Source organism: Haliotis cracherodii, unplaced genomic scaffold (assembly GCF_022045235.1).
Source record: "Haliotis cracherodii isolate W230 unplaced genomic scaffold, xgHalCrac1.p SCAF_6, whole genome shotgun sequence".
NCBI lineage: Eukaryota > Metazoa > Mollusca > Gastropoda > Lepetellida > Haliotidae > Haliotis > Haliotis cracherodii.
This window is the reverse complement of record NW_027266319.1, coordinates 579,476-723,654: the sequence shown is the minus strand read 5'-3', so window position 1 is coordinate 723,654 and position 144,179 is coordinate 579,476. Positions and strand designations below refer to the sequence as shown.

General features: G+C 43.9%; 1 protein-coding gene and 1 pseudogene across 10 annotated transcripts; one reads left to right on the top strand and one right to left on the bottom strand.

Annotated features, from left to right (window-relative positions):
• Positions 1 to 1,713: 1,713 nt before the first annotated feature.
• Positions 1,714 to 3,822, top strand: LOC139445833 (uncharacterized; annotated as a pseudogene).
• A 77,391-nt stretch (positions 3,823 to 81,213) lies between these two features.
• On the bottom strand, positions 81,214 to 140,570 carry LOC139446228 (dystroglycan 1-like). Of its 10 annotated transcripts, XM_071227568.1 has the most exons (4): positions 132,049 to 132,213; positions 117,430 to 117,661; positions 101,826 to 102,233; positions 81,214 to 86,860 (listed from the first exon to the last, which is right to left on the bottom strand). In XM_071227568.1, the coding sequence occupies exons 3-4, from the start codon at positions 102,126 to 102,128 to the stop codon at positions 84,533 to 84,535; spliced, it is 2,631 nt and encodes an 876-aa protein (XP_071083669.1). In that variant the 5' UTR covers positions 102,129 to 102,233; positions 117,430 to 117,661; positions 132,049 to 132,213; the 3' UTR covers positions 81,214 to 84,532. The 10 variants fall into 10 exon arrangements, with proteins under 10 accessions (XP_071083669.1, XP_071083673.1, XP_071083666.1 ...); XM_071227572.1 differs by lacking the exons at positions 117,430 to 117,661; positions 132,049 to 132,213 and adding an exon at positions 140,387 to 140,570; XM_071227565.1 differs by lacking the exon at positions 117,430 to 117,661.
• Between the last annotated feature and the right edge of the window lie 3,609 nt (positions 140,571 to 144,179).

Genomic DNA, 144,179 nt, shown 5'->3' with positions numbered 1-144,179 from the left:
AGTGATAGGCTAGGCTTAAAGTCCCTTGACGAGACACACTGACGACAGTGAGAGGCGAGACGCACAGTACCTTGACGAGACCCACTGACGGCAGTGAGAGGCTAGGCTTAAAGCACCTTGACGAGACACACTGACGGCATTGAGAGGCTAGGCTTAAAGCACCTTGACGAGACACACTGACGGCATTGAGAGGCTACGCTTAAAGCACCTTGACCAGAGACACTGACGGCATTGAGAGGCGAGTCGTACAGTACCTTGACGAGACACACTGACGCAGTGAGAGGCTAGGCTTAAAGAACCTTAACGAGACACACTGGCGGCATTGAGAGGCGAGTCGTACAGTACCTTGACGAGACACACTGACGGCAGTGAGAGGCTAGGCTTAAAGCACCTTGACGAGGCACATTGACAGCAGTGAGAGGCTTGGCTTAAAGCACCTTGACGAGACACACCGACAGCACAGGTGAGAGGCGAGCCGTACAGTACCTTGACGAGACACACTGACGGCAGTGAGAGGCGAGTCGTACAATACCATGACGAGACACACTGACTACAGTGATAGGCTAGGCTTAAAGTCCCTTGACGAGACACACTGACGACAGTCAGAGGCTAGGCTTAAAGTACCTTGACTAGACACACTGGCGGCAGTCAGAGGCTAGGCATAAAGCACCTTGACGAGAGACACTGACAGCATTGAGAGGCTAGGCTTAAAGCACCTTGACGAGACACACTGACGGCATTGAGAGGCTAGGCTTAAAGCACCTTGACGAGACACACTGACGGCAGTGAGAGGCGAGCCGTACAGTCTCTTGACGAAACACTCTGACGGCAGTGAGAGGCTAGGCTTAAAGCACCTTGACGAGACACATTGGCAGCAGTGAGAGGATAGACTTAAAGCACCTTGACGAGACACCCTGAAGGCAGTGAGAGGCGAGGCGTATAATAACTTGACGGGACACACTCATGTCAGTGAGAGGCTGGGCTTAAGGCACCTTGACGGGACACTCTGACGTCAGTGAGAGGCCAGGTGTATACATAGTACCTTGACGAGACACAATGACGACAGTGAGAGGCGAGTCGTATAGTACCTTGGCGAGATATATATTGATCGTTTCTTCAGACGATCATTTTCACCTGTAGCTTTGCATAAATTGACAGCTCGATTCTACAATGGATCGGTTTTTTCATGACTGCCTGGATAATATATTCAACGGCGAACGTGACGGCAATGATCCCGCAGTTGATGATAATTGGGTTTACAATTTTTTCTCGTTTTCTTGAAGTCTTATGTGCAATGGTGCCAATTGGAATGCCGACGAATATACATTCACCTTTCTCCAAATAGAGGTTCCAAATATGAAAATAAATAGCTTTAAAAATCTTCAAAAAACTTTACCTATCACTTCGTCATCCACTTAGATATTGGGAGATGTAGAAGTGCTCTAAAGCCTACGAACGACTGGAGGAAACCAGACGCTATGAGTAGCTTGGTCTGTCTTGGTTAGTTGTGTACACTGTTAAATATCGTCAATATCATCATAATTATCATCATTTACCAGACGTAAGTTTTGAATTGAGGACAGTTCCTTCCGCCCTTGAGTCGCGACGCTTGTTTCCGTTGTTATTGAAAGTTCGAAATAGAAGTTCCCATATAGCAGTGTTCCTTGGTGTTTTGTCCAAGATATAACTCCGTATTCTTTGTGTTCCAGATATAGACAGTACATATATTACGTCGGTAACGTCAACGCCATCTGCAACAACGTCATCATGCGGCTACTGTTGGTGTTCCTGCTCCTCGCGCTGGTGATTCTGCCTGCTGCCGAGGGATGGAGACGGCGGAGATGGCGACGCGTTATAAGGAGAGTGCAAAGATACTACTGACTGTACAAGGACATACGAAGAGGTAGATATATAATATTATGTACATGATGTACAAGGATAGATGACATTCTTTTAACCCACAGAATCTGCATTACTCCGAGGGGTTGGCGTTATGCATCACGGTCTAGTAAAGCCCCAGGCATAGTAAGTAGTAAGTGCAGTATGTGAGACACTACTGTATCTGTGGAGTCATCGCCATCTTCAGCAGCCGGAATGGTCTTCACTAGTTAGTAGAAATTATTTCCTCTGCCAACTGGTATTATCTCTCTCTCTCTCTCTCTCTCTCTCTCTCTCTCTCTCTCTCTCTCTCTCTCTCTCTCTCTCTCTCTCTCTCTCTCTCTCTCTCTCTCTCTCTCTCTCTCTCTCTCTTATGCAATCAAGGGTAACTAGACTTCTGTACGTTGCAGGTTACCACTTTTACGGACGTGACGTGGACAACGTCGACGTTGACCTGAATAAGGATGGCGTAATTGACCAATCAGAAGCCGAAAAGGTTATTGATGCGCGTGCAGCAAAGGAACTCCTTCCTCTGGCGGATGAAGACGGTAAGTGGGCGTAAGATTATATTTAAAAAGTTATCTATTAAAGTATATACGAATGGCATGTGTAGTATTGTCTGATGCGAAGAACAAACTTTCAAATTACATTTAGTGATAAACTGTATATTATTTACAGGCAATTCTCAAGTCAGCGTTGATGAATTCACCAGGAGCATGCGTGAGCTGATGACCTTTGGTTCAGGTAGTCCAGCTTATATCAGACTTGATAATTGAGTGAATGAATGTCGTTAAAACAGTCAACTATATTCCAACAATATCACAGCAACCTGTAAATAACCACTTCTGGACCTGCCAAACCAGTGATGGAAAGAATGAGCAACAACTTTCTACACAATGAAAGTTGACACACAATCAGCCATCCACCCACCCACCCACCCATCCACTCACTCACTCACTCACTCACTCACTCACTCACTCACTCACCCACTCACTTCCCCATCCACCCACCCACCCACTCACGCACTCACTCACTCACCCGCCCACTCACGCACTCACTTACTCACTCACTCACTCACTTCCCCATCCACCCACCCATCCACTCACGCACTCACTCTTTCACTGTCCCATACACCCACCCACCCACCCACCCACTCACTCACTCACTCTTCCACCCGCCCTATCACTTACTCACATACTCACTCTCTCACTCACTTATTCACTCACTCAACCCACCCACCCAACCAACCACCCACTCACTCACTCACTCACTCACTCACTCATTCACCCACTCACCCACTCACTCATTCACTCACCCACCCACCCACTCACTCACTCACAATCGTTTGGAATAAGCATGATTGTCGTGTAGTTACCAGCGGATCTTTGCTCCATGACAAGTATTGTCAGCTCGCTATTTTGCCCAGAATGTTCATAGTGAGTGAGGCAGTGCTATGTCCTCCTACAGGAGCAGATTTAACAACACATCTATATGTAGCCAGCAGGGCTTGTTCCTTTTGAAGATACTGGGCCTTCTCCAGACTAACAGGCCTACAACTAAGTGACTGAAAAACTCCTCACCCCTATACGTTGTTTCCTGCACTCTGAGATTAAATCTTGGCCACCATTTGCCTCATTTCATGGCGATTTATGAGCAAACAAAGAATACACAATATTACAAAGTGGCTGACGGTTGTCATTCTACCGAGATGATCCAATATAAAAAACATGAAACAGTGACGGGTGAAATTTTGACTAGCAACACGGGCCATTTACATTTCAGCAAGCCCTTTGTCATATTAAATGAGTTAAGTCGACCCTGTCCTATATTCCCCTGTCTGTTGTCAGACGCTGCTGAGGAGGAGGAGGACGATGCCGACCTCAACTCCAGCGAGTAGTGACGTCACTTCACAGCATCCTGAGCAAATAAAATGCAATGACTGCACGCGGTGTTGTGTGATTACTGAAAATCGGATGTTGGTTGGTTGGTTGGTTTATTGTTTAACGCCGCACTCAGCAATATTTGAGCTACCTGACGGCGGTCTGTAAATAATCGAGTCTGGACCAGACAATCCAGTGATTAATATCATGAGCATCGACCCATGCAATTGGGATCGATGACATGCATCAACCATGCACCACCCGATCCCGTCAGTCGCCTTTAAAGACAAGCATAGTCGCCTTTTACGGCAAGCATGGGTTGCTAAAGACCTATTCTACCACGAAATCTTCACGGATCGAAAATCGGATGTAGTGAAAGCGCAAGTGGACATCAACATAGCGAAGATGGTCGAGCCTTGACGGGAATTGTCGACTTCACAATAACACATAATGCTTATTCTATTTTCAAGTATTATATTGATTGTCTCATATGTCTTACAGTCCTGTCTCAAAACCTGTCACCCAGGGACGGGTAAACTGGTAAAGGGGACATAACTCTTCCCAAACTAAAGTTCGATAAGTCCGCGCGAGTCCGTGCTTTGACTGGAATATTACATGCGCTTCATCGCATAGATGACCTGCGTCGAACAAGGTAAACTTTGAGCAATCAGACGTCCCTGTTGTATCAAGGGAATACAGGCGAATCCTGTACACTGGCTGGGTTAACTGTACCGAGTGGTATTCACTGTAAGAATGGTGGAATCTCTGAATGATTCACAGACAACCAAATGCCAATTCTTGGTCCATACGACCAATGCAGTATTGCCGGCACTCTCACTCACTCACTCACTCACTCACTCACTCACTCACCCAGGTATATATATATATATATATATATATATATATATATATATATATATATAAATAATCAAGGTTATAGACATCTAATTCTGTTTTCCTCAAAATATGATAATGATAGGTCATTTTTAACTCTGTGTCTGAGTGGGGTATTCATGTTAAACTGCGGCATGGTATCTCAGTGAGCTATCACTATAAATCGGCATCAGTCCGGACTAGTACAAGCAGCCACACAAACAAACACACGTACATGCACGTCGCTATATAAGTGCAATACTCTTGGATGCGACGTTAAACCCCATTTCACCTCACCTCACCTAGTCCGGACTAATGCCGAATCTACTAGCGCACTTAGATACAATGCCACAGTTTAATATAAATACACCACGCAGACACAGTATACTGAGTCCGAGCCGACCAGTCCTTGTTTTAGCCCCTTGGTGCCAAGCGCCAGGCAGGGTAACAGCAAGTACCATCTTTCAACGTCTGTAGGTATGACGCGGTCGAGGATCGAACCCTGGACCTTCCGCTCTCCGGGCGGACGCTCTACCACTAGACCACGGAGGCGTGTGTTTTCACACCGGAAGTTACATGTTTAAATCCAGTGTCTCATGAGTTCTCGCGGCGTAACGGTTAGTCCCGAGATGTAACGAGATCGGACTGTCCTTGTGTTTTGCCTGCCATCAGCGAGGTTGATAGATGAGCGGGTCTGGTGCCGGGAGTCTATGCGGGCCCCTGTTTTTGTCAATGAGGAGGTACATGAATCACATTCCTTGGAAGGAGCACAAAACAAGCCCATTCCATCTCATGCAATCTCTTTGATATCTGCTGAAGCTCGCCCAACTGCTGGTTCGTGTTACAAACATGCATTTATGGGTCCTGTAGGCTGAGTAGTAAGCAAGTCTTCAGCACCATGGGATGTTTAGATTCACACCTTAGTTTGCTATCCTGTTCATTTCGCAAGAAAATATTGGGTTCTTTTTAATATTCTTCAAGTGGATGCCTATAAGGGGAGGGCTATTCGTGGGGGTGGAGGGTTGGGGCTTGGGGGTGAGGTGTGGGGTTGGAGGGTTGGGGGTAAATGGTAAAGTGGTTAATCTGAACTTGACGTCGGTCCAGTATTGTAAGTGTTTACACTAAACTTCGGTGATATCGAACTCAAAGGACCCCAAATTTTAGTTCGGTATAACCATCGATCGTTATAAGCAGATATATAGCAAATGGATGAGTGAAAAAAAACAGTTCATTTTATCTGTTTGTTCGATATAAGTGTGTTCGTTATAAACGTAGTTTATTGAGGGCTCGAGCTGTCTGCATGAAGTGCTGGCTCAGCCGGTCTGTTGTGCCTGACTGACCTTCGCAATCCTGCTATATCGTCTTGCATCCCGATCTGCCGATCTCTCACCTCCCCACACCCAAACATTCTACCCTCCATCCAAGCCAATCTCTTCAAACCCGACCCCGACCCCGACCCCGACCCCGACCCCGACCCCACCCTCAGAGACAAGTGCGGGTAACTTTCACCATTCTTCCGTGGGCTGGCTTGATTAAAGAAGAGAGACATGTATTATGAAATAAAACATGTGCTCGTCTACGTTTACACGTGTTTAAGAACTAGAAAGCTCAGATTGTAGCTCGCTCCATGTGCTCGATAAGTGATGTTAACATAAACAGCCCTTGAGTGTCAAACCGAAATCCGGGTTTGGATCTGCGTTTGTTTGTTTGTTGTTTTACGCCGCATTCACCAATATTCAAGATATATGACGACGGTCTGTAAATAATCGACATCATGAACATCGATCCACGCAGTGCGGATTGATGACAGGCATCAACCAAATCAGCCTGACCACCCGATCCTGGTCGCCTTTTACTACAAGCATTGGTTGCTGAAGGCCTATTATACCCCGAATCTTCACGGGGACAAGCATGGGTTGCTGAAGACCTATTATACCCCGAATCTTCACTGGGACAAGCATGAGTTGCTGAAGACCTATTCTATCCCGAATCTTCACGGGGACAAGCATGGGTTGCTGAAGACCTATTGTACCCCGAATCTTCACGGGGACAAGCATGGGTTGCTGAAGACCTATTCTATCCCGAATCTTCACGGGGACAAGCATGGGTTGCTGAAGACCTATTGTACCCCGAATCTTCACGGGGACAAGCATGGGTTGCTGAAGACCTATTCTATCCCGGATCTTCACGGGGACAAGCATGGGTTGCTGAAGACCTATTCCACCCCGAATCTTCACGGGGACAAGCATGGGTTGCTGAAGACCTATTCTACCCCGGATCTTCACGGGTCCTTATTTGAATCTGCAGGTTGTACCAGCCCTGATGTGCACTGTTGCTAAGTACGACATACAGCTATATGAATTCATAAATCTGAACTTTGTTCGTACATTGATAAATAGCTGTAAGTAGCTGTAGTCAGTGTGACGTTTTGACATCATACACAACGATTGTCATATATCTTCCTCCAACGGTATGTCGTCAGCGGTGTCCGGAGCGAGGTGTGTGATGTCAGAAGGCGGTCATTTCTTTATTAATGTCCATTAATCCGGCCAAGTGGTTGTAGGAATCTTTGCCCCAGGCAAGGCGTGTCACAATCCATCATTGACTGACCACCTCGTAGTGTCCAGGGCGCTGACCAAGGGCTGACCGTTGTTGTCAGTAGGTGGCCTACCCCAGACACAATTGAACACGCCTCTTTAGTCGTTACTGCAGCAATATGACGACACAGTGTTTAGTGTTTAGTAGGGCTGGGACTAGTCCAAATTTACTACCCGGGTACCCATCATCCTATTACCCGACCCTACCCGGATACCCGCTGTAGATATCTAGAGATAAGTACAAACTGTCCGATTTGGAAAAGTTTGACCGTAGCCCTTGCAAAATGTATTTAGATACACGTGTAAAGCGATCTGGGCATGCATACACTGAAGTTTGCTTAATGAAGTTTTATCTTAAATCAAATATATAAAAGTCAGAAGGAATGACTGCACAGTCAGAACGAAATGGGAACATAAGTTACTTGTAGTGTAACCATAGAGGTTTTAGATAATTTTTGTCATTAAACAATATCCTACTGTGTCCTACTCAGGACCTACTCGACCCGAGTACCCGAGTTACCCGTCCCAGGGATAGTGTTTAGTGGGTGGAAGGGCGTGGCTGTATACGCCTCTTTAGTCGTTATTGCAGAAATATGACGACACAGTGTTTAGTGTTTAGTGGGTGGAAGGGCGTGGCTGTATACGCCTCTTTAGTGGTTATTACAGCAATATGACGACACAGTGTTTAGTGTTTAGTGGGTGGAAGGGCGTGGCTGTGTACGCCTCTTTAGTCGTTATTGCAACAATATGACGACACAGTGTTTAGTGTTTAGTGGGTGGAAGGGCGTGGCTGTGTACGCCTCTTTAGTGGCTATTACAGCAATATGACGACACAGTGGTTAGTGGGTGGAAGGGCTCGGCTGTATACGCCTCGTTAGTCGTTTTGCAGCAATATGACGACAAAGTGTTTAGTGTTTAGTGGGTGGAAGGGCGTGGCTGTATACGCCTCTTTAGCCGTTATTGCAGCAATATGACGACACAGTGTTTAGTGTTTAGTGGGTGGAAGTGGCGTGGCAGTATACGCCTCTTTAGTCGTTCTTGCAACAATATGACGACACAGTGTTTAGTGTTTAGTGGGTGGAAGGGCGTGGCTGTATACGCCTCTTTAGTCGTTATTGCAGCAATATGACGACACAGTGTTTAGTGTTTAGTGTGTGGAAGGGCGTGGCTGTGTACGCCTCTTTAGTCGTTATTGCAGCAATATGACGACACAGTGTTTAGTGGGTGGAAGTGGCGCGGCTGTGTACGCCTCTTTAGTGGCTATTACAGCAATATGACGACACAGTGTTTAGTGTGTGGAAGGGCACGGCTGTATATGCCTCGTTAGTCGTTTTGCAGCATTATGACGACACAGTGTTTAGTGTTTAGTGGGTGGAAGTGGCGTGGCTGTATATGCCTTGTTAGTCGTTATTGCAGCAATATGACGACACAGTGTTTAGTTGGTGGAAGGGCTCGGCTGTATACGCCTCTTTAGTGGTTATTACAGCAATATGACGACACAGTGTTTAGTGTTTAGTGTGTGGAAGTGGCGTGGCTGTATATGCCTTGTTAGTCGTTATTGCAGCAATATGACGACACAGTGTTTAGTGGGTGGAAGGGCGTGGCTGTATACGCCTCTTTAGTCGTTTTGCAGCAATATGACGACACAGTGTTTAGTGTTTAGTGTGTGGAAATGCGTGGCTGTATACGCCTCTTTAGTCGTTATTGCAGCAATATGACGACACAGTGTTTAGTGGGTTGAAGGGCGTGGCTGTGTACGCCTCTTTAGTCGTTATTTGCAGCAATATGACGACACAGTGTTTAGTGGGTGGAAGGGCGTGGCTGTATACGCCTCTTTAGTCGTTATTGCAGCAATATGACGACAGGGGACGCAGGGATGGGCTTCACACATTGTACCAATGTTTGGAATCGAAATCGGATCTTGTAGTGGTAAGCGAACGACTAAACCATTGTGCTACCCGATCTTTAATCAAAGGGATTAAAATCAGGGGAGAGCGTGCTATTCACACCACATGAACCAGTCTGTAAATACATCACATGTAAATACGACATCTGTTATAACGTCACCAGGTAAAAACGACATGTGTAAATACGTCACCTGTAAATATTCTGCCTGCAACTACGACACCTGTAAAAAGGTCATCTGGAAATACGTCAACTGGAAATACGCTACATGGAATGCGCCACATGTAAATATACTCCCTGTAAAACGTCATTTGTAAATATGTAACCTGTAAATATGTTACCTGTAAAGACGCCATCTGTAAATATGTTACCTGTGAAGACGTCATCTGTAAATATGTAATCTGAAAATACGCCATCTGTAAATATGTAACCTGTAAATACGCCATCTGTAAATATGTTACCTGTAAAGACGTCATTTGTAAATATGTTACTTGTGAAGACGTCATCTGTAAATATGTTACCTGTAAAGACACCATCTGTAAATATGTAACCTGTAAATACGCCATCTGTAAATATGTAACCTGTAAATAGGTCATCTATAAGTATGTAAGCTGTAAATATGTAACCTTTACATACGTCATCTGTAATTATGTACCCTGTAAATATGTAACCTGTAAGTACGCTACCTGTAAATATGTAACTTGTAAATACGCTTCATGTAAATACGTCATCTGTAAATACACTACTTGTAAATACTTCATCTGTAAATTCGTAACCTGAACATACGTCATCTGTAAATATGTAACCATTATTTACGCTACCTGTAAATATGTAAACTGTAAATATGCTATCTGTTAATATGTTACCTGTAAATACGCTACCTGTAAATATATAACCTGTAAATACGCTATCGATTAATATGTAGCCTGTAAATACGCTACCTATAAATATGTTACCTGTAAATACGCCATCTGTAAATATGTAACCTGTGAATACGCTACCTGTAAATATGTAAACTGTAAATACGTTACCTCTTAATATGTAACCAGTAAATATGTCAACTGTAAATACGCCATCTGTAAATATGTAACCTGTTAATACGTTTTGTGTACATATATAATCTGTAAATACGCCATCTGTTAATATGTAAGCTTTAAATACGCTACATTGAAATATACACAATCTGTATTGTGCCACCATTAAACATTCCGCTTTCAAATTATTCAATGGTTAATCGTATCTCAGTCACACATGTCCAGTTTTAAGCTCATATAGTATAGATACCGGCTGAAAGCGTTACCAATCGGCTGAACGTGTGTGCCAAGCTAGAAACCAGGATCTACCTGCTGACACGTGTGAGATACTTATGGATAGGCACATTTCTTGTATTGGGTCTAGAAGCATTCTCTCTTTGAGCGTCCAGGCATGTAATGTGTTGAGTTTATGTGTCTATTTCAGATTTATGACTTCCACATGGCGCATGCCTGTTTGTGAGTTCAACTGGTTCTACTATTGATAGGCGCAGCTAGCGATGCGCTTTTATACATCCCACAGACAGGAACTCAGTCAAATAGGGATTTTACAACTTTCCAACAAGACACATGGCCAAGAAAACAACATGACGGACCACAAAGCATTCCCTGCCTAGTGTCCGGGGGGTAACAGTTTGAGGAGAGTGGTGGATAAAGAATGACGTCTCCGCCGGCAACCTAAAATATTGGTCTGTATGTCCTGGAACAACAAACACTAGACCTCAGGTGCGCGGCGAGGGTACCGGCCTGCAGGTGCCATAACCCTATGTAATGGCCACTCCTGCTGGCTGCTGACGCACTTCCACCAACACTTGGCACATTTCGAGACGTCCACAAATGTATATACGGGTAAAATAGATGTTTATTCCCGAGTCTGAAGATACTTGTTGTTGACCCGATAGAAGGTTACTGGGGGATGGTGTAGTGTTATATACAGGTTCTGGATTGCACAAGGACACAGTGACGCCCATGACGCACATGTATTCTGTAGCAGTGTTTGTAGTGAGTCAGGTTGGTCTTACCGTTGTTTGGGAGAATATATTAGTTATATAACGATGTGGAAGTTTTAATGGGGATGAAGAGCCAGAAATGCTACAGGTGTTAAACGGTGACAAGTTTGTTTGTTTGTTTGTTTGTTGTTTAACGCTGCACTCAGCAATATTCCATCTGTATGACGGCGGCCGACTTTGGTGAAACCCATGATGTTAGACAACAACTGTGGTCCTGATAAACCAAGAATAATGAGGAGGATGAATCTTGGATTCTACCAAAGGTTCCTTATACAAACGTTATTTAAACAGCTGACTGGAAATAAATCTCCAAGTGGGAGGTATCAGGTTGAGGATATAAAATTGAACCACGGACCTATATAACAAGTGCGTGATTGAACACAAAGAGCTTGATAAATTCTTGTGAAAATTTGTTCAATGGTCAGCAAATTAAATTTCATATAGATTTTAGGAAGATATAATGTCTGGATAAATATTTGAAGCTCGGTGACTGGTAAAGCCACGGACAAAATAGTGATAGCGCTACGAGTCCCTTTTTCTTTGGAAAGAAGAGCGTGCCTAACATAGGCCAAGAACTGGTCTGCTGAATTGAGCACACCACCGCTATACCCACTCTGGTATCAATAAAGGATATGTTTTGATAAGTTCATCATCAACTTTAAATGAGGTGATTCAAGTTGTATTTGTTCTTTAGAATCTATGCCACCAAATGTCGCCATATAGGTGTATATGTGGTTACAGAAGTACGCCGGGCGCATCTCTGACATTTCGACCGACTTCCGCAACCTCGAAATGCCTCTTCATTACCATGACTGTGAGCTTTCAATAACAGTGATGATTCTCTCCAAAAAAAGGTTCCCTGTACATTCGGTCCCCCACCCCCCACCCCACCCCACCCCACCCCACCCCACCCCACCCCGCCTTCCCAAACAGAAAACCCCGAGATGACATTATGGATACACGTGTGTGGAGTAGACAATGTGGGGGCAGCAGGTACACGTGTGTGGAGTAGACACCGTGAGGCTACACGTGCACGTGGAGGCACCAAGGGAGTTCAGCTGAGACTCCGGGCAGCAGGTACACGTGTTCAGTGCAGTACCCTGAGCTTGGATCGGGAAATATGCACACAACGCTAAACATGTGTAATTTCCGATATTGTACCGACTGCCACTGACATTAACGCCGCCAGACATTGACACATCCTACATGGTGAAAATGAAAAACTATACCTGATAAAAACAAAACTATTAGGACGGCCCTCGTACTTAGCCGTTTATATATGTACCTACTTACTTAGCGTTAGCCGCATTCAGCGTTTACATATCTACCTTGCCGTTTATATATATACTACTATCTACCAAAAAAGAACTCAAATCGTAAATACGTACTCAGATGAGCGTTCAATCTTATAAGCATTATGACGTCATATAGCAACGTTTACATCAGCGTTTATATATCGCAGTTAGATCAGCCTGTGCAGCTTTGATTACAAGGAAAGAGTTCAGTGAGTACTTAAACGTCAGGTAGACTTGTATCTTTAGTGTGATCACGAGGCATCGCGACCAGCATCCTCCCGAAGCAAGGGAGTTAACTTACTATAACAGTCCACTTTCCACGCTTGCCGAACTAGGCTGGAATTTCATGGCTCGATAGTGGCGCCACCGGTGGCTATTACGAGTTATGTCAATTTGTATGTTCCTCCTATTGACCAATCAGATTCCACCTCTCATATCACTAGCATTTGCATCGAATAAAATGGCGGCACCCACTAAATATCAATGATCGATAATCAAGAATTTATATTGTTACAAAACGGGTCTTACCTCGCAAAGTGCATCAAATCACTTGAGCACCTCGATTAAAAACAAAATCGGCAAAATATATGTCGACGCCCAATTGATAATACACATGCTTTGCAAATCCTGCAGTCGACTGAAATCTGCACGTTGAAATCCATGTCGTTTACAAACCGTATATCTAGCCCGTTACGCGATTTCGATTGGACTATGCATAGACTCGTTGGTCCAGCCAAAATGTAACTCCGGAATTCCAGCTAAGTTTTTATCAAGGGTGGAAACTGACTTTAACAGTCAGTTAACTCCCTTGCCTCGGGGAGATGACCGACCAATGTCAAATGAAGACTGAAACCGACACACGGACACTCGCGACTGCAGATATGGAACCGAACATTTCACATACTCAGGCTGAACCTGTGGCGTGAGTTTCCTGGTAGCTGCATCACGCAAAAACACTTCCAGTGATGCATACATTGGCAGCGGCAGAGTGACACGTCATCGGTGTAGTGGCGGAAGGCGGTGCGGTGAATGAGGAGGGTAGTTTTTAGCAACCTACGCAACTGGCATGTTCTAGTTTTTGTATGGTCCCCAAACGACTCACACTTTCTTTAACTGTTATACGCAATAGTTTTTCCTATTGCAATTAAGCGCAAGTTGGAGAAAGCAATGCGTCAGCTTAACATAATTTTACACGTAGTTCTCTTCACTTTGGAAGCCAGTAAGCCTTAAGGTTGTATGTGGATGAGCCTCGTCATGAAAGGGTTTTCTGATACCACCAGCGGGCAAACACCGGTTACCGAATGGTAGAGACACCTTCACACACCCCTGTCGGAATGGTAGAGACACCTTCAGACACACCAGGCGGGATAGTGGAGACACCTTCAGCCATCTTCAGACGCTCCTAGCGGAGTGGTAGAGACACCTTCACATACCAGGCGGGATAATAGAGACATCTTCAGACACTCCTTGTCGGATGGTCGAGACACCTTCAGACACACCAGGCGGGGTAATAGAGACATCTTCAGACGCTCCTTGTGGGATGGTAGAGACACCTTCAGACACTCCTGGCGGGGTGGTGGAGACGCTTTCAGACACTCCTTGGAAGGATGGTAGAGACACCTTCAGACACTCCTGGCGTTGTGGTAGAGACACCTTCACACACACCAGGCGGGGTAATAGAGACATCTTCAGACACTCCTTGTGGGATGGTAGAGACACCTTCAGACACATCAGGCGGGGTAATAGAGACATCTTCAGACACTCCTTGTGGGATGGTAGAGACACCTTCAGACACTCCTGGCGGGGTGGTAGAGATACCTTCAGACACACCAGGCGGGATGGTGGAGACACCTTCAGCCATCTTCAGACGCTCCTAGCGGGGTGATAGAGACACAACTGGCGGAGTGGTAGAGACACCTTCACATACCAGGCGGGGTAATAGAGACATCTTCAGACACTCCTTGTCGGATGGTAGAGACACCTTCAGACACACCAGGCGGGGTAATAGAGACATCTTCAGACACTCCTTGTGGGATGGTAGAGACACCTTCAGACGCTCCTGGCGGGGTGGTGGAGACACTTTCAGACACTCCTGGCGTTGTGGTAGAGACACCTTCAGACACTCCTGGCGAGATGATATAGATACATCTTCAGACGCTCCTGGCGGGGTGGTGGAGACACCTTCAGACACTCCCGGCGGGGTTGTAGAGACACCTTTAGACACTCCTGGCGAGATGGTAGATACATCTTCAGACGCTCCTGGCGAGATGGTAGAGGCACCTTCAGACACACCAGGCGATGTTGTGGAGACACCTTCAGACGCTCCAGGCGGGATGGTAGAGACATCTTCAGACGCTCCTGGCGGGGTGGTGGATACACCTTCAGACACTCCTGGCGGGGTGGTGGATACATCTTCAGACGCTCCTGGCGAGATGGTGGAGACACCTTCAGACACTCCTTGCGAGATGGTAGATACATCTTCAGACGCTCCTGGAGGTGTGGGAGAGACACCTTCAGACACTCCTGGTGGGACGGTGGAGACACCTTCAGACACACCTGGCGATGTAGTGGAGACACCTTCAGACATTCCTGGCGGGGTGGTAGAGACACCTTCACACACACCAGGAGATCTTGTGGAGACACCTTCAGACACTCCTGGCGTTGTGTAGAGACACCTTCAGACGCTCCTGGCGAGATGGTAGAGGCACCTTCAGACACACCAGGCGATGTTGTGGAAACACCTTCAGAAGCTCCTGGCGAGATGGTAGAGACACCTTCAGACACTCCTGGCGAGATGGTAGATACATCTTCAGACGCTCCTGGCGGGATGGTAGAGACATCTTCAGACGCTCCTGGCGAGATGGTAGAGGCACCTTCAGACACACCAGGCGATGATGTGGAGACACCTTCAGACACTCCTGGCGGTGTGGTAGAGACATCTTCAGACGCTCCTGGCGGGGTGGTGGATACACCTTCAGACGCTCCTGGCGGTGTGGTAGAGACACCTTCAGACACACCTGGCGAGAGGGTAGATACATCTTCAGACGCTCTTGGCGGGGTGGTGGATACACCTTCAGACGCTCCTGGCGAGATGGTAGAGGCACCTTCAGACACACCGGGCGATGATGTGGAGACACCTTCAGACACTCCTGGCGAGATGGTAGAGACACCTTCAGACACTCCTGGCGAGATGGTAGATACATCTTCAGACGCTCCTGGCGGGATGGTAGAGACATCTTCAGACGCTCCTGGCGAGATGGTAGAGGCACCTTCAGACACACCAGGCGATGATGTGGAGACACCTTCAGACACTCCTGGCGGTGTGGTAGAGACATCTTCAGACGCTCCTGGCGGGGTGGTGGATACACCTTCAGACGCTCCTGGCGGTGTGGTAGAGACACCTTCAGACACTCCTGGCGAGATGGTAGATACATCTTCAGACGCTCCTGGCGGGGTGGTGGATACACCTTCAGACGCTCCTGGCGAGATGGTAGAGGCACCTTCAGACACACCGGGCGATGATGTGGAGACACCTTCAGACACTCCTGGCGAGATGGTAGAGACATCTTCAGACACTCTTGGCAGTGTGGTGGATACACCTTCACACACCAGGCGGGGTAATAGAGACACCTTCAGACACTCCTGGCGAGATGGTAGATACACCTTCAGACGCTCCTGGCGAGATGGTAGAGGCACCTTCAGACACACCGGGCGATGATGTGGAGACACCTTCAGACACTCCTGGCGAGATGGTAGAGACATCTTCAGACACTCCTGGCAGTGTGGTAGAGACACCTTCACACACCAGGCGGGGTAATAGAGACACCTTCAGACACTCCTGGCGGGGTGGTGGAGACACTTTCAGACACTCCTTGTGGGATGGTAGAGACACCTTCAGACACACCAGGTGATGATGTGGAGACACCTTCAGACACTCCTGGTGTTGTGGTAGAGACACCTTCACACACACCAGGCTGGGAAATAGAGACATCTTCAGACATTCCTGCCGAGATGGTAGAGACACCTTCAGACACACCAGGAGATGTTGTGGAGACACCTTCAGACGCTCCAGGCGGGGTGGTGGAGTCACATTCAGACACTCCTGGCGAGATGGTAGAGGCACCTTCAGACACACCAGGCGAATTTGGGAAGAGACACCATCAGACGCTCCTTGGAGGGGTAGGGGGGAGTGGGTGTGTGTGTATGTGTGGGTACCGACGCTATCGGACACTACTGAACGTGACTCAAGACTTCCACCCTTTGGATACTACTCGCAAGGTTTCCTGACACAGATGTAGATATGGTCCAACAACTGCCATGCTACAATATCGGTCTGCTCCATAAGAATTGAGTACCCTAAACGCTGGGATTGCGTACACTCTAAATCACGTCTCAGAGTTAAAATACAGCTATGATAAAAACGTTTTTAGTTAAGGTCCATTAAAACTTTTTGGAATTCAAGCTAAAGAATGTTCTCTCGCTTCTGTCGTCCAAACACGCTTTCTGTTTTTACAGCACTTTGACACGACAGAACACTTCCGTTCGTTCCGGAACAGTTTTATTTTACCTGACAATTCTATATAGGAGACAACGAGATGCGTCCCTCCGCTGCCTGGGGGTGTTTGCCGACAGCGAGCAGTATCGATTCTTATCCAAACAAAACAAATTGACAGTAAGTTTTTGTGGAGTCGCCATTGCCTGGGTGTTACAAGTGCCACGTGTATCGTTGATGAAGAGCTTATTTCTTGTCATCCGGTCCAAAAAGAGGATTCTCCACACTGATGGATGGGGGATGTAGTTTGTAACGCACACGATCGCGCTGAATATTGTCAATCATTTATATTAATAACTGGAAAGAGGTGGCTTCAATCATGTCTTGGTTCTTTGTGGATCACAGAACAGCCTTGAAACAGGCATAATTAATTAGTGACATTGGTCCTTGGAAGACGATTGGCTGGATTGACCTCGGGGGTGATGGGTCGGTGGCGTAGACGGGTGGTTGTTGGGTTGGAGGTGGAGATCGGGTGGTTGTTGGGTTGGAAGTGGAGATCGGGTGGTTGTTGGGTTGGTGGCGTAGATCGGGTGGTTGGTGGCGCAGATCGGGTGGTTGGTGGCGTAGATCGGGTGGTTGGGTGGTTGGTGGCGTAGATCGGGTGGTTGTTGGGTTGGTGGCGTAGATCGGGTGGTTGGTGGGTTGGTGGCGTAGATCGGATGGCTGGTGGGTTGGTGGCGTAGATCGGGTGGTTGGGGGGTTGGTGGCGTAGATCAGGTGGTTGGTGGCGTAGATCGGGTGGTTGGTGGCGCAGATCGGGTGGTTGGTGGCGTAGATCGGGTGGTGGTTGGGTTGGTGGCGTAGATCGGGTGGTTTGGGGGTTGGTGGCGTAGATCGGGTGGTTGGTGGGTTGGAAGCGTAGATCGGGTGGTTGGTGGGTTGGTAGCGTAGATCGGATGGTTGGTGGGTTTGTGCACAAATTAGTTGATATATTCTGCCATTTTTATACTAAAACAATGAAATTTTCTCTGAAGTCGCACACATATTTGCTTCCTATCTGGTGCAATCCGGCCAAAATGGACGGTGTAATTCTGATCTGCAGAGACACACCAGGCGATGTTGTGGAGACACCTTCAGACGCTCCAGGCGGGATGGTAGAGACATCTTCAGACGCTCCTGGCGGGGTGGTGGATACACCTTCAGACACTCCTGGCGGGGTGGTGGATACATCTTCAGACGCTCCTGGCGAGATGGTGGAGACACCTTCAGACACTCCTGGCGAGATGGTAGATACATCTTCAGACGCTCCTGGAGGTGTGGGAGAGACACCTTCAGACACTCCTGGTGGGACGGTGGAGACACCTTCAGACACACCTGGCGATGTAGTGGAGACACCTTCAGACATTCCTGGCGGGGTGGTAGAGACACCTTCACACACACCAGGAGATCTTGTGGAGACACCTTCAGACACTCCTGGCGTTGTGTAGAGACACCTTCAGACGCTCCTGGCGAGATGGTAGAGGCACCTTCAGACACACCAGGCGATGATGTGGAGACACCTTCAGACACTCCTGGCGGTGTGGTAGAGACACCTTCAGACACTCCTGGCGAGATGGTAGATACATCTTCAGACGCTCTTGGCGGGGTGGTGGATACACCTTCAGACGCTCCTGGCGAGATGGTAGAGGCACCTTCAGACACACCGGGCGATGATGTGGAGACACCTTCAGACACTCCTGGCGAGATGGTAGAGACACCTTCAGACACTCCTGGCGAGATGGTAGATACAACTTCAGACGCTCCTGGCGGGATGGTAGAGACATCTTCAGACGCTCCTGGCGAGATGGTAGAGGCACCTTCAGACACACCAGGCGATGATGTGGAGACACCTTCAGACACTCCTGGCGGTGTGGTAGAGACATCTTCAGACACTCCTGGCGGGGTGGTGGATACACCTTCAGACGCTCCTGGCGGTGTGGTAGAGACACCTTCAGACACTCCTGGCGAGATGGTAGATACATCTTCAGACGCTCCTGGCGGGGTGGTGGATACACCTTCAGACGCTCCTGGCGAGATGGTAGAGGCACCTTCAGACACACCGGGCGATGATGTGGAGACACCTTCAGACACTCCTGGCGAGATGGTAGAGACATCTTCAGACACTCTTGGCAGTGTGGTGGATACACCTTCACACACCAGGCGGGGTAATAGAGACACCTTCAGACACTCCTGGCGAGATGGTAGATACACCTTCAGACGCTCCTGGCGAGATGGTAGAGGCACCTTCAGACACACCGGGCGATGATGTGGAGACACCTTCAGACACTCCTGGCGAGATGGTAGAGACATCTTCAGACACTCCTGGCAGTGTGGTAGAGACACCTTCACACACCAGGCGGGGTAATAGAGACACCTTCAGACACTCCTGGCGAGGTGGTGGAGACACTTTCAGACACTCCTTGTGGGATGGTAGAGACACCTTCAGACACACCAGGTGATGATGTGGAGACACCTTCAGACACTCCTGGTGTTGTGGTAGAGACACCTTCACACACACCAGGCTGGGAAATAGAGACATCTTCAGACATTCCTGCCGAGATGGTAGAGACACCTTCAGACACACCAGGAGATGTTGTGGAGACACCTTCAGACGCTCCAGGCGGGGTGGTGGAGTCACATTCAGACACTCCTGGCGAGATGGTAGAGGCACCTTCAGACACACCAGGCGAATTTGGGAAGAGACACCATCAGACGCTCCTTGGAGGGGTAGGGGGGAGTGGGTGTGTGTGTATGTGTGGGTACCGACGCTATCGGACACTACTGAACGTGACTCAAGACTTCCACCCTTTGGATACTACTCGCAAGGTTTCCTGACACAGATGTAGATATGGTCCAACAACTGCCATGCTACAATATCGGTCTGCTCCATAAGAATTGAGTACCCTAAACGCTGGGATTGCGTACACTCTAAATCACGTCTCAGAGTTAAAATACAGCTATGATAAAAACGTTTTTAGTTAAGGTCCATTAAAACTTTTTGGAATTCAAGCTAAAGAATGTTCTCTCGCTTCTGTCGTCCAAACACGCTTTCTGTTTTTACAGCACTTTGACACGACAGAACACTTCCGTTCGTTCCGGAACAGTTTTATTTTACCTGACAATTCTATATAGGAGACAACGAGATGCGTCCCTCCGCTGCCTGGGGGTGTTTGCCGACAGCGAGCAGTATCGATTCTTATCCAAACAAAACAAATTGACAGTAAGTTTTTGTGGAGTCGCCATTGCCTGGGTGTTACAAGTGCCACGTGTATCGTTGATGAAGAGCTTATTTCTTGTCATCCGGTCCAAAAAGAGGATTCTCCACACTGATGGATGGGGGATGTAGTTTGTAACGCACACGATCGCGCTGAATATTGTCAATCATTTATATTAATAACTGGAAAGAGGTGGCTTCAATCATGTCTTGGTTCTTTGTGGATCACAGAACAGCCTTGAAACAGGCATAATTAATTAGTGACATTGGTCCTTGGAAGACGATTGGCTGGATTGACCTCGGGGGTGATGGGTCGGTGGCGTAGACGGGTGGTTGTTGGGTTGGAGGTGGAGATCGGGTGGTTGTTGGGTTGGAAGTGGAGATCGGGTGGTTGTTGGGTTGGTGGCGTAGATCGGGTGGTTGGTGGCGCAGATCGGGTGGTTGGTGGCGTAGATCGGGTGGTTGGGTGGTTGGTGGCGTAGATCGGGTGGTTGTTGGGTTGGTGGCGTAGATCGGGTGGTTGGTGGGTTGGTGGCGTAGATCGGATGGCTGGTGGGTTGGTGGCGTAGATCAGGTGGTTGGGGGGTTGGTGGCGTAGATCAGGTGGTTGGTGGCGTAGATCGGGTGGTTGGTGGCGCAGATCGGGTGGTTGGTGGCGTAGATCGGGTGGTTGGGTGGTTGGTGGCGTAGATCGGGTGGTGGTTGGGTTGGTGGCGTAGATCGGGTGGTTTGGGGGTTGGTGGCGTAGATCGGGTGGTTGGTGGGTTGGAAGCGTAGATCGGGTGGTTGGTGGGTTGGTAGCGTAGATCGGATGGTTGGTGGGTTTGTGCACAAATTAGTTGATATATTCTGCCATTTTTATACTAAAACAATGAAATTTTCTCTGAACTCGCACACATATTTGCTTCCTATCTGGTGCAATCCGGCCAAAATGGACGGTGTAATTCTGATCTGCAGAGATTCCATACCGTGCAGATCAGTGTATGCATTGCCATATCGCCATACAACAACAGTACTTAGAGAAACACAACCTAGAAAGACCCCGACCACCGCCAGGTGGCGCCCATCACCCGGAGAGTGCCTCGGAGCCAAGGTGCGACACCCGGCGCCCTTTTCACCTCGCCCTGCCCTGCCTCACGTCCTGGCGCCCTACCCCCGGGACCTCTAGCAAAGGTGTGTGCCCTACCCCGGGGCCTCCCCGCCCACCTTCCTTCCTCCGCCGAGCTTTTCCACGTGTGTCTGCCATCAATACCAGGGAGATTGGGTTTCTAAACACAATTACCTTGCCAGCATCTGACTGTTGCTTGTTTATTTGTCTTCTATTGAATTAAATTGATATTTCATAATTACACTCAACCCTCAGCGCGCTTTCACTGACACGTCCCTGGAACATGTTTACAAGAATGACGTGCGAGTGCTCGGCCCTGATAGGGGGTGCTGTGTGTTTGTTATCGTTCTGGTTCAGTCGCCTGCCCCGAGGACCTTGGGTTTAAATGCAGATAATTAGAATAACCCGGAAAAGTAATCTAAGATTGCCATTTAAAAATAAAGACATTAACACTGTTGTTTTATCTCCACTGTTTAAACACGTCGGACATGAATATAGACGTCAAATAGAAGTGGATTCCACATGCAGTTGAATGTAAAACCTTGGTTAGCAATCATGATAAAATCCGGACAACCTTGTACATGGTGCCATAACTACTGATGTATCCGGGCCGTACCAAATATATACGCCCTCGTCGGATCATAACCCTGAGCTGAGTGCCATGCGCGGAATATTCTCGATACAAACCGACAGCATAGTTTAACATTTTATTTCATTGTTATTGCACAAGAAGCCACTTGGAGATATTGCCGAACTTGGAGCATGGTATTGCGTCCATGCGTAGTCTATCAGGAAGAAGCTCGCGGAGGGCTTTTATTTAACCTAACGTCCCATTGGACGGATTAGAAAAACAGGAGGTTATTTGTTGGCTCTCAGAGGAAGGTAGTTGTAAGTACACACACGCTGGTCGATAAAAGTAATCTTTTCGCTCATTTTCAGGCGCAGCGTGAGTGATCCAGTAAGATCTTCTATATTCTAAATCAGACAATTTTCCAACTGTATTTTTCTAAATCTCGTCTCACCAACGTGACCTACCGAGAGTGCAATAATTGAATACCATAAAAACATTTCCCATTTGTGGTATGGTGTTATTCATCAAACTGCGATTTCATCAAGATAATTGAAAATAGTTGAAGATGCGAATAATCGTTATTGAATCCTTGTGTCTCGTAAAGCCACGCGAAACTCCGACCACGTCTCGCGTTGTGTACAGTGAATGAGGCTAAATACCCAGCTGATTACAATTTGAATTCATTGGGGAGGCTGTGTGACGCTACACAATTTGCGATTGGGTTCATAAGTATTGTTTAGTTCAATATTCCGGCAGTGGTGACTACGTGATGTGTTTATTGCTGGGGTCGGGGATGACATGGTAGCCTGTCGTAATTTGAAACACTAATCAGCAAGTGCAATATCAGTGGGTTTTTTAAGATTATAAAAAAGAATAGATGAAGGGAAAATAATAGTGACAACACTCGGCGGAGCTTGGGGAGTACTTAAAGGCGCAGTTCGACCCGTGAAGATCTGGGTGGGATTAGGTCTTCAGCAACCCATGCTTGTCGTAAGAAGCGACTAACGGGATCGGGAGGACAGGCTTGCTGAGTAGATCGATGCTCATGATGTCAATCACTGAAATGTGTCTGGTCCAGACTCGATTATTTACAGATCGCCGCCATATAGCTGTATTATTGCTGAGTGCGGCGTTAAACAACAACCAATCAACTAAAGGCGCAGTTCGACATGGTACAGGCACATGGAGAGTGGGGCCAGTTAAGTCAACTCCGTCCGTCGTCCCCATCTCTGTGTAGTGAGAGCCAAGTTCTGTGTTTCAACTGAGAGAATGAGCAAGAGCGCGCGTAAGTGAAGGAGTCTGAGAAGAAGTAGATTAGTGAGCGAGGGAAGGAGTAAATGAGTGAGTGAGGAAAGGAGTAAATGAGTGAGTGGGGGAAGGAGTATATGAATGAGTAAAGGAAGGAGGAAATGAGTGAATGAGGGGAGGAGTAAATGAGTGAGTGAGGGAAGGAGTAAATGAGTGAGTGAAGGGAGGAGTAAATGAGTGAGTGAAGGGAGGAGTAAATGAGTGAGTGAAGGGAGGAGTAAATGAGTGAGTGAAAGGAGGAGTAAATAATTGAGTGAGGGAAGGAGTAAATGAGTGAGTGAAGGGAGGAGTAAATGAGTGAGTGAGGGAAGGAGTAAATGAGTGAGTGAAGGGAGGAGTAAATGAGTGAGTGAGGGAAGGAGTAAATGAGTGAGTGAAGGGAGGAGTAAATGAGTGAGTGAAGGGAGGAGTAAATGAGTGAGTGAGGGAAGGAGTAAATGAGTGAGTGAGGGAAGGAGTAAATGAGTGAGTGAAGGGAGGAGTAAATGAGTGAGTGGGGGAAGGAGGAAATGAGTGAGTGAGGGAAGGAGTAAATGAATGAGTAAGGGAAGGAGTAAATGATTGAGTGAGGAAAGGAGGAAATGAGTGAATGAGGGTAGGAGTAAATGAGTGAGTGAGGGAAGGAGTAAATGAGTGAGTGAGGGACGGAGTAAATGAGTGAGTGGGAGAAGGAGGAAATGAGTGAGTAAGGGAAGGAGTAAATGAGTGAGTGAGGGAAGGAGTAAATGAGTGAGTGAGGGAAGGAGTAAATGAGTGAGTGAAGGGAGGAGTAAATGAGTGAGTGAGGGAAGGAGTAAATGAGTGAGTGAGGGACGGAGTAAATGAGTGAGTGGGAGAAGGAGGAAATGAGTGAGTAAGGGAAGGAGTAAATGAGTGAGTGAGGGAAGGAGTAAATGAGTGAGTGAGGGACGGAGTAAATGAGTGAGTGGGAGAAGGAGGAAATGAGTGAGTAAGGGAAGGAGTAAATGAGTGAGTGGGAGAAGGAGTAAATGAGTGAGTGAGGGAAGGAGTAAATGAGTGAGTGAGGGAAGGAGTAAATGAGTGAGTGAGGGAAGGAGGAAATGAGTGAGTGAGGGAAGGAGTAAATGAGTGAGTGAGGGAAGGAGTAAATGAGTGAGTGAGGGAAGGAGTAAATGAGTGAGTGAGGGAAGAAGTAAATGAGTGAGTGAGGGAAGGAGTAAATGAGTGAGTGAGGGGAGGAGTAAATAAGTGTGTGAGGGGAGGAGTAAATGAGTGAGTGAGGGAAGAAGTAAATGAGTGAGTGGGGGAAGTAGTAATTGAGTGAGTGAGGGGAGGAGTAAATGAGTGAGTAAGGGAAGGAGTGAATGAGTGAGTGAGGGAAGAAGTAAATGAGTGAGTGAGGGGAGGAGTAAATGAGTGAGTAAGGGAAGGAGGAAATGAGTGAGCGAGGGGAGGGGTAAATGAGTGAGTAAGGGAAGGAGGAAATGAGTGAGTGAGGGACGGAGTAAATGAATGAGTAAGGGAAGGAGGAAATGAGTGAGTGAGGGAAGAAGTAAATGAGTGAGTGAGGGGAGGAGTAAATGAGTAAGGGAAGGAGTAAATGGGTGAGTGAGGGAAGGAGTAAATGAATTAGTGAGGGAAGGAGTAAATGAATGAGTAAAGGAAGGAGTAAAGGAAGGGTAAGGGAAACAGTACTGGCAGGGAGAAAGTGTTCTGTGACTTGGGGAGAGTGAGCGAGTTTGGGAGACTCGAATACCTAAATGAGGATTTGCGTCAGTGGGGTAAGTAGGGAGGTGGTGAGCATGTGACTGAAGGTTGTGGTTGAGTGAGCGAGCGAAAGGAGAAGAGAATGAGGAGATATATAGGTGGAAAGGAGTGAAAGAAAAGCGGAAAGTGCGTGATGGAAGTGGTGAATGAGGGGAAGAGTAAATGAGTCCCAGTTTAAATGCTCAAGTGTTTCCCCTTCTAGGCTCCACACTTCAAAGCCCTTCCTTTCCCTGCTTAACGCATGGACTACTTTGTCTGTCACTTCGTTTAATCTATGAAACAAGCCAGTCAACAGATTTCACTCGTTGTGTTGTTTCGTTGTGTTGTATCCGTTGTGTTGCTGTGCATTTTGTTGTTTCGTTGTTTCGTCGTTCCGTTGTTGTGCCGTTGTGTTGTTTTGTCGTTATGACGCTGTAAAATCTATGCCGTTTTGTAGTTCTGTCGTTGTGACGTTGTGTTCTTTCGTCATTGTGCCGTTGTGTTATTTCGTTGTTTCGTTGTCGTTGTGTTGTTGTACCATTGTGTTGTTTCGCCGTGCCGTTGTTGTGCCGTTGTATTGTTTTGTCGTTATGACGCTGTATTTCTATGCCGTTGTATAGTTCTGTCGTTGTTCCGCCATGCCGTTGTATCGTTTCGTCGTGGTGCCGTTGTGTTATTTTGTTGTTGTGCCGTTGTGTTATTTCGTCGTTGTGCCGTTGTGTTATTCTGTCGTTGTGCCGTTGTGTTATTTCGTCGTTGTGCCGTTGTGTTATTCCGTCGTTGTGCCGTTGTGTTATTTCGTCGTTGTGCCGTTGTATTGTTCCGTCGTTGGGCCGTTGTGTTCTTTCGTCGTTGTGCCGTTGTTATCTTTCGTCGTTGTGCCGTTGTGTTGTTCCGTCGTTGTGCCCTTGTGTATTTTCGTCGTTGTGCTGTTGTGTTATTTCGTCGTTGTGCCGTTGTGTTGTTCCGTCGTTGTGCCCTTGTGTATTTTCGTCGTTGTCCTGTTGTGTTATTCGTCGTTGTGCCGTTGTGTTGTTTCGCCGTTGTGCCGTAGTGTTGTTTCGTCGTGCCGTTGTTGGCCGTCGTGTTGTTTTGTCGTTATGACGCTGTATTTTTATGCCGTTGTATTGTTTTGTCGTTGTGTCGCCGTGCCGTTGTGCCGTTGGGCCGTGGTGTTGTTTCGTAGTTCACCTTGCTGTACATGGGTTCCACACGGTGTCTCTCTGACTCCCTGGCTACACACAGGCCGACAACTCGGGTACTCTGTTGCCAGGTACGTTGATGGAGATACCGTAGGTATTCAATACCTCCTGATATGCATGGCGTCCATGTGGTTCCGTGATGAAGATACCTGTATACAAAGTTTGTCAAAAATCGTTCCTAAAACCACAATCGTTCAAGTTGTTTATACACGAACCGACCATTATCCGAGTCAATCTGTTTTCTTCTGAAATATGATTCTGAGGGGAAACAACTCGTCCTATAAATCTGAGAGCTCGTGATGTTGGTTTACAACCATCATCGAGACGTTTATCGAGGGAAGGAAGTGACCTCTCGCCTGACCTTTGTCACCGGATACTGTCATCCCACGTGATGTATAGTGTCACCTGGATGTGTTGTGCACGTGTCAGGTATGTCCTCGGATGATTAACGCTCACGGTAGTCGTGTAGTGTGGATTGCAGCGCGGGACAGAGGTGAGGAACATTAACTGCCTTGACAGGCGGAACAAGTCCCCGTGTGCCCCCTCTCGCCCAGGTGATAGAAGAAACCCAAGGAAGTTAATTACAGTCGACAGATGACATAATTCCCTGCGACTCTTTGTCTGAATATATATTTAGTAGCAAGGATTTAAATGACACAAAATATTGCTTGCTTTAGGTATAATATTAAGAAAAGACGGAAATGTAATGCGCTGCCAATCCTATTGGACTGGAAACACATTACTATTTGAATCTAAAACATGCACGAGTGGTAGCACGCTAAAGGTAGTTGAGTGAAGAATCTCACCCAAGTTTGGATGATAAACGGTCTTAGTTAATAGTGTCAGGAAAACATTGGAAGTTTGAAAGGTCATGACAAGGGTCAAGGATCAAGGTCATCAGGCAGTTGTTAACCGCTAAGCTGCTAGAGTTGAAATTCACTATCCAATGAAACTTGGAAAATGTCTTCCTCAGAACGGGGTCGAGATAAAAGTCATGAGTTATGAGGTCAGTGAGGTTGTGTTTAAATCTGACAATCGAACGGATTTCTAAGAGCGTCATATGACTCTCGCTGAAGTGTTATATGATCAGTGTTACGTCATTCAAAGCTGCAGTAAAAGAGCATATCACACACATCAGTGACAAAACATTTGTTCGATGCAATTCCGTTTTGACTCATGTTCCCGTAATTCTTTTCAGGTGAACAATTGACTTGTCTTTGAATACTTTTGTAACGGGTACCACCAGCGGAGATAACTTTTTGCGAACACCTGGTATCGTCACTAATTGATAGTAACACGAGCTTATGACATAGTCGGAATGGTACAATACACTCTGCATGCACTTGTAGTGGTCACATGTGCCACGTGTCGCCAGCTGTGGACGCCAAGTAAGTCACAGTCCTATACCAGTCACAACAGGCACCCTGGGACACCCAGAGCTGACACACGGATAGTCCAGGTACATCCATCCTGTGGTGGCATCATGGAAGCTGCCCTGCACTGTAGGCCGACGGGAAGCTGTTGGTACGTAATAACACTACAGGCCTGCATTTATATAGAGTGAGAAGTATAATGTTGATCGGCCCTGTATTGTCAACACTTAATTAATCTGCCACAAACGATCATGTGTACGGCGTGTCAGCCCGAAGGGATGCAGGTCTTAGACGTTAACCACGTTAACCAAGGAAGGCAACTCTGCACAGCGAATCGCGGCGCCTTAGGCGACTGGGCCAACCGTGCTTCCCCAGACGGAAGAGAAGAGTATGTATAATATTAGTTTTGGGCTATCTATTGATAAATAGTCTATTTAATTTTTCGATGAAACTGAAATATTCGTAAGCATGGGAAGGATTTAACCAAAAACTGTTGTTGTTTTCTATTTTTTATCGTTTCCTCCATTGGATTATCAAGCCCATTCCTTCCACTCATCATCGTCGCCTCTTTCCGTCACTTCCCGTAACAACACGAGTGGTAATGAATGCGCCTTTCCGACCTCCCGTGACAAGGGCGGATAACTCCTGAGAGGTATCACCGGTGCCGCTGTTCTGTGACATTCGCACTGTACCTGCCTTAATGGCAGCGTCTGAAACTCAGCAGAGTAAACCTAGAGCCTTAAGGGCCCCGCAGAAAAAATGTAGGCCCAAACATTTTTGCTGAAGCAGTGTGACATACTCTTGCAATATAAATAATTATAACAAAACACAACCAGTCAAACAAAAGTTTTTACTCCTATCACGCCGAGTTCCCAGAGACTCTGTAGTGATAGATGAAGCCAACATTTATCAAGGTTATTATCAGCTTGTGAAACTTCTCTGCTACTATATGTCATACACTTTTTGAAAAGTCTAATCCTACTATTTGTAGATACGCAAGTTATGTTTATCACATTATTTAAATACTACGTTTATTCTTACTTAAGTTCGTCTTTAAATAAAAACGATTGTGTTAACACATTCGTAGCATCCATATTTAGCCCAAAGGAAGCGAAAATTATGGCGATTTTCGGCAATTTTAAGATTTACTTATCTTACGTGCCGACGTCTAGTTCGAACACAGCACAATGGGCATTCTCTTTAAAAGGGAAAACATCGCGCATTCGCAATCGCGTCTTCTTTGAGTAGGTAAAAAAAGACAAATTTGATACCTGTGTGGGGCCATAAACGAGGTATCACTTTACTGCCTTTTGGCTCTTCGTATGCGAACAGAATATGATTCTTAAGGGTTAGCCTTAGCTTCTGTCATGTGCATGCATGTATGGAGAGAATGCGGAGCATGGTTTAATGGGGTGTACATGCAGACACATGTATCTGACGGAGCGAGTTCTCTTCTGTTTTTTGGTCTGCTGGTGCATCAGTCCGGTTTTGCAGAGACCATAAAAGGCCTCTGGGTTGAGAGTCGGTCAGGGACGTGTGTAATGGCAAGGAATGCCACGGGACATGATTGCTTTGAAATTAATCAAGCCATAAACGCAAAGAAAAATATGATCCTATAAATGACACTGCAGCACGAAAAGAAACTGTGTGAGGTCACATCCGTGAAGATCCGGGGTACAATAGGTCTTCAGCAACCCATGTTTGTCCCCCGTGAAGATCCGGGGTACAATTGGTCTTCAGCAACCCATGTTTGTCCCCCGTGAAGATCCGGGGTAGAATGGGTCTTCAGCAACCCATGCTTGCCGTAACAGGTGACTATGTTGGTCGCAAGAGGCTTGCTGACTTGATTGATGCATGTCATCGTATCCTAATTCCGTAGGTCGATGCTCATGATGTCAATTACTGGATTGTCTCGTTCAGACTCGATTATTTACAGACCGCCTTCACAAAACTGGAATATTGCTGAGTGCGGCGTTAAAAAACAAACAAACAAACAAAACTTGCGGGTCGGTATGGCCATCTGGATATTGGTGTTAAAACATGGGCAAACCGGTCAACCTATATCCTCCGAATATCCCCCGGAGTATTAACCGGACGCTGCTCGGACCAGATCAGGGCTATCGTGGCGCTAAGGTGATCGTGATTCCCTTACCTTAACATGGACTTACGACAGTCGTAGCTCTGAGGTGATTGTAACTCCCATACTTTAACATAGACTTACGACTGGCGTAGCGCTAAGGTGATTGTAACTCCCATACTTTAACATAGGCTTACGACTGGCGTAGCGCTAAGGTGATCGTAACTCCCATACCTTAACATAGACTTACGACTGGCGTAGCGCTACAATCGCTTTGTGGAACGGAACCCAGAACAGACAATCTCTTCCATTTTAGTCTGAAACTGAAGAAATGTAAACTTTTGTTTCAGGGTATGTGTGAGAGATTCTGTCCAAGTCTGTACGCAGCACTGTTGCACTGGTTTGGTCGAGGACATGAAGCGGTACCTTGCCTCTGCTCTACCCTGTACCCACAATGCACTACCCACAAGCATCTCGGGTGGCGGGTCTGGAATGTGCCTAAACTATCCAGTTTCTGTTGGATCCCGTGACAAAGAAGCATGACGGTAAACGGAGAAGACGTTTAATAAATCTTTAACACTGTTTTACGATAAAAAGAACCTATCAACGTGGCTCAGTGTAGGCCAGAGGGAGTTCAATAAGCTTTCTCGTTAACTAAAGACAACCAAAGGATGCTCGCTCAAACGGCCATCAATAAGTTGTGTCAACTGGGAGGTTTGTGGAGTTCTTCAGTATTCAATCAGCCTGCCACACACTGTTAAGTGCCGCGTTGCGAAGAACATTAGTGTTACATTAAATGAGGGTACGTTTAGAAACTTGATCTCCCCCGGGGGTATGCGTTTCCGTGCATCAACATGATTTTATATTCCTTATTTGTAGGCCGGAGACTTTTCCAACTCGTTTTGCGTAAGTGTCATGTGCTACATAGACATATATCTTCCAAGGATTCTCCAGGGCGGATATGTTCCAGTAGAATTTCAAGTGGCAAACATACTCTAGCCACGAGGGGCGTATAATATCAGCTACGTTGTAACAAGCTTCCAGAAGTACTGGTGGCTGTGACAGGATTCAGACCACATACAGTTCATAGAAAGAATGTATACTGAACCACAAAACAAACGTCACCCCAAGTAACATTGCATGAAAAAAATTCATATATATATCCGGGTAAGTTTTGTCAAAGCTTCGAAAATTTAACATAACCTTGTCTGAAAAAATGAAATTTGATGATAAAAAAACAAAGCAGATGACAATAAAACCGATCGCCCAAACGCATCACGGCAACAGCCATGGTAACCCGATGCACATGAGTTCCGTGCAAATTGAAATACACATGCCAAGATTGACAAGAAATCAACGATACAAAGCCCATTGACGATTGCAAGCCGGACAAACCGCCCGGCAAGTAGCCAATGCATTTCAGGCCATATACCGACTCCAGCAACGGTACCAGATCACCAACATTACAGATGACCGACCACGTAGTGGAAGACCAAGGGTCACCACCCGACGTCAGGATGGTCAGATTGTGCGACAAAGTCTTCAAGATCGCTTTGTAACTGCTGCGGAAACTGCTCGACAGACCATGGAGACACATCAGCGACACATTAGTGCGGACACCGTGCGTCGACGATTGACGAACAGACACCTCCAGTGTCACAGGCCACAACGAGGACCTATTCTGACACCTCGTCATCGCCGGGACCATCTTCAATGGGCAACACAGCAACAGCATTGGCGCCACCAGCAGAGGAGAAGAGTCCTCTTCTCAGACGAGAGCCGTTACGCTATCGCAACAGCAGATGGCAGAGAGAGTCTGGCGACGCCGTGGGAAACGTTATTCGGATGCTTGTGTTGTTGAAAGAGACTCGTGGGGTGGTCCGAGCATCATGGTGTGGGGTGGAATTATTCTTGCACAGAGGGTCGGTCCTGTGGTCTTCAAGAACATCGGTTCAGGGAGAGGCAATGGTGTCACATCAGCTCTGTACATTGATCAAGTCTTGAGACCACACGCCATACTTCATTTGGCACTTCGCCGCAACCACGAGTTTCTGCATGATAACGCCCGTGCCCACACTGCGAGAGCAACAAGAGGCTTCCTCCAGCAGGATGGCATCAGAACCATGCAGCGGTGATTTAAATCCCATTAAGCACCTGTGGGACGAGATTCAAAGACGGCTGAATGACGTCCGACCAAGGCCGACAACTGCAGCTGAACTACGTCAGGCGTTCCTCAGAGAGTGGGCAGTGATTGTCAGTGGCAGAACATGATTGAAGCGCTGGTATGGTTAAAGTCGAGTGCCGTTGTGGCCGGACTTTAGCGGCAGACATCGGCAGCGAGTACATTAAAGTTATCTCCCCTTGTTGTTGACAAAACGTGGCAGGCTTGGTCGTTCGAGAAGTTTCGGGATGGAGCAGTTTCTAGAACAGTTTCTGCCTATAGGAGAGCGACACGAGGGCGACTCGCGGCTGTTCACGACCTGACTTGCGCCTTATCTGTTCCCCTATACGACTGAGATGCCTATCTGAAAACATCGAATTCCTGTCAGCTTCCAAATCTATTCAGGATTCAAGAACGGAGCGCAGGCCTCTCAAGACATTTGGCAGTGACAAACTGTGAACCTTCATCAGTGCACAACTCTGGAGCCTGTTAATTACTGCCGCTGCCGCTTCACTGGCATATTGTATTCCTGTTTTATTGAAAACATCTCTTTAAAAAAATATTTTTACTTCGAAAGAACCTTTTCTCTTCTGTTGAATCAAGCAAACTAGACTTGGTTAGTTTGATCTAGACTTGTCTAGGCTTTTAGTAAAACAAAATGCCTGAAATATATAAATTCCACAGTCATGGTGCAGGACTAGGTGAACATTTGCGTTTCAATTTGGAAATCACATGGTAACACTGGTCAATAGATACGTCAAGTCAACGTTTTCTATTTGTAGGGACCCGGGGTCACTTTGAGAATGTGCGTATGTGTTTGGATGTTATAGATGAAAGGCGTTTCCCTTATATTAACGAGAGAGTACATAGAGGGGGTAACGGCGGGGGGTCCAAACAAAAATGTTTGCACGCAGATACTAATCATTTGAAGGTAAGCGGAGGTATACAGGTGTTTCGCGTGGTATAACGTCCCTGCCTCATCACTTCCAGATGGAATATATCCCTACACGCTATGAGATATACATCTCCCATCACCCATTCTCAGCAGGGATGCTGGGGCGCGTGGCTGCATCTCCCCTCCATCCCTCCCCTCGTGTGTATGCGTGTCTAGTCTTGCTCCAAGGCTGTACTGAAAGACAAGTCCATGGATGTGTAGTAATTATATCCCCCTAATAGGCAAGGCTAGATATTTGGACACTCCAGTCTCTTATAGGGACGACTTGTACGTATTATTTACATAATGAAGAAATTATGATTTAGACTCACAATTATTGCCTTAGAGACTTGTGCAAGCCTAGTGCGTGTCCTGAGATCAGGCCACTGACACGGACTGCTGAGTATGGACACGATCACATCGCCATGATTCAGCAGCTGGTTAGAAATGATAAAATATACACCACCATATGGTATCTTGAGTCTATAAACAGTGTTACCTCCAATGTCCTCCTATCTGCTACACTATCAGTAATTCCCTGTATCCTGCGGTGTAATCGCTGGCCCAACACATTCAGGACATATATAGACGCTAACTTCTTTTATCTTGGGCGTTCTGTTTTAATTACTTGGCGTTTCAAAATTACAGTTACGAGAATAGCTTTTTCTCTCTTCCACGAGTCTTAACATTAATGGAAAATATAAGGTCTCTACAGGAAGCGAGGTGATCCTTCGACATCTCTCTCTCTCTCTCTCTCTCTCTCTCTCTCTCTCTCTCTCTCTCTCTCTCTCTCTCTCTCTCTCTCTCTCTCTCTCTCTCTCTCTCTCTCTCTCTCTCTCTCTCTTTTCTTAATTTCACCATACTGCACTAGGGCAAGCTCATGATACTGCCACGGCTGCTGATGATATTCACTATCAGTTACTCAAATATTTACCTGAGTCATGCTTAGAAACATTATTAAATATTTTCGACCATATCTGGACAACGGGGAATTTCCCTTCATCATGGCGAAATGCTGTTGTAATACCAATACCAAAACCTGGCCGTGATCATACTGATCCTTCTAATTATAGGCCCATATCGCTTACTAGCTGTGTATGCAAGACCATGGAAAGAATTGCACATAACCGACTTATGTGGTATTGAGAAACAAATAATCTTTTAACAAATATTCAATATGGTTTTAGAAAAAATAGAAGTACCACTTGGTTAGACTGGAAACATTTGTGAAAAATGCATTCATTAATAAACAACATGCGGTAACAACTTTTTTCGATTTAGAAAAAGCGTATGATACCACCTGGAAACATGGAATTTTAAAAGATCTTTATGGGATTGAGAGGGCATTTGCCTAATTTTGTATCTCAGTTTTTAACAATTTTTTAGAATTCTCCAAGTACGTGTAGGATCCACCGTGTCTGATTTTTACGATCAAGATCAAGGTGTCCCACAGGGTAGCATATTATCGGTAACATTGTTTAGCATAAACATTTAAAGTTTATCTAAGGTTTGAAATGACTCTGTTGACGGATCTTTGTTTGTTGACGATTTGAATGTATCATGTCGAGGTAAAAATGTGCACACGTTTGAGAGACAGTTACAACTTTGAATAAAATCAATGTTTGGGCAGAGCAGAACGGATTTAAGTTTTCAAAGTCTAAAACAAATTGCATTCATTTGTTGAAAATATAGACCACAAAGGGATCCAGATTTACATCTGGCTGGAACTCCAATTAAGGCTAAATGTTTATGAATAGGTTTTGATCATCACCTTACTTTCTCAACACATATTAAATATTTGAAAGCTAAATGTCTGAAGGCACTAAATTCATTAAAGGTTGTTTCTAATTCCAAGTGGGGAGGAGATCAGACCACCCTCCTTCACTTATATAGATCACTTGTCCGTTCTAAATTCGATTATGGCTCCATCAGCTATGGCGGAGCTTGTAAAAGTAACCTTAAAGCACTCTATCCTATACATCACCAGGGCCTAAGACTCTTGGATCTTTCAGAACTTCTCCTATTGACAGTTTGTACATTGAGGCTGGTGAACCTTTTCTTAAACAGCGACGCATAAAACTCTCTTTACAATACAGAGAATCCTCTTTATGAGGATCTTTTCAATAAAAACGTCACCCCTTATTCCACCACTTGGAATCAGAATTAAACCTTTCATTTCTGCTGTAAATATTGAACTCGAAAACATATCTCCTTTTCGCCTGATTTCTTCTCCTCCTTGGCAATTGGTAAAGCCACAGGTGGATCTTACCTTATCCAAACTAAAGAAATCTCACACTTATCAACTACAATATCAACAAGATTATATTCAGTTAAGAAACAAATATAATATATACTTACAAATCAATATTTACAGATGGATCCAAGGATGGAGGTGCTGTTGCCAGCGCCACCATCATTGGATCCAGAACTATATAAACTAGATTACCAGATGACTCTTCAACTTTTACAGCTGAATTAAAGGCCATATCAACTGCTTTAGAATATATAAATAAACACTCTAAACATAAAGAATTCATTATATTTTCAGACTCCTTATCCTGTCTTCAGGCAATAAAAAATACTTCGTGTCAACATCCAATTTTACTTAATATCATTGAATTACACAATAATCTTGCTACTGGCCAATACGGCATCGTCATTTTGTTGGTTTCCCAGCCATGGTGGGATCGTTGGTAACACAATGGCTGATGATGCTGCTAAGGCAGCACTCAACAAATCTGTGACACCACTTCTCTTACCTTATAGTGATTATAAACCTGTAATAAGTTGTTTCATCAGATATCTTGTGCAGAAGTGGGACACCCAAGTGGGTATAAATAAATTACATACAATAAAACTAAAATATGGGTTATACCTACTTGGTTTGTCAGTCCAGATTTGAATAGGTCGTTTTAAGACGATGTCGTATTGGCCATTCTCGTATATATTTTAAGTTGAGGGCTCCTCCATTCTGCATCCCTTGTGTTGAAAGAATCACTGTCAAGCAGTGACTATTGATTTTGCCATCACAAGGGATAGATATTTCAAAGTTTCAGTTATGAAGGATCTTTTTACTCAGGTAAGTACTAATTTAATTCTTGTTTTTTTTAAAAGGAAATTGAATAAATTCATAAATTTTGATTGCTATATTTTGTAAATATCTAAATAACTTTTATAACTGGTAGTATGAATCAGTAACTGAGATTGTTAGTGGCTATATCCTCGAAGGGGGTTAAAGTAGTGTAAAATTATTGTCCTCCTGAGAGGGTACATAAGACCACGTCTTTCAAAGTATATTTATTTCTGCCACGTTTTAAATCGTAGCATATGTGTTATTTTAATGTTTGGCTACAATTGTCAGCCATCGCCAACAACTGAAGGGATGATGTAAATCCGACTGGGGTCCATGCAGGTAGCAAAAGTCCCCATGGTCCCCAGCGCGGCGATCTACCTTCAGCTGGTGGCGATCTATAGCCCATTTTATGATGTGTTGTTGAATGATTAGGAAGTTATCTATTTTTACGTGTTCTCAAAGTAGTTTTACAAAAATCTGTGATATTCTAGTTATTATACTGTCCTTTGGCGACATAATTAATATCAATGTCAAATTTTGTCTCGTCACGATATGGCTGAAATATTGCCGATGTGACGTCAAATATTTACTCATTTACTCTTAATTTCACCGCACCAATATTCATTTCAAGAAAGAATTTTTGTTTCTTTGTTTTAATTTTAAAATGTTATTATTATCCTATTTCGGGAACAAAGTCCTCATAAAAGGTCTTGAGGGGTTATAGTTTTTCATTGTTTGTGTGTTTGTTTGTTGTTTAACGCCACACTCAGCAATATTACAGCTATATGACGGCGGTCTGTAAATAATCGAGTGTGGACCAGACAATCCTGTGATTGACATCATGAGCATCGATCCACGCAATTGGGATCGATTTCATGCACCAACCAAGTCAGCGCGCCTGACCAGCCTTTAACGGCAAGCATGGGTTGCTGAAGACCTATTCTACCCCGGATCTTCACGGGTCAGCTTTTCATTCAAGACAAATTGTTTCGTATTCTTTACCCTGCCAAGAGAGTGTTATGGCATTCTGTTCCCCCTTCACTTAGAAATAAATATCTTTGTCATAAATGGGGCAAACGTATCTATCCCAGTATTACGCAGCAATAACACGATCGACCGCTCATAATTAGTTCCATTTATTCAAAACTGTGTAGCGCTTTTTTCGGATATTAATGATTACCTCAGTAATGAAAGAGATATTTCCACACTCAAGTTTGCAATCGTCCGTGACTCACACAGATTCAGAAGCTGATGACGTTTGTCATTAAATCCTTTACTCTTCAAATAGGAATCCTTTTAAATCGCTAAAGCTCAAATCAAAGTCTAGCCAGCTTGACTGACCTTTGAGCTCGGACTTAAGAGAATCTTGATTGGTGCGATGACTGGATTTTGTTTCGTTGATGTCATTCCAGGAAATGATTCTGAGTCAATCCGCAAACTTTATAAAAGCAAGTTGACCCCTCCTATCTCAAGTTACCCCTCCCCGCCCTGATAATCACGAAGTTGACCTCTGCTATCCCCAATCACGCAGAGTACTCCCAACTGACCAGCACAGGCGGAGCAACCTTCGTAAGACGTGACCGTTCAATGGCTACAATGTTATCTCGCCCATGACGTCATCGCTGTTTCTCTGATTGTGGTGTTATCTTTCGATTATTCCCGTCAGATGGGATGTGTATCTGTGCTATGTCGGCATGTAGAAGGCGCTGTACAAACACCAGGCGGGAGGTGGGTGTTGTTTGCGTACAGAGCGCACGATCTGCAGGGCCAGGCAGAATCACATTCGTCTTGGTGCTAAATAAACTTCGTAAAAACGCTACCTCGTTATAATTGAATATTTCTTTATGTCATGTTACTTCATGTCGTTATTTGGATGGCATAAACCCTTCGTGACTGCCAGCTGGGAGTTACTTAAATATTTTAATGGTATTGGTGGATAGAAAAAGACACAAGGTTTGATAAAAAGGTCAAGTAGGTTTATTTCGTAAGTGTAGGCCACCGGCCCATAATTACATTTGTATTTCAAGGTGTGATTATGGATGCAACCCTTGCAATGCAGAAAAGTGACGTCATGTTGTGATGACAAAGGTTTGGGAATCAGTACAACGTGGTCGTTAAAGTTTTGTTTGTTTGTTTGTTGTTTAACGCCGCACTCAGCATTATTCCAGCTATTTGATGGCAGTCTGTAAATAATCGCGTTTTGTACCAGACAATCCAGTTATTGATATCGTGAGCATCGATCCTCGCAATTGGGATACGATGACATGCATCCACCAAGCCAGCGAGACTGGCCACCCGATCCCGTTAGTCGACTCTTACGACAAGCATTGGTTGGATCGTTAAAGAAGAATCAGGCTTTTCCGTAATTACACAATGTGGGGTTTTCCTTACTTCGTGGCCGCGTAACTACGAGGTCAGTTGTCTAAAGAACAAAACATTTCTCCAGAAATGGGATTCGAACCTTGGCCTTCAGAACGATGAGGTTTTAGAGTGTGAGGTAAGTAGACACGGAGGTATAAATACCCAAATGACAGAATAAAAATAATAATTTATATAAAAATTATGCATTCTTCCTGACGGGATGTTTCCAGTTTCCAATTCGCCTTGAAGTTCCCGTATACCAAGTACATTCCTATAGCGCACGTATACTAAGTAGGTTCCTTGTGCGTGTATACCAAGTAGGTTCCTATAGTGCGCGTGTACCAAGTAGGTTCCCAGTGCGCGTGTACCAAGTACGTTCCTATAGCGCACGTATACCAAGTAGGTTGCCAGTGCGCGTATACCAAGTACGTTCCTATAGCGCACGTATACCATGTAGGTTCCCAGTGCGCGTGTACCATGTAGGTTCCCAATGCGCGTGTACCAAGTAGGTTCCCAGTGCGCGTTTACCAAGTAGGTTCCCAGTGCGCGTTTACCAAGTAAGTTCCCAGTGCGCGTATACCAAGTAGGTTCCCAGTGCGCGTATACCAAGTAGGTTCCCAGTGCGCGTGTACCAAGTAGGTTCCCAGTGCGCGTGTACCAAGTAGGTTCCCAGTGCGCGTGTACCAAGTAAGTTCCCAGTGCGCGTGTACCAAGTAGGTTCCCAGTGCGCGTGTACCAAGTAGGTTCCCAGTGCGCGTGTACCAAGTAGGTTCCCAGTGCGCGTGTACCAAGTAAGTTCCCAGTGCGCGTGTACCAAGTAAGTTCCCAGTGCGCGTGTACCAAGTAGGTTCCCAGTGCGAGTATACCAAGAAGGTTCCTATAGTGCGCGTGTACCAAGTAGGTTCCCAGTGCGCGTATACCAAGTAGGTTCCCAGTGCGCGTGTACCAAGTAGGTTCCCAGTGCGCGTGTACCAAGTAGGTTCCCAGTGCGCGTGTACCAAGTAAGTTCCCAGTGCGCGTGTACCAAGTAGGTTCCCAGTGCGCGTGTACCAAGTAGGTTCCCAGTGCGCGTGTACCAAGTAGGTTCCCAGTGCGCGTGTACCAAGATGCAAATTTAGATGCGAGGTAGCCCCATTAAAGTATGAACTGGCCGCTATTCTAATATTCCAGCAGAAGAGCGATTTTGTTTTAACTGTAGAGACTGTGTGGAGGACGAGATACACGTCTTACTTTTATGCCCACTATATAATGATGTGAGAACAGATCTTCTTAAACGATGTACTTTTACCGATCCGTATTTCAAAGGCTAATCCTACTGTGAGCAATTTACACTACTTCTATCCAGCTCCGATCTCACCTTTTACGTGGCCAAAACCTGCTATGATATTTTATTGAAGCGCCGATCTATTTTATATTCATGATGTATATATTGTATGTATATTCATTTTAGTATATAAGTTGGTTTTATGATCATATCGTCTCTAAGTCGTTTTACGACTGGCCGTAAGTTTTAAGCATGTTTTGATTTATATGTGTACTGTACAATGTACCTTATGGGTGAGACGCAAATAAATTATTGTCTGTTTGTCTGTCTGTCTGCGCGTGTACCAAGTAGGTTCCCAGTGCGCGTGTACCAAGTAGGTTCCCAGTGCGCGTGTACCAAGTAGGTAGTAATGGGCCGTAATGGGATGTCCCCAGATCTTTGTTCGGCGGTAGCGAGAACTAAGATCTGATTTTAATGAGAGTGGACCTGACTCAACTGGGGATCGGGTGGTGATGGCATTTCTAATTGTGTGTCATTGTAAATTCATGTTGACTGTAGTATGGCTTGTCTGTGATAAAGAACTGAAACAAATATATCTGATACAGCCCATGCAAGTGGGCAAGTCTAGATTACTGCAGTATCTGAAAATCAAAAGAGTCTCAGGGCTCCTTTTTATCATACATTTTTAAGATAATTTAACAAATTAAAGCAAATTCTGTAAAATATGTCTATTTCGGAGATTAAATGCAAGTCTATAATATGGCGCGAGACCGAACCTATTCCGGCAGATCGTCAAGCATCAGAATGGCTTCGTTTGAATACTCAACTCACGAAACCAGGATCCATAGCGTAGAATAAATATCATATTTTCTCTCTGAAGATACCCATTGTTCAACCATTCAAATCGCTTCCGAGTGTTACAGTCGAAGCAGGAGTGAAATAAATACAATTGCGAACGGCAACATTATTTATAACCGACGTCGTGTGTCGATGTGCATGAGACCTGGTATTGGATTCTGACTTCCGCCATATTTCACCCCCGGCAGCTGAGTTGGCCCAGGAAGGGGAGGTCACTCTGCACACAGTACAACGGCATCAATCCATGTATTTATTTATTACTTTTCTGAGCCTGACTAACGACAACATGAGAAGGATGATCATACAATCACATCCATTGACGGTAGCCTACATCAACAAACAAGAAATGGTTATACGATGCACTAGAGACGGGTATCACAGGCGATATTGCATGCATCATACAACAGGTGAGGTGTACATGACGTCACAATGAACAGGGTTCGCAACGGCAAATCAAATTGTCAACTTTCATGGATTATTTTTTTACCTGCAGTTTATTTTGAGGCAACAAGAATCATCGTCATTTTTTTGTCATGTTGCTGTTGTCGTGTTGCTGTTGTCGTGTTGCTGTTGTCGTGTTGCTGTCGTCATGTTGCTGTTGTCGTGTTGCTGTTGTCGTGTTGCTGTTGTCGTGTTGCTGTTGTCATGTTGCTGTTGTCGTGTTGCTGTTGTCGTGTTGCTGTCGTCATGTTGCTGTCGTCATGTTGCTGTTGTCATGTTGCTGTCGTCGTGTTGCTGTTGTCGTGTTGCTGTTGTCATGTTGCTGTTGTCGTGTTGCTGTTGTCATGTTGCTGTTGTCGTGTTGCTGTTGTCATGTTGCTGTTGTCGTGTTGCTGTTGTCATGTTGCTGTTGTCGTGTTGCTGTTGTCGTGTTGCTGTTGTCATGTTGCTGTTGTCGTGTTGCTGTTGTCATGTTGCTGTTGTCGTGTTGCTGTTGTCATGTTGCTGTTGTCGTGTTGCTGTTGTCTTGTTGCTGTCGTCATGTTGCTGTTGTCGTGTTGCTGTTGTCGTGTTGCTGTTGTCATGTTGCTGTTGTCGTGTTGCTGTTGTCATGTTGCTGTTGCTGGATACCTGTGGTCTCAGACGTGTTGTCATGTCAGTGGTAGTACTCCCGGACTGCCATCATGTGTCAAGCACCGACCGTCTTCCACGTGAATCACCAGCCCTTGACTTGCACAAGTCTCTCAGGCAATACTGAATTTATAAGTTTAAATAATAATTTCAAGATTATGTAAAAAAAAAAGAACCAGCTGTCCTATAAGAGAGTCCTTTAAGTCCTTAGATCTACTGTCCACATATCTAGACTTGCGTATTAGGAGGATAGAACAACTACACATCCATGGACTTTTCTTTCAGTAGAGCCTTGGAGAAAGGCTACACCAGCCCGGGCGGGTATGTTGGGGGCACCTGCACAGACCAGCGCGAACACGAGCAAAGACGTACACATTTCATTTGTGAAAGTGCACAGCTCTGTGAACGACTATTCTACAGGATCCCTGGACGTGATGAACAAAGACGTACATATAGCCGACTCTACGATCATAGCGCCGAGATTTAATCCCGGCGCCATGACGTCAAATAATGCAACTTCCTCACTTCAAAACGACGCCGTCTTTGATACGCCTGGCCTATGTGATTATATTTGCGTTTACGGACCTAAAACCAGGTGAACGAGGCGGCCGAATATTCCACCGACGTAATCTAGTTGTCTGCTTACACACGGGCCCATTCCCGCGTTAACGCTGTGTCTATATTTGGACGTCAAAACTCAACTTGGGGACATTTTTCATGGCGCATAGAGAGCGCGGTAAAAGGTAAACGGCTTCCATCAAGCTGATGTGACGAGATAAAGCAATTACCCGTTGTTCTGCATTACCGCTAGGGGGCGCTGTCTTGCAACAATTACTGTGTAATTTTGGGGGGAAGGAAATGACAATCTGACGCATGTACGGGTAATTACCCTTTACGCCATTTTAATCCACCTCAGCGAGCATCTAATAGCTTAACATTCCTTGTCGGGCTATTGGGACAAGGGTGGAAGAATGGTGGCTGTTACATCGAATATACGTTGCTCCTGTGCTGTTGGCGGATATTATTGCCGTCAGTTTGTGGATCATAGGCTCAAAACGACTTGATGTTCTTTAATGCAAAAACATTGAGAGAAGAAAGTTGGAGATCTTCAGTTAATTTTGAAATTTTAATCAAGCGCAAATTTAGCATGGACGTTTCAATTACACCCTGTCACACGCGCGTCTGCGCTAAACACTACCGACATGCACCGCGGCATTGGTCCGCTGTTCGGTCACGTGACAGCGTTTTCCGAGAGCCTTACTTTCTTGATTTGTAATTTGTAACAAGCGAAGTGGAATGTGACTTAATCAACTGTGTTGATGGAACACTACAGATATAAACTTTTACCTTTCACTAAACAAAGTTTACATGAATGTTGAAAGCAAATATTGCCATGGCAACACGGGACCATTACGCAAGTCAAAGAGTACTGCTCTTTTGTATTCATGCGCTTTTAATAATCCATATATGTGAACGCAAGTGCTAGAGTGATAAACATTTCGTTGTTTACATTGGAGACGCAAATAATTGCTGATGTGGCATGAAGCCAGTTTCATCAATCATCAAAGTAGAGTTTCACATTTTGTCTCTCTTACAAGTGTTGTTCAGTCTGTTCCTGTGAGGTGGGGATTCGCGAGAGGGAAAGATGGCAGAGGCCATAAGGGTCCCTGATGGTCGTAAAGTAGACTTGCACAAGTCTCCATCAAGCTATAATTATCAGGTTAAATCATAATTACATAAGACCACGTTGTCCCAATAAGAAACTGGAGTCCTTAGATAAGATAGAATAACTACACATCCATGGACTTTTCTTTCAGTACAGCCTTGGAGCAAGGCTAGTGGTTAAAGGGGTAAAGGTTTTGAGGCGGGTGGGTTGCCTTTGTTTATTGATTTATTTCCCGTTATTTCTTCACGCTGCACAGTAAACAGCCGGTGATAGGGACTGTCATTTGCCCCTCCCACCCTGCGATGGTGGTGAACTGGGGAGGGGGCACCCTAGGCGTCTCTATCCAGTTGATGGTCTACACACGGCATGTGGTTAAATATATATCTCATCTCGTAGCTACGAATGGCGGAAGTGAATATGACTTCACCCTAACCCTACGACGACCGGAAGTGTATATAACCCCACCACAGAGTTATGACTGTCGTAAGTGACAATAACTTCATCGTAGCGCTTCGACTGTGTATACAAATAACCCAATCCATCATAAGATAAGCTGTAGCATGTGAACATAACCTCATCCATCATAAGATAGGGACTGTAGCATGTGAACATAACCTCATCCATCATAAGATAGGGACTGTAGTATGTGAACATAACCTCATCACTCATAAGATAGGGAGTGTAGTATGTGAACATAACTCCATCGTAGCTTGTATCACTCTGGAGAGTGTCTATAACATATGGTGGTGTTAATGTTGTCGTAAGTGAATACCAGACCCAAGAGAATAAATTGAAAAGGGAGTTCAACTCAAGTCTAGAATGATTTGGCAAGTCTATATTGCCTCAGCACTAGAAACGAGGATTGTTCTGAGCTCAATTTGGATTATATTTTGTTTATTTTGTAGATATATATTTTTAGATAAGATAACTTTTTGGGGGGGGGGGGGGGGGGGGGACTAAATGTCAGTCCAGCTGAAAGCGTGAGGCCTGGGTGGAGGCCTTCTGTCGCTTCCCACCCCCACCCCCACCCCCACCCACATTCACGGGTTACGGGGGTCACTGAAGGGGGTATACAAGTGCACACGTTGATCAATGACCTCACACCAGGCATCAGAATATCAATAATTCAGCGACTGGCAGTTTGTTCAAATATTTTTGCAATTCCCTGCAGGTTGATGATAAGGAACGACCTGAGTCAATACCAACGCTAACTTGGCGTGATAATCTTTCAAAAAAGATCGAACTTTTCTGATAATCATTGATTTCTATGTTGTTCGCGTATCATGCCAAGATTAGGTACTGACACCTTATCGATCTGATTACCTGTATGGTGAGGCATCATTTTCATCATCATCATCATCATCATCATCATCATCATCATCATCAGGGAGGGGGATGACTCCCACAACACCACGCTGTGTATGGGGGTGATGGTGGGGGAGGGTGGGGGAGAGTTGGGGGTGACGAGTAGCCAGGGCGTGACATCCCGACATCAGGATCCTCCTCCCCATCTATATCATCTGGTCCCCTATATATTTGTCTGGCTGTTATTGCCTCTGCTTCCCGTGAATATACGCGGTGTCCCGGGTAATGAAGACTGATTATTCGCGGCACGTTCTGCGCCTCCTTCGGCGACTCTTGACTCTTGACCTTCTCCAGATAGCCTATTGTTTCAGGAGGCCAGGTCTGTGTGTGCTGACCTGTTGAGGTATATGTTAACAATGCTATAACAACAACAATGCTATACTACCAACAATGCTATGCTAAAAACAATGATATACCATCAACAATGATATGCCAACAACAATGTTATACCAACAACAATGCTACACCAACAACAATAATATACCAACAACAATGTTATACCAACAACAATGATATACCAACAACAATGCTATACCAACAACAATCATATACCAACAACAATGCTATGCCAACAACAATCATATACCAACAACAATAATATACCAACAACAATGCTATACCAACAACAATGCTATGCCAACAACAATGATATTCCAACAACAACCATATACCAACAACAATGATATGCCAACAACAATCATATACCAACAACAATAATATACCAACAACAATGCTATACCAACAACAATGCTATGCCAACAACAATGATATTCCAACAACAACCATATACCAACAGCAATGATATACCAACAACGATCATATACCAACAACAATCATATACCAACAACAATAATTTTCTAACAACGATCATATACAAACAACAATGTTATACCAACAACAATGATATGCCAACAACAATGATATACCAACAACAATCATATACCAACAACAATCATATACCAACAACAATGTTATACCAACAACAATGATGTACCAACAACAACCATATACCAACAACAATGCTATACCAACAACAATCATATACCAACAACAATAATTTTCTAACAACGATCATATACCAACAACAATCATATACCATCAACAACCATATACCAACAGCAATGATATACCAACAACAATCATATACCAACAACGATGATATACCAACAACAATGATATACCAACAACAATCACATACCAACAACGATCATATACCAACAACAACCATATACCAACAACAATGATATACCAACAACAATCATATACCAACAACAATGTTATACCAACAACAATGATATACCAACAACGATCATATACCAACAACAATCATATACCAACAACAATAATTTTCTAACAACGATCATATACAAACAACAATGCTATACCAACAACAATGATATGCCAACAACAATGATATACCAACAACAATCATATACCAACAACAATCATATACCAACAACAACCATATACCAACAGCAATAATTTTCTAACAACGATCATATACCAACAACAATGATATGCCAACAACAATGATATGCCAACAACAATGCTATACCAACAACAATGATGTACCAACATCAATCATATGCCAACAACAATAATATACCAACAACAATCATTTTCCAACAACAACAGTATACCAGCAGCAATGACATAACAACAACAATCATATACCAACAACAATCATTTTCCAACAACGATCATATACCAGTGAGTGAGTGAGTTGGGTTTAACGCCGCTTTTAACAGTATTCCAGTCATATCACGGCGTGTCAGCTTAATGTGGGAGGAAAGCCCGAAGTGATGCAGGTCTCAGACGTTTACCACTTCGGTGAAACCCACGAGCACGGGTATGGTGCTGACAAACCTAGAAACATAATCGGGGCGAACCGGGATTCGAACCCACAATCATAGGTTTCTGGCGTGCCCAAGGGACGCAACTCTATACAGCAAATCGCGGCGCCTTAGACGACTGGGCCACCTGTGCCCCCTCATATACCAACAATGCTATACCAACAACAAGCATGTGCCATCAACAATCATGTACCAACAACAATGAAAACACTTTGGAAATGGAACCTAAAACGCGATACCACCGCTACCATTATCACTACTACTACTACTACTACTACTACTACTACTGCTACTACTACTACTACTACTACTACTACCACAACAGCCACTACTACTACTATTACTAATACAGCTTCTACCACTGCTATCATTACTATTGCTGCTACTACTACCACTACCCACTTCTCACAAACCGCAAAGATCCGAGTTACACTTAGAGGCGACTAACGGGATCGGATGCTACTACTACTACTACTACTACTACTACTACTACTACTACTACTACTACCACTACAACTACTACTACTACAATTGATCATCGACAACGCATGCTTGTCGTCAGATGTGACTAACGGGATCGGGTGCTACTACTACTACTACTACTACTACTACTACCAGCGTGACGTGCCATATAACTCTCTTGTTAATGCCGGCTACGGATGAAATCTTCCCGAGGTAAGAGAGCTATAAAAGTCCAGTTTTCACCCTTGCCGAACTAGGTTTGTATTATGAAGGTATACTCAACAACAAAAGTTCCTGTGACACCACTATTTTTGTGTATTTTTGAAACCAGTAAACTTTGGTTTTCAATTCTTTAGTACATGTGTGGAATCAAGTCACAAAAACGCAACTGCTACAGAAAAGCACGTATTCCATGCAAAAGTTGACTTAACGGGATTCTATATGCATTGTTTACCATCGTGCTGACAACAACCACTCAGAAAAACAACAAAATTACGCAATTATTCATTATTACGAAATGCCACGCCTGTCCGAAAATGAGCGTCTGCGAGCCATTGGTATGCTTGAAGCAGGATCGATCAAGACGATTTGACGTCCACAGAAACACCTTTTGGTGTTTCTGGCAACGTTGGCAACAGACGAATGCAGTCAGAGACCATTCTCGGAGTGGCAGGCCACTCGTAACCAATAATCGACAAGACAACTGGATTCGAACAACACGCCTGCGAAATCGATTCCACCCAGCAACAGTGACTGCAAGAAGCATCCCTGGCCTTCGACGAATATCTTCACAAACCGTACGTCGTCGCCTCAGATGTGCAGGGATTGTCGCCAGAAGACCCGCCAGACGTCCCATTTTGACAGGAAACCACCGTCAAGCACGTCTACAGTGGTGCAGACAACGTCTACGCTGGACGACCATGCAGTGGGGACAAGTTCTATTCAATGACGAGTCTCGTTTTCACCTCAGCCACAGCGATGGACAGATTCGAGTGTACCGACGTCGAGGTGAATGTTACGTCAATCATTGTGTCATGGGAGAAGATCGGTTCGGGGGCGGCAGCGTTATGGTATGGGGTGGAATTACAGCAAGACCCGTTTGATAGTGGCAGAGGGAAATCTCAATGAACAGCGCTACCGCGACGAGATCATCGGCCCTGTTGTTCTACCGTTTTTGCGTCCTCATGGCCCAGGCATTACCTTTCAATTTCACAACGCCCGGCCCCATATTGCTCGACTTGTTCAGGATTCTCTTAAAAAACAACAACGTGAATCTCATCCCCTGGCCGGCTCTCTCTCCTGATCTCTCAGAAATCGAGCACATGTGGGTTGAGATGGATCGGCGCCTTCTACGTCAACCACGTTATCCACAGACACTCCAGGAACTTCGAAACATGCTCCAGCAGATATGGACTTTGTGCGACGCCTGGTCCATTCCATGAGACGAAGATGTGTTGCTTGCATCGCAACCAGAGGTGGACACACACGCTATTGATTTGTAAATTGACATTTTGGCATGTTCATGTTTTTTTATGAAATCACGCATTTCCTGAAGTCAGTATGGCAAATTAAACCATTTGAACACTTACAGGATTCTTTTATCTGTTGCAAACCGAAATTGTTTCAGATTTGTTAAAAAACATAACTTTGCATTAAATCTTATTCAATGTTACAGGAACTTTTGTTGTTCAGTATATATTTTGGTTGGACTAACGAGTGTATGTATAGCCCAATCAAAGTCGCCTAACGTCATCGACATCCGGTTCGAAAACTGCCGGACAGATTTCGGTCGATTGCAGAATTTGCAACATATGTATCACAAACTCGGCGTCAACAGACATTTTCCAAATCTTTTCATGTTTTTTAATCAAGGTACTCACAAGAATTAAAACACTTCGCGAAGTAAGACGCGTTTTATGACAATGTAGATTTCGATTATCGATCAGATCTTCTTGACTGGGCGTCGCCATTTTGGTTGAAGCAAATGCAAGTGATATGAGAGGTGGAATCTGACTGGTCAATATGAGGGCCATAGAAGGGGCATAACTCGTGATAGCCACTGGTGGCGCTACGACTGAGCCCAGAAATTCTAGCCTAATTCGGCGAGGGTTGAAACTGGACTTTTACTGAAGAAATAAACAACGATTGGGAGCTGTTTATCGCACAAAAAGGCACTGCAGGGAGAGTGGCGCAGAAATAATTATATTATGTACAGCCTCTTTAAGGATGTTGCTAAACTATACAAGCTTTAAAATATTAACCCCCATTTAAATAATGATGACTCCCCGAATAGAATCCGACCTCGGCAACGTCGAACAAGTCTATTTTATGCACAGGTTGTATTTCCCGCTTTTTCTCACAATCCTCACGTCGATTACATTACCTTTTCTCCCAATTCCGATTGTCATATCTCTCCCACTTTTGGATGCGATCGTTCCGCCATCGCGTTTATGTGCATTGCCCTGCTACATCTAGGAGATGACTCACTGGGCCTCCCCTTCTCAAAACTAACGTCGTTAAACATACGTCATCAAGCTGCGAGCGCATATTCGTATCTCGAGAAATGTCGTCATGATAGAACAACGTTTTATCGTGAAATAAACCACGCTTCGTTCTTCATTGTTCTTTGTGATTTATCGCAGAGCTATCTTATATAGTCAGTTAACTCCCTTGCCTCGCGAAGATGAGGGATGAAGACGACAAGGAGTACAGTCAGATAGCACGTTCACGCACCTGCACACAGGTATTCCCGCATGTGTGAGTAGATAGCCTTGTGAGTGCGACCCGCGATTAGAGTGACAGCATATCAATCAAACAAGACACTGGTAATGAATACCATGCCACATTATCTGGCCACGCAGGTTTAACGTGCAGGAGACAAATATATGCAAAACAGCCCATGCAAGACTATAATAGTGGGCCAATCAAGATAACTGCAGTATCTATGTGAACTTCGAAGCAATTACTGGTATCGCTCTACAGACTTGTTTATTCTCTGAAAACGAAGAGTCTCTGGGCTCCTTCTTATCATATATCATTTAGATAACTTAACAACTGTATATTTCTGTAAGATATGTTCATTTCAGAGACGAGATGACAGTCTACGTGCAGGACTCTGACACTTCTAATGGACGAGGTGAACCTGCGTAGCTCAGTCAGCGCTGCGATGTCCCCGCACCAGTCCCACTGATTGGAGGACTAGCCGTGGCGCATGAGACTCTATTTGGGTAAATAGACAGAACCAGTCTTGGACAGCAGCACCGCCGACCTCAACACCCCTCTCAGTAGACTTTCACAAGTCTCTAAAGCAATAATTATTTCTTAAATCATTATTTCTAGATTTTGTAAATAATAAAAACAAGATGTCCCTTTAAGAGACTGGAGTCCTTGTACCGCCACACTTGCCTTTTAGGAGAATAGAATTACTGCACATCCATGGACTGATCTTTCAGTACAGACTTGGAGCAAAACTACCTTCTCAGGCACGACTGGTTACATCGACTGTTGGCGCAAACATGGAAGGCGATGATTGTTGACTTTCAGTCGGCGACAGGAATCTTGTGACCGTTTCATAATGCGCGCTCAACAATATTTGTACCGAAACAACGTCAGCATCATCACCATCACTGCCACAACCACCACCACCACCACCATCACCACCACCACCATCACCATCACCACCATCACCATCACCATCACCACCATCACCACCAACACCATCACCACCATCACCACCACCACCATCACCACCATCACCATAACCACCATCACCACCACCACCACCATCACCACCATCACCACCATCACAACCATAACCATCACCACCACCACCACCACAACCACCACCATCACCACCATCACCACCATCACCACCACCACCAGCATCACCACCATCACCATCACCACCATCACCACCATCACAACCATAACCATCACCACCACCACCACCACAACCACCACCATCACCACCATCACCACCATCACCACCATCACCACCATCACCATCATCACCACCATCACCACCACCATCATCACCACCACCATCACCACCACCATCATCACCACCACCATCACCACCACCACCGCCACCACCATCACCATCATCACCACCATCACCACCACCACCATCACCACCACCATCACCACCACCACCGCCACCATCATCACCACCACCACCACCATCACCACCATCACCATCATCACCACCATCACCACCACCACCACCACCATCACCACCACCATCACCATCATCACCACCATCACCACCACCACCACCACCATCACCACCACCACCACCACCATCACCATCACCGTCACACTACTACCACCATCACCACCATCACCATCACCATCACCATCATCACCACCATCACCACCACCATCACCACCATCACCACCACCATCACCATCACCGTCACACTACTACCACCATCACCACCATCACCATCACCATCACCGCCACCACCGTCACACTACTACCACCATCACCACCATCACCATCACCGTAATCACCAACACCACCACCATCACCGTCACCATCATCACCACCATCACCACCCCCACCATCACCACCACCATCACCATCACCACCATCACAATCATCACCCTAGGCTAACCTCCTACAAACTATCCCCACGTAAGACACTAATACCCCCTCCCCTGCCGTGCTGCCAGGGATTAGCCCCGCTGATTGCCGGGATGAACATCAGACTAATTGGTTTAGGTAACAAAGCTCGACGTACTTATCAAATATACATCGATTGCCCTGTCAAAACTGAACACGATCCCCGCGAGACGAGCAGCCAGGCACACGCAACGAACGACATGCACCGTCCAGACTGGGTGGGGTGGGGTGTTACGTCCTCTCACTGCTGTGAAAGGCGACTATGTTTGCCGCAAGAGACGACTATGCTTGTTGTCAGAGGTATAACAGGTGACGTCGACGCCACATCTAGCGTGTAATGAAACATTGAAAATGCGTAAATTGAAGATGAAATCATGAATATTTGTATTAAGTGATATGAAGTTTGTATTTCACCGTGTCCTGGGAAGATCCGGGTTAGAACAGGTCTTCAGCGACCCATGTCGTATGAGGCGACTAAGGGAATCGGGTGGTCAGGCTCGCTGACTTGGTTGATGCAAGTCACCGCATCCCAGTTGCGTGGATCGATGCTCGTGATGTCAGTCACTGGATTGTCTGGTCCAGACTCGATTTTTTACAGACAGATATAGCTGGAATATTGCTGAGTGCGGCGTTAAACAACAAACAAACGAAACAAACATCCTCTTACTGCACGTGCGGTGGTTACACTTGACTGACAACCTCAATGTTGTTCCCTAGTTGGAAACACTCGATATGTTGTTTGTTTATACGTATTTTAACAACGTAGAGGAATGAGAATTCCATGCTGAGGTACTGATGCGCATCTCGTGCAGGTCGGCATCTGTCCACACCACTGCACTTCCATCATACGTCTACGGGCCAGTCGTGTCAGTGTATCGTGAAGATAAAAGTCATTTGTGAGTTTCATCAAACATTCTCCCTGGCGAAATGACTTTTTTTAAAAAGCCGTAAATATCAAACGGCGTTGGCGTGTAAGTACAATATGAGAGAAGCAGCTTCAGCAGCTCGTGGGTCACTCTGACCTAGCGGTGACATTTCCACACAGTGCCGGGATTGCAGGTGTCTGCGTGGAGTTTGGAGCAGTGAAGGTCAGTACGAATCACAACGACCTGCCTGAACATCAATCAACGGCCCCCCTGCCGCCTTGGAAATACCACTGCTGCAGATTTGATCAAGTGCTCAATCCATCAGTACAGGTCGTATGTAGAACACGGCAGGGGTCGGATGAAGTTGGCAGAATGTACACTTAGTTCCTCCTACCCCCGAGACGTCAGGTAGACAGATTGTGGGGGACAGACTCACTCGGTCTACCAAATCAAGTACACAATACACATCACTCTTCCAATGTATTTTCTGACGCTGAGTTGATAAGAACCATAACTAGACTTGCCCTTTTTATTAAATCAAATACAGACACTCTGCGGTCGTGATGTAGGACTGTGTCAGTGCCTGACAAGAGTGGTGGGGTGGGGTGTGGGATAGGGGTGTTGGGAGGGTTAGGAATGTTGGGAGGTCGGGGTGGGGTGTTGGGAGGGGTTGTATTGGGATGTTGGGTGTGGTGCGATGTTGGGATTGGTGGGATGTTGGATGGGGTAGGGTATTGGGCGGGGTGGGATGTTGGGAGGGGTGGGGTGATGGGTTGTTGGTTTTGAGGCCTTATTTAGTGTATTAAATCATTTTAACTAACTACGATAACCAGAACTTGAGAAAACATACGACTTTTGTCCATCCTCAACCTACACCCCTACAGTTAGAACTTGATCCATGAAATACATTAATTATTACACAACCACAGTATTCCTCTGCTCCAAGTGTAAACACCGCTCACCATAGACTACACTGCCAGGCGAAAGAAAGTATACATCTATGTTTGATGGTGGCTGAATATTAAACAAACAAAAAGTTGTTATTCGATGGTGATGTATTTGATGTTTTGGACCTTAAGTTTGCAGTGTTTCGGCGACTGTTTCCACGCCAGTAACGCTTTGATAACGTTTGTAATTTTGGGGTCCAATCGTGTATTCTTTCTTTGCCACCGAATCCTGTTCCACAACAACCCCTGCGCTAATAGGACCTTTAATAACCTATAATTCAGGCTCATAGGTCTAAATATAAAATGTCTGTATTTGAAGCTGTAGCTGAAGAATATCTCGTCTCCATACAAACTCCTGTCCACACCCCTCCCCCGACGCCCCCACCCACCTATTCCTCACCGAGGTGATGTTGTTTCCAACCAAGACGGCGACTGCAGTAATTCATTATGCATGGCATTGAGTTTCAGGGACCTGTGTTTGTCGAGGTAGGACAATGCACATGGACACATCTGTTCATGGGCAGTAGAAATCTATCACCGTATCACCCTACATTGCATTAGGTTCCTTACAACCTCGGGTAAACCTGGTAACCACCTCATCTTCCAAACCTTGTGTTCTGAAACAATCATGAGATATATATACATGTACATATATACTGACCGCAAAAGAAACGTCACCGTGGATAGATATGAGAAACATTATTTGTCCAAACACTGTAAACATACTTTGAGACATATAAAAAAGATGAAACTTGGCAAAACTGATAATCACGGTTGAAATTAAAGTGTCAAATGTTCTTAAATTGAAACACAACACTAGTCTCTGAGAAAATGGCATCACAAGTCAGTATCTCGTGTGTCCGCCATGTGCATTTGTGACTGCCGTACAACGTCGATACATGGAATGAATGAGGCGGTTGATGAAAGCCAGAGGCACTTGAGCACACACTCTGAGGGACGCCTGACACAGTTCAGCTGCAGTTGTCGGCCTTGGTCGGACGTCTGGTTCTGATGCCACAAGTCTCTTGTTGCTCTCGCAGTGTGGGCACGGGCGTTATCATGCTGAAAGTGATTGCGTTGCGGCGACGTGCCAAATGAGGTATGGCATGTGGTCTCAAGACTTGATCAATGTACAGAGCTGCTGTGACACCATTGCCTCTCCCTTGACCGATGTTTTGGAAGACCACAGGGCCGACCCTCTGTGCAGGACCAATTCCACCCCACACCATGATGCTCGGACCACCCCACGAGTTTCTCTCAACAACACAATCATCCGAATAACGTTCCCCACGGCGTCGCCAGACTCTCTCTGCCATCTGCTGCGACACACTGTATTGTTTCACTACCTGGTATGTCGATGTTTTCTTATTTCTTCTGGTATTTCTTGCATTTCGACGGTTCATGAGATGGATAAAACACACCGCCGAGGTTTTGATTGAAGTGTAAAACCTTGAACTCAGGAAAAGCCCGAGGACCTTTTATCATATAAACTAAGCGGCAAAAGAATGTATAGGTTGGCAATTTGTAATTCTCCTAAAAACAGCGATAACTAGTGGAAAGTGGGTATTGGAAATATGACTGCCCAGGAACAGGTACCAAAAAACACCTCACCCGAACGCGCCACCTTTGACGGCGCTTGTGCGGTGACAAAAAATTGGTGAAACAGGTTTCCCGCCTATGGCATAAACTGCACGTGCATGTTAGCTGTAAAAATGTGTTCGTCTGCAGGGTAAAACCCAACGTGATGAAAGCACAGAAAAGAATGCTACGACTGACACAGGAGCAGAGAGAGAGAGCCATCGGTATGGCCGAAATGGGATCAACACAGGTCCAAATTGCCAGAAGGTTTGGCTGCACACCATTGACAGTAGCTAGGCTGATTCAACGGTACTGGCAGACAGGGAGGACACAGGACAGGCCTAGAACCGGACGACCCCGAGTGACAACACCACTGGAAGACGGTCAGATACGGCTCATTCACCTGCGAAACAGATTCGTAACGTCGAAGGCGACGGCGACGGCGATAGCGTTGGAATATCCCATTAGCCAACGTACAATACTACGACGACTTCGTGCTGCTGGAATCCAAGCGTATCATCCTTTCAGAAGAATGGTACTGACTGCTCAACATCGACGCCTGAGACTGTGATGGGCGAGGCAGGTTCGACGCTGGCAAGTGAGAAACTGGCGTCGAGTGCTGAAGTCGGTTTAACTTGTTTTGAAATGACGGCAGAGAACGAGTTTATCGACGCAGAGGGGGGCACTTGGCCCCGAGATGTATTCGAGAGGTCCATCCATTCGGCGGGGGAGGTGTCATGGTGTGGGGCGGTATTTGTGGAGATCAGAAGACTGATTTGGTGATTATACAGGGAAAGCTGAACGCTGTGCAGTACAGAAACCAAGTGTTGCAGCCAGTTCTGCTCCCGTTCTTACAAAACAAACAGCAGGGGATATTGTTTCAACACGACAATGCCAGGCCCCATACTGCAAGACTTACTCGGAACTTTCTAAACCAACAGAACGTTGACGTTTTGCCCTGGCCTGCCCACTCACCCGATATGAACATATCTGTGAACATCTTTGGGACCATCTTGACAGACAGATTAGAGCACGCCATCAGCCTCCCGTTAACAGACAAGAATTGCAGCAGGCCCTGAGAGACGAGCGGCAACGGATTCCAGTCCATGTTTTTAGAAGACTGACGTCATCGATGAGGCGGCGTATCACGGCATGCATTGAGGCAGCTGGAGGTAATACACGCTATTGAAGGCAACTGTGTCGACAATAAACTTGTAGTGTGTCTGACAATTTTTAGGTGACATTTCAGACAACTTTTGAAAATGAAATGTCTTACCCCACCATTGTTTACCTTGAGCTTACATTACCTCTGATTGCACAATTCCATTCAAACTGTGGTTGATCAATCATATGTTATCCCTTCCTAGATTATATCATAATTCACAACAAAACCCCTTCTTGTTATTTTTTATCGATCAAGGAACTCGACCTATACTTTCTTTTGCCGCCCAGTTTACATCACATAGACGAGCTACCCACACGCTAATTGAGATTCTGAAACCTGGGTTTGAGACTTCAGCGTGCCAGGTAGTCAGACTCAGTGACTTGGTTGACTAAGTATCAACGTGCCCCTGTGACTTGTGATGCTTATAATATTAACCACTGGTTTGTGTGGCCCAGACTCGACCATCTACAGGCCATCGTAATATATCTGGAATATTCTGCCTGCAATGTTAAACAATTATGTTTGCATTTGACATGTTGGCTTCCGCACAAACGCATTTCTTTCTCTGGTTTAACAATTTACTGATTGCACAGAGGCCGGTCCAGCAGCTTCACGACCGAGCTTACTGCGGTAACGACATCAACACCACCACGTTGTCCGGATAACGCAGCTTACGACTACGCGCTCTGATATGATGGCAATTTGTTACATGGTTCCTCTCAAAGTCACAGACATCAATAACCCATTGCCTCATCGCGAAGCACTGTTGATGTTTCCGTAACCTTGGAGATGAAACATGGGCGCTTAATAAAACTTTTACAATATTTATAGCTTAAGTGAAGCCGTGAACTCTGTCTCCTAAGCTTCAAGGTCGTTTTCAATGTCAAACCAACATTGGAGCCACTAATTAGAGCTCTGGATCAGTAAACAAGTAAACACTAAAAACAAAGACGTACGTCCACACAGCGAATAGCGAGCCCGGTAGACATACTGACACGGGAAAGCATGCAGTGTGCCGGAGCTTATTGGCCAATACTTTGTTATTGCAATAGTCCCAGGGAAATTGAATTCCGACTTTTGATGTATTACGTGAGTTAAAGACGGTTGCTAGGAGACAAGACATCATCATGCAATTTCTAAAATTCCTTTATTTTCGTAGTGTACGCTTTTATCCCTCGTCGACGTCACTGCTCCAAGCAGTCGGTGACGTTGAGGCTGATTCAGGTTTCAAGAAAGTTTTATCGAGATTTTTGCAATGACAACAAAAACTTTCACGAACGGCCTCCAAATATAACTGCAGTACATTAAACCGAAAAAACCCATCCGGGTTCAGTGACAAAAATGACGTCCGATGCAATTCCCTATTTTGACTTTTACCATATGTTCCCGTGTTTTTTCAGCTGAATAATTTACTTGCCTTTGCATGTGTTTGTGCCAGGGGACGGGTGCCACCGGTGGGACAGGATACGCTGACCTTTTCGTGAACACGGGTATCATCACTATTGAATAGTGATACCTAAACACATGATCATGATATAGTCGGAATTTTACAATCGACCCTGCTTTAAACAGAGATTTCTGTTGAATATGGGCTTGTCGCTTTTATTTGTATTGCTCAACAACATTCACATCGGCAGAGATTCAAGTATTACATTTTTTCTCCGAAATACAGATTTATCTCTGCATCTGTGCTGATGTACGCGGCATGAGCCGTTTATTATGAGACAGGGGTTAAGGTGACCCGCCTCTTCGCGAGTGCAGGTTCTATTTGGAGCCGAATGTAACCAACCGGCGGACTAACCTGCAATCTCGGCAACGTTGGGCGTTTTCAGCTGGAACTGGAGTAAAGGAAGAGATACTTCGGCGTGTGTAGATTTTTGTCCCCGTAATTGGGATCAAACTCAAAACATTGTGCGACGATCACATACAGTGACAACAGGGCCACCAGCTGTTCACATGGATGGTTGTGTTTTTGTGTTAGGTGATGGAGGGGAAACGGGCTTCACACATTTCGGAGTGCCCAGCGAACGCATTTACCACTAGGCCACCCCTCTGGGATTCATCATAGGATACTGCTTGTCTAGGGGAAGTAACTCCGCTCAACAATATGCGGCCTGCTAAATAACTTGGCCAATGTTTAAAACATTACAAAGTAGGTAAATCTATATAGACGAATGGGCCCTGGGGTGATTGGTCAGACCGGAAGCCACTGGGACCCAGATGGATTGTGACACCGCTCAACTTTAGCTCCAGTTATGAATATTCGAGTAATGGAGAAATTAGAAGCAGCTAACATGGCTTTAGTTGGGATCAAAACAGAGAAGGAAAGTAATTTGGAGTCCAGCGTTTATTGCAGGGAACTATGATGACGTCTTCGCCTGTCTCCTGTCAGAACGCCGGACCTTCCCCCCAGGCTCACTACACATAATATCGCCTCCTCGTCAGATTGAATTATAAACCTTAAATGTTATTTCGTTGTCCCGTGTCAGTGGCTAGATGACCTTGGTTGGAGTCAGGCTGTCGATAACTGTCTTTGATAATACTAATTGTCTGTAGCGTTAATTCGCGATTAGCCAGCCACATGAGTATGCTCTATCAGGTGCATTTGTTGACAAGGAAGATGAACGTATGATGCATCGGTCGCGCAGATACATACACTAACTGTCCAGATAATGTTTATATTAATGTACATGAATGAATAATAAGGAAAATCCTACCACCCTTGTCAAAGTTCGATCAAACCATGAACTGTGTATGGTTGTTGGTCTGAGTGGGTGTAGGAGTGGTCTGAGTGGGCCTGGGAGTCGAACATTAATCAGCGGATCCTGTAATGAATAGACATTTTGTTTTGTCTGATATTCAACGCCGAAATCAGATATATTCCAGCTTTATGATGACGGCCTGTTAATAATCGAGTCTGGACCAGACAAACCAGTGATTGATATTGCCGAGCCTGTCTACCCGATCTATCAAGTCTCTCGTTACCCCGGGGGACCAAGTCTACCCCGGATCCCCACGGGAGTGAAGACGTATTGATTTCACTCAGCGTGTAACATTCCATGGTTGAGTTATATGTTGATCAGTCTGGTGACACAGAGAGACAGACATTAGCCTTGGGACGATGTGGCAGCGATATCAGACCCACATGCCGACATAGTATTCGCCACCCTTTATGCATTTCACCCGGAACTGAAGCAATAGCAGATAACCCGGAAGTGAAACACGAAGCAATAGCAGATAACCCAAAAGCATTGTCTCCATGTTTTAAACTCTATTCGACGTTGCTTTTTATTTGTGTTGCTCTGGCTTCGATGCTGTTTCTACGCTAGTGTGGGTTACGATATACGCCATCCCCACACCCGACACACACGCACACACCCGACACACCCGACACACACCCGACACACCCGACACACCCGACACACACGCACACACCCGACACACCCGACACACACGCACACACATCCCATCCTCCCTGTACGATGTATTGTAGGTGACGCCAGTTGAGCCCCGAGACGAGAAATCCACAGGAAGCATGTAGGCCAGGTCCTCCACACAGTGATGTATGGCGGTGTGCGATGTTTGTGCCTCTTACCTAACACGTGGCCCCCAGACAGCCAACCCCACCCTACCTTCCTTTCATGTGGAGCCACGCCCTTCACCACTGGTTTATTCTCAGCATGCAGTGTTTCCGGAGAGTCATCCCAGCAATCTCGGCGAACATTCCCCCATCGCGCATGTCTCAACAACCGGCGTGAGTGTCGACATGTGCTTCGTGGGCTGGGAGAACGTCATGTCGGCGGTCAACATCTGCCAGGAGCCGTGAGTGGAGAATTAGATGTTCGTTTTACAATATGAAATCTCCTGAGCTAAATACTGGACTGACGAGCAAGACTATTGATGTAATACCAGGGTACCTCAGTTCGGACAATGCTTAAACAAACAAACAAATACTAGATTTGAAGAACTTGGATCTAAGGGAGATGAAGGTATATATATATACACGCACACATGTCCACCACCCTACCTACCTACACGCACACACACACACAAACGCGCAAGCACGCACACACACACACACGCGTGAGCGCAAGCATGCACACGCACACACATACACGCACACACACACACATACACGCGCACACACACACACACACACACAGAGACTAGCTGCCGCGTTACAATGAACAATAACTGAAGGTCAGTCGCAACGTCTCACGGTAGTTAAGGTCAAGGTCACAGCTTGAACTTTCCATTTTAACTATTCCGGTACAGATAAGTTACTATTAAGATATAAACCCACGAGGAGCTAACGTCTTCACACTTTTTTTGTCATAACAGTTGTGTTAACTTATAATCAACGACTGTTTCTTACACGAGGAAACCTTACACAGCGAAATACCGATGGTACAGAAACCGTTAGTACGGAAACCGTTAGTCTGGAAATTCCACTTTTTGACTTCTGTGAATCTGTTATACAGAAATGTGTTATCCAATTTCAACAGAAACAGTACGTTCCGGAGTGAAACTCGCCTTGTGGCGTTGTTCCCCGTCAGCTGCCTGGATCCGCTGTTTAAGGTCGAATCCCAGTTGTATATTTATCCCGATTGGTCTTCCTTCAGTATGTCTGTTCTCGTAGCTGACCCTGAGGTAAACACGTGTGTCACAGGGGGCTGTCCACGGTAATCTGATACTCATAGAAGCTGCAATAAAATCAGCTTCTCACTCCTACACGGACAGTGAGTGGGTGAGTGAGTGAGTGAGTGTGGTTTTACACATTGGCATTATGTCAGCAATACCACGTGGGGAATCGAACCCGGGTCTTCGGGGTGACGAGCGAACGCCATGACCACTAGGCTACCCCACCGCCCCCATGGGCAGATGAGATGAAGACGACGACGGTGACGACGACAACGACGACGATGATGATTAAATATACTGTGTGTTTAGGAGTACTCGGGAACGGAAATATGTACCTTCCCATCCTTCTTTTGTGGTGTTGTCAACGCGCATGTTGACAGGGAATTAGCTCTTGGGGGAATAAAGGACAAAATCGACATCACTGTCCCGGAACGCTGTATGCACAACATGTAAACAATAAACAACAATTGCACAATGAGCGGAATACCTGCTCTGACAACACAAACACAGCAATGAGCAGACTTTCCAGCTCAGGCGTACAAGAGGTGAGCGGATCTCCAGCTCACCTCAGGGCGTTTCCCACGAGCAGCATATCCTGCTCAAGGTCGTCCCTATGCCAGCACTCGGAATACCAAGCCTGACTAACACCCTAGTAACTGTGTAATGGTAGCACATATATAGTAATGAACAACAATGGACAGACAAAGAGACAACGACGTTGCTTTGGACATATGGGCGTGATTAACAAACACAGTTCATGGGATGATCAATTAGGGCAATAAATGCCATACTATAAAAAAGCAGTAGTTAAAGGGAAGTGATATGGTAGTCCAGGCTGACTGACAGTCAAAATACAATGAAATGTTGGTGAGGATTAACAACGGGGATTAGCGCCTAAAACGTAATGACAATTAAGTTATGGAGACATGGCTACAGGGTAAATTGCCCTTGAAGTCAAATGTACTGCAGACAATGGTAGTCATAAATCAGTCGCTATGACAACTTCCCTCCGTTCCGTGAAGCTTGGACCCCAAGCTTTGACAAGTCCAAATTGATATGTGTGAACTTTTTCACCGAGGAAAACAACCATGCAATTGTGATTAAAATCAGTTATATGAAATCCTTATGCAACAAATATATCTATGCAATGACGGTATGAAAGTGATCATCTAGCCAATTTGAATTAGTGCCAGTTTGAAAACTAACCAAGTGATCTTTATAATGTGCAATTTCACTACAAGGTAATTACTGCTTTTCACAGATTCAATAAATATACCACTGAAGGTTCTTTGAATTCAGGAGTCTGGCTTGGCGGTGCGACTCAGTACCGAATAATGATAATGAGTAATGTCATAAAAAGCACAAATTAAACATCTCAGCAAATATTTTGCATAAAGAAATTTGAAACCAGGAGTCTAGCTTTACCGCGTGACTCAAACGGTACTTGTGGGTACTATTGCCCTTTTAAGTACAATGGGTGCTCTTCCCGTGTCTTTGACGGAGCTTGCCCAGATATTGTGGGTGCGATGCCCAAGAAATAAAATCCTTAATTCCGACATCAAAATTCTGAAATGCTGAATACTGCTGTGCTGTTAATTACTTAATACTGACATACAATAAACATATGTGTAGGGGTGGCTCACACAAGAATATCCCTAATCTGAATTCAAAGTCCTAGACAATACATTCAATTTTGTACCAAACTGTGCACATTAATTACTTGTAACAAGTGACAAATTTTGTCGTTTAGATCTTTGAAATTACGAGTCGAGCTTAGAGGTGTGACTCGATAACCCTACAGCTTAGGTTTGTCTGGGCCCTAGCTGCAACTATATGTCTGGCGTGGCCTGGAGACATTTCAAAGATTCCCTACACAATAACTTCAAAGATCTAGCTGACTAAAGATGTAATTTGGAGTATATTGCACACATACAAAACTGAATTTTGGAAAGACACATTTTGGCATTAATATACTGGCTTTGATTAAACATACCTGGTTGCACTATTCAACAGTCACACAATATATATCCTTGATTGAGTCCATGTAAGTAAACACAAATTAGTAAGTCCTAATGAGACATCTTGTACACAGTGTCCATCTTGTAGGTGCCCGTGAGGCGGTTTCTGTATGATCTGCATCATGATGGCTGTGGTCAGGATCACTGCAGGATAGGCGTTTATACTTCCTTGGTCCTGTGTATGAACGAAATCTTGAGAGATTCGGAGAGATTCCTGTTGTTTTCTTCAATCTTGTTTCTTCATGGCTCGAGTTGATGATTGTTCTTCAGGGTGGTAGGCATACAGAGAGGTTACGGGATCGGGAGTAAGCTCAAAAGTTACTCCAGCCGGATTCTAACACCAGTTGTCAACGCGCATGTTGACAGGGAATTAGCTCTTGGGGGAATAAAGGACAAAATCGACATCACTGTCCCGGAACGCTTTATGCACAACATGTAAACAATAAACAACAATTGCACAATGAGCGGAATACCTGCTCTGACAACACAAACACAGCAATGAGCAGACTTTCCAGCTCAGGCGTACAAGAGGTGAGCGGATCTCCAGCTCACCTCAGGGCGTTTCCCACGAGCAGCATATCCTGCTCAAGGTCGTCCCTATGCCAGCACTCGGAATACCAAGCCTGACTAACACCCTAGTAACTGTGTAATGGTAGCACATATATAGTAATGAACAACAATGGACAGACAAAGAGACAACGACGTTGCTTTGGACATATGGGCGTGATTAACAAACACAGTTCATGGGATGATCAATTAGGGCAATAAATGCCATACTATAAAAAAGCAGTAGTTAAAGGGAAGTGATATGGTAGTCCAGGCTGACTGACAGTCAAAATACAATGAAATGTTGGTGAGGATTAACAACGGGGATTAGCGCCTAAAACGTAATGACAATTAAGTTATGGAGACATGGCTACAGGGTAAATTGCCCTTGAAGTCAAATGTACTGCAGACAATGGTAGTCATAAATCAGTCGCTATGACAGTGTTATAGCCCATTACGCACTTAGGACGTGTTTGTCCGGTGCCCCCTGGCCTCCACCCTCGGAGTACATATGTCGCCTCGCCGTGGTTTGATTCACAGAAAAGTTGGTGATTATCATGACGGCATCAGTGACCGGAAATCGTTTCCGCCATGCCCACTGTCATTGTAGATGTACCCACACCAAGCCCGAGGGATCTCAGCCGCGGGGTGGTTAGAGTCATTTCCGGGTCGGGGAGGGAGTCACTTCCGGGTCAGGTATGGTTTAATGAGAATAATCCTCCAAAGGAGTCCTCGAGTATTAGGGAGCAAGAGCTGAGAAAAGTGGTGGAATGGTTGTTTGGTTGTATCATATATACACTGCATGGCCTTTAGGAGGGACAAGTATGTATGTGAGCACCTTCTACACGTGTGCTATACTTTACTTACATGGTTTAATATGACATGTCTCCTTACCCCGGGAGTAGTAGAGGGCTAGAGCTGGGAAATGTGGTGGGGTGGTTATATTGCCTTAAGAGTGACTAGAATATATGTTACAGGCTTGTTGTCAGATAATCTACTGGTGATGGGTAGGCCGTCGGCTAGCCTTGCTTCAAGGCTGTACTGAAAGAAAGGTCCATGCATGTGTAGTAAGTCTATCCTTCCAGTAGGCAAGTCTAGATATGTGGATAGGAATCCAGTCTCTTATAGGGACAACTAGTTCTTACTTACATGATCAACACAGTCATAATGATATGAACTAATAATTATTGCCTAAGACACATGGGCAAGTCTACCCTGTGGCCTGCGCGTTGGAACAGCCATCTACTTGGGAGTAATAGGAGATAGTTGGGTTCCATAAATCAGATTGAACCCATGGTGTTGACGACGTCGCTCGGATGGTGATGAACCAATAGAGGGAGGTATTCGCCCACCAAATATGTCCATCGTGATGGTGTGGAGAGTTGAGGGAACACTTCGCCCCCTGTGTAGCGCGTTACAAACCCCGAGCTTCTCCCCACACATCTGAGACGAGTCCCCCGGGACGCCCTCCTCACATTATCAGGATCATTACGGTGCCACACGGCACCAATGTCCTGACCAATAATTGGTAATCCATGCCACCGTGTAGATAAGGCTTGTCAATCAACGTAATTAAATATTTCAAATTGTAATTGAATTATGTTGACAAGCTCTGAGGGAGCTCTCCGCGTAACATTTCATCAGGTAATACAGTGGGACCTCTTTAATCCGGACGGTATCTTTCCAAGTGGATTTGACAGTATTATCACGTTTCCTGGATTTCGAACGGAGTACGGAGTAATGTCCCTGTGAGTACATGTGTTGACGTTTCGGGACAGCACCTGGATTGTCGAGGTCCGTGGTGTGAGGTGCCCGGAGTGTGGGGTGTGCGGATTTATCGAGGTCCGGAGTGAGGGGTGTCCGAGTTATTGAGGTTTCACTGAATCACAGACTTGAGATAGATGCGAACTACTCAGGTCGGGAGTAGTGATAGTGCATGGCATATTCAATGTTTTAATGTGAAGTTTACTCGACATACGGCCATTTGTCGAGGGACCAGTGTAGCGACCTGACCTGGGATACAACCAGAACTGGGATAAACCGTCCACAATTTCGTAAAACCCCATTTACTGCGGTAATGCTTTCGGTTGACTCTAAAACGTGTGGCGACATATATGCGGAATGTAATTCAGTTTATAATATTGTGAAAAACCATACAGAATATGATCCTTTATTCATTTCCATGTCCTATTCCATATAAATAACGCAAGTCTCTGAATCACACATTCTAACGTTCATAAGTTTTCCCCGAGACTGCTATCTATCAATGACGAAAGCACTGTAGGACTATTTCAACATTCCTAGGAACACCTGTGCATCTCCTAGAACGAAGTAAAAAAAACTGTGTTTACGATTACTTTGACACATTAGTATTGAATTAATCAGGGTTGTGTAAAACCTTGAAGAGTTTCTTTGACTGCATGTCCGGAAGAGAATATCTTCACTCCGGCCCATCCCCGAGATCTGCAGGAATGAGTGAGTTGGGTTTAAAGCCGCTCTTAACAGTATTCCAGTCATATCACGGCGTGTCAGCTTAATGTGGGATGAAAACCCGAAGTGATGCAGGTCTCAGACGTTTACCACTTCGGTGAAACCCACGGCACGGGTATGGTGCTGGCAAACCCAGTAACTGAATCGAGGCGAACCGGGATTCGAACCCAGACCATAGGTTTCCGTGAACATCAGGACGGCATGCACACCGAAACCAACCGACGGTGTGCTACTGCCAGTGACAGCGGCACTCTTTACGACAGTTGACGACACATCTCTCTAAGGGACCGAGACGAACCATTTCTGTTAGAAGATGTGATTTTCTTCTCTGCCACTACTTGCAGACAAACAAGTTTTTTGGTGTGTTTTTTTAAATCAACACCACAATTTTATTATTGTCTTAAAACCTGCGAATCCAACTCCGACGCCACCCACACCCCATTGATATCACACAAAATGAAAGCCGGTTTTAATTTACAAGTACTTCATGGTTAAATTGGCTTTACTTGTAAAGAATGCGTTTTCATCGAACATGATCCTATTTTAACGACTGTTTGTTGTGTTTAGATGTGTTCGTGTGGGGGTGTTGTTTCAGCACTATTCTGGTTACTTCACAGAGGTCCTAGCCTTGCTCCAAGGCTGTACTGAAAGAAAAGTCCAGGATAGTGTGTAGTGATTCTATCCTCCTAATAGGCAAGTCAACAATGTGGACAGAACAAGGACTCCAGTCTCCTTGTTCTTATTATTTATATAATCTAGAAATTATGATTTAAGATAATAATTACCGCCTCAGAGACTTGTGCAAGTGCATGTGCAAGGTCCGCACATAATCGCGTCTGGCAAATCAGTGACTGTAAGTAAAAAGTGACGATTCATGCCATCGGAGCATGACGTCACAGTCAGACAGGGCACACATCGGTGTAGTCTTACAACAAGCATATAGGTACAGGGGATCTATCCCGCCCCGGAATCCCTTCAGGGAAACAAGCATGAAGGTACTGGGGATCTACCCTGCCTCGGAATCCCTTCAGGGAAACAAGCATATAGGTACTGGGGATCTACCCCGCCTCGGAATCCCTTCAGGGAAACAAGCATATAGGTACAGGGGATCTACCCCGCCTCGGAATCCCTTCAGGGAAACAAGCATATAGGTACAGGGGATCTACCCTGCCCCGGAATCCCTTCAGGGAAACAAGCATATAGGTACTGGGGATCTACCCTGCCTCGGAATCCCTTCAGGGAAACAAGCATATAGGTACAGGGGATCTATCCCGCCTCGGAATCCCTTCAGGGAAACAAGCATATAGGTACAGGGGATCTATCCCGCCTCGGAATCCCTTCAGGGAAACAAGCATATAGGTACAGGGGATCTACCCCGCCTCGGAATCCCTTCAGGGAAACAAGCATATAGGTACAGGGGATCTACCCCGCCCCGGAATCCCTTCAGGGAAACAAGCATATAGGTACTGGGGATATATCCCGCCTCGGAATCCCTTCAGGGAAACAAGCATATAGGTACAGGGGATCTACCCCGCCCCGGAATCCCTTCAGGGAAACAAGCATATAGGTACTGGGGATCTACCCCGCCTCGGAATCCCTTCAGGGAAACAAGCATATAGGTACTGGGGATCTACCCTGCCTCGGAATCCCTTCAGGGAAACAAGCATATAGGTACAGGGGATCTACCCCGCCCCGGAATCCCTTCAGGGAAACAAGCATGAAGGTACTGCATATCTACCCCGCCTCGGAATCCCTTCAGGGAAACAAGCATATAGGTACTGGGGATCTACCCTGCCTCGGAATCCCTTCAGGGAAACAAGCATGAAGGTACTGCATATCTACCCCGCCTCGGAATCCCTTCAGGGAAACAAGCATATAGGTACAGGGGATCTACCCCGCTCCGGAATCCCTTCAGGGAAACAAGCATATAGGTACTAGGAATCCCTAGACTTGCACAAGGGCAATTATTATTAGTGTAAGTTCTAGATTATGTAAATAATAAGTACAAGTTGTCCCTATAAAAGACTGGAGTCCACATATCTAGACTTGTCAATTAGGAGGATAGAATCACTACACATCGATGGACTTTATTTTAGTACAGCCTTGGAGCAAGGCTACAGATTCCCCACAAGGAGAGGTGTCAAAGAGGTCTGGATTACCAGGGTCCTGCTCGTCTCTGAGTGTCCGGAGGGTGTCATTAAGAAGATCTCTGGTCTATCCAGCGCCAGAATGTCACGGTGTCACACTACCGGATACGGTCGGTTGAGTCACAAGGACTTGGTACAAATAGGAACAATTGAATAAACACGATGTTTATTAGTTTTCCCTATAAGATTTCTATAACATCAACACCCCAAAAAGTAATCTGGCGTACAGCTGTGCGAAGATGGGGGACCAGGCTTGTGGTGGAGGGGGGGGGGGGGGGGGGCGGCTAGGTGGGAACTTGAAGGAATTTATCACGATACAGACACAGCCCACGTCTCCTGGCACGCGCACGTTGCTGTGAAACCCGTTAGACCCAGGGGGTCAAACTGCACGCGCGTCGTGCCATGAGGGGGCGTTGTGGGACCGTATGGAGTTACAACGTGTCTATCCCTTCCAGATAACAACATCAAAAATTATTTTGGGGTTACTTTTTAAATGCGATATAGGATGACGGAGAGTGGTCTTAATCCATTTATAGGAGGTGTTTTCAGAGAGTTGAAATTTCGCTGTCGTCTTGTCGGTGTGTTTATTTGTTTATTTACACTACCGTTATCTTCATGTAATGTCTTGGTAATGCACTGGTTTTGAAAATAACATTTAGAGATTGGAGAAAAAAACACATTCCTTTCTGACTGTTCATAATCTGTCGTAGACAGCTCGGGCGTTGGTTCAGTAAACCGGTTTCAGTGTTAACACAGTCCAAACAACATCTCCACACAGCAATGAACACAGAGGAGTAAAGAGATGAAGACCACTTCCTCCTAAGGGATTGGTTATGTATTACAAGGAAAGGGGATGCATCTGTCTAAGGACGTTCTGATATTGTGTTTCTTTATTAACATTACTATTTAATTCAATTTAAATGTTAGAATGTGCACAATGTGTTTAATTTGTTTCTGTACCGAGACTCTAGTAGGTGTATATACCACAAAAGTATTCTTATCTCTTTCAATAGTACTGCACCATGACTGTGGAATTTATATTTTTAAGGTATTTTTTCACTAAAAGCCTTGGCAAGTCTAGATCAAACTAACCAAGTCTAGTTTGCTTGATTCCCCATATGAAAACAGCTGAAGAGCAAAGGTTCTTTCGAAGAAAAAAAATGTAATTATTTTAAAGAAATGTTTTTTCATTGACTAACTTTGTCTACTTTATTAATGGAATCTGTTCATGTGGTTAATCCAGTACGTCTCCAAGCACGACATCATTGTGGTGAGAGCCGACTGACATGTGGGTCGCTGGATCACACTGCATGACCTGTCTGAAGTGTGTCATCGCATTTCGGCAATCGTAGTTCATGCTGTCAACCACTGGTTTCATTCGTTCACTTCCGATTATTTACAAGCTGCATCTGTGATATTGCTGATAGGCCATAAATCTTCCTCCCCCGTTTCATGTGACAGAGATACGAGAAGAAAAACGATTTACCGTTATCATTTTTCATTGTGGCATGAAAGGATTATATTGGGCGCTGCCTTGTGTGTGTGACACTTGGGTTGTGAAAGCTTTCATGACACTGACATTTCAAGAAATCTTTATTCTTTCGCGGCGTCCGCGGGCTTTGTCAACCGGAAGGTTATAAGAAGGTAATCATCGATTCCAGTGCTTTTTCCAGGTTTCTCTGCTGTAAAACTGTCAGTGTAGAATGTGCCGTGCAGTTACGGGCGGCACCCGTTATCGCCTGTCGGGCATGCCTTCAATGCTCGCTCGGCGTCTCAGAGCGACTACAGCAGCAGTAAACATGTCAGTATACGGTAATTGTGTCGCAGATAACAGCACCCTTGCTACAATTAAACACAATAATTAAGATCAAATCTCACCCGGCTGGGAGTGGGCATCTCAAATCTGTATTTATATCCAGCGTTTTTATGCCACATATGGATACATTTACAACGGGTTACAATTGCGAAATTCGATATCTCTGAAACTGACATTTTGACATTTAACTTTGAAATATGCATGCTTTTCCAGGGATTTGGGTGAGTGTGTATCTCGCCCAAGGCTGAATCATTGTCTGATTAGAAACATTGGACCGCCGCCCCTCCCCGTCCAATAGTAAGCTCTCTGACAGACGTTACGCCTGAAATTTGAACACTGAGATTCTGGTTTAGATATTGGCGAGAAGTGTTACGCTTGTTCGGTGGGAATGTGTTGGCCAGAGCCATTTCCTCGATGGCCAAACAATAACGCGCCGTCCCATTCAAGCAAAAATGCATGCAATGATTTCCAAGTGCGCTGACATTTGTATTGTGCGTGGATGCGTCTCGCGCCAGGAACACGGTGTGAGGGAATTATGAACACGTGCGATATGATAGCGTTTGAATAGCTGCATCCTCGATTATGCAGTGAACTACATATCTCCATTTTATTATGATCAATACCGGGACCCGTTCGCCAACTTAGATTATATTTTGGGCCGAAAATAACTGTCCAATACAAATGCCCACACGAGCGAGAGAAATTCTGAGCCAAGTTCATGATGAGAGAGATTAGATGTGACGTCACTTCCGACACGTGGCGAGTGGGTCATGGGTATTTGCCATAATCAAATGGAGATGAAATGCACTGGGGAATGGAAGATTGACTTATCGAAGCTTGAATTTCGTAAAGATAATTATGAATACAACAAACCAACAATAACGACGGTGATAAAAACGGTATTTTGTTATTAAATTATTATCGTCGTTGTTATTGCACCATTAGTGTAATGTAGCGTACAATTATAAGTGTAGTTTCATTTATCATTATTATCATTATAAATTTTTAACTATTTTAACTAAATTAATTTTTACTTTTTTCTGTGTTATTCAATAGCTACAAATATTATTCGTGTGTTGTAATGACGGCCATTATTATCATAATTGTTATCATTATATCTATTGCCAGTATTATCATTAGGATCTGTGTTGTGTTTGTTACAGAGACAGATGGGGTCCTGCGTGTAGAATCATGACGTTCATTCTTTCGGGGTAGCCAGAGGATTTTGATATTTAAGACCCCTCGCTTCTAAAAAACATCCGCCCTTGTCATTCATCAGCAGTGTTGTCTACCTGTGATCCCCGATATTAAGTTCTATATTAGGTGAAATAGAACTAATTCTATTCAATTACTCTCGAATATCAAGGGTCTCTCGAGTCTCTTACTTTCCGAGAGTTGAGAAGGGGGTGACAGTGGAATGGTAGTCAGTGTTTGCTCTGGGGTGTGACAGAGAGACAAAACTAAAGTCCTGTTAGACTGGACGCATCTGCTCCCCGCCCAGACTGCACAAGTAATTATTAGTTTAAATCATAATTTCTAGATTTGAAAATAATAAGAACCAGTTGTCCCTATAAGAGACTGGAGTTATGTGTACTGGCCACATATCTAGACTTGCCTTTTAGGAAGATAGAATTACAACACATCCATGGACTTTTCTTTCAATAGAGCCTTGGAGTAAGGCTGCTCCCCGCCCGCCACAAGTCATTGTGGGAGGTCGTGTATCCTGACAACGGGCGGGAAATAATTTCATTTATTGTGAACGCACGGAAAAGGAATTTTTGAGTTCCCCACTTACTCCGTGTCGCCCTAGTGATCCCCTAGTGATTCGCTATGTTATTTTACCGCATTCATGATTATTTTCTAATGTGAGCACGGGTTGGTTTCTGCGTGTATTGACTGCTGCCAGATCATTGAAACATTGTTTGTTGTTTATCCATGCACTCAGCAATATTCCAGCTCTATGACGATCTGTAATTAATCGAGTCTGGACCAGACAATCCAGTGATTGGTATGAGCATCGATCCACGCATTTGGGATACGAGGAAAATCATCAACCAAGTCGGCAAGCCAGACCACCCGATCCCATTAGTCGCCTCTTTCGACAAGCATTGTCGCGGCTTGTGGCAAGCATGGGTTGCTGAAGACCTGTTCTGACCCGGATCTACACGGGAGGAGACAAGCATGGGTTGCTGAAGACCTGTTCTGACCCGGATCTACACGGGGGGAGACAAGCATGGGTTGCTGAAGACCTGTTCTGACCCGGATCTACACGGGGGGAGACAAGCATGGGTTGCTGAAGACCTGTTCTGACCCGGATCTACACGGGGGGAGACAAGCATGGGTTGCTGAAGACCTGTTCTGACCCGGATCTACACGGGGGGAGACAAGCATGGGTTGCTGAAGACCTGTTCTGACCCGGATCTACACGGGTCCTGAAACAGTGATGTGTCCGACTTGTTAAATAGAGTTCATGACCATGTAACTAATATTCAATACTAACGAACTCGTAGATGAGGACTCGTCAGTAGAGAATATTTGTCACATGGTCCGGTAGAGAGAGGTGTATCTGAATATCGCGAAACCTCGTTATTCCGGACGGGCCGTTCAAGTGAAATCGTCATTAATAAATTACCGGATACGGCAGGGGTATGAATGATGCAACCAAGTAATGTCACTTTGTTTATATATTCAAAATATTCAAAGTAATGCAAAGCCAGATTGGTGTGAGGTAGGAAAATACATTTATACGAGGAACCGTACAAGGTATTGAGCCAAAATGCTGTGGAGAGAACACTTGGTGAATGTAGTCATCTCAGTTATCGGTACATAGGAAAAGTCCAAGGTGAAGGTCAGCTACCATCAATAACGGGTATGTTCTCCGTTGGACGCGATAGCGGCCTGACATCTCCGGCCCATGGAAGAGACGAGTATGCGAATCACAGTCTATCCCACTCGGCCTGCAACGCAAAAGCCAACTGCGGCAACGTCTGGGGTTGTGGTTGACGTCGGCGTAGCCGTCTATCCAATTCATCCCACAGGTGCTCTATCGGGTTCAAATCCGGGGATCTGGGGGCCAGAGGAGAACATCAACGTTGTTGTGTAGACGGGCTCTTGTGGTCCGTGCTGCATGCGGTCGAGCGTTGTCCTGCTGGAATACACCGTTGCTGTTGCCTGCAATTGGGAGGACGTGTGGTAGGAGAATTTCGTTGATGTATCGTTGAGCCGTAAGATTGCTCTGGATATGGACAAAACCTGTCCTGCCATGATGAGAGATAGCTGCCCACATCATAACGCTACCCCCACCAAATCTGTCCACTTCCTGTACGCAGTTTCCGGCGTAACGTTCTCCAGGGTGTCTGGAGACCGATGCTCTTCCATCCCCTCGACGGAGGAGAAATCTTGATTGGTCGCTGAACCAGACATCTCCCCATCGCAATTGAGGCCATACCCTGTGTTGACAACAACAATGCAATCGTTGTTGACGACGTCGAACAGGATTTCTTGCTCTAAACGGTTTCGTACGGTCTGGTCGGAGATTCTGCGCAGTCCGGGTATCTGGGATGCGGTTGAGGTGGCTGTAGTGGTCCTTTCACGTAGGTAGCGCAGTCGGATGTAGCGATCATGGGCGATCAAGTGTTGACCCATGCTGTTGAAACCGACCCCATAGCCTTGTGATGGTGCTGGGGGCTACATTGAAAACCCTGGCTACAGCTGATCGGGATTCCCTTGCCTGCAAGCGGCCTATGATGTTGTTTCTTTGCAATTCTGTTAATCTTGGCATGTTGTTGAACTGTCACTGTTCGATTGACGCAGATGCCAGGCAATCAAAACCCTGCACCGTTCATAGTGTTGCACGTGCAGCTCCGTGTCCCTTTTGTTAATGCACTGGGTGCGTTTGTTTCCGAATCGTACGTGTTTCCCGACTAATGGTTTGCATGTCCTTGTTGTGATCATTTTGATCCAGGAAATTTGTCACTGGCACTATAGCACATTGAAACTCTTCATTTTGCACTTCTTGGTCCGCTAATTTTGCTTTTATGGCGAAATATATTTCTATTTTGGAAGAGTATATATGATAACAGTCCTGTAACCGTCTTACTCCGGGAGTTGGGGTATTTCATTGGGTACGGGTGAGGTGAGGTGAAATGGGGTATAACGTCGCGTCAAAGACTATTGCACTTATATAGCGAAGCGAATGCACGTGTGTGGGGGGGTGCTTGTACTCGTCCGGACTGATGCCGATTTTATAGTGCTAGCAAGTTGAGATACCATGCCTCAGTTTAGCATGAACACCCCACTCAGACACAGTATACTGCCTCTGAGCCGACCAGCCCGTCAATGCCAAGCGCCAGGAAAGGTAACAACAAGTACCATCTTTCAACGTCTTTTGGTATGACGCGGTCGGGGAACGAACCCCGGACCTTCTGCTCTCCGGTCCATTGTGTACAGATACACAAGTTATTGTTGACGAGTTTCGAGATAAACAATTGATGACCATGACGCCATTGGGCAATCTACAGGGTTGTTCAAAGGATGAGCGAGTGATGATTTCACTACTTCCATCAAACCTACAGTTTTACGAGAGGAATGAGATTTTTGCATGAAGAACATTATTATTATTATTTTGCAAATCAGTAACTCATAAAAAACAGTCAAAACTCGTTGTGTCGAACACGTGGGGACATGGAAAAAAGTTTGAGTTATTCAGGGTTTCGAGAAAAGTGAATTTCCGAAAACCAAACATGATTTCAGGTAATTAGGTACTCCTGCCATCTTGGGTTGTACACTATGCTTCGACATCCATTGTGTAACAGATGATAAAACACATGGGTCACGGCATATTGGTTTTAATAATTTAGTCATTCACATGTAACATTCAATATAATTCATTTTGATACGTCGTAACAGGCGCCGCAATTCACTGTGTAGACTTGTGTCCCTTGGACACGCCAGAATCCTTTGATTGTGGGTTGGAATCCCGTTTCGGCCTGATTATGTTTCTAGGTTTGTCAGCACCAACCAGTGCTCGTGGGTTTCACCAAAGTGGTAAACGTCTGAGACCTGCATCACTTCGGGCTTTCCTCCCACATTAATCTGGCATGCCGTGATATAACTGGAATACTGTTAAAAGCGGCGTTAAACCCGAGTCACTCACTCACTCATACAGATCGCCATTTTGAAAAAGGCTTTAAACGATGTAGGAATATATGAATATTCGGAATACATTTGGCTTCATCCAGTTAGCTGTATCCTACTTGTAATCTATTACAATTGTTGTCGATGTTACTCTGCTGCTTATCACAGCACGTCACGCATCCTATAAACCTCTCATCACTTGGTTGTTGTCACCCCAGCACGATAAGGAATCTACATCGAGACGTCGCCTTATGCAGTAAACCAGAAGTTGTTATCCATACAGTTGTACGTTTTCTTATCCATTAACTAGGGCTGGGACGAGTCCAAATTAACTACCTGGGTACCCACCCCGCTATTACCCGACCCTACCCGGGTACCCACTGTAGGTCTCAGGAGATGTCTCAAAATGTCCGAACGGAACCTTTTTAGCATAGCCCTGCCAAAAACGTATTTAGATACATGTATTAGACAATCTGGTCATTCATACACTGAGGCTGAATTAAGTTATGTCTTTATTCAACCATATGAAACATCAGGAGGAATGGGTGCACAGTCAGAAAGAAATGTGAACATTAGTGACTTGTAGTGTTACCATAGACTTCTAGATATTTTTTTGTCATTTAACAATATATCACGTGACTAACCACGGGTCCGGGTAGTCCTGGAGGTACCCGGGTCCTTCCTACTCAGTACCCACCCGACCCGGGTACCCGAGTTACCCGTCCCAGTCCCCAGCCCTAACATTAGCAATTGAAAAAATGTTTGAAAACTACAGACCCCCTTCCCCACTTCCCCCATCTCTGCCGATTTTTTTGCAAACTGCCGTCAAACTGCCCCCCCCCCCCCCCCCCCCCCCTGAATATATGTGAATTCACAAAATATTTCATATGTTCGTGCAAAGAAAATCTGCATCAACTCCCTCGACCTAAACCCTAGCAATAGTGTATTCCATTGTGTATGTCAGTGTTTATAACTTTTCATTATAACTAGTCCTGTTCATGTTTTGTACGCTGCCCCCTGTGGGTGTTTATGTACAATAAAGTCTCTTCTTCTATCGTATTTTAAGTAAGTATTTCCAACTTGGTGCACACGATACATGTCGTTAAGTCAAGAGACATTGAACATCGTGTATGAAGTGAGTATTTCCACGGACCTAAATAAAACAATATGTTGATTAGGTCCGTGATATATCCTGACAGGACACGAAGACATATATTTTTTGCTTCGAACATTCCATTACGAAACAGAGGCAATGTTGTAGACGTGCATACATACAATCAGTTAACATAAGTGAGTGAGTGAGTAAGTATGGTTTTACGCAGCTTTTAGCAATATTCCTACAATACCACACAGTTTGCAAATGTGGGGAATCGAACCCGGATCTTCGGCGCGACGAGCAAACGCTTTAACTACGAGGCTACCCCACCGCCCCCAGTTAACATAAACATGCATGTAGCACTAACAGCATTTTTAAAGAAGTTATATAACATATGTATATTCAGTATACGTGTAGGCGGTGGTACAATCAGACCTCGCCTGTCACAGATGGATGTCATCGGTCCTCTGCAGAACTGGCTTAATGTCCTATGTTTATGCAACATTTGTACATAGCTCCATCCATCTCAAGACAGAAACAACATCAATGTGATTCATGATTCCACAGCATCGTGCGTCACCAGAACAAACCGACTTTCTACTTGCGCCCTCGCCATCAACAAGCCATTTAACAAACTGGCCGATGTCTCGTGGTTAATCTAGCTGTCACACCCAATTAGCACCCAGCAGTGTTGACGTGGCCATTATGGGGGCCAGACAACGCAAGGGCGTGTGTACAACGTTATACGCACCCCCAGAGCGTTACAGCATATAGAGTACCGGCTAACGTCACAGTGAATTACACACCCATTAACGTCGTGTGTTATGTAAAGGATTAAGGCTTAGGTAACGACATAGCCACACACTCTTAACCCTGTAACGTAACGCGTTTGTTGGAGAATGGAATTAGGTAAATAATAAATCCATAGACAAGTTCGTAGACATGGACGAAGGGACATACATTAGACTAACATATAGTCTCTGAAATGAACATATCATACAGAAAATAAAAATCTAATAAAAAGGGAGCCCAGTGATTCTCTTCATTTCCTGATACTGCAGTAATCTAGACTTGCCAAACATTATAGACTTGCATGGGCTGTAGTTGATATAAATGTATCAGGGTCTGTAAGACAGACTAGGACATACATGTAAGTAAGATTGATACTCGGAATGTTCAACACAATTATGCCATGAATACCCTTGGTTTAGTGGCGGCTTTCTGCGGGACCCTTGCATGGACTGACGAAAGCAACATGGCGGTGCAACTATGTGACGTTAACTTGAAATCCCTTTTTTTCGCCGTTGTGTATATAGGTTTGGGAACATGATATTAGTGCGTATATCAACCTGACACCAAACTGCACCTGAAGACAAACTGCTGTTCAATAAAATAATATACACCTATGTTTGGTGGTGGCTGAAATTGAAATCAACAAGAAATGGTTATTCGATGGTGAGTGAGTGAGTGAGTATGGTTTTACGCCGCTTTTAGCAATATTCCAGCAATATCACGGCGGGGGACACCACAAATGGGCTTCACACATTGTACCCATGTCGGGAATCGAACCCAGGTCTTCGGCGTGACGAGCGAACGCTTTAACCACTAGGCTACCCGACCGCCCCTATTCGATGGTGATATTTGATACGGGTATCATAGGCGATATCACATGGATGATATGAAGAGTACCTCACAGCGGGACATCTTAGCAATGTTTTGATACAGTTTGTAATTATTTTGTGAATCTAATTTTCACGCGTGTGCTTACCTTTGCCGACAACTTAGAGCGTCCCGTGCTGACTTACAGGAAGAGGAAGATGTACCAATAGCATATTCCTGTGATTGACAAGCTTTGGATGCGCTGCATTGGGAAAAAGCGCGTCTTGAGATTTTTAAAATAGTGGTAAAAAATATTTTGCCTAAGGTTTTACGCACAAAACCAATTCTTCCCTGGACATTCTGAAAAAAATGGTTCGGTACCCATTTCGAAGAAAAAATGCCTTGCCGTGGCAGCAAAATATTCTGTTTCTAACCAAAATTCCAGACGAATTGTCAGGCTTCTCACCTTCATCCTTAATTTTGCCAAAGAATCTTGATTTTGTTTTTTTAAGACAGACATTATTCGCATCATATGTCTCTGTGGGGTGACCTTTGCACCCTGTGGTATGTCACAAATCTTCAATGTTCGCGAGACATTTATCCGTACAGTCAAACATTGCAGTTTAACATGTGCCAGTTCAGAAACATGAGCCCTCCGCCTCACCAGCAATTAGTTCAACCCAGTTTTCTAAAACAAAGATGGGGGTCTTGGAGGTTGAGATAAAGTTTAGACAGAACAAAGGGTTCACCCATCAGTTTAATCTCGCCCGGATAGTCGTGCATGGCGAGTACGTGTGATTTATCCTGAAAGTTCGTCCACTTGACAGTAGGTGTTGTCAAGAATTCCTTCCTCCATTCTCTAGACCACCTTCGCCCCACCCCCACCCCCAGCCCCCACCCCCAGCCCCCACCCCCAGCCCCCACCTCCATCCCCGACCTGTCCGCGGGCGTCACCCAGACCAGCCATTAGCTGTAACGTATACAGAGTCGGGGCCCGACAGATAAATGGCATCGGATTGGACGTGGATATTGATATTTCATTGCAAGCAGCAGCCACATACGACGTTTGGTTTTATACCCTTGACGTTTTAAAGAAATCCCCATGCTGTTCTGCCGCGCTGAACTGATGTACGATAAAAAACAAATTGGATTCAATAACCCGATAACTGGTTAATTTTTCTTGTAAGTCTGTCAATAACAACATGCTTCCAGACTCACCTCCAGGCTCCCTTTCTTCACCACGATGTTTGATATCGATGCGCGCATGTGCAGTGTGTTTGTGTTAAAGGGGCGCGGTGATCCACGTCTGTTAAAGGGGGGCTGCACTGCAGTGTCCAATTGCGGGTCTCGACTCCCTTAAGGGGAAACAGGACGGGCAAATTGGCAGTCGGATCCAAGTCGTGAAAACACCCTTCGTTAGTCTACTAACTCTTTTTATGACATATCTGTTGCGGTTAATGATTACTTTCACAAATGCAAAGTCTAGATTCCACCAATGGAACAAACAACAGTGTCTGGACTTGTCTATAAAATAACCCCCAGATCAAGGAGCACAGTCCCTTTAACGGAGTCAGTAGCTAACACGGGCTGTGGGCGTATTGTGGATGTATTGGGATGCATTATAGGTGTATTGTGGATGTATTGTAGGTATATTGTGATGTATTGTGGGTATGTTTGTGGGTGCATTGTGGATGTATTGTGGGTATGTTTGTGGGTGCATTGTGGATGTATTGTGATGTATTGTGGATGTATTGTGGGTATATTGTGATGTATTGTGGGTATGTTTGTGAGTGCATTGTGGATGTATTGTGGGTATGTTTGTGGGTGCATTGTGGATGTATTGTGATGTATTGTGGATGTATTGTGGGTATGTTTGTGGGTGCATTGTGGATGTATTGTGATGTATTGTGGATGTATTGTGGGTATGTTTGTGGGTGCATTGTGGATGTATTGTGGATGGGAGTATCTACCCTGACAAGGTTAGGCTTGTACCTGCAAGCAGGACCATGTTTGCCGAATAACCCATCTACTTTTGACTTAGGAACCGTTTGTCATTGTGGCCTTGACCTTCAAATATCCCCAATCACAATCTTGGGATATTTAGTTGTGCAAAACACACAAGGAGTGTTTTGTGTTCAGTGACCATCCAGTGTCCACTTCTTGGGGACCTCGTTGCTTCTAATGTCATTGTTGCGCTTTGACTGGCATTTCGAAGTTGGGAGACCATGAAACATGAAACTGAAGTGGATAACAACTTGTTGTCATGAGGTGTCCGTGCTACTTCTTGCCCCTTTAGCAGTGAATTTATGTTAATTATTATCTACACCAGAGACCATGTCATTGTACCCGCAGGGCTCGAAACATTTCTTTCGCCCAACTTGTCCCGCAGGGCAAGTAGATACTATTTTGTACTCTTCCTGCAATATTTGACCTGTTAAATTAATAACGTTTTATGGTCTGAGTCCTTATTTACGGCAAACAGTACCAAGTATGTTCTGCCCTCTACCTTCATCTCCGCCCATTCTACTTCCTCAAACATGAGTCTTGAACAGTTCAGTTTTTTCTTAGTCATATTGTTTTTTAGAAGTTTTGCTGTTTTCGGCCTGTTTGTAAATAAAATCATTTTTTTGTCGTTAACACCACTATCCCCGATCAAAAAGTTCCGTATGTCATCAATTTCCCTCACAAAATCACCACCTCATTTGGCGAAAACGGCTACTATTCGTCGGGCGAAAACGGCACCGTTTTTAATAACGATAAGAACGATTTATGTAGTAGTGTATATGCTTCATTTACATGCTTTATTATGTTATGTTGTGTGCGATTTAGTTGATTGTCATTGTCCTGTCTTCCAGTTATTCACAGTTAATCTCAGTTGTAACATATTGTCATCTTTTCCACATTCTTTTTCACAAGACTGGTCTATGTACCACACAGCACTGTGTTAGCAGCTGAGTCGGGGAGAGGTCACCATCTCTGTATCTTTGTCACACGTCGAAGATCTCATCCTGTTGAGATGTGGAGGACTTCCTCAAATAGGTCCTGTGTTGGCCTTCCTGAACTTGTTTTAACATTTCACAATTATTGGTGTTTGCAAGTCACCATGTGAGTTTACTACTCATCAACACGAGCGATGGGGTGGAATTTTCCGAACCCAGAGTACCCAGGTGGGTTAAGCCAGGGTACCCAGGTGGGGTAAGCCAGAGTACCCAGGTGGGGTAAGCCAGGGTACCCAGGTGGGGTAAGCCAGGGTACCCAGGTGGGGTAAGCCAGGGTACCCAGGTGGGGTAAGCCAGAGTACCCAGGTGGGGTAAGCCAGCCCAGAGTTGGCATACCTTTGGTGTGAGGAGTGAGGTGAGGTGAAATTGGGTTTAACGTTGATTTAACCTGGCGTCCAAGATTATTGCACTTATATAGAGACATGCATGCATGTGTGTGGCTGCTTGTACTAGTCCGCACTGATGCCGATTTATAGTGCTAGCCCACTGAGATAGCATGCCGCAGTTGAACATGAATACCCCACTCAGCCACAGTATACTGACTCCGAGCCGACCAGTCCTTGTTTTCGCCCCTTAATGCCGAGCGCCAGACAGGGTAACAACAAGTACCATCTTTTAACGTCTTTTGGTATGACGTGGCCGGGGATCGAACCCCTGACCTTCCGCTCTACCACTAGACCACAGAGGCGGTCGGGTGTGAAGAGTGAAAGCTACACCCACAAGTCTATCCCACCACAAACACAAGCAAGAACTACAGTCAGAGGTGAAATGGGTTGAACATGGCGTTCCAAGATTATAGCATTTATATAGCAATGTGCATGCATGTGTGTGTGTAACTTGAATACTGTTAAAAGGTGTTAAACCCAACTCACTCACTCAGATATGCGAAGGAAACACAAACACATGGTCATGTTTTACATAATGTGTTTATTGAATCGGGCTAGATGGTACACTGACAAGACAGGTTTATATTTACGTATCGGTACAGTAATGACAAATCTTCACGTGAGGGATCACCTCCCTCCGTCATTCATTTCCAGCACAGGCTTTGTACAACATCGTAACCGCATCCACACCGCAGCAGCAGACAATGTTCTACGTCTCTTGAAGCTAGCTACACATAACACCTTCCTCACAACTGGTGCGCTCAGAGGAAATATACCTCACACTTCTAATCCTTGAATTATTAATGGTCAATTCCTCAAATAAGGACAAGGTTCATCTAATCTGCTGTTTGAGAGTGCTGGTACATTGGTGGTACATTTTCGGTACATTGCTCCATTATTCAGATATTTACCTGTTTGTTTTTATGGATGAGCAGGAGAGATACCATTACATCCATCAATTTCATCTTCAGATCTTAATTGTATGTTTACAGATGTATAATATTAGATGAAATTAAACACAAAGTCATTTCGTGAAGAAGAGTAATAGGTATAAAGCTTAAGTTTCATAGAACACTTTTGAGGTAGGTTGACTTTGCAGGAAGAAAACAACAAATGCTTTAATTGTTTACATGTGAACGAATGTTTTGTATCTAATTATTTTTCTTATTAATCTAAACTGAACAGTCCTCAAATGTATGTGAATCAGTCTCTCTCTTTAATTTGTGTCCTGTGGTTGGAAACTCCTGACACAGGAAACTAAAGAAGTGTTTCACATTCCCTCCGAGCACCTGTTGTGGAGGGTTTCTATTCTTTTGGCAGTCACTGAATCTGTTCATAACCAGAGGCACACTAATATGTACAGCCAACATACACTAACATGTACATCCAACATAAAGCTACAGGTATAGGACTTTTCAAGTCAGGTAGAAAATGATAAATGATATATCACTTGAGAAAGGTACGGGTATGTGGAAGAGAGACCCTACAGCACGACCATGTTACAAGGCGTATCTGGTCATCTTGCAACAAGAGCACACACACATTCCTCACACTTATCAACAGTCTTAAATTTACAACATCAACACCATTAGCATTGACTGGGAGATTTACCTACTACACGTAGTGGTAGGGTAGATGTTTCCTTGGTCAAATGTACCAAATCACATTTAAAAAATAAAAATCATGAATGACTGGATGGTTCTGATTCTAATCCAGAACTCAAACCTGCATTAAAATGACTGATCCGATACTATCATACACCTGCATTTGCTCAAGTTTAGGATTTGACGTCCATTGTCGGGTGTTTGTGGACTGGTCATGCACTGATACAAGGCCTGTCCTTGACGCTGACACCTATATACACACAAGGCGGAACTGGCCTAGCAAAATAAAATAACTATGCCAACTCATAAATGCTGGGTTTATTAGTTCAAAAGAAACAAATGCTGAAGCCACCTTGCATTCAACACAAAAGTCAAATAAATTATATTAAATCTCCCAAGTTTGATAAAATATTTTGGGAAAAAAATCTTACCTGTCATTTTGCGTTAATATTTGCGTTACTATGGATACCACCACATGAGCACATTATGCTTGTATTATTTGCGCATGTTAGCATACCTGAGTGAACAAAATCTCAATGTTGAGTCTCACACCCGACCTTTCACCAAGTACAGTGACCTTGAGGAAGGGAAGATGTGAGAATCAAGACTTGTATGAAAAAGCTAAGCTAAAGACAGCTAAATGACACTATGTTTATGATCAAGTCAGTAGATATATTGGCACAATATTGCAACATTCATCAGTTATGAAATAAATACAGGCACATACAGACACTGATGAAATCGATTAATAAACTAGACATGATTTTAAAAATTACACTAAACACTGTGCCATGTCTGATAATAAACAGTGAAGGGACCCCTATCAGTCAAGTTGGACTGATCATGTAACTGACGGATCAGTCCACCCTCCAGACAGGGGGTGTAGCAGGTAGCATCTATACAGTCTGCATACTATATAAGCATAAACAAGGTACATTCACAATGTCTAATGATTCTATGTACATGAACCTGCACCAACTGAAATCAATGACAGCCTTGGCGGCTGGTGACAACATGTTATTGTTCTGTACCTGACATAATCTGTCATCTTATTATGCAGGCAAGCCTTGACCTAAATGGCGAAATAGCACAAATAAAATAAATCACAATTTTATTAAATTACTACAATATATTTCACATGAAAGAATTTTTCCTGCTCTTTCTAACAAATGGTCACATGATTTCAAAGGTCATGTTATACCGCCAATAAAAGGTCAAGGCTTCTACAACAGAATATCTTCTACAGTGCTGCTAGCAGCTGCCATCTACGCTGAAGCAGAGTAGGAGCAGATAATACAGACATATTGCAGACTAAATGCTTGCATTGGTAAACATAACTCAACCTACCACTGGATTTCATACCCCATCTGATTGTTGGACACAATGTCACTAAGCTCGCAAGCTTCCATTGAACCATGATTTAGATTGTACCTTTTGCTTCTTGACTTGGTGGCAGAACACCACCAGTGATCATGACAATGAGCTTTTTCCGATTCCATGTCAGCAGTATCAAATATCAGTTTTATCAAAATAATCTGTCATAACAACAAATATAATTAGAAAACATTCTAAAAAAAACAACGTTAAAATCCTTTTGAAGCTAAAACCTACAATAAGAATACTTCATTGGGTGAATGAGGTGGCCAGTTCTGCCATCCAAGTAGTTAATGAGAAATCCCCTCCCACCTCCCCGCTACAGGTTGAGTATTATAACAATCTCCTGAGATGACTAAAACAACACTGACGTTACACATAGCTGACCTCAGTCAGGTGCTCGAGTCCACCATCATCAGTCAGTCACTGCTGGTATCCACACATCTTCCTCCACGCAGATATGCAACAACTTTGGAAGCCACATTCTCAGTCCAGCGACACCCAGCTTTAACCTTGAAGTCACTGTCTCCTCATAAGGCATAAATGGCATTATCAATAATGCATGCAGATTTAGTGTCCCACCACAAGTAAAGCACTGATATTTCAAGTTGCTAGGGTACAAATTTCATCCCCAAGATTTCTCTTTCAACTGTTACACTGGTATGTGCAATATTTCAAACAATGCTGTACAATTGAAATTTGTCAGGATTCACATCGCGATCCTGACGAGAAGAATCAAGAAACGGCTCCACGACCCCAAAGTCTGTTCAAGGCAATGCATAGTTCTTAAACAATAACAATCCCCAACAAATTCGCACCTCCTTTGTTATTTCTCAAACTTCCTACAACGCCTCTCTGAGATGGGGGAGAGCTTATGGTGGGATGGAGGGAGGCTGGCTGCGGTACGCAGGCTGGGGAACGTGTGGGCGGGGCTGCTTGTTGCCACTGGATGCGGTGACGGGTGGCGGCGGCTGGTACAGCGGCGATGTGACATTCGTGTCCTCTATATGGTCATCGTGATCAAACTGAGGTTGTTTATGATTCACAGGAGGGGTGGAGCCTTGACTGTCCCCTCTCTGATACTCTGGAGGAGGGCAGGGGGGCTGCCCTTCCATTAACAAAGGCTTGCTACTATCTGTAGGCTTTTCATCAAGTTCATCCTGGAATATTACGGGCACTCCCTTGTTTACGAATGTGTTCTGGTCCTCAAGGTTCATCTTCCCCTTCCTCTTCTTCCTGTACAGGATGCAGGCGATGAGGAGGGCCAACAGCAAGATGGCCACAATCACGACAGCCGGCACCACTGTCGTGATCCAGATATCGTCCGATTGCCCACCACCTGCAGATCCTGTCCTCACGCCCTCAGTCGAGGTTGGAACAGGTTCCGGTGTAACTGGTGGGTCTTCATCCTCTGTTGTCTCGTCAGTTGTGTCAGTCCCATCGGGTGATGATGGTTCATCTGTGTCGTCTTTGGTGACTGCCAGGACGGGGAAGTTGGGGTCATTTTCACAAGCTCCGAGCGGAACCACTCCGACGCCCTTCAAGTTAAAAGGTTTCATGCCCCGTGTTGCTTCTTTGCTCAGAGTCCCATCCTCCTGAACAAACTTGGACATCATCGTCTTTATCTGATCGACTGGACAATCTGGGGAGGCAAGATTTGTGTTGGTCCAAGATACTACTGTTGAACCTTTAGTGACTCGGTTCATTTTGAAATTTTTCGCATTTCGCTCACCGTTCAGCTTGGCTACTTTATTCATAAAGCTGATCTTGTTTTCAGTACTGCTAGAAAACTTCTCGAAATCATAGTCAAGAGTCATACTGACTTCGTGGTTGAGTTGACCTGTTGCTGACCTTGGGTCTGGTATAATGGTGATGTTGAAGGTGTTCTTGGCAACAGTGTCTGCTTCATCTGCATTAAAACCGATCATGTTAAACGTGTGTTTACCGATGTTCGCCTCCATTGGTAATCCCTGGATCAGCTGCTTCCTGGAGTCAAACTTGATCCAGTAGTCAGGAGGAAGCACAGTTGTGATGTTGGCCATGAGAATGAGTCTCAGCTTTCTCGTATTTCCTACTCTGCAGTCATAGAATGTATTATCAGGAATCTTGTACCTGATGATTTCTCCTACAGAGAACAGCATGTTCTTGATTGGCTCCTTGACGACAGGCACTAGGTCTTTGCATGCTCCAGATTCTGGTTTTCTTGTTGGAGCATTGGTAGGCATTGGCATTGACTTTGAAGGCATCACATCCGTCATCACGTAAGTCTTGGTTGGCAAAACTTGTGTCTTGGTCATTGGTTTCTCATCTGGCATGACAACGGAAGGTTTCATGCCACCTGGCACCTTTGTGGACATCACGGGCGTTCCTCCTTGCCCTGGGGTGGCCGTCTTCTCCATTGGTGCCATTGTCTTGGTTGGCTGGATACCGAATGATGGTGAGTAAAGTGTTGGCACAGGACGTGTCATGGCTTCCTGATCTGCGCCAGTAGCTCGGATCGTGTCAGTTGGACCTCTGATGGGCAGGGTGGGCGTGACGGCGGGGGTAGCAGTGGGTCGTACAGCCTGTCTCTTCCGCCTCTTGTGTTCCTGGAACCTGCTGTTTGTGACGTGCCAGACATGGACTGGGTAGCCAATAGCGTTGGCCATGACACCATTGCTGGAGTCAGTCTCCACCTGTTGGAGGGCCTGCATATGGTCCTGTTGTACCCTGCCACACCCGACCAGCCACGACACGAAGGATCCTGGCGTCTGTAGAGTCTTGGCATCACCTGCACCAGACACAAGAGCTGAGGCATCTGTCAATGGCTTCAGGCCAACCTGGTTGATTTTCACCATATCCTCAGCCAGGTTCAGATGAGATACAAATTTCGTGAGGAAGTCAAGTCTTTCCTGTGCACCCAGATTATCGATATCAACATCAACAACAATGCTCACAGCCGTCTCTGGCTCGGATCTTTTACAACGCACAGTTTTAGGACCGCCTTCTTTAAATCGCAGAGTTGAACCTGTTGCTGGTCCAGCATCCTCATTCACAAAGATGGAGAATATGTCCTTGGCTTGGTCACCATTGTGTCCGACAGCAACCACCTCGACGTAGTACTGTCCCAGGTCACTGGATGTCGGCATCCCCTGGAGGAGCTGCTTCGTGGGAGAGAACACCAGCCACCGAGGCAGCGCGTCCTTGCCAGCCTCTGTCACCTGCAACACAACAGAAGACTTATAGATTATAATAATAACAATGATATGCATTTATAATGGGCGAAATTCCAATCACCAAGTAAATGTTCATAAATTACACCCGTCAATGGATCAGTGTGCACTCAATTTTCATTCTTAGCTCCCTGGGGAGTATACAACCCAAGGTGCCTGTGAGGCGCTAGCAGGTTAACAGCCACATTACCATCTCATCCTACCGGGTACCCATTCACTGCAGGTGAACAGAGGCACATTTCAAACAAAGTGACTTGCCCAAGGCGACGTACACCACATGTGCAGCATGTGCTTCAGTGTGGGCCAGGACCGAAGCCCTAGAAACTCAGGGATGAAACCGCTGAACTAGTATGGCTTGCAACATTGTACAAGATAGCCTTGTATATTTCTTCAGTCATAAGGGTGTTTAACAGACAGCAATAATGTCCTAGTTGTGCAAACCAGTGATATATTTACTGTGCAGAGTTGCACTCCTTCATTAGCCACGCTAACCCCTAAAGTATCTCATTACCACGTTATTCAGCAATGTGGATACTGTACCTATTTTTCTGAACCATCATTTTCACTGATATATTCCTGATAAAGGGAAGAATTTACAACTGGTACCTACTGTATATATACTACTCAGGAGAAGTTAAGGAACACCTTCATATTACTGTAGTGAATCTGTCAGGGCAGTAATACTATAGTAATACTAACTACATTGGAGTTGTGTATAGAGGCCTGAGCAAATTAAACATTGAGTGAATTATTATTCTCAGCACATTTCTTATACTACACTGCATACATTATGAAACACTTGACTGAAAAATTCCACTATCTGCATTTAAGACATGCCGATTCAACTGAATTTCCATACAAAACAAAAGCTGTACTTGAAATATATCAGTAACAATTCTGCCTTCATCTTAACCACTCGAATACAATGTAGCAATGAAAGCAAGACAATCAGCACTTGTACATAAGTACAGCTTCCACTTGTGAAGTGGCCAGGAAGCAAGTTCTTATGCTGATCTCCCAACAACTACCTCCAACAAGAGTAGCACTATAAGAGGCTGCTGTTGGATGTCGATGAACAACTTCATCTTGCATGTCAGTTACAACTTGGGCAAATAGTGACACACTGCAGTATATAGAAAACCTACAAATAATAAACACAAACCCAGGACTTTGGTGAGACACCCCAAAAAACCTCTTTGAAAACCATGATATAAATTATTTCCTGATCAACTCAAAATTAATCTTCAGAAAGTGAGGTTTAACCCCATCTTGAACAGTAGTTTTTCATGATATCATGACACGGCTGATGTGGGAGGAAAGCTTGAAATGATGCATGTGTATGGTGCTGATTAACAAAGCGAGTGAGTGAGTAGTGTTTTATGCCGCTTTTTGCAATTTTCCAGCAATATAAGGGCGGGGGACACGAGAAATAGGCTTCACACATTGTACCCATGTGGGGAATTGAACGCCGGCCTTTGCCGGCTGAATAACCTAGATAGCTAATCAGGGCGAACTGATATTCAAATCCATGATCACAGATTTCTGGCCACCTTAGGGATGCAACTCACGGCAATTAATGACCTCCTGTTAGCATATATGCAAGTAAATCATGTTTAATGCTGATTAAGCAATTCTGCAACAAGAATAAATACTAATGATTTATATGCACAGACATCAAACAGTTAACATTTACTCATCCTTGGTGTTTGTTTTGTTCTGCCACCCTCAGCAATATTCCAGCTCTAGGATGGCAGTCTGCATCAACCAAGTCAGGGGGCCAGACCACCCGATCCCGATAGTTGCCTGTTACAGAGAGCATGGGTTGCTGAAGACCTGTTCTACCCCGGATCTTCCCTAGTTCATCCCTGATGGTTATATGACCGAAGGCGTTGTGATGTACACTGTTTGATGTGTGTGGTTTCTCCAGCTGTGACAAAGCACGGAGGTTGAAGGACGTGAATGTGTGCACCTTGAGCAGCCTTGTCACAACTCCTGATCATCAAGCTGGAATGTTTTATCATCACAGCCAGAACAAAGGACAGATTGTCAAATCCTCCCCACAAACAAACCAATGATTCAATTCCAAGATGACATGTGTATGAAGTCATTACAAATCTCAGGCTTCAATTTATTTCTATTTCGCTCCACTGCTCCGACTTGGCTCAGCTGGGCAAGCATCTATGACGCCCACAAACCATGTGTGGCAGGAGACTAATTTCAAAGTAATTTTGACGCATCATGATTTCTTTCATGTTGCTTCCTACTCTGCCAACAGAAAACACATGCCAGAATAGGAAATGATCTTTCTGGACGAAGCCTTTGAAACACACAATGAAATGTCGACAAAAGTGGATATGTTTTTATTTCCTCTCCAACCAACATGGCCGCCTCCCCTGTCCCATGGCATTGCGTGATGGGTTTGCCTATACTCGGCGTGCCACCATAATCTCATTACCGACGACTAGCAAACAAAATGTCAGGAGTCCCAGAAACGAAATTTGACAGAGAATTGTCACAGTGGGCCCAACATGGCTGACTTAGAATGTCTGAGTGGAAATTGATCAGTGAAGATGCTCACATTGCAAGACGCGGTTCACTGGCAGATTGTGTAATTTCAAGCCGAAAACTAAAATTAAATTGTCAGTTCCTTGACAAAGTGATGGAAGAGGCGTAGACGTTGAAATGTCAGAACAACTGGTTACACACGCTGCATGGGCCTGCATGTGTTTTAGTCATGTGACCTTTAGCCGTGAGAAAAAACATGTTGTTTAACTCAGTCAGCAAAATGTCAGCTATCAGAGCTCCAGATAGCTTTTGATTATTTGGTGTATTTTACCCATGGGTTTGATTTTTAGCGTTTATTCAGAACTCTTAGAAGGTGTTCAATTTCTTTTTACCCATGCCTTACACATGTGTATTTAACTTGAAAACCTGTTTCCTAACAATCTCTGTCATTATTTAAAACCAAATGAATAGGCCTAGTATAAACGTTTTACTGAATATAACTGTCAGTTATCGAATTTTGTGATTGGCTGATACATACTTGTTTTCTCTAGTAGTTGTGACATACACAACAAACATGGAAAGTGAAACCTCCGTGAAACTGACCAAGCCCCCATCAAGTAAGCCCCAAAATTATATAAGCTCAGACACCTCGGGAAAATAAGAGACAAATTCGGAATAAAACCCTATCTAAAAGTAACCACCACTTTCGAACACCTCAAAGCAGTTACAAGGCTAAGACTCACAACCTTCATATTAAAAGAGGAAGATACTTTAACACTCCAGAAGAAAGAATATGTAACTTCTGTAATATTAACGAAATAGAAGATGAGGAACAATTTCTGTTGCGATGCCCTCTCTACAAAGACCTGAGACTGGAACTAAATTCATCACCCGCCTTAGATATGCACCCAATATCAGGATTAGGATTAGGATTGTTTTAAAAAGTTATTTTCCTAAATTCAGAGGTATTTTAACATTGGATGTCAATGTTGCATTCAATCCAGTGATGTTAAACTAAGCACTGAAGCCTCTCCTATGATGGTGCTGTAATCAGTGGACTACAAGTGACCTCAAGCCATGACATTAGTTCCTTTTAACTACAACACCATGACTTGGGAAAGGTATAATTCAAATTTGGGTATTTGTGCTGACATTTGTTGCAGACTTGGGACCGACTACGATCTCTGAGCAGGCTCAGATAAATCTCAGAGCATGGCCAGCTTGGCTAGATTCTCCAGGAAGTGGTCTGTGCCACATACAAGACATCGGATCATCACGCTCACACGTGTATTTCGCCACCTTACTTTGTATTCAGTGTTCTTGTCATGATGCCACAAGCCATGCTGCCATCAATCCAAACGGATGTCTCAAACAATCATCTAGCAGAGAACACAATACTCAATTCACTTCTCACTATCTTCTCCTACACATCTGTTTGTGCCATGTTCGTGTACGTTGTTTTATTTATGAGACTGAAAACAGTATCTATATCCACCAGTCCAAACTGTACAAATGGGCAGCAGGTATATAACAGGCTATACCGGTCGGTCGGTCGTATCTCCAGCTTGACGTGTGCTACGGAGGTTATTACCGGCGCTATCTTTGGTGAGTCAGGCTGATGCACTATCCTCTCCACACGTGTGCCAAGACGGCATTCCAGCCCATGTGAGCCAAGCTGTTTACGAGACGTTGCCATTGAGACCAACTCCTGCACCTCCCTACAACTGAGTGTACTTCATAATTATCCAGCGTAGAAAAGCAGGTTGTTTATCAGTTCTACACTGAGGTAAATGGGATGTTTTCAACATCAACCTAACTAATCTGCACTCCTCGGATGACTGTGCAAGGAAGTTGGCAAACAAGTTCCATTCTCTTGTAACTACGTCGCTGCCATGATGCAGCTTTGGTCAAGGTCACATCACAAACACTGGGGAGACGAGGTAGCCCAGAGGTACATGTGTCTGCCAATCACCCTTAAGACCCTGGTTTAAGTCCCTACATGTGAAATCCATTCTTGACAGTGGTAGAAACCTAACATTTTTCGTCTACTAGCCCTAAAATGATAACACAAAGCAAACCCCCCAAAATGGCAGATTTCTACTTGTCCTAATGACACCTAAACTATAGGGCTGTTGGGCAAGGACTACAGGACGTTCTTACTCTGCATGATACAAGAATAAAAAAAGCACCTCAACATGTTTCTCAGACACAGGGTACAATTTTCACTTGCCACTTGCCTTCCTGTAAACTCACATGCTTAAGATTCATGTTAACTGCTCCCGATTTGACCAACTCACAGAACACTGTACCACAGTCAAGGAAGTGACTTTCCGACCTATCTGTACAAATGCTAATTTCAAATCCCTCATGATACAACTGGAATATTTCTAAAAGTGAATACCAACTCAAGTGATCGTCAGTAGATATGGTAATATGCAAGCCAGGATTACTGGAACACAAGGCACATCTCTAGATTCAGGCCAGTATATGTCTCTAAGACTTGCTGCCAATGCCGACTTCCTTTGGCACCACCTCTTTCATTCCAGTCATCGGTACTATTTTTATAGTTGCTGACCTATATATTGCCAATTATAGAATGTTTTTCTTCTCGTGGTGTGTTCTATTGTTGTATTTGAGCGACGTATTGATCAAATCTGGAGGACACGACTCTCCTGCCATGTTGGGGGGAGATTTGACAGACAGCTGACCACATCTGGGTGGAGGAAATTATTGGCTTTTTTTCATGAGCATTACTACAAAAACCTTTTAGCCCAATTTTGTAGAATATTTTGTGACACTGCTAACACATCACTTTTATGACAAGGACCACTCTAAATCTACAAGTACCTCAATTCATTAATACATACTGGCAAACAAACTCTAATAAAAAACTGGAAAAAGGAAAGATTAGTGTTGAAACTTGAATAATCACAAATCTTTTAACTATTCCCACTAGGAACTATTTTTAATAATTTAGTCGCTAGGCGTATTCATTCACTTTGCACTTGTTTTTGTAATCATAGCTCCAGGAAGCTGACAATAATCAGAGTCCAACCAGAGGGAAACCTTAAGAACACATCGAACCGTCAAAGAATCTGCCGAGATGTCTGAAGCCTGACAAGTCTGACATTCGCCAGCTTTTTCTATCTCACATGACCAGTAATTATTTTCATTGCCACTTCTAACAACACAGCTTGTTGTTCAACTTGGGTGTCGGCCATGTTGGCCAATTCCCCAGAGTTTGTGACATAACCCACCGAGCTGTCTGAACTAGGTGGTCACTACAGCGGGGACACTACAACAATACCATGAACGCAGTTGCTGCTACATAGATGAAGAGCGTGGGAATTGTTTTTGTCAATCATGTCAATTGCCAAAGAAGGAAAGCAACTGTTTCTGTTATGACACCAATGTGCAGAAAGTAATCCCTGCATAACCACTCACCACCATCAAGTGTGTTATTTCTTTCAGACATTTTGGCATATTTGCTCGAAGTTACTTCTCCGATATTTATCGATAATTGATCGATATTTAGCAAATGATTATCGATCTCTATGATCAGTATTGATAGCCACCCCCACAGCAAAGTCAGAACTAAAAGAGCTTCATTTTTATCCTCTCAGATCACTAAGCTGCCAAACATGCCTTCTCAATTCATGGCTGACCTTTCCCCCCTCACAAACAAGTTTAATTCACAACTACAGCAGCATATTTGGTCCAACAACAACTGGCCTCCATCGGATGCTGGGGGATCTGCTGCCAACGTAAACAACGCACCAGTAATGGCCAACATTAGTGGGACGAGAACCATCAGTTAGTCAACCTTTACCCTTGGAAATAAAAACCTAATCAAAGTTTATGACTTGTTTCATTGTTCAGGTTTACTCAACAAATCAGGTTTGTAAATACGATCAACAAGTTTCTTGGCCCTGATTCGGAATGTTGGAAATGCATTATAACTGTTTACAAAAAGTACAAAATATTTTTGTGAACTCGTCATCTGTCCCATATATGCAAATATACAAGGTGCATCTTCCCTTATCATCTTCACATCATCTTTTCTGAGTGAGTGAGTGAGTGAGTGAGTGAGTGTTCTACACTGTAACAGGTACCCTGTTATAATCCCCTCTCAGCAGTGTCTGTGGAACTGTCAGGAATGCTAAATGGGGTCTTTTTTCTGCAAAGGCATTTATTCTGCCTTTTCCAAATTAGTCATCATGGATGAGTGAGTGAGTATGGTTTTACGCCGCATTTAGCAATATTCCAGCAATATCACGGCGGGGGTCACCAGAAATGGGTTTAACACATTGTACCCATGAGGGGAAATCAAACCCGGGTCTTCAGCATGACGATCGAACGCTTTAACCACTAGGCTACCCGACCACCCCTTTAGTCATCATGGATACAGATGGGTCACAAGTACCAAGATGGAGATTCAAACCTGCACCAGCCGTGTGTTGGTGAACACACTGGTCCCTGAACCAACCCACCACCTCCTTACCATGCTTACTGCTTGGTTTCTAGTTCCCCAGACAAGGCAGGCTATTTATATGTCATTATCAAGTGCAAACATGCAGTTAATTAACTAATTAACCTATGCAGGCTTCAGCGATAAGGAAGAGTGATCGTGACATTTACAGCCGGTCTAGCAGTACACCTTCAGTTCCTTTCTGCGTTTCAAGAACTGACTGAAATGTTGTAGAGAATATTTTCCTGCTCAATAAAAATAATAAAAAAATTTTAAACAATTTAACAACATCTTTAATTACACTATGTCAGGAAACGAAAACTGTTTTCAGCCCTGAGGATGATGTTGTAGATGAGCAAGATTACTGAAAATACTTCATAGGGTGTTATGTTTCTGTATGTCAATAGTGAGTAATTGTTATCAGTAGTTTAACTATCAGGAGCTGAGTCAGCGATGCTGGGGAGTCCAAAATGATACATCGAACTCCAAGTCCTAGCCTTGCTCCAAGGCTGTACTGAATGATAAGTCAATGGGTGTATTGTAATTCTAGCCTTAGATGAAAGAGTACATAGTCTGATCTTGGTGTCTTATGGGGTGGGTATATGTTTACACCACTTGATTGTGACTGGGGTCGTCATATTGTCTGGAATTAACCCTTTTGGAGAGTGTTGAGGGAGAGAGTTGGTACATAGTCTGATTTACAGGATGTTGGTGACTTACGGGGATAGGTATGTGTTTACACCACTTGATAGCCACTGGGGGTGTCGGTCTCAACTTCTGGGAAATTTGGAGATTGTTGGGGTGGGGAGGGGGGGGGCGGGGGTGGGGTGTGTGTGTGTCAGTGACAGCATAGGGGAATAGCTTCTCCCCGTGGGTGGGCACCAGGGTGTGTCAGTGACGGGACATGCCTCCCCCTGACAGTGAGTGAGTGGGAGACACTGATACACTCACAGCTACAAATAGCCAGCACTCCATGCTCTCCAAAATGTCAGATAAGCCTAATGGGATGGTATTTGAGGATCTGATTTATATGTATAATGTGAGGGAAGAACAGTCACCCAGTGCTGGGGGATGAACAGTCAGTTTATTGTAATATTTCCTGCACAAAAGACCTCAGAATTAGTGCAGTCAGGTGACCTGGAACACTGAATTGTACACTCATGACACAATGTCAGGTAAATGTGGGACGAAGCAACCCACATCACAGACTACCTTGTGAAGCCCAAGACTACCTTGTGAAACCCAAGACTACCTCGTGAAACCCAAGACTACCTTGTGAAACCCAAGACTACTTTGTGAAACCCAAGACTACCTTGTGAAACCCAAGACTACCTTGTGAAACCCAAGACTACCTTGTGAAGCCCAAGACTACCTTGTGAAACCCAAGCCTACCTTGTGAAACCCAAGACTACCTTGTGAAGCCCAAGACTACCTTGTGAAACCCAAGACTACTTTGTGAAACCCAAGACTACCTTGTGAAACCAAAGACATGGTATGGTGCCAACAAACCATCAGAATCAGGATGAATCTGGATTTAAACCTGTAGCCAACAATTTTAGCATTTTAGACCAATCTTGAAACCTTAATCTCCACATATAACCCATCTACCTGTGCCTCAATTTTTCAAAACCTATCACTCCATCCCTGAACCTCCAGTTATCTCCCTCTGGTCCCCCTGGGTCCAGGTGACCCTTTGCTCGTCCCTGACCATGAAACAGAACACTGACCGGAATGATCACAATGTGGAAACTCTTGCCGACCTAGTAAATTACACCCTGTCAAATTCCCTGATCCAGATTTAATCTGGCCTATCAGAGGACTGTTTTAAGTACCGGCTTCAGGCTTCAACCAATTATCTGTACAGGTTCCAGCTTCTAACACTCCTTGGGTTTCTGAGATGGCACGGACAGCCAGCCTCTGTTGGACTTTGTTCACACCTCCCTTTGACACTTGGTGAGCTGCTTCAGACCTTATCACTTTAACATATCCAACACTACCCTGCAAGGTGGCCCACTGACCAGCAACACTACCCTGCAAGATGGCCCACTGACCAGCAACACTACCCTGCAAGGTGGCCCACTGACCAGCAACACTACCCTGCAAGGTGCCCCACTGACCAGCAACACTACCCTGCAAGATGGCCCACTGACCAGCAACACTACCCGGCAAGGTGGCCCACTGACCAGCAACACTACCCTGCTAGGTGGCCCATTGACCAACAACACTACCCTGCAAGGTGGCCCACTGACCGGGCAACACTACCCTGCAAGGTGCCCCACTAAACAGCACCACTACCCTGCAAGATGGCCCATTGACCAACAATACTACCCTGCAAGGTGGCCCATTGACCAACAACACTACCCTGCGAGGTGGCCCATTGACCAGCGAATCGCGGCGCCTTAGACAACTGGGCCACCAGTGCCCCCCTCCATGGCTGTACTGAATGATAAGTCAATGGGTGTATGGTAATTCTATCCTTATAACAGGCAAGTCTAGATATGTGGGTCTAAGGACCCCAGTCTCTTATAGGGACAACTTGTTCTTGTGATTTACATAATCTAGATATTATGATTCAAGTTAATAATGTTTGTCATGGTCTAGTTAGAGACTTCTGCAAGTCTAATTCCTGAAGTAAGTGTCCTGGCTGCTGATGACACCACACCTCTTGTCAACCTCTCGTCCAGACATCATCTAGACAGTGTAACACTGTCCGCAGGCTGCCCATCGTATAGACAGTGTAACACTGTCCGCAGGCTGCCCATTGTCTAGACAGTGTAACACTGTCCACAGGCTGCCCATCGTCTAGACAGTGTAACACTGTCTGCAGGCTGCCCATCGTCTAGACAGTGTAACACTGTCTGCAGGCTGCCCATCGTCTAGACAGTGTAACACTGTCTGCAGGCTGCCCATCGTCTAGACAGTGTAACACTGTCTGCAGGCTGCCCATCGTCTAGACAGTGTAACACTGTCCGCAGGCTGCCCATCGTATAGACAGTGTAACACTGTCCGCAGGCTGCCCACCGTCTAGACACTATAACACTGTCCGCAGGCTGCCCATCGTCTAGACAGTGTAACACTGTCTGCAGGCTGCCCATCGTCTAGACAGTGTAACACTGTCCGCAGGCTGCCCATCGTCTAGACACTATAACACTGTCTGCAGGCTGCCCATCGTCTAGACAGTGTAACACTGTCTGCTGGCTGCCCATCGTCTAGACAGTGTAACACTGTCTGCAGGCTGCCCAGGCTATCAGGCCATCACTATCAAATTGTCACACTTAAATCAGCTGCACAAGTTCCTGTTTTATTGAATCGTGTTAATTAGACTATGTCTGGACAAGTGTAAAGTAAGTCACAAAGATAGATGCAATGAATACCAATCTCCCGTCAACTTGTACATACAGATGTTTGTAAACAAACATCGTACACAAGTAACAGAAATTAAAAAACATCTCAAATATACAACACCTGGTCAATACACTAAACCCTGATTTGTTCAGCATGGGACAACTATGGATACAGTACTTGTGAGACCAGCCTAAACTTGCACAAGTCTCTAAGGCAACAATCATTAGTTTAAATAATAAGTTCTAGATTATGTAAACAATAAGATTAAGTTGTCCCTATAAGAGACTGGAGTACTGTCCACATATCTAGACTTGCCTATTAGGAGGACAGAATTACTACACATCCATGGACTTTTTTTTCAGTACAGCCTTGGAGCAAGGCTAGGACCAAGTATGCAAGATCATACAGTGGGCTGGACCAGAACAAGGGAAAACCAATCCACCTTTCACACCAATTTCAGGCTCAAGCACTCTTTTAGTCAAAACAAATCAGACAAAGCGACCAGGATAACGCCCTGGCACCTGATGCTAGTTAGTGCCTAGTCAGGTCGACAAGTCATCTGGAAATATTATACCTGTGTTGAGCACGTTGAGAAAAGGTTGTTTGGCAGCAATATGACAGGGTCTCTACAAAATCATGAGTGAGATCGTGAGTGGTCTTAAGCCGCTTTTAGCAATATTCCATGTGAAGAATCCAACCCGGCTCTTCACAAACGCTTTAACCACTAGGCTACCCCATCGCCCCAAGTGTAAATTATCCAGATAATCCAATGATTGACATCATGAGCAATGACCTATGCCACCAGGGTACGATGACACCATCAACCAAGACTCAAGTCGGACCCACCCCTTGATGCAGTTCATTGCACAGATTTCTAGTGATATATCCTAACCCAGAAACCATTAGGTAGAAAAGACAGAAAAAGAAATTAATCTCATCAAACTGTCCCAATGATTTGGTTTAATCCCAAACCATGTAAACCATCAAGAATTTCATGGATACTCTCTCACAAACCTCTTATTTCAGCTAGATTTTGTTTTAACACAAATACAACATTGACACAGATATGTCCACAGATTTACATTTGTTATCGTAAGCCAAGCAGCCATTTTTGTGACCTGTTCACTGATCTATGTCTAGCGAACAGCTGTTCTCCTCACGTTATGACAAAACGTGGGAAGGTTCACACAAGCTTAACACAATGGCATTGTCATGATGACTATCATGAATGTATGCATGACCAAACCGATTTCCGAAAATAAAATAAAATGCTTGTTGAATAAAACATGAGGCACAATCAACTGCTACCAATAATTCCAATGTCCGACCCACGCTGTAGGATAGATTTACGTCTCAAAATAATTAATATATGCATCTGAATGACGATAACCGGCCTAAAAAATATGTGTCATGTTTTATTAATACTGATATTCTCTGGAATGAAACACCCAAGCTGAAGGAAATAAGGCCTAGTGTTACACCATGTGTGTCCCGATGTTTGGAAACAGTGTTACACCATGTGTGTCCCGATGTTTGGAAACAGTGTTACACCATGTGTGTCCCGATGTTTGGAAACAGTGTTACACCATGTGTGTCCCGATGTTTGGAAACAGTGTTACACCATGTGTGTCCCGATGTTTAGAAACAGTGTTACACCATGTGTGTCCAGATGTTTAGAAACAGTGTTACACCATGTGTGTCCAGATGTTTGGAAACAGTGTTACACCATGTGTGTCCAGATGTTTAGAAACAGTGTTACACCATGTGTGTCCCGATGTTTGGAAACAGTGTTACACCATGTGTGTCCAGATGTTTAGAAACAGTGTTACACCATGTGTGTCCAGATGTTTGGAAACAGTGTTACACCATGTGTGTCCAGATGTTTAGAAACAGTGTTACACCATGTGTGTCCCGATGTTTGGAAACAGTGTTACACCATGTGTGTCCAGATGTTTAGAAACAGTGTTACACCATGTGTGTCCCGATGTCTTACTAGAGGTAGCGTGGAGGACAAATAACATGGCATATTAATCTACCATTTTCTGGCATTTATTAAATATTAAGCTTGAGATTTAAAATAACCTTTCATTTATCATAACACTGAAGGTGTCCTTTTCAGAGGATATGGATTTTGGCTGATTCTGACAGATTGCTCAAGAAAAGACAAATGTGACCATCCGGAGAAAAGGTCCCTTATGAGTGCTAGGATACAATGTAAGACATCATAAAGACGTTTGGTGTCAACATACAACAGTGAAGATAGCCATCTATCTCTGTTATCAATATGAATTGAAGCTTGTGAATTACACTTTTGTGTTCTGAAGATGCTGTAGTCTTAAAATATAATGAAAATTCAAAATGTGATTTTTCACCCATAAGGTTGGTCACGCTTGTGTACAAACTGGTTTGAAGATGCATCAAAGACGAGACACAGGTTACACAACTGTAGATGCTGCATTCCTACCACTAGCCATGTAATACAGGTTTGTAGGAACCAAATCTATGATAAAAATTTAAGGACCACGATCCTTTCATATTACTCCAGTTAATCTGTCGCGCTATGAAGAACACCACACCCTCCTCCGCAGCCAAGTCCTCCCCATGCACTGACAGCAACATGGGAACATCTTCAAGACATGACTTATTGATTCTAAAACGGTCAATATCACATGGAACTAGGCTAGAAAAACACCCACAAGGAAGCCGAATGTGATGACCAAATATGGATCCAATAAAAACTATTACGGCACAGGGTGCAATTAAACATAGCCTTTATTCATGTCCGCGTTGGTTGTGTGGAATACGCAAGTGTATAAATCTGATAGCACCCTGAGCAGGGAATAACCCACAAAGCCATGATTACTTTTCATACTCATGGTATCTTCTCTTATATGATTCCGTGTTTGAAAACAAGCAGTACACAAGGTTTTCTCATCTGAATCCAAGGTTATGACAAGGATCCCTTGAATGCCAATTCCAAGGCTATTCTGACTTCCAAAGAGGTAGGATCAATGGAGGATTCTAAACCGAGTGCCCTTTACAGGCAAATTGGGAAAAACATGTTTCTTTGTTCATTTTTAAGTCATTAGATTCAGAGGTAATAGCATTCATTGCCATTCAGGATTGAATTAAATTGTAAAACTGTGCTTCCCCTTTAGTGGTGTCATCAGCGAAATACAAGTCACCTCCACAAAGCCATAATTCGTTATTACAGTAATCACATGAATTGGTATTTGTAATTCAAGTTACACCATCATTGCTGGCATTTGCTGAAGTCTTGGAGCCAAGCCTCTGAGCTGGTCTAGAAATGTCTGCGGAATGGCACTATTTATTGACATAATTGTTACTCTATTAAATAGGTCATAATTCAATATCTAGTTAACTGATGTAACTGACCGACACGTTTATTCAGTATAACCATTTCCAAGTAGGACTGGTTTGCTGGGCAACATTTCCAAATATTGCCATGGCAATACAGTTAGTCCCCGACGGGAAATTTATTTAAGTCACGGATTAAATTACATTCATGCCTCATTATGCTAGTTAGGAACACCCATTCTTTTACTATAGCTAATCCTTCATGGTAGATCTAACTAAACAAATTGGGTGTTTGTAACTTCTTTTGAGTAGTATATAACTAATAATCACTGTTTACATTCCATGCAACAACCCTATGAGAGACGGATACTAAATAATATGAGGTGAGGAGAAATGGGGTTTAGCGTTGCGTCCAAGATTTTTGCACTTATAGAGTGACATGCATACACGTGTGTGTGTGTGCATGTGCGTGTGCCTTTGTGTGTGTGCGTGCTTGTACTAGTTCAGACTAATGCCAATTTTATAGTTCTAGCCCACTGAGATACTATGCTGCAGCTTAACATGAATACCCTACTCAGACACAGTATACTGACTGAGCTGGCCAGTCCTTATTTTAGCCCCTTGATGCCAAGTGCCAGGGTAACAACAAGTACCATCTTTTAAAGTCATTTGGTATGACGTGGCCAGGGATCAAAACCCTGACATTCAGCTCTCCAGGCAGATGCTCTACCACAAGACCACAGAGGCGATCTAAATAATATGAATTCATCAGTGAGGTATATAATATGATATAGTATGATACACATTTCATTTTGAGTGGATCATTACTCTTCCCATTAGGGTAATATTACAACAAACAGACCAGTGGAGACCAACAACAATGTCTGCTGTTGTATCAGGAGAGAGTCACTGTGTTGGGGATGTGACATGTTTGAGAGAATGGTGACATGGCTGGCACAAAACCAGAGACACAGCTACACACTGACTCCCAATTAATCAACAACGTATGGCTGTATCTCTCCCAGGTTTATCAAAACCAGGTCAGAGAGGTCAAACAATTTATACCCAGCGTGCTGCATTATATCAGGGTTCTTTAGTTCAGGCAACAAATTAGCCCTGCATTAACCACAGCTTACAGGCGGCACGAACTATTGTAGGAGATTGTTATGAGAGACTTAATATGAATAAACTATATATCCTCTTACCGACTTAGATAATGTAAAGTTATATGCAGCATATAGCTTGTATACTACATCATAATCTATATTTTAAACTGTTTTGTAACAGAAATTAATAATTTAAAAGAAAATTACTTACTTTATATTTGAGGTCGTTTCCTCTGAAAGCATCATGTGGAATTGTGTAGTTGAAGAAGTGTCCGACTGAGGCCGTCGTATCGGCAATACCCCACATCAATGACACTGACGATTCATCACCAGTTCTAGATCCAACGCCATTTATTCCCAACAAATCATTGGAATCCACCACACTGACACTGCAATGTCCTACACCGACCAGCATGAGGCTGACCATCACAAACATCATGGCCATCTTGCTCACTGACGCACCACCACACATTGACCTGACCATATTCCCAAAATCACAGCGATGTTCTATCATAGTAGTAATCCACAATTTGTAGCAACCGTTACAGCTAATCCTGGAAACAGAATCGCTTGTATCCTTCTCCTAGTCCTGCTCAGCACATCACAAGGAGAATATCACCTGAAACACAAAGACACACGTTAATACAGACAGAGGTCTGCCAAGAAATGGCACATCGGAAACAGTTCAGTTATTCATGTGAGTCAATTACATTGATCAGGAATCTGTAGGTTGAAGCCTTTGCAGTCATAACACAAACACTCCTGACTGTACGAACAAATTCAGCTTCCTTCACCTGCTGCCATAGAAAAGAAAGTTAATCTAAATAACAGCACTTCGTCCCATCCCAGCCCGATTAAAAGCCAGCAATTCATACAAATATGTTTAAAGTTAAGCTGACACTATCGTATCACGTTTCACCAGCACCGACTTCCTCTGTGTTCTAATGACATTACGTTGCAACCTAAAAGGCACCCCCTCTCGGGCTCTTCCCTCTCCGGAGCCAAGAAGTCAATCAGAAAAAGAGCGGGAAAGAGCAGACGTCAAAAGAACAGATGCGGCAGACGTACATCTGGCCAGATGTCGACATTCAATGTTACGAGTGGCTGCCGCAGGAGGCAGACCAAACCCTACTTACCGAGTATGCAGGCATGATGCAGTCAAAAAAGGAAATGTTTGTCATGGTTACGCACCAAGAGGAAGCTCAGGCGAACATATAGCCACATGCCTCTCACTCATGGCTGTGTGCCTGGCTACATGACAAGATATGCCGCTCGGCAGGTCCAACGACTCCATTGCAATCATTCTTCATGTTATAGCCGCTGAACAAACTGTCAAGTTAGGGGGCTTGCTACAATAGCTTTTGATTTTCTTATGAGGTCATATGACCAATATTTATAATGCATCCCTGGACCCTGTTTCTTGTAGACTTTCAAACCTTGGTGAGATGAGCTGAGAGTACACATAGACTGGCATCATCTTGGGCGTAGCGCTCACATTGATGCTCTGCTCTGCTAGACTGGCTCCAAGCTGGGGAGGTGGGGGTAAGAGATCAGGCTAAATAAACAGGCCAGGCAGGACAGCAACTGAATCAGTTAAATGATCTCCGGGAATTGACAGACATAGTCAGCTGTACAGGAGATGAGATTCTTTACAAATAAACACTGGTCAGTCAAGACATCGAGTGGTCAAGACAGCCCAAGTGGTAAAGACCGGTATCATTGGGATATTGTGGGGAGGGAGGGAGATTTGAGCTTCCCTATTCACTCTTTACCCATCTTTATATTCAGGGTTACTATCCGGCAGTTGATCACCCTGGACATGAAATAAATCTTTGACCACATGGAGGATTTATTTCTAATTTGATAATGCGATCAATCAGATATTTATAGCCCTGACACGGATGAATAATGAACTTTAAAACAATGCACCACAAAATTAGACATCAAAATGCTAACTGCTAACAGGTAATAAGGACCGAGTTTGTAGGATCAGAAACTTCTAGACATCCACCTTCAGCATATCTCGTGATGTGTGTGTAAATAACTCGATCCATAATAGATCAGGGAGCCCACATTACACAGCGTCACTACAGTCAAACTGTTTAACCATCCAAGAGATAATATATCAGGTTCTACTGAACCCCAAATCAAACAAAACATAGCTATTACAAAACATACCTAAATAATGTATTATTTTCCTCATTACTATAATGCAGTCTTTCATATTATATCTTATAAATCAATTTTATATTAATCTTATTTTGTTTTAATTATTACTCAATATTTATTTCAATATGTATTTTAATACGTATTTTATTATTTATTTTAAAATCTATTTTAAAATTTAATTTAATTTCTTATTTTTATATATACTACTCAAAAGAAGTTAAGGATCACCTGATTCTTTCATATTACAATAGTTAATCGCTCATGCCATGACAGATTAACATTACCAATATGAAAGAATGGGGTGATCCTTAACTTCTTTTGAGTAGTATATTATCATATATTAACTGTTTCTTCAGTCAAAGTGATAGATCTTCATTCATGATATATCTTCAATCTCAAGTTTGCCCTACCGTGAAAGGGCAGCACACAGGAGGTAGCCGACATGACCACACTGGTCTAGATGTACTCTGGGTAATGCTTCTGACATTTCTCTGTTAACCAACCTGGTCCTCCATTAACATCCTAGTCTGCATTAGCTCATCCACACCTGTAATGGTCTGTCTTAGTGGTCGTCCCCAGGCTAGACTCGCCATGCATTTGGGAGATTCCCTTTTAAGAAATGATTCTATTGGACATATTAATCCACTGATCAACTTCCTCATCTAATTAGACCTCTTTTCCTGAGTAATAACATCCATTTATGTGACAACAAAGTATCATGCCAGAAAATGGTAAAATATTACTGATTCCAATTCCTTAGTAATCAGAGGAACCCGAGCATCTTTGATGCAATCTATAACTTACACTGTTGTTAAAAGGGTTTTGTAAAGTTAACACTTCACCTACAAACAGTGGAGTTGGATGACACTGTTGGACGAGGAGGAAGATAATGGTAGTTCAAGAGTTAACGCCCCAGTAATCGCTGCCCCATGGGTTCAGCCCTCCATCATTGTGTGCCTTGTCTATTTACATCATAAACCAGAACATCACACGACATGCTATTCTCAATTATCCACAAAAATTATTGCTAAGCGTTTCCCATTTCACTGGCTTTCATAAAAAGGTTCAGAAATAAGCCTTTCTTCACCAACTCTGCACACAATGATATTTGCCCTACATTAATTCTTCGTACCTCATGAGGAAAAAGAATGCCAAGTTTTTTGGATTCCAGAGGAAAGTTGACAGTGATTTGATATCCAAGAGCCAGGAATATGTCTGAATCCCTGATGCATACTCCCAGCTAGTTGGTCTCCCAGACACCAGAGAATAAACTAAACAGAGTCCAACTCAAGTCTAGAATGATTGGGCAAGTCTAGATTGCCTCAGCTCTAGGCCTGAAATTAAAAACTGCTCTGGGCTCCTTTGGGATTTTATTATTTATATTTTGTTATTTATATTCTGCATCTACTCACATCACGAGTAACATAAACAAAATAACTGAAGCTACCAAAACTGTAAAATAATAATCAATGAAAAAAACAAAAACACCATCTCTAAACATTTGCGAATACCAGGTATCATCACTACTTGATAGTGAGTCATCAACACATGCTCATGAGAGAGTCGAAATTGTACAATTGACTGTTTTGGGCAGATATTTCTCATGTGAATGGAAACGTTTGTCGCCTTATTTTCAGTATGTACTCAATGTAGATTCCTCAAATGACTGTAGTCCTAAGTCCACACACTGAAACACGTCGCAGGATCACAGAACACTCTGGTTACATATCGGAACATTATACATCAACACAGCAATACAGAATACCCAAACATCCTGTTTCACCGTCTGATCCCACAACTCGATCTGCAAGTGACTTCGTGCCACTAACACCCCAATGTCCACAACGACCCTACCTAGCTGTTACGTCAGGGCCAATAACTTGGTACTGTCCACATACCTGACCCCCAGGGTTACGTAACGTCCCCTGGACCAAGTGGAGGTATTACAGCCTTCTAGTGATAACAACAGGAGGACCGGCATGGCTTCTCAGCCTTAATCTGTCCTGTCACTGATTACATCGCAGATGCAACATTTAGTATACTGACAATACCGCCTCTTCCCCCGAGGCAACATATTAATGAATTAATGGGATCAGGGCCATCATTCACAGTCAAGGACTTCATGACAGTTTTATCTATTCTGTCCAGAATCATGAAAGAATCAATTCATAAACTGCACCCATGGAGAATGGAAGTTAGGTACAACCACATGGATAGAAGAAGTCAGATAGGCAAAGAAATTAATCCATTATACATTTGTTCACAAAGTATTCAGCTTTCACACAAGTTTAAACTCCCAACTTTTAAGTACATGGACTTCAGAATGTTTAGAATGGGGACAAGGAATGCCTTAATCAATCTCACCTTTTCATTCTTAACAACTCTTGGCATTGTAACTAAGATTGAATACCTGGCTCCCTCCTCTCTGCCTGCACCCAACCTTTGTGACTGTCCGACTACAATACATTCTCAGCTGGATCACATTCACTTTCACACACAACACCACTAGACATTCCGTTCTCCTCCCACTGACCTCTAGGATGGACAGGTGCCCTTTGGCTCTTCTGTTTGCCCCCCTCACAAGAAGGATTACAACTGTCCGAAGACAGAGGGCTATCTGCCCACTTGAGAATGCCTCATGCCAGGCTAATGAAATGGATGAAACCACATGTCAAGTCTTATCAATATTGGAAACTAAATACCTCAGTTAGAGAGATTTACATGTGGGACAGAGGGCGTGGCCTCAGGCCATGTCAATAAAACTTGGCAATCACTTTGATATGTGCCCAGCAATTAACTGGGAGGTGATAATGGGGGATGAATGAAGACCTCCGTACTCTATGGAATCTGGACAGTTCTAGATTAATCATTTTACTAACAGATTGGCATATAACAACACTAACATGAAAAAATCCCCCAAAATGTAATTGTTTAATATTTATAATACATGTATACAGTATAAGACACAATTTGAACTGTTGATTTTATTTTTTTTTAAGTTTTTAAATGAATACATGTAAAATTCTTAAAAAAATGTCTACAGATTAAAATAAAACAAATTGACCAACAATTTGCCCATCAGTTCCTCAAATACATCTACAGTACTTAAAAAAAATAATTTCAAATGAATACACATAAAATACTTTAAAACAATATCTACAGATTAAAAAAACTGACCAACAATTTGCCCATCAGTTCCGCAGGTACTTCTACAGTATATTAAATCACCCTATCAGCACACAAAACGTACAACAGCCCAGACTTAAGTAGAGGTCAGACATGACCCATGAAATAATCACGTTCCTACCGAGATTAATATCAATGAAATACAAACAAGTCTGTGCTCAATGCTGGTGTCCGAAGTGCCCCCTGGTGTGTGTGTGTGTAAATGTAGAAATTGCTGCATGTAGCGCCAGTGATATAGCTGTGTATACCCAGATAAAGTGACCAGCTGTCAGCACCAATCAGGACATCAGCTGGTCAGCTGGAGCTGAGAGGCTGAAGTAGTGTTAATAAGCTGACCAAATGTTTCCACACCATGCTGCTAGCCTACAAAGCTATGTACATCTCTTGATATGATAGCTGTGTCTAAGAGGGAAGGTATTTGTACTGCGAAAAACACCACAGCTTTGGAATGGCCGGGAAGCGAGAAGAACGAAAATAGAACAGTCATAACTCAGGGAGCCTTTTTGTGTATGAAATAAAAAAATGTGAACATGCCAAACTTTTTGTAGCAGGTCAGATCATCTGGGACAGAAAAATGTTGTAATCACTCAAATCAGATCCAGTTACACTGCCTGTGGAAATTCTACACATTTTAAGTCAATGGAATCTGGAAATGTGGCTGTGAATGCCTTTATCCAATTAGACACTGTGATGCTGATTGAATTAAACTAAATGGCCCACATGGTGCCGAGTGAGTCACGAATCAGATAAAGGGTTAAAAGGGTATGAACCCAAATTCAAAAACTGATTATTCTGAGTTGTTATTTCCCCATGTGGAGTGGCTGTAAGGGCCCAATCGGGCCATCGCATTGAAGTGATCGAGGACCCTGATTGAGGTTTCTGAGGGGATGTGCATGCTGAACCACACTCATGATTGAGAATTCGGAATGAACCTCCTCCACAGAGAGATGAAATCAATATTCATACACCACGGCCATTCCACATTTCAAGCACTGCTCAAACTGGGGACAAATGAAAATATGAAAATTTCTTGCTTTTCATGCATACGGTTAATTCCTTTTGAGTTGTGAGCACTTGGTCCAGCAGTTGTAATCAACAATCTCCACAGTCAGTACGACATGGTCATAAAAATGACAAAACATTTCCATAATCATTAAAAACCTCTGCCCAAAACAAGTCCATTGTTGGATTCTGACAGTGCCATGAGCATGTGTTAAACACTCACAATCAAATACACCGGCGTAATTAAGCACTGCAAACAAGTCCTTAAACATATGACATTGTCACGCTCAGTTAAACTAATGTTATATTTTGGATGACCAAAATGTATGCAATAACACACACACCCTTTGACAAAACAGCAACAACCGATGTCTATGTGCACTTAACATTATCTACAGTATATACCAACTGTTCTTTACACTGAAGGGTGTGTTGTCCAGCCTCGGTGCTAAATACTTTCTTCTGTCCGAGTCTAATGTTCCATCATTATCAGTCCGGGGTTACACGTCCCCTGAGACTCCCAACAAAAGCAATTTCCTTCGTCCTTTCAGCTCACACAAAGGTAAATCCCCGGCTTCTGTCCCTCTCACACAACATGAGAACCCCTCACCCCAACATTCCACAACCACCTCGGGGTCACACATGCAAGTCCAAATAATACCATTTCAACATCAAACACCTTTTTGTAAATCTCTATGCTCGGCAGGAACAAGGGATCTAGTAACTCCACCAGTCCACTATAAACCCGAGACACAGATCTGAATAGAGCATTTGTAGCATGCATGACCCTCCCTCCCACACACAAATCTCCTAAACTAAATAAGTGGTAATTGGCTCGAGCAATAAATAGTTGCATGTTGTCATAAAGAGAGTGACTTACTTGCAGGTAACTACACACACAGGCTCCGTTAGGTATGTGTCATTGTGGCAAGAGCCAAGAGCAACAATGACCCTTCCTTCGTTTCTTCCTCTCACACAGGAGATGAGCAAAGGGAGACAACTTCTACTGGCTTGTTTATCCCACAAGGCCTGAATGCTAAAAACAATTCACCAGCCAGCTGCTCGCAAACTAGAATGATCTTTTATATGATAATGCCATACATGAAACCAAGCTACTTATTACTATGACAACGGAATATGAAATACAAATATGTGAAATATAATGATAAGGAAATATTACTTAATCTAAATCTAATATTACCAATGCAGAGATAAAATTATTGCAGACATTTTTTTTATGCCACTGCAAGCTGCTGATAACGGTAATATGTCACAAGAAATTTGCAAAGTATACATGTGCCTGTGACAGAATTCGGTTAATAGTTCCACGTAATGTCAGACAGTTCCCAAGACTGCCATGGCGGGAATCCTGCACTGGGTCAACCTACACAGAATAATGTAACATACATAACACAAACACTAAGCCACAGACACCTTGGGAACATTTGAAATGTCTGACAGTAACCACTGCACTAGAACACTGCAAAGTAGTTAAAAGGCTAAAGAGCTCACAACCTTCATATTGAGAGAGGAAGATACTTAAACACTCCAGAAGAAGAAAGAATATGTAACTTCTGTAATATTAACGAAATAGAAGATGAGGAACAATTTCTGTTGCCATGCCCTCTCTACAATACCTGAGACTGGAACTAATATCATCACCCGCCTTAGCTATGCACCCAATATCACTTAAAATACTTCTAAATCAACAAGTGCCTTCTGCAATAATTTCATTTACAAAATTTTCATGCAGAGAACATCAGCATCTACTCTCTAGACCTTAATAACATTTGTATTCCATTGTGTATGTTAATGTTTATAACTTTTTATTATGACTAGTCATGTTCATGCTTTGTATCCTGCCCCTTTGGGCGACGTATAACAAATCTTCTTCCTTTAACAAGCAACATGATGGCCTCTCAGTAACCTGGACAAGATGACCGCGGACTGCCCACTTGAGAGAACACACAATCTTATCACTACCATCCTGCCCTTATAGTCGCCACTGACGGGGGATAACACTTGTAATGCCCTGTCAGCAGATAACAGGGTTATCACACTGGGATATGAATAATATATAACATTAACATTGTCTCTGACTGTCTTGCTATTTGCTCTATCAGCACATGACCAACACAGAGCAAGTATCAGCACACGGAACCAGCACACGGAACCAGCACACGGAACCAGCACATGGAACCAGCACATGGAACCAGCAAAATGAGTTCTGTTAAGTCACGACGACTGAGTAACTTCATTTTTGGTTGTCATGGTTTTACGTCATGCACAAATGTAGAAAATGGACGCAGAAAAAATATATGCAGACAAAATATATGTAAGCTGTCCCGACTCCCGAGAGACACACGATAATATTCATTGTTTCTACATCAAGAGCTGTTATGCGTGTCTGTCATTTCATCCATCAATCATGACCAGTATCCATTTGATCATTGATTCATTCCAGGATAAAGTAATCATCTGAACATACAGTACACTACACCCCTTCATTACTTTACATGACCCTCATATTGCCTGCAAGGACCCTTAAAATGAGTCCCTGGGAGTCCCTGGACCCCCACTTTTGTACGTGAAGGTAAAACCCTGGCTGTGTAGAAGTAGAAACAATCAAAATATTTATTTCTGAGACCACAGAATATTCAAAAACAGACAGGTCTAAATCAATGCTATAGCAAAGCGTTGTGGCGGACTATGGAACGCATGGATGCAGTATGCATGTGGCGTACATGTTGAATGTGTGAAATGTGATAAGATCTAGTCGGTGTCAAGCGCTCACCAACCCTACCCGTTTGTCACAACTCACCCATGAAACAGCTCCTTCAGAAGGCACACACAGTATCTGGCCCGGAGAATATTCCACTCCACACAAACTGTTCATGTCATTAGGAGTGGCATGGCAAGAATACTGCCAGTCTGAGCCAGACAGCTGCTGTGATGTGTGTCCTGTACCGTAATGTGTACTGTTTCAGATCCTCAGACACACCTAATCCTCAACTACTACCTTCCACCCCTTGAGAGGGAGTGGACATGTCTCACTACAGTCAAAGATGAGTCCATGTTAAACCGTGGGGTGGGACAAACTAGAGCCCTATGGGAAGGAAGTCCCGAAACAGTTCCATTTAACTGTCCCTGGTTGATGTACAGCCCAGGAAATAAGAGCCACATTTGTGAGAGTTGTGAATCACAGAACACCTATCCTGACATCTGCTTTCACACTTCCCTTTCAAAATAGCTCCACATGAAAGTACTGCATGTGACAATATTCATCCTGTTCCACCATGGTGTTCAAGTAGCAGCCTTATTCATCATATTTAGCAGCTAGTTATAAACAAAAATACATCTGTTGATAAAGCTTTCATTTACCAATAAACATAAAAAATATATTTTTAAATCATATTTTCAATTTACCTTTACATAAAGTAATACGAAATTTATAATTAGCAGCCTCTCAAAGAAGAAAACATTCATAATTGTTGTTACTTACAGATTCCCAGCTCGTATAATGTTATCCGGTAATAATCCTGCGTATAATATCCACACAGTGACTAGAATGGTGTATCCCACCACAACACCTCTTTATCTCAATAGCATCAGTAGATAAGTGTGGTGTAACGAGCTCTGTGACTATATAGAGACACTGCAGCCAACTGGCCCACTGGCTCATGACCTGCCAGTAATTTCAGCCCTGTACAAACACACCAAGTTGATTGGTCAAGCTGACCACTCTAGATTGAGTGACAGTCTGGTCAGCCAATCACTGGGCTGGACTCACAAGCAATGCTATCACAATGTTAAGTACCCAAGCAGAGGTTTGGGGTCAGACAGATCACAGCAAATGTCTCTCTGCTTGGGTTTAATCGTTTACAAACACACAATGGCATATGGTCATAGTGAAGTCAAACAAAGTATGTGATGAGGAAATGTGAAAATAATCTGGCATTCAGTTTTTTCTCTAATAATTCACAACAGTTTCATACCAAATCTCAGTGGATACAATTAGGTTTTCACCTTTGGTATTTGCGACAACATAAGTCATTAATGGGCCCCAAGCTGACCTTTCATTGTCACTAATAAATAGATATGTTTCCAAAAATATACAAAACATAAAAAAAGAAAAAACATTGGGCATATTTTTCACAAATCAAACTTGACATATTTGCTAAAGAGAATTAATAAGCCACAATACATTTACAACTTGGCAGACAGCATCTAAATCAGAGATGATCTTCTAAAATAATATTGTCTAATCGTTTACACCGTGTGATATAGGTTTTGTATGAGCTTTGTTAATCCCCGGGTGGGATGAGCTAATGACTGGGAGGATTATGTCAATCCCCGGGTGGGATTCTACACCAGATAATGTCTGTGACAACATGAGGAGTTGGATCATTAATAGGTCGTTAGCTGAAACACCCAATTAGCAGCTGCAGCTTCTGACTGGCAGCTGGACTAATTGTGAATTAAGGGGAAGGGATTAAGTGATGTGTTTAGGAGATACAGGTGATAATTGAGAGTTATTCCCTGCCACTGCTGCAGGGCAACCACTCAAACTCATGTTGGTTTGGACTGGCAGCCTGACCTTAGACTAACATGTAGTTCCAGAAATAGTTTACTTGAAAATATACATCTACAAAATAAAATAATACAATCCAAATTGATCCTAGAGCAAAGCTTAATTTCTGGAGCTGAGGCAATCTAGACTTGCCAATTATTCCAGACTTGAGTTTGACTCTTTTTTTAAATTATTCACTAGGGTCTGGGAGACAGACTAGAAAGAGTCAAGATTCAAAATATAAGTTTCAAGATTCAAGATATATATTGTAGAGAACACCCTCAAGGGGCCGGGTATATATCTATACTACAGATACAAGATATGTATTGTAGAGAACACCCTCAAGGGGCCGGGTATATATCTATACTACAGATACAAGATATGTATTGTAGAGAACACCCTCAAGGGGCTGGGTATATATCTATACTACAGATACAAGATATATATTGTAGAGAACACCCTCAAGGGGCCGGGTATATATCTATACTACAGATACAAGATATGTATTGTAAAGAACACCCTCAAAGGGCCGGGTATATATCTATACTACAGATACAAGATATGTATTGTAGAGAACACCCTCAAGGGGCCGGGTATATATCTATACTACAGATACAAGATATGTATTGTAGAGAACACCCTCAAGGGGCTGGGTATATATCTATACTACAGATACAAGATATATATTGTAGAGAACACCCTCAAGGGGCCGGGTATATATCTATACTACAGATACAAGATATGTATTGTAGAGAACTCCCTCAAGGGGCAGGGTATAAATCTATACTACAGATACAAGATATGTATTGTAGAGAACTCCCTCAAGGGGCTGGGTATATATCTATACTACAGATACAAGATATGTATTGTAGAGAACACCCTCAAGGGGCTGGGTATATATCTATACTACAGATACAAGATATATATTGTAGAGAACACCCTCAAGGGGCTGGGTATAAATCTATACTACAGATACAAGATATGTATTGTAGAGAACACCCTCAAGGGGCTGGGTATATATCTATACTACAGATACAAGATATGTATTGTAGAGAACACCCTCATGGGCCATTCCCTCGCTACCACTGTAACAAGATCAAGAAGGAAGCCAGTCTTATCCCAGATCCTCCTGGACAAGCTGGCATAATGCTGCCCACTAACCTGTCACTTCAAAGTCTACCCGTGTCCAGGAAATAGTGCTGCAGCCTCACAATCCCCTCCAACCGCCGTCCGTCCCGTCTTACGTGCACCTCAGTAAGCCTGCACAATGTCTTGTCAGAGCGGGATTGATCCCGGTGACAGATGCGAGGACATCAGCAGACTGTGATTGTACCCTGACTCCCACCAGCTGACACTGTACACAGGACGACCATGCACTTTCTTTAACATGTATCCATGTATGGTTTCCATTGCCATAACTCTTCGTCTCAAATTATTGTCTCTAAACAGCAGCTGTGGCCAAAATCAATCTGCTCTTTAATGTTGCTTTATGCCAGTGTTTTCTCAAGCTTATGCCAGCAGTTTCTACTCTCTGACTTTGTTATTCAAGTCCACAATGACTTGTATATTATTTGGTATCAGATGTGTCAGGGCAACAACAATCTGCAAATTAAATTTTCCATATTTCACATCTGCTGTCAAAATTTTGAAAAAAAAAAATGTCACAAGTGTGATTCATATGGGAATGTAAATTACCATCATATATTATGTATTCAGAACACACCTAAATTTCAACATGTCTACAGAATGTAACTCCTGGCATTTAAAACACGAAATATCAACTCTATTAACCGTGCATGTTCGCCATAAATCTGACAATTCCAGAAGCGCCCGTTATTCTGCCCGTCTTCATTATTTCGCAATTCTGTCAGCAAATATGTTTTCAACACCTTCAGCAAATATCAAAATGTAAAAGACACCGTTCATTTGCTATCAATTGAACGCAATCAATAAAAGCCAATAAGCAAGGCCTGAATATGTCCCTTGCCTGACACCTCCCTATTTAATCCCCACCTGGACACGAGTGTAGGTTTGAAAGAAAAGCCAAACTCTATTGACACAAATTAAACATGACTTGAGCACGGCGTACACCTCCAAGGTATCAGTAATAAATCCATTCAATTCCCTGAAGTATATATTACCTGTTTGAGTGGTCCCCTACATATACATTATTTCAATTATTTATATTTAATGTTCAACTCTAAGCCTTCAGTTCCTCCACATGTTTTTGTAATATTCAAAATAAAAATATACTATTTGCATTTTCATTGAAAACTTCCAAAAAAATAAATCAGACTGACAAGGTTTTTTAATACGGCAGATGGTAAAGGTCACTTTGACAATCTAAATGACAATGAGATGCTGCAGTCAGATTTTAGACATACAACATTTATGATGACCAAAACCAGTCCAAGATTATTATTATTATGACTGATCCAAATCAACTCATAAGATAATTTATTTTTTATAAAATCTTGTACAATGGATATTATGTTTGATTCATATTTTATTCCGGACCTGTACTAATTTTACATTTCTTGAGTATCCAAAGTACCAAATTAAAGACTGCCTGAAGATTGAAAGTACTTGTGACTTATACTTGTACTTGTGAAAATATTTAAAAATAAAAACTGAAAAATAACAACACATGTCACATTAGATGGTTTAATACCACTAATACTTCTTGTGGCGTTTCAGCACAATCACACCACGGGAATTCAAACCTGATCCTTGTGAGTGACAAACACACTAACCATTGGCCTACCACCTCCTCCACAGTCTCCACCCTTCAGGAGTTCATACAGATGTGCTGAACACACAACCAAGGGTTGGACGGTAGCTCCACTCCATGGTGTAGTTCTTGGTGGCAGATTTCCAATATTATCTTATGACCAGCTGTGTGTGGGAGGGGGATGTGTGGGTGCTTTTTGTGGGTAGAGTGGGCGTGGTTGTGTGGGTGTGTGGGCGTGGTTGTGTGGGTGTGGTTGTGTGGTTGTGTGGGCGTGGCTACAATCCACCCTGCAGCCACATCAGATGCCGTCTTTGCATTCGCGTCTTGCATAAATCTATTTTAAACATATTCCTAACATTAATGTCATGGTGATATCTTTAGAAACATGAAGTGGTTTCCTATTTTAGCTCTGAGCTCATCTGATGGTGTCAGTCACTGGGCACAGAGTCATATGCAAAATGATGCAGCATAAGAGGGAGGAGGGGGGGGGAGGGGGGGGGGAGGGGTCGGCAACGTATATCACAACTGTATGGGTGGGGCCATGAAATGTTCTAAATTTGAACATTATTTGGGTACTGGTTGGCTTTTAAAGGGAGAAGGAGGCCTTGTACAAATGTTATATACAAATACGACACAGTCTAACACCAACACCTATGAAGACCACCATGTGAAATATCTGCTTCTCTGCAGCCTATTTCATAAGATCATTCGACCGGCACATCACGGTTAATTACATTTATTGAACTAAATAAACAAACATCAACGGAGAATGGAGCTGTTTTTTTCAGCAACATCTGCAAAACCAGATATTTCTTTTATTAAATCCATCTGCCAAAATGTGTTTTCAAAAAAAAACCAGCTTACAACAATTTAGTTTCTGAGGCTGAAAATTTCTCTCTTTTCTTTTTAAGTGTTAGAAGCACAAATATTTTTTGGTGGATAAAATTAAAAAAATTAAAAAAGTGAGTGAGTTTGGTTTAACGCCGCTTTTAGCAATATTCCAGCAATATCACGGCGAGGGACACCAGAAAATGGGCTTCACACATTGTACCCATGTCGGGAATCGAACCCTGGTCCTCGGCTTTACGAGCCAACACTTTAACCACAAGGCTACCCCACCACCCCACCACCCCACCACACCACCACCCCACATCCCACACCCCCACTAAATATCAAATGATCCATCCCTTAACCATGTTAACAACACTTTGTAATCACGTGATGCACACTGAGTAGGTTGAAAACCCCCACACAGAAGCAATACCCCTTAGGCCTGAACTTCTGAAAACATGTACCTGTACCCACTTGGTATCAACTGTCAGGTATTGGGATGAAAACTACTACAACACAACAATGCATAGCATCCCCCTCAGGAGAGAAACATATTTAAACAAGTTCATATATATAATCCAAGCTTCCACAAAGAACAATCCTTTGGCAAAACCAAACTTATTTACACTTAAACAACACAAAGTGTCCATCCTGCCTGTTTGTCCTCACTGAAAGTAACCAAATATTACCCTAACAAAGGCCAACCTAGAGTTGTACACCAGGACAATCAACTACGTGTTAATCACAGGGACACTGCCTTATATAACAGAGCTAGAGACACACGACATGCTTTCCACATGTCCACATGATGTGTTTGGCTGACCTGATCCTGTATCAAGGATGGCATCTATCCCCACACAATCACATCACAATCACATCACAATCACATCACAATCACCAGATTGTCTGGTCCAGACCCCATTATTTACAGACTGCTGTCATATACCTGGAATATTGCTGAGCGCGGTGTGAAACAACAAACAAACAAACAAACACAAAGGTAAACCTGAAAAAGTTTGTTTGTTTGTTTGTTGTTTAATTTAAATAAATTCAAAATTGATAGAAAACAGCTGTTCGATTGAGCCGAGGTTAACTTGAGCAATGTCACGTGACTGCCATGACTCTTTTTGCTTCAGAAGCGGGGTATAAGGGATTTATTCTGCCTCTCATAAATCCATGTGCAGCCTGGCTTGCTCGTGGTGGGGTATAAGAAATTTATTCCCCCCACTGAAAGTATTATATCAAGACCATGTTGACCAATCAGATCTCATCATTCTGACATGGAGGTATGGTAAAGTACATTAACCCAGCATGGTGTAAACTAACCCAGTGATGCCAGTCTATCCCGCCTGCCACCAGGCATATAGTCCTCTGTGTTGCAGGGCAGTTGTACAGGTTTGGCACCTTCTTCAAATACGATGTATAATGTATTACGAGCTGCAGCGATGTAGGGAGATGGTTGATGGTTGTAACAACACTCTCACCAAGCCAATATTGATCTTTGTGGTTCTCGTGTGTCTCCGTTCACAACTCAAGCTGGCGTGGTCAGCCTCCTTACCTACAGAACAAACGTAATTAGTCCGTCAACACTTGAACAGAATGCAGGTCAGCAAGGTGATTACAACCCGACCTGATCATTCAGTCTGTGCTTAATGTAACAATGAAAATAAAGAATGAGAGAAAAGCATTGCAAGAACACACACGTATGACAGTCATAGTACTATCTAAAGACCTCTTTGTGAAGCTGGGGCTATATCACTGACTGTATAAAGCTCTTCCTGGAGGGACCAGTGAAGATCCAGATAAGAATAGGTCTTCAGCAACCCATGCTTAACGTAACAGGTGACTATGTTTGTTGTAAGAGACGACTATGCTTATCGTAAGAGGCGACTAACGGGATCGGGTGGTCAGGCTTGCTCACTTGGTTGATGTATGTCATCATATCCCAATGGCATGGATCGATGCTCATGATGTCAATCACTGGATTGTCTGGTCCAGACTTGATTATTTACAGAACGCCATCATATAGCTGGAGTATTACTGAGTGCGGTGTTAACCAACAAACAAACAAAACACTTTTCGAAGGACACTGTTTCAGTCAGTGAGAGTGTTTCTGGAAACTGTCCCATCCAGGATGTCTGCCGGATGTCAAAACTGACATCTCACTCATACACATCAACTGGAACAATCAACTATTTAAAAAACGACATTTGTATCTACGTCCCGCGATCCACATTGCTTCCTGTAAACCCCCCCAAACCCTAGAAGCCATTGATAACATCGCCAGCAAATAAAGACCCACTGTTCATTTTGCTCGACTCAATTAATACCTATCCCTCTGGCCATATCAAACATCCATCCATTACCCTGTTTCTTCAAGAACAGCCAGCCTCTCGCATCCCGCCCCTCCCAGTGCCACAGACCCACTTCCACAATAGGCCCTTGTTTATAAGACATTAAATTGGATTTACCTCAACAGTTTTCAATATAAATTATTCATTACAGCTAACCCTGCTTATATTCATAACTGTGTAGAACAAAGGTCGGTGTTCAGCGCCTAATCTCCCGCCAGACCGACCACTGATGGAAGGTCACACTTGGTAAATAGACAAAGTAGTTCCGTTAATTGCTGAATAGACACATATGTATGTTAGTGTAGAGTTACGCATGCTGAATAGACACATATGTATGTTAGTGTAGAGTTACGCAGCTTCGGGCAGTAGACAAGCATGGGAAGGTTAGCATTGAAATAACTAGGCAGGCATATTCATGATGACTAAACAACACACTCTGCCCAGTCAACTTGTAGGTCAAACTGTCATTTTAACATCCCTATGCATTGTTTGTATATTTATCTAGGGCAGTGTATAGCAAGGAGTCTGGTTAGAGGCAGAAACATCCTATATGGCAGTGTATAGCAAGGAGTCTGGTTAGATGCAGAAACATCCTATATGGCCGTGTATAGCAAGGAGTCTGGTTAGAGGCAGAAACATCCTATATGGCAGTGTATAGCAAGGAGTCTGGTTAGAGGCAGAAACATCCTATATGGCCGTGTATAGCAAGGAGTCTGGTTAGAGGCAGAAACATCCTATATGGCAGTGTATAGCAAGGAGTCTGGTTAGAGGCAGAAACATCCTATATGGCAGTGTATAGCAAGGAGTCTGGTTAGATGCAGAAACATCCTATATGGCAGTGTATAGCAAGGAGTCTGGTTAGAGGCAGAAACATCCTATATGGCAGTGTATAGCAAGGAATCTGGTTAGAGGCAGAAACATCCTATATGGCCGTGTATAGCAAGGAGTCTGGTTAGATGCAGAAACATCCTATATGGCCGTGTATAGCAAGGAGTCTGGTTAGATGCAGAAACATCCTATATGGCAGTGTATAGCAAGGAGTCTGGTTAGAGGCAGAAACATCCTATATGGCAGTGTATAGCAAGGAGTCTGGTTAGAGGCAGAAACATCCTATATGGCAGTGTATAGCAAGGAGTCTGGTTAGAGGCAGAAACATCCTATATGGCAGTGTATAGCAAGGAGTCTGGTTAGAGGCAGAAACATCCTATATGGCAGTGTATAGCAAGGAGTCTGGTTAGAGGCAGAAACATCCTATATGGCAGTGTATAGCAAGGAGTCTGGTTAGATGCAGAAACATCCTATATGGCCGTGTATAGCAAGGAGTCTGGTTAGAGGCAGAAACATCCTATATGGCAGTGTATAGCAAGGAGTCTGGTTAGAGGCAGAAACATCCTATATGGCCGTGTATAGCAAGGAGTCTGGTTAGAGGCAGAAACATCCTATATGGCAGTGTATAGCAAGGAGTCTGGTTAGAGGCAGAAACATCTTATATGGCCGTGTATAGCAAGGAGTCTGGTTAGAGGCAGAAACATCCTATATGGCAGTGTATAGCAAGGAGTCTGGTTAGAGGCAGAAACATCCTATATGGCAGTGTCAACTGTCTTTCCAGACTAACATCTAGTCTGAGAAATGACAAATCTTACAGAAAAAACAGTTGTTAAATTATCTTGATCAAAATATAATGAAAAGGAGCCCAGAGACTTCATTTTCAGATACAGCAGTAATCTAGACTTGCCCACTAATATAGACTTGCATGGGCTTTATTGGATATATTTGTTTCAGGGTCTGCATGATAGACTACTTTCTTTCAAGCATACAAGAATATGACACTTCAATACATAACACTGAGATTTGCAACCTCATTTTCCTGATTTGAAATTATTTTTGAGCCGAAACACGTTTATCTAAGAACATACACCATCCCAACTGAGGGCCTACAAATACATATCTGTCCTCATCAAATATATAGGATGAAATGCTCAGACAGATTTGCTCTCTAGAGTCGTGTTCTGTGACTTCAGTTGTTTATGTCTTAAGTCATCAATAGATTCTGTGCTAGAAATTGGCACTAGTCCTGTAGTCCTTGCCAAACTGCACAATAGTTAAGGTATCATAAGGAGTAGCAGAAATTTGCCTTTTTTTAAGGGTTTAACTGCATGTTCTACGGCTGTGGATGTTACATCCATGTTTCCATGACGATTCATTCAGATATTGTAAGATTACAACTGAGGGAGGGTTAACTTATAAACATGCGACCCCTCCATTGACCCCCCCCCCCCCCATTCACAGTATCCCCATGTCACATGTCTGTGACAAGACGTCATGGTGTACACTCATACTGATTCATCACAACCAAACTTCCTGGCACAATCATATTTCTCCCGATTTAATTTTGGAACGGAAACTTTACAAGTCATTCTCAAATAACAACTGATCTCACCTCCTGATGTGGTTATATCTGCAGACTTGAGGAAGGATGATCCTAGTCACTGACACATCAGCCATGTACAAAGGGTTCGCTAAGGATGTAGCCTCACAGCGCTCTTACAGTCATCACACAAAATAACAAAACACACGTCCTGACAACTAATCACAACCGATCATATTGTCAAAAACATCTTTCCTTTATGAGAATATTTTTAATAGGATGAGTTTGATGAAAATAAATATCATGAAACAACAGTACTTATTACATTATTAATATTGACGTGTGATAACAAGAGAGATTTGTCATGAAAGCCGCCCACGCTCCAATTTGCAAGTATTAGAAGGGAACAGACCACAGTACTGTTTGTTATAGCATGGGTGGGAGTACAGGAATACAAAGATGTGGTATTTCAGCTGTTAATAACTGTTGGTTGAACAGCCATTGTACCCAACCAATCCTCAGATAGTCATCCATGACCCAGTAAGCCTAATTTAATTTTCATTCTCAACCTGACACATTGGCCCTATAAGAACCACACTACGTGGAAGTAAAGAGGGATACAAAGATCACCAGGTGGCGCTGTTATGTATCCATGGCAACAGACTACACAACTCGGCTATCAGCAGTAGACCCATCGAGTGGTGTTCCTCTCACCTGTGATATCTGGGTCATGACCGGGTGATCCCTTTGGTATTCAGCATGACACCCAGGTGAAAATTCCCCGACACAGATAGACTCGAGGACCTGGACCGGTGGAGACATGGGTATATCGGACCCTAATTACAAGCACCTGGCGGCGATGAAAATCCATGACAAATGCAGGGCACTCCCTGGAGTAAAACTACCCCAAAATATACGCAGTATATAAGTAGCCACATTCATCAGCCTGGCTGGGCACTGGGGTATAACTACGATACATGCCTGTGTATATGTTGTGTTTTAGGCCTATCAACTGCAGACACACCTGGGGCGTACCTGTCAACCCTCTCGTGTTCCGCGTCACATTCACAGTGATACAACAAAACTCACACTCTCATACAAGGCTACTATAATCTCATACTTGAGAGCTTTATTTTTTTGGTTTTAAAATTCCAACAGCATGTTTAAAGTTACTTTGGTTTTTAAAAGAAGGAAAGAGGCAAAAATGCAACAAAAAGGTTTTCAGATTGGAATGTGGCCATGGTTCCACAGGTCCGATGTAAAATCGGGAATCAAACCCAGACCTTATATATGATGGCAAACACACTTACCGCTAGACTACCCTAGGCTTGTCTTAAATCTTAAATCTGTTTTGTTCCCACCCTCCCTAATACACAAACTTCATGGTCCAACAATGTCTCTACGATGATATCAGCCAGACAGTTCTCCTTTAAAGAAGATTGCAATGATAAAATACACTGGCTTATCGCTGACAATTCAAATGTTCACATCTGACTTAGCTATTACAATGGCCGTATGGCAGTGGTATCTCAACCATCACCGGAGATAACCCAGGCACTTTTCCTACCCCTCTGTCAACCCAAGAGTGTGCTTAATACATCTGCTCTGTTACATGTGTAACTGGGGGCACGGGTGGCCCAGTCGTCTAATGCGTTGTCAACTAACCAACACCTAACTTTCCCTCCCAACTAACCAACACATAAGTTTCCCTCCCAACTAACCAACCCCTAACTTTCCCTCTCAACTAACCAACACCTAACTTTCCCTCTCAACTAACCAACACCTAACTTTCCCTCTCAACTAACCAACACCTAACTTTCCCTCTCAACTAACCAACACCTAACTTTCCCTCCCAACTAACCAACCGCTAACTTTCCCACCCAACTAACCAACACCTAACTTTCCCTCTCAACTAACCAACACCTAACTTTCCCACCCAACTAACCAACACCTAACTTTCCCTCTCAACTAACCAACACCTAACTTTCCCTCTCACCTAACCAACACCTAACTTTCCCTCTCAACTAACCAACACCTAACTTTCCCTCCCAACTAACCAACCGCTAACTTTCCCACCCAACTAACCAACCGCTAACTTTCCCACCCAACTAACCAACCCCTAACTTTCCCTCTCAACTAACCAACACCTAACTTTCCCTCTCACCTAACCAACACCTAACTTCTCCACCCAACTAACCAACCCCTAACTTTCTCACCCAACTAACCAACACTTAACTTTCCCTCTCAACTAACCAACCCCTAACTTTCCCACCCAACTAACCAACCCCTAACTTTCTCACCCAACTAACCAACCCCTAACTTTCCCTCTCAACTAACCAACACCTAACTTCTCCACCCAACTAACCAACCCCTAACTTTCTCACCCAACTAACCAACACCTAACTTTCTCACTCAACTAACCAACACCTAACTTTCTCACCCAACTAACCAACCCCTAACTTTCTCACTCAACTAACCAACACCTAACTTTCTCACTCAACTAACCAACACCTAACTTTCTCACTCAACTAACCAACACCTAACTTTCTCACTCAACTAACCAACACCTAACTTTCTCACCCAACTAACCAACCCCTAACTTTCTCACTCAACTAACCAACACCTAACTTTCTCACCCAACTAACCAACACCTAACTTTCTCACTCAACTAACCAACACCTAACTTTCTCACCCAACTAACCAACACCTAAATTCTCACTCAACTAACCAACCCCTAACTTCCCCATCCAACTAACCAACACCTAACTTTCCCACTCAACTAACCAACACCTAACTTTCTCACTCAACTAACCAACACCTAACTTTCCCACCCAACTAACCAACACCTAACTTTCCCACTCAACTAACCAACACCTAACTTTCTCACTCAACTAACCAACACCTAACTTTCTCACCCAACTAACCAACACCTAAATTCTCACCCAACTAACCAACCCCTAACTTCCCCATCCAACTAACCAACACCTAACTTTCCCACTCAACTAACCAACCCCTAACTTTCCCACCCAACTAACCAACACCTAACTTTCCCTCTCAACTAACCAACACCTAACTTTCTCACTCAACTAACCAACACCTAACTTTCTCACTCAACTAACCAACACCTAACTTTCCCTCTCAACTAACCAACACCTAACTTTCCCACTCAACTAACCAACACCTAACTTTCTCACCCAACTAACCAACACCTAACTTTCCCTCCCAACTAACCAACACCTAACTTTCCCACGCAACTAACCAACCCCTAACTTTCCCACTCAACTAACCAACACCTAACTTTCTCACCCATCTAACCAACACCTAACTTTCTCACTCAACTAACCAACACCTAACTTTCTCACTCAAATAACCAACACCTAACTTTCTCACTCAACTAACCAACCCCTAACTTTCTCACTCAACTAACCAACGCCTAACTTTCTCACCCAACTAACCAACGCCTAACTTTCTCACTCAACTAACCAACACCTAACTTTCTCACTCAACTAACCAACACCTAACTTTCTCACCCAACTAACCAACACCTAACTTTCTCACCCAACTAACCAACCCCTAACTTTCTCACCCAACTAACCAACACCTAACTTTCTCACCCAACTAACCAACACCTAACTTTCTCACTACAACTAACCAACCCCTAACTTTCCCACCCAACTAACCAACCCCTAACTTTCCCACCCAACTAACCAACCCCTAACTTTCTCACCCAACTAACCAACACCTAACTTTCTCACTACAACTAACCAACCCCTAACTTTCCCACCCAACTAACCAACCCCTAACTTTCCCACCCAACTAACCAACACCTAACTTTCTCACCCATCTAACCAACACCTAACTTTCTCACTCAACTAACCAACACCTAACTTTCTCACTCAAATAACCAACACCTAACTTTCCCTCTCAACTAACCAACCCCTAACTTTCTCACTCAACTAACCAACGCCTAACTTTCTCACCCAACTAACCAACGCCTAACTTTCTCACTCAACTAACCAACACCTAACTTTCTCACTCAACTAACCAACACCTAACTTTCTCACCCAACTAACCAACACCTAACTTTCTCACCCAACTAACCAACCCCTAACTTTCTCACCCAACTAACCAACACCTAACTTTCTCACCCAACTAACCAACACCTAACTTTCTCACCCAACTAACCAACACCTAACTTTCTCACCCAACTAACCAACACCTAACTTTCTCACTACAACTAACCAACCCCTAACTTTCCCACCCAACTAACCAACCCCTAACTTTCCCACGCAACTAACCAACACCTAACTTTCCCACTCAACTAACCAACACCTAACTTTCCCTCTCAACTAACCAACACCTAACTTCCCCACTCAACTAACCAACACCTAACTTTCTCACCCAACTAACCAACACCTAACTTTCTCACTCAACTAACCAACACCTAACTTTCTCACTACAACTAACCAACCCCTAACTTTCTCACCCAACTAACCAACCCCTAACTTTCCCACTCAACTAACCAACACCTAACTTTCCCTCTCAACTAACCAACACCTAACTTCCCCACTCAACTAACCAACACCTAACTTTCTCACCCAACTAACCAACACCTAACTTTCTCACTCAACTAACCAACACCTAACTTTCTCACTACAACTAACCAACCCCTAACTTTCTCACCCAACTAACCAACCCCTAACTTTCCCACTCAACTAAACAACACCTAACTTTCCCACCCAACTAACCAACACCTAACTTTCTCACTCAACTAACCAACCCCTAACTTCCCCACTCAACTAACCAACCCCTAACTTCCCCACTCAACTAACCAACACCTAACTTCCCCACCCAACTAACCAACACCTAACTTTCTCACCCAACTAACCAACACCTAACTTTCTCACCCAACTAACCAACACCTAACTTTCTCACCCAACTAACCAACACCTAACTTTCTCACTCAACTAACCAACACCTAACTTTCTCACCCAACTAACCAACACCTAACTTTCCCACCCAACTAACCAACACCTAACTTTCCCACTCAACTAACCAACACCTAACTTTCCCTCTCAACTAACCAACCCCTAACTTCCCCACTCAACTAACCAACCCCTAACTTCCCCACTCAACTAACCAACACCTAACTTCCCCACCCAACTAACCAACACCTAACTTTCTCACCCAACTAACCAACACCTAACTTTCTCACCCAACTAACCAACACCTAACTTTCCCACCCAACTAACCAACACCTAACTTTCCCACCCAACTAACCAACCCCTAACTTTCCCTCTCAACTAACCAACACCTAACTTTCCCTCTCAACTAACCAACCCCTAACTTCCCCACTCAACTAACCAACCCCTAACTTCCCCACTCAACTAACCAACACCTAACTTCCCCACCCAACTAACCAACACCTAACTTTCTCACCCAACTAACCAACACCTAACTTTCTCACCCAACTAACCAACCCCTAACTTCCCCACCCGTATTTACACTACACGTTTCACAGAGAGTGAAACACAAGCATGTGATCAGGCTTCCGCCATGAACAACCTTCCCGGTGACCCGATCTCTGTCCATGGGTCAGTGCATGGGGATCACAATACCCTGCTGCGTTCCAGGTGAGCTAACACGGTATTCAAGCAACTGAGCTGTAACAGATCGCTGCGATAATGGAAACATACACAATTCCCAGATGTTTTTACATTTCAGTGTTGAGAAATAACATTACTACCATTATTGAATGATGTTGCACAAGAGTGGAAGAACACCTTGAGAAAATTTTTGTGCTGACTTTATAACATACAATATCTTGTTTTTGTTTGTTTGTTTGTTGTTTAACGCCGCACTCAGCAATATCCAAGCTATATGATGGCGGTCTGTAAATAATCAAGTCAGGACCTGACAATCCAGTGATTGACATCATGTGCATCGATCCATGCAATTGCGATATGATGACATCCATCAACTAAGTCAGGGAGCCTGACCACCCGATCCCATGAGTTGCCTCGTACGACAAGCATAGTCACCTTTTTCATCTTGGGAATATGCTCAGAGAGAGTCCCTAGCTGTGTGTGTTTTCAGCTCATTTATCATAGGTTAAAAAATTTAAATCTCTCTTAACAGCTATCTATTACACTGCTTAAACACATGTTTTCCTTATAAAAAAATAATGAATTGTAGCATTCTTATCAAAAGTCATCCAAATGTGAAATGTCATAAATACAAGGAAATAAGTTAGAAAATGATTAAATTGCAAATACTTTCACAGGCTCTATTGCTATGTTCTGGTACACACCACTTATCACAGACTAACACCTAGTCTCTGAAATGAATATATTTTACAGAAAAGAAACAGTTGCTAAACTATAGTAATAGAACATAATAAAAAGTCGCCCAGAGACTTGTTTCATTTTCAGACAGCAGTATCTTGACTTGACAAACATTATAGACTTGCATAGGCTGTACTGGATATATTTGTTTCAGTGTGTGTATGACAGACTACCCTTATCACAGTGAGTGCTGTATACCCCCCTACATCCCCATAGAGCTACACCAGCCACCTGGCAGGAATTCTGACACTGCCACCTCTATGCTAGCCTTCCTAATAGGCAAGTCTTGATATGTGGACAGTAAGTATTTACATAATCTAGAAATAATAATTTTAACTAATAATTATTGCCTTAGAAACTTGTGCATGTCTACCTCTATGTTGGAGACAGGGATCTGGGCACAGATAGTCGTCACCCCAGTAGCACCAGGAGGCCATAGAAGGAGTGTTGGGACATTTTGTCATAAAAATGAATTAAATATATTTGGGAAGGGAACGGAAACAAGAACACAAAGATAGCAATTTTCCAGCTGGATGAACCGACATTAGTTCAGTGAACATGATGCAGTCAATGAAACAGTCACTTTACAAATGGACGGATTAACCTTGGTTGATGTTTTTAATCATCAACTGACGGTTGGATGTTTTTTACATTGAATTGACTAAAAAAGGAATATAGATATTGCTAATATAAAATATAATAATATGTTGTTTCTCTCTTCTTAACAATAAAACATTATGTGAGTTGACAAACACAGGATTCAAGTTTCACGTCTTTACGGCACATCTTTTATGATGTATCTCCGATGAGTTTCTCTCTAAGGCTGGCAGCATCCGGCCAGCATCAGACCATGGCCAGTATTCCATTACTTTTCCCTCAACATACAAAGCAAGTAATCAAATCTGGCCAGTTTTCCATTACTTTTCTCTCCCCATACAAAACAAGTAATCTACATATGACAGTATTCCATTACTTTTCCCTCCCCATACAAAACAAGTAATCAGGCCATGGCCAGTATTCCATTACTTTTCCCTCCCCATACAAAACAAGTAATCAAATCTGGCCAGTTTTCTATTACTTTTCCCTCCCCATAAAAAAACAAGTAATCTACTTTTGACAGTATTCCATTACTTTTCCCTCCCCATACAAAACAAGTAATCTACTTTTGACAGTATTCCATTACTTTTCTCTCCCCATACAAAACAAGCAATCAACTCTGGCCAGTTTTCCATTACTTTTCCCTCCCCATACAATCCTTGACTGTAGGCCATTGGTAGTAGTGCTCTCGCCCACTGTGACCTGATCAATCTACCATTACCACTGGAGCCTGCAACAATACAAGCCTGCAACAATACAAGCCTGCAACAATACAAGCCTGCAACAATACAAGCCGGCAACAATACAAGCCGGCAACAATACAAGCCGGCAACAATACAAGCCGAGTGATAGAGGCTTGCCGATATCCCACACTGACCTTGCTGTTGTTCCCACCACGCCAACTGACCCCTACTGCCCCGCCATCCTCACACGGGACAAAAGTCCAGCTATAAATCGTGTCTGTGCTCCTGCCTGCCTCAATTTATTACCCCCATGTAGTGAGAGCCATGCTGGACAGTGGTCACTTGTCCCCCATCCATGGACACCTGGGTCATGTATCATCTACATACACTAACGACTCCTGTGGGGGTAAGAAATACGTTCTTCCCTGCTGAATGCTGGCACGCCCAACACACGTCACCAAAATAGAAATATCTGAGTAATCAATCCCAGTCCAAGCTAACACTGTAACCTCTTGGCCACCCACAACCTCCACACAGGACAGTAGTGTGAGGAAGTACGCCACCCACAACCTCCACACAGGACAGTAGTGTGAGGAAGTACGCCACCCACAACCTCCACACAGGACAGTAGTGTGAGGAAGTACACCACCCACAACCTCCACACAGGACAGTAACGTGAGGAAGTACGCCACCCACAACCTCCACACAGGACAGTAATGTGAGGAAATACGCCACCCACAACCTCCACACAGGACAGTAACGTGAGGAAGTACGCCACCTACAACCTCCACACAGGAGGACAGTAACGTGAGGAAGTACGCCACCCACAACCTCCACACAGGACAGTAATGTGAGGAAGTACGCCACCCACAACCTCCACACAGGAGGACAGTAACGTGAGGAAGTACGCCACCCACAACCTCCACACAGGACAGTAACGTGAGGAAGTACGCCACCCACAACCTCCACACAGGAGGACAGTAACATGAGGAAGTACGCCACCTACAACCTCCACACAGGAGGACAGTAACGTGAGGAAGTACGCCACCCACAACCTCCACACAGGACAGTAATGTGAGGAAGTACGCCACCCACAACCTCCACACAGGAGGACAGTAACGTGAGGAAGTACGCCACCCACAACCTCCACACAGGAGGACAGTAACGTGAGGAAGTACGCCACCCACAACCTCCACACAGGACAGTAATGTGAGGAAGTACGCCACCCACAACCTCCACACAGGAGGACAGTAACGTGAGGAAGTACGCTACTTCTCACTCAACACAGGTGAATATGAAACATATCTCTAGAACAGTAACTTGAGGAAGTATGGTACCTCTCACTCAACACAGGTGAATATGAAACATACCTCAAGATCAGAAACTTGGGGAAGTACGGTACTTCTCACTCAACACAGGTGAATATGAAACATATCTCTAGAACAGTAACTTGAGGAAGTACGGTACCTCTCACTCAGCACAGGTAAATATGAAACATATCTCTAGAACAGTAACTTGGGGAAGTACGGTACCTCTCACTCAGCACAGGTAAATATGAAACATATCTCTAGAACAGTAACTTGGGGAAGTACGGTACCTCTCACTGGACATTTAACTACTCCAGATAAAGTGAAGTGGCTGGGCTTAGATATAGGCAACAGCACTTGTAAATACCTGTGTAGATAACGAACTTAACCCTCGGGTCTAATCCTGCCCAGTGGTGGACAGGTGAAGAATCTCACCTGGTAGTCTCTACACCTGCTCATGTACCCCCACCCACCACAGCAGAGGGGAAACACAGAATCAAGGCCCCCATGTCACAAAACAAACTTAAGTTTTACTCAGCTTTTAACTCGAGAATGTGTTTTGCTGCGCTTTCTCAAATTTGAGTAAAAACTCAGACCGAAGTAAGCTTTTTAACTTAAGTTTGTTTCAAGAAATCAGAGCCTGATTTGTTAAATCTGGCAGTAGACTGTAAATACAGCGTGTTGGAAAGTAAGCAGCAGGGTCTACCTGTGTCTTGTATCATCATGCCTGGCAAGGGGCAGGGAAGCAGCAGGGTCTACCTGTATCTAGTATCATCATGCCTGGCAAGGGGCAGGGAAGCAGCAGGGTCTACCTGTGTCTAGTATCATCATGCCTGGCAAGGGGCAGGGAAGCAGCAGGGTCTACCTGTGTCTAGTATCATCATGCCTGGCAAGGGGCAAGGAAGCAGCAGGGTCTACCTGTGTCTAGTATCATCATGCCTGGCAAGGGGCAGGGAAGCAGTAGGGTCTAACTGTATCTAGTATCATCATGCCTGGCAAGGGGCAGGGAAGCAGTAGGGTCTTCCTGTGTCTAGTATCATCATGCCTGGCAAGGGGCAGGGAAGCAGTAGGGTCTACCTGTGTCTAGTATCATCATGCCTGGCAAGGGGCAGGGAAGCAGCAGGGTCTACCTGTGTCTAGTATCATCATGCCTGGCAAGGGGCAGGGAAGCAGCAGGGTCTACCTGTATCTAGTATCATCATGCCTGGCAAGGGGCAGGGAAGCAGCAGGGTCTACCTGTGTCTAGTATCATCATGCCTGGCAAGGGGCAAGGAAGCAGCAGGGTCTACCTGTGTCTAGTATCATCATGCCTGGCAAGGGGCAGGGAAGCAGCAGGGTCTACCTGTGTCTTGTATCATCATGCCTGGCAAGGGGCAGGGAAGCAGTAGGGTCTACCTGTGTCTAGTATCATCATGCCTGGCAAGGGGCAGGGAAGTAGCATGGTCTACCTGTGTCTTGTATCATCATGCCTGGCAAGGGGCAGGGAAGCAGTAGGGTCTACCTGTGTCTAGTATCATCATGCCTGGCAAGGGGCAGGGAAGCAGCAGGGTCTACCTGTGTCTTGTATCATCATGCCTGGCAAGGGGCAGGGAAGCAGTAGGGTCTACCTGTGTCTAGTATCATCATGCCTGGCAAGGGGCAGGGAAGCAGCAGGGTCTACCTGTGTCTAGTATCATCATGCCTGGCAAGGGGCAGGGAAGCAGCATGGTCTACCTGTGTCTAGTATCATCATGCCTGGCAAGGGGCAGGGAAGCAGGAGGCTCCGGTCTAGTTTGTGCCGGCTAGCGTGCTACATGTCCCTGTAGATAAAACTCTGTAACACTATGCAAAGGTTGAAGGGTCGGAGATTGTAACATACTATCAGTGAACAACTGTCAAGTCGCACAATGTCATTCATTCATAACGTTTGCCACTACGTCAACCCTGACCAAGATTGGAAACTGTACGTGACGGAAATCACCAAGTCCACTAAATATGGGGTCAAATGCAACAAAGTGTCACAACTATCTACCTGGATCTCTAGGAGCTTGTAAAAACCACAGCTATTTCCCTCCAAAACTGGGAAGAGCAGACGTCCCACACAAAGCCCCAGAAAACATTCCAGTATGTCCAGGCATACTCCGCAGTCCCAATACACATGCAGTGTCATAGACTCCAGAGACATGCTCGGTCAGGCATGAGATGAAATACCTGTGAGGCCGTAATGCAAATCCTTGACCGAGCAGAGTGACCGATGGCTTGATGGTTCGCCAGCTGGGCAGTTTCACCAGCCTACAGCACACAAAACCTTACCTGAATTTCAGTAACTCCAACAGACGTTTTTTCCCTCTGTAAACTTCAGCACCTGCTATTTCCGATAATTTCCGAAGGGAGAAACATCGAGGTCCTCTCACAGGTCTAACATGTGTTTCTCCCACACGAATAGGAAGCCGGGAATACTATAGGCTAGCGTAGAATGAGAGCGCACTTCACTGAACACACTTGGCTGGCAGAACTGAAGGAGGGGGGAGAGAGGGAGGGGGGGAGAGAGGGAGGGGGGAGAGAGGAGGGAGGAGATCGCTGCTTGCCGTGACCTATGATTCACGGAGTGTAGAGAAGGCGGGATCACGGCTCCATCCGTGGCTCCATAGCTCCACAGATAGACTGGTTAAGGAGCATGCACCCAACAAAGCATTCTTATTTCACTGGGAAGATCAGATTTAACACTCAATGTATATATATTCCTGGGCTTCAAACAGTACCTTTAATGTCCTATACTGAATAATCCTGTGAGATATTTAGATTCACAGTTTTTCTGGTTAATGTTTTATCGGAATTGACACAAACAACGTAGACATACTTCTGGCCTACTAGATTTTGATATTCAGCACAAACCTTTTTTTATTTCATACAGAATATTCAGAACTCCAAATTATGTAAATATTCCCAATATATCTTTAGACCATGGAAGAAGGTCATCATCCAAAAGAGTACTTCCCTTTATGTTTTATAGAGGCCAACATTTACTCAAAACAATATATTCAAATCTTATTCAACTTTAAAATAATCAATGTAGATGTGATATGTTTTCCAAACAGTTATTCTTTATGCTGCCAAGAGACAGACATGTATGTTTCACAGAGGCCGACATTTACTCAAAATAATATATTCATATTTTACTCAAATTTAAAATAATCAATGTAGATGTGATATGTTTACCAAATATCCTTTATGCTGCTCAGATACAGACATACATTCCGATAAATTACTTGTGATGGAGACGTCAAGACTTGCCCCAATAATGAAGCCATTTCCCCAACCCCAAGCCATGCTGTCTAGCACAAGTCTCTAAGGCAATAATTATTAGTTCAAATAATAATTTCTTGATTATATAAATAAAAAGAACAAGTTGTCCTTATAAGAGACTGGAGTCATTAGACTCTCCACATATTCAGACTTGCCAACTAAAAGTATAGTATTACCATACACCCATGGGCTTTGTTATCATTCGCCAGAGCCTTGGAGCAAGGCTAGGCAGGGTGGTTCTCTGGTACTTGACATTCATACGACTTGCATAACAGTATGTCTCAAGCGATAGACTTTCATAACCCTGTTTGATGTTTGAGATTTATGAATAATACCATGGCGATGTAGATGGCTCTGGGATACTACTGGACAATTAGATATAGACAGTCATACAATGAACAGATAACTGATGGAAAATCTTATGAATTTGAATTCTTTTGAAAAAAACACTGTATGAATGCATGAAGAACAAACCAATATTGCAAGAAAACCTGAGCTATATTTACTGAATGAAAGCCATGGGGTAGACTTGCACAAGTCTCTAAGGTAATAAGTATTAGTTTAAATCATTTCTAGATTATGGAAATGATAAAAACAAGTTGTCCCTTTAAGAGACTGAAGTACTTAGACATATCTAGACTTGCCTAATAGGAGGATATAATAACTACACATCTATGGACTTATCTTGTAGTACAGCCTTGGAGCAAGGCTAGCCATGGGGCACTGGTCATTATCTTGATGTGGAAAGAATGAAATTATGGGCTCAGATGAAAGAACTAGCATTGTCTGGAAACTGAAAACAGTCCCAAGACCTCTACTCTCCCTGTTTCTGTCACTACAACACAGGCTGACTTATGCCTCCATCAATAAAACATTAAAGTGTTTGTTTAGAAGTGAGTGAGTGAGTTGGCTTTAACTCTGCTTTGAATAGTATGTCAGTTATATCATGGCGGGTTTTTTCAAAGTGAATGAGTGAGTGAGCGAGTCAGGTTTAAAGCTGCTCTGAACAGTATTTCAGTTCTCTCTAAGTCTAAATGACTAACAACGGCAAGTCTAGATGACTAACATCGGAAAGTCTAGATGACTAACAACGACAAGTCTAGACGACTAACAACGGTAAGTCTAGACGGTTAACATCGGCAAGTCTAGGTGACTAACATCGGAAAGTCTAGATTACTAACATCCGCAAGTCTAGGTGACTAACATCGGAAAGTCTAGATGACTAACATCGGCAAGTCTAGATGACTAACATCGGCAAGTCTAGATGACTAACATCGGCAAGTCTAGATGACTAACATCGGCAAGTCTAGACTAACATCGGCAAGTATAGATGACTAACATCGGCAAGTATAGACGACTAACATCGGCAAGTCTAGACAGCTTACATCGGCAAGTATAGACGACTAACATCGGCAAGTATAGACGACTAACATCGGCAAGTCTAGATGACTAACATCGACAAGTCTAGACGACTAACATCGGCAAGTCTAGATGACTAACATCGGCAAGTCTAGACGACTAACATTGGCAAGTCTAGATGACTAACATCGGCATGTCTAGATGACTAACATCGGCAAGTCTAGACGACTAACATCGGCAAGTCTAGATGACTAACATCGGCAAGTCTAGATGACTAACATCGGCAAGTATAGACGACTAACATTGACAAGTCTAGACGACTAACATCGGCTAGTCTAGACGACTAACATCGGATGCTATAGACGACTAACATCAGCAAGTCTAGATGACTAACATCAGCATGTCTAGATGACTAACATCGGCAAGTCTAGACAACTAACATTGGCAAGACTAGATGACTAACATAGGCAAGTCTAGACGACTAATATCGGCAGAATCTGCAATAGAGACAGGCTCAAGAATGATCATAGTTTAAACGTCAGTCTACCACTGTAATACTTCCTCCGCCTACAGAACTATAGCCTGTCTCTAAGGCTGTACTGAAAGAATAGTCCATGGATGTGTAGTAATTCTATCCACCTAACAGCCAAGTCTAGATATGTGGACAGGAATCCAGTCTCTTTCAGGACAACTTGTTCTTATTATTTACATAATCAGAAATTATGATTTCAACAAATAATTATTGCCTGAGAGACTTGTGCAAGTCTAACAGAACTGGGCAACCTGCCACCAGGCATCCCATGAAGTTCTATGACACACCCTCTCTCAAGTATAGCTGCCCTTTCCCCGACACCCTCTGACAAGATCGTGTTTGGAAATGCAACATAGCAGTTTGCCATTTACTGGTTGAAGTTGAAGCTGAGTGGGAGCTCCTCTCAGGGAACATTAAACTTGGGGTGACATTTACCCCACCACTGTCTCATGGTCAGATCTCCGCATGTAAAACATGGCAAGCGCAAAGTCAAACACTCGCATCAGCAAATTATTTACTTGTATCAGATGCACAAAAAAGGGTTTAGCCGATTAATCCCTGATGCATCGGATTTACTCTGCCTGTTCATTACCATCTACAACTATAAGGAGGGAATCACACAACTATAAGGAGGGGATCACCCAACTATATGAAGGGGATCACACAACTATAAGGAGGGGATCACCCAACTATATGAAGGGGATCACACAACTATAAGGAGGGGATCACACAACTATAAGGAGAGGATCACACAACTATAAGGAGGGGATCACACAACTATAAGGAGAGGATCACACAACTATATGAAGGGGATCACACAACTATAAGGAGAGGATCACACAACTATAAGGAGGGAATCACACAACTATAAGGAGGGGATCACACAACTATAAGGAGAGGATCACACAACTATATGAAGGGGATCACACAACTATAAGGAGAGGATCACACAACTACAAGGAGGGGATCACACAGCTATAAGGAGAGGATCACACAACTATAAGGAGGGAATCACACAACTATAAGGAGAGGATCACACAACTATATGAAGGGGATCACACAACTATAAGGAGGGATCACACAACTATAAGGAGAGGATCACACAACTATAAGGAGGGGATCACAACTATAAGGAGGGGATCACACAACTATAAGGAGAGGATCACACAACTACAAGGAGGGGATCACACAGCTATAAGGAGAGGATCACACAACTATAAGGAGGGAATCACACAACTATAAGGAGAGGATCACACAACTATATGAAGGGGATCACACAACTATAAGGAGGGATCACACAACTATAAGGAGAGGATCACACAACTATAAGGAGGGGATCACAACTATAAGGAGGGGATCACACAACTATCACGATGGATCACACAACTATCACAATTGATCACACAATTATAAGGAGGGGATCACACAACTATCACGATGGATCACAAAACTATCACGATGGATCACACAATTATAAGGAGGGATCACACAACTATCACGATGGATCACACAACTATCACGATGGATCACACAACTATAAGGATTAGATCACACAACTATAAGGATGGATCACACAACTATAAGGAGATGATCACACAACTATAAGGAGGGGATCACAGAACTATAAGGAGGGGATCACACAACTATAAGGAGAGGATCACACAACTATCACGATTGATCACACAACTATAAGGATGAGATCACACAACTATAAGGATGGATCACACAACTATAAGGATGAGATCACACAACTATAAGGAGGGATCACACAACTATCATGATGGATCACACAACTAGAAGGAGTGATCACACAACTATAAGGATGAGATCACACAACTATAAGGATGAGTGAGTGAGTTGGGGTTAACGCCGCTTTTAACTTTATTACAGTCATATCACGGCGTGTCAGCTTAATGTGGGAGGAAAGCCCCAAGTGATGCAGGTCTTAGACGTTTACCACTTCGGTAAAACCCACGAGCACGGGTATGGTGCTGACAAACCTAGAAACATAATCAGGGCAAACCGGGACTCAAACCCACAATCATAGGTTTCTAGCGTGCCCATGGGACGCAACTCTGCACGGCGAATTGCAGCGCCTTAGTTGACTGGGCCACCCGTGGCCCCCTATAAGGATGAGATCACACAACCATAATGATGGATCACACAATTATAAGGAGGGATCTTCATCGGTTTGTTTGTTTGTTGTTTAATGCCCACTAAGCAATAGTCATATTTCTTCATTTGTAAGGACATCTGTATGTATATTTCAAATACTAAATATTGAATCTGTCACATTTAGAACCACCTTGTAATGGTTTCTATATTTAAAGACAATCTATACAAAAAAACCAATACAAAAATTACAGAAATTAATATAAGTCTACATGGCTTTTGACATACCAAATACAAATACACTATTGATGGTGAATACAGGATGATATTAAGTCTATGCAAGTTCATCTAAACTTCAATAAGTTAAAGGCAATTGTTGAAAGTTTTCCGCATCACCGAGGGAAAACATTGACAAAGTGTGCCTTACCTCAGTTAGACAGGCTATCCTGATACTGTTGGTGTGACTACACTGTGGACTGACTAACTCAATGTGTGTATTCACAGAAGACTCCCCCACGTTACCCGCACAATGTAGCGTAGACAAGCATGGCGATATCTCCGTATCAAACACTGGTAGTCCAATCACACATATATCACATGGTATAATGGTGCTCTCGGGTATTATGACATATATATATTACACACAATGACAGTCCTCTCACTCACACATGACATGCAATGACAGTCCTCTCACACACATGACATGCTATGACCATCCTCTCACACACATGACACACTATGACAGTCCTCTCACACACATGATATACCATGAGAGTCCTCTCACACACATGACATACCATAACAGTCCTCTCACACATGACATGCTATGACAGTACTCTCACACACATGACATGCTATGACAGTACTCTCACACACTTGACATGCTATGACAGTCCTCTCACACACATGTGACATGCTATGACAGTATTCTCACGCACATGACATGCTATGACAGTACTCTCACACACTTGACATGCTATGACAGTCCTCTCACACACATGACACACTATGACAGTACTCTCACACACATGTGACATGCTATGACAGTACTCTCACGCACATGACATGCTATGACAGTACTCTCACACACTTGACATGCTATGACAGTCCTCTCACACACATGACATGCTATGACAGTTCTCCCCCCCACTGACATGCTATGACAGTGCTCTCACACACATGACACACTATGACAGTCCTCTCACACACACATATGACATACTTTGACAGTCTTCTCACACACACAACATACTATGACAGTCTTCTCACACACATGTGACATGCTATGACAGTCTTCTCACACACATGTGACATGCTATGACAGTCTTCTCACATACATGTGACATACTATGACAGTCTTCTCACACACACGACATGCTATGACGGTCCTCTCACAAACACACAACATACTATGACAGTCTTCTCACACACGTGACATGCTATGACAGTCCTCTCACACACACGTGACATGCTATGACGGTCCTCTCACACACACACACAACATGCTATGACAGTCCTCTCTCACACACACACAACATGCTATGACAGTCCTCACTCACACATGACATGCTATGATGGTCCTCTCACACACACATGTGACATGCTATGACAGTCCTCTCACACACACATGACATGCTATGACAGTCCTCTCACACACACATGACATACTATGACGGTCCTCTCACACACACATGACATACTATGACAGTTCTCTCACACACGTGACATGCTATGACAGTCCTCTCACACACATGTGACATACTTTGACGGTCCTCTCACACACACATGACATACTATGACAGTCCTCTCACACACGTGACATGCTATGACAGTCCTCACTCACACACTTGACATGCTATGACAGTCCTCTCACACACGTGACATGCTATGACAGTCCTCTCACACACACATGACATACTATGACGGTCCTCTCACACACACGTGACATGCTATGACAGTCCTCTCACACACATGACATGCTATGACAGTGCTCTCACACACACATGACATGCTATGACAGTCCTCTCACACACACGACATGCTATGACAGTGCTCTCACACACACGTGACATGCTATGACAGTGCTCTCACACACACGACATGCTATGACAGTGCTCTCACACACACATGACATGCTATGACAGTACTCTCACACACACATGACATGCTATGACAGTGCTCTCACACACACATGACATGCTATGACAGTGCTCTCACACACACATGACATGCTATGACAGTGTTCTCACACACACATGACATGCTATGACAGTGCTCTCACACACACATGACATGCTATGACAGTGCTCTCACACACACATGACATGCTATGACAGTACTCTCACACACATGACATACCATAACAGTCCTCTCACACATGACATGCTATGACAGTACTCTCACACACTTGACATGCTATGACAGTCCTCTCACACACATGACACACTATGACAGTCCTCTCACACACTTGACATGCTATGATAGTCCTCTCACACACATGACACACTATGACAGTACTCTCACACACTTGACATGCTATGACAGTACTCTCACACACATGACACACTATGACAGTACTCTCACACACTTGACATGCTATGACAGTACTCTCACACACTTGACATGCTATGACAGTACTCTCACACACTTGACATGCTATGACAGTACTCTCACACACATGACATGCTATGACAGTACTCTCACACACTTGACATGCTATGACAGTACTCTCACACACATGACATGCTATGACAGTCCTCTCACACACTTGACATGCTATGACAGTACTCTCACACACATGACATGCTATGACAGTACTCTCACACACACGACATGCTATGACAGTGCTCTCACACACATGACACACTATGACAGTCCTCTCACACACACATGACATGCTATGACAGTCTTCTCACACACACATGACATGCTATGACAGTCCTCACTCACACACGTGACATGCTATGACAGTCCTCTCACACACGTGACATGCTATGACAGTCCTCTCACACACACATGACATACTATGACGGTCCTCTCACACACACATGACATACTATGACGGTCCTCTCACACACACGTGACATGCTATGATAGTCCCAGGGATAGAAACTAAAACCTTAAATCCACTAGTCCTAAAAATAGTAACATTGTAGCAAAACCCTAATGGCAAATTTCCACTAGCACTTATGACACCTTAACTATTGAGTAGCTTGGGAAGAAATGTAGAACTAGTGCAAATTACTATCACTGTAGCACTCTGACACATGAAGACATATATATATATCAGATGCTCTGACAGTCCTCTCACACACATGTATATCCCTCTCTCAGACCACTAACCTTCACTCTTGCCCTGCTCCATACATCCGCCAATATTCATGTGTCAGAACAGATGCTGGCGTTTCACGTGTAAACGTCTCACTTGACAGAGGGTGGTCACATTTAGCCGTGTTAGACAAGAGCCATGTAACTATCACTTGTGCAATAGAGAGGGATTAAACCTTTTGTGTAGTCCGTCAGGCACAGAAGACCAGGCCATCTGCCCAAGTGGCAACAAGACCAGTGTTGGCAGTTCCAGAGCCAGCCCAACGATCAATACCTGCTCGCCTAACTTCACCATCAATATCGGCAATCAGCTAGCATTATTAGGCCACCGCTTGGCCAATCACATCGCAGTTTGAGTGACCCTGAGCCTGTCCCCTGGGCGTGTGCAGATTCCCTCCCTAGGGAGATATGGATAATACTCAGCCAGCAGCCTCAGTAGCTATTGTGATTGGTGATGAAGTGATGTGATACCGTGGTTATAACATGGGGCTACTGACAAAAGGGCTGTCTGGACACAGTTCTGTGTGTCTGTGAGATAATGGTGGCCCACATGTCCTCATTCATTGAAGACAGATCACACTAATCGTTCCTAATGTTCTGTTGGCCTTTGTTCTCTAAGGAGCTGTTTTGCTGTCTATGAGAACTGTATTAGCCAAGAAAGCTGTCATTATCACACCACTGTCAATCCTAATTCTACAACCATTTTCTGTCAATTATTCCATGGTTTTAGATTTGTCATTCTAAAGTGAAATCTTAATATAACCATATCCGTTACAAGTGAGTGTTGCCTAACATCGCAGTCAATGAATACCACCCATGTCACAGTGGCCTGTACATAAACCAGGGTCAATTAAACCAGTGGTTGATAGCATGAGCAACAGCCAAAGCCATCAGGTCATGATGACATTCAATCAGCCAATCACCAATCCCTGTCATCTTTTACAACAAGCCTGGGATCTGGGGACCGATGATAGATCCCCACCGGGTTCATGTTAAAAGAACGATAAATTACAGATCATTCTAAAAAGGTTCTTGATCTCTCCAAGAGGCAGATGGAAACAATATTACCTAGGAAGGAGGATATAAAGGATAAAAGAACTATTTTATTATGTAGAAGATTAGAGACATGGTCAATACGAAGACTGAATGAAGGTTAACGATGTCTGCTAACGAAGCGAACAGTAGTTTTCGTCGACATCAAGTGGACGACAATTGCTGTCTTGAGCTGGCGGACTGTTCCATCAATAAGGTGCTTAACGGCGGAAATTGCCCATTGTGGCTGAGCGTGTGCCAAACTGCACAGGAAATAATCAGAGGCAGACTATGTTAATATGACCACCATTATTGCCCTATATCATCACGCTATTAGTCAACTTACTCGTGTGGGATGTCGAAGATTTCCTGAGGCCTTGAAGGGTCAGACTGGTGCTGCTGATGTCCCGATAGATGCTGATTTTGTGGTAGATGCTGATGTTGTTTTTATACACTGATGACACAGTAGTTGCTAATGTTGTGACGGTTGAGTCCGTCTTTAGTCCTGGAATCAGTAAGGAACTTGTGTTAAATATCATGCCTTGTCTTGACCATGATGAAAGGCAATACTCCAAGCAGGAGTAAGAAGTAAGAAGTGAGAAGCCTGTAGACTGACATTTATTCCCGAGGCAAGGGAGTTAACTGACTTTAAAAGTCCAGTTTCCACCCTTGCCGAACTAGGCTGGAATTCCTGGGCTCGATCGTAGCGCCACCAGTGGCTGTTATGAGTTAAATCCCTTCTGTGCCTCTCCTATGGACCAATGAGATTCCACCTCTCGTATCACTTGCATTTGCTTCAAACAAAATGGCGGTGCCCAGTCAAGACGATCTGATGGACAATCAAGATCTATATTGTGAGAAAACGGGTCTTACATTGCGAACTGCATCAAATCACGTGAGCACCTTGATTAAAAACTTGAAAAGATTTGGAAAATATCTGTTGACAACGAGTTAGTGGTCCAAATGCTGTGCAAATTCTGCAATCAACCGAAATCTGCATGACAGTTTACGAACCGGATTTCGATTTCGGTGCACATAGGCTCGTTCGCCAAGCCAAAATCTAACTCCATAATACCAGCCTAGTTCGGCAAGGGTGGAAACTGGACTTTTATAGTCAGTTAACTCTCTTGCCTCGGGAAGATGTATGCATATTGAAGATTGTACCAGTACATCATATTTGAGACAAGCATGAAAAACTCATAACCCATGCCAGCATGACATGTCTGGTTGTGTGCATGGCAAGAAATATTGTACAGTTTTCAAGACCTGCTCTGGAAACAAGCACTATCAAGATAAATTTGTAACATCCCAAACCATAAAAAAGGCACCAGTTCACCACTAGACCTATCTGTGTGCCAAGTTTGGTTAAGATATCACTCATGGTTTTTGAGTTCTGCTCTTGAAACGAAACATGACGAACGGACGGAAGGACAGCACCCATTCTTATATCCCCCTTCCACTTCGTGGCAGGGGATAAAAATTAGCAGAAGGCATAAAGTGATCTGATACCAGTATTACAAAATTGAAATAGAAATATATCATTATTGTTTCACGGATAAAATTCCCTGTATAAAAGAGGAAATGACAGGGTCCAAATCATTATGACACAGCTGAAACAAGTTCCCAGTGCTTTCATGTCACGCTTAGAAATCTAATGACTGTGATGTGAATCAAGGCAATGAGGGAAGTACTTCACACAAGTAGACTGCACAAACACATGGAAAGTGATGAACATCTGTCATTGAAATTAATCTTCTGATTCGCACAATTAAATTCGTAAGGCCCATCTTTGACTTTGACAAGGAACAATAAACACAATATTTAACAAATGATCAATTTGGCATAACATTTTCTTACTAAAGTACAGATTCTAGTACTTTTTGGTGTTGAGTCTCATCCGGGATTCGAACCCACACTGCCAGAGTGAGGCACCTAATCGTAATCACACAAAGTCAGTGATCTAATCCACTCAGCCACCGAGGCTTCCACTTTGTGTGCTTTGTGTGCTGGCAATTAGGTGCCTCACTCTGGCAATGTGGGTTTGAATCCCCGATGGGACTCAAACCCCTAAAAGAACTGGAATCTGTACTTTACTAAGAACATGTTATCCCAAATATAACATTTGTTACATTTGACCCCTTTCTAAAATGGCATTGTGTGTTTATAAACAAATTGTAGACGGACATGATATGATGGGGCACTGTACTAGTCTTGTCATCTCTACAACTGGAACTGAAACCGCCAAATTGAGACAACCGTTTGCTTGGGTTATTTTCAAAGTTAAAGTTGTATTTCTCCTTGTCAGAATACACAGTCACAACGCTTGAGCATGTAGTCTGTTACAGATGAGAGTCAGACTACCCCATGTCCAAATCAGTCTTGTACCTCAGTGTTCTTGCTGGCTTTTGAAACTGACAGTCCTGCTGGAGATAATTCTAAAAATTACTAGTCCCCCCTAATTATTGTCAGTACCAACTTAGAACATTTAAAAAACATATGAAAACTACCTGGTTTTAATTCATTGAACATCATGTTCAGTGCAATGACGTCATCTCTGAAGTATCTTGGTTGGATCTATATGTCATTCACACAAAGTTCAGTCACAAGTTTCTCAGTTTTTAAAATATTTCGAGACTAAGTCGCTACAAATATATACTTAATCTCAAAACAAAGCGAAATGTTATTATTAGACAAGGGGAAAACCTGATGGTAACAGACAAGCTGATTTCATTTGAAAAATATACTTATATGAATATTGCCAATGTTTTGTCCAACA

Coding starts and splice junctions, on each gene's coding strand:
- LOC139446228 (XM_071227572.1), bottom strand. CDS start 102,128: ATGATAGAACATCGCTGTGATTTTGGGAATATGGTCAGGTCAATGTGT. Junction 86,861..101,825: donor GAAACGACCTCAAATATAAA/GTAAGTAATTTT, acceptor GTTGTGTTGCAG/GTGACAGAGGCTGGCAAGGA.